The 125,727-nt window shown below is 42.2% G+C and overlaps 3 protein-coding genes and 1 long non-coding RNA gene across 6 annotated transcripts; 2 read left to right on the top strand and 2 right to left on the bottom strand.

Annotated features, from left to right (window-relative positions):
• Positions 1 to 13,160: 13,160 nt before the first annotated feature.
• EXOC8 (exocyst complex component 8) lies at positions 13,161 to 17,967 on the bottom strand. Its single transcript, XM_006937781.4, has one exon. The coding sequence runs from the start codon at positions 17,817 to 17,819 to the stop codon at positions 15,639 to 15,641; it is 2,181 nt and encodes a 726-aa protein (XP_006937843.1). The 5' UTR covers positions 17,820 to 17,967; the 3' UTR covers positions 13,161 to 15,638.
• A 125-nt stretch (positions 17,968 to 18,092) lies between these two features.
• On the top strand, positions 18,093 to 31,101 carry SPRTN (SprT-like N-terminal domain). The gene is made up of 5 exons (XM_003993924.6): positions 18,093 to 18,689; positions 20,140 to 20,239; positions 24,723 to 24,851; positions 28,168 to 28,429; positions 29,530 to 31,101. The coding sequence occupies exons 1-5, from the start codon at positions 18,469 to 18,471 to the stop codon at positions 30,273 to 30,275; spliced, it is 1,458 nt and encodes a 485-aa protein (XP_003993973.3). The 5' UTR covers positions 18,093 to 18,468; the 3' UTR covers positions 30,276 to 31,101.
• A 697-nt stretch (positions 31,102 to 31,798) lies between these two features.
• LOC123380756 lies at positions 31,799 to 41,214 on the top strand. Its single transcript, XR_006586910.1, has 3 exons — positions 31,799 to 32,263; positions 34,987 to 35,079; positions 36,003 to 41,214. It is a non-coding gene; the product is annotated as an uncharacterized LOC123380756 (long non-coding RNA).
• Positions 41,215 to 41,442: 228 nt separating this feature from the next.
• EGLN1 (egl-9 family hypoxia inducible factor 1) lies at positions 41,443 to 97,170 on the bottom strand. 3 transcript variants are annotated; one of them, XM_011287220.3, is made up of 5 exons: positions 95,747 to 97,154; positions 49,560 to 49,679; positions 46,315 to 46,451; positions 43,601 to 43,668; positions 41,443 to 42,019 (listed from the first exon to the last, which is right to left on the bottom strand). In XM_011287220.3, the coding sequence occupies exons 1-5, from the start codon at positions 96,674 to 96,676 to the stop codon at positions 41,955 to 41,957; spliced, it is 1,320 nt and encodes a 439-aa protein (XP_011285522.3). In that variant the 5' UTR covers positions 96,677 to 97,154; the 3' UTR covers positions 41,443 to 41,954. The 3 variants fall into 3 exon arrangements, with proteins under 3 accessions (XP_011285522.3, XP_023096182.2, XP_023096183.2); XM_023240414.2 differs by lacking the exon at positions 43,601 to 43,668 and having other exon boundaries at positions 95,747 to 97,170; XM_023240415.2 differs by lacking the exon at positions 49,560 to 49,679 and having other exon boundaries at positions 95,747 to 97,170.
• Positions 97,171 to 125,727: the final 28,557 nt, after the last annotated feature.

Raw genomic sequence — 125,727 nt, 5'->3', positions numbered from 1 at the left:
TCAGTAGGTTGCCTTTTCATTTTGTTGACTTGTTGTCAATGTTTTTAAATTCTTTATCCTGGTCCCTCAGTGGGCCTTTTTAATAGATGCATGTTCTTCAGTGCTAGGGAATGTCCTTGTGTTATTTCTTTTATAACTGTCTTCCTTCTGCTTCCTCTACTCTTTACAGCTAAAAGTCATATTATTTTATTTTAGGACCCCCTGGCTTCTAATTTGCTAACCCCCTGTCTTTGTTTGAGGGACACACTACCATCTTGATGAGATTTCCCCAGATGCCTAGCGACCTCTGCCTATCTATCCACATTTAGGAGTGAGACGGGACTGAGCTGATCGGCAGCCCTCCTTTCTCCAGAGAGGAATCGTTTGGTCTCCTAGCATCCGGGAGCCTGGGGGTCTCCTCCAGCGTATATACGCTTTCACAACACCCGGCCCCAGTGTGCTCGGTGAATCTAAGACTAGGGTCACGTTGGTTTAACCTCTTCAGAAAGTAAGTCTCTAACCCGGAGGATGAGGAACTGCTGCTGGGAGGGGCGAGGTGGGCGGGCTTTCTAGGACTCTAACTGCTTCTCTCATAGGTTCCCAGGCTCCTCCTCACGATCCTGCCTCTCCTGAGCCTCGCTAGGGTTCCGGGGCTGGGTTCCCTGGCGCACACTAGTTGGCTTCGTCTCCTGCAGGTTAAGGTTTGGATCTCCTAAGTCAGGTAACTTTCAGCGCACGCCTGCGACGTTTTTGCCAGATTTCTCTCAATCGCCTACTTTGAAAAAAAAGAAAAAGAAAAAAAGAAAAAAGCTTAGGGGTGCCTGGGTGGCTCAGTCAGTTAAGCCTCCGACTGCAGCTCAGGTCATGATCTCATAGCTTGTGAGTTCGAGCCCCGCATCGGGCTGTGTGCTGACAGCTCGGAGCCTGGAGTCTGTTTCGGATTCTGTGTCTTCCTCGCTCTCTGCCCCTTCCCCGTTCACACGCTGTCTCTCTCTCCTTCAAAAATAAATCAACATTTTTTTTTAAGTGTAAAAGTCGCTTATTAAAACGGAAGGTAATGTTATGCTCAAAAAACCAAAGGTGACTTTCACCCAGCACACTCCTTGTCTTGTGCAACAGCGTCTGAACTGAGGAGCTTAATTTGGGGGACGCAGGTGGGGAGCCGGGGGACCTTGGGCTCATGTCAGGCCTTGACGGGCTGGCTGTGTCCCCTGCAGAGGGAAGACTTGCGACTTGTTCTATTTGAGTAACACTTACCGGGCACTTACTGTGTGCCAGGCACTTCTAGAAGTGCCTTCCAAACATTAGCTCTTTTTTTTTTTTTTTTTTTTTTTTTTTGCGAGAGAGAGAGAGCGAGAGAGCGTGCAAGCAGGGGAAGGATCAGAAGGAGAGAGAGAGAGAGAGAGACAGAGAGAGAATCCCAAGCAGGCTCCACCCTCTCATTGCAGAGCCCCACATGGGACTTGATCCCACAACCCTGGGGAAACGACCTGAACCCAAACCAAGAGTCGGATTCTCCACCAACCGAGCCACCAGGTGCCCCAAAACATTAACTCTTTGAGTGCTCGGGACGAGTGTGCAGAGGGTCGTGTGAGGATTACCCCCTTTTCACCAAGGGAAGTGGGCCCCGTGGAAGGTCAGTGACACGAGGGAGTAAATCGTCTCCCGGTTCCATTCACATGAATTGTGTGAAAGAATCATGGACTAACAAGACTATAAAGTCCAATTCTTGTTTCCATGAAAAACAAGACAAAACAAAAATCTCGGGCCAGGGGGCTAATGGCCAGAGCAGCCGGAACCCAGGCAAAGGCCCAGAGCTGGGGCAGCGACACCGCCAGGCCATGGGGGATGGCGTGACTCCAGAAGCTCTAGGACCCTGCTGGGGACGGAACAGCCCTGGGCTGGGAGCCTCAGTTTCTCAGGTGAGGCGGCTAGGGCTTCCGGCTGCCCGTGGCTTTCCCGTCAGCACCCGACCCACCTCCCACCCTGCTAGGCCCCCTCTCTGTCCACCCCCTCCCTCCCCTCTGTCCCTCTCTTTCTCTCTGTCTCCCTCCCTCTCTCTATCCCTCTCTGTCCCCCCCACCTCCCTCTTTTTCCCTCTCTCTGTCCCTCTCTCCCCCCTCCCTCTCTATCCCTCTCTGTCCCCCCCTCTACCTCCCTCTCTTTCCCTCTCTCTGTCCCTCTCTCCCCCCCATCCCTCTCTGTCCCTTTCACCCCTCATCCATGCCCTAGATCAGCGCTGTCCAGTAGAATATTCTGTAATGATGGAGATGTTTTATAACTGCATAGTCCGATAGGGTATACACTAGCCATCTGTGACTACTTAGCTCTAGTAATGTGGTTAGTATATCCAAGGAACTGAGTTTATTGTTATTATTAATAGTATATATATATATATATATATATATATTTATATTTTTTAATGTTTATTTTTGAGAGACACACACAGTGAGAGTGGGGGAGAGGCAGAGAGAGAGGGAGACACAGAATCCGAAGGAGGCTCCAGGCTCTGAGCTGTCAGCACAGAGCCCGACAGGGGGCTCGAACTCACGAACCGTGAGATCATGACCTGAGCTGAAGTCGGAGGCTTAACTGACTGAGCCACCCAGACGCCCCTAGATAATTTGTATATATTTTTTAAGTTTATTTATTCTGAGAGACAGGGAGAGAATGAGAGGCTGAGGGGCAGAGAGAGAGAGGGAGAGAGACAGGATCCCAAGGAGGCTCCTTGTCGTCAGCGTAGAACCCAATGTGGGGCTCAAACTCACAAAACTGTGAGATCGTGACCTGAGCCGAAATCAAGAGTCGGACGCTCAACCAACAGAGCCACCCAGGCGTCCTTTGATAATTTATATTTAAACAGCCACATGTGGCTAAGTTACTACATATTGGACAGTCCAACCTTAGATGTTTCATCTCTTAGAGAAAGACTAGAATCACCCACCCCAGATTCCCCTAACATCCTCCCCAGCGTACCTGACCGAGACCTTCGAGCTCCAAGCAACGGGGTCTAAGTGTTACTACTCTCAAGTATGTTTGAAAACATGATTTTCTTTTCCAGAAAAAGAACCTGAGGTAAGGGCAAGAACAAGCACAGTGCTCCACGCAAGAAAGGTAACGCCATCGCCACGTGGGAAAACACAAACATTTTACATCTTTCCTGGGGAGTTGTTACATCCGCAGAACCATTTTTCCAAATTTTCGAGCCAAGATTTATGCATTCCAGTGCGTTCAAAGCTTATCTCCAGCAAAACTGTAAGTAATAATAATAATTAACAACAACCAGTGGAGATGGGGTGGGGTGGGGGGAGCTGTTGGGTACAGGTGAAACAACACTGGCCAAATGTTGACAATTTTTGAAGCTTGGTAATGAGGACACGGGGATTCTTTATACTGCTCTGTTACTCTCTGTGTGTTGAAAAATTCAAAATAAAAAGTCTTTAAAAATAAGTATCCTTAGCAGGGGCTCAGTCGGTTGAGCATCCGACTTCGGCTCAGGTCATGATCTCACAGTTTGTGGGTTCAAGCCCCGTGTCAGGATCTATGCTGACAGCTCGGAGCCTGGAGCCTGCTTCAGATCCCGTGTCTCCTTCTCCCTCTGCCCCTCCCCGCTTGTGCTCTGTCTCTCTCTCTCTCTCTCTAAATATAAATAAACATTAAAAAAAAATAATAAGTATCCTTAGACCTCACACATAATGTATAGAACAAAAGTGCTGGAAAGATGTAGCACAGAACAGAGAGTGGATCTAATTTTTAACATCACGTACTTAATTTTCTTTTTCTTATTTAATGGTTTGAAAAGGTGATACATTCAAGTACTAAAACAAAACGAAACAAAACCAATCTACAGTGCATCTCTATCCCTGTCTCCCAGTTCTAGCTGCCCAGACCCCTTCAGAATTTCTCTGCAAATATACACCTGTATTTTCTCTTTTTTTACTCCTAAAGCAGCACACTGTAGGATTATTCTGTATGTTGTCTTATACTTAACAACATATTTTTATTTAATTAAGTAATTAATTTATTATTATTATTTATTTTAGAGAGAGAGAGAGAGAGAGCATAAGTGGGGGAGAGGCAGAGGCAGAGAGAGAGAGAGACAGAATCCCAAGTAGGTTCCATACTCAGTGCAAAGCCTGATGCGGGCCTCGATTCCACGACCCTGCGATCATGACCTGAGCCGAAACCAAGAGTAGGACGCTCAACTGACTGAGCCACCCAGGCACCCCTGTTTTAAGAAATCTTTTTTAAGTAATCTCTATACCCAACATGGGGCTTGAACTCATGACCCCAAGATGAAGAGTCATACGCTCTGCCCACTGAGCCAGCCAGCCACCCCTCTTAACAACTTACTTAAGACATGTTTCCACCTCGGTACCTGGAGAGGGCATTCCTTTTTAAGCTGCATGGTATTACACTGTGCATGCGCACTGAAGTTTGATATGGTTCTGGGTAGTTTCCATTCCTTTGCTGATACAAACACTGCTTCAGCGAAACCCATTCAAATATTCTGTGTTTCTTCCTTCTTCTTTTCCTTCTGGTATTCTCATTATGATATGTTACACTTTGTTTTTAAATTTTTTTTTTTCAACGTTTATTTATTTTTGGGACAGGGAGAGACAGAGCATGAACAGGGGAGGGGCAGAGAGAGAGGGAGACACAGAATCGGAAACAGGCTCCAGGTTCTGAGCCATCAGCCCAGAGCCTGACGCGGGGCTCGAACTCCCGGACCACGAGATCGTGACCTGGCTGAAGTCGAACGCTTAACCGACTGCGCCACCCAGGCGCCCCTACACTTTGTTTTTAATGTTTATTTGTTTTGAGAGAGAGAGAAAGCATGAGTAGGGGAGGGGAGAGAGACAATCCCAGGAAGGCTCCATGCTGTCAGCTCGATCCCAGGACCCATGAGCCAAAATCAAGAGTCAGATGCTTAATCGACTGAGCCACCCAGGGGCCCCTGTTACACTTTTTACAGTTGTTCCTCAGTCCTTGGATATTCTGTTCTGTGTTTGTTTAGTTGGTTTTCAGCCTCTGTTTTCCTTGCTTTTCGGTTTTCAAGGATTCTGTTGATACATCCTGCAGCTTTTCCTCAACCAGGTCCAGTCTACTGAGAGGCCCATCAAAGGCGCTCTTCATTTCCACTGCGATGTGGGCTTTTGTGAGTTGCTTTTATCTCTAGCATTTTTTGGGGGGGGGGTTCTTTCTTAAGATTTCCATCTCTGCATTACTGCTGCCCATCTGTTCTTGCAGGCTGTTTTCTTTATCCGTTAGAGGCCTTAGCATTTTAATCATGGTTGTTTTCAATTCCCAGTCTGTTTTCAATTCAACGGACCCTGTCATGTCTGGTTCTGATGCTTGCTCTGTCTCTTCAAATTCTGTTTTTGCCTTTTGGGACGCCTTGTCATGTTTTTCTTGGTGGCTGGACATGGGGTTCCCGGGGAAGAAAGGAACTGCTGTAAATAGGCCTTTAGTGATATGGTGAGTGGGGGGGAGCAGGGCTGTACTATCCAATGACGAGGTCTGTCTTTAGTGAATTTCAGGAGTGTTTCTCAGCTGTTTCCGCTCCCCTCGGGTGGGACAGGCTGGCTAGAGTGGGCTGGGGTTGGGTATTCCCTTCCCCAGTCAGCTAGGCTCTGCTAATGCCCCAGTAGGTTAGGCTCTGGTTAACTAGTCTCCCCTGAGGGCGGGCCTTAAGAAAAACAGAGTGCTCAACCCTATTTCAGGAAGTACCTTGTCCCGCCCCCTGCTGGAAGCCTCTGGATATTTTCCTCTGATACTAGGAGAACCTAGAAGGAGGTATATTTCACAATATGGTGGGTGATGAAATTTGAAGTGGGGTTCGTGAGCTAAGAAAGAATTCTTGAGACTACTTTAGTGCAAAAAGGTGATTTTATTAAAGCACAGGGACAGGACCGTAGGCAGAAAGAGTTGCACTGGGGTTGTGAGGAATGACTGATTATATACTTTTAAGTTTGTGGAGGGAGGGGAGGGACGTATAGGTCTCCAAGGAGTTTTTGGATGCTGAAAGCAGGTCTCCCAGGACCCTGAAGATTTAGCTATTGTCAAGGTAAGGTTGCTTTTAGTTTTTAAGGAAGTGTCAACATTAAGCATTAAGGCAGCCATGAACGTCTTGGGGAGTATTACACTGACATCTATCAATGGGCTGCAGGCTGTAAGGGCATTTAATTTAAATGACATTTTTCTTGCCTTTGTTTCCCTCATCAGTGGGGGTCCCCCTGGAGTTAACTCTCAGAGTTTTGGGCACTGAGCCTCCAGTGAGCGTTCAGATTTCTCTGCCCCAGCACTGGTTTCTACCCTAAACTTCTTTCTGCTCTAGTAAGATAAGACATCCTATATCTGCCAACTGGTCTCTTCAGTCTGGGGGCGGGCCCCACCTGTGCCCCACCCCCACCCCCACTTGTGGATCCAAGAAGACTGGCTGCTTTTTCAGTCTCTTCAGCTTTTACTTATCAGGACAGAGGGAGACTTCTGGGCTTACATGCAAAACCGGAAACTAGAAATGTTCTTAGAAACTTATTTACAGGGGCCTGGGTGGCTCAGTCGGTTTAGCCTCTGACTCGTGCTTTTGGCTCAGGTCATGATCTCACAGTTCGTGGCATTGAGCCCTGACTTGGGCTCTGTGCCAACTGTGTGGAGCCTGCTTGAGATTCTCTCTCTCTCCCTCTCTCTCTGCCCCTCCCCTGCTGGCTCCCTCTCAAAATAAATAAACTTAAAAAAATCTGATTCGTAAATCACATACGTTTCCGGAGTAAATTTAATTTAGGAAGTATGCTAATATTTTTGTAGAATAAATCTCCAGAAATGGATCGTAGGGTCAAATGGTTTGTATAGTTCTGTATTTTTTAAAATGTTTTATTTATTTTTGAGGTGGGGGGTGGGTCAGAGAGAGGGGGACAGAGGATCTGAAGCAGGCTCTGTGCTGACAGCAGAGAGCCTGACGTGGGGCTCGAACTCATGAACCATGAGATCATGACCTGAGCTGAAGTTGGATGCTCATCTGACTGAGCCACCCAGGTGCCCCATAGCTCTGTAATTATTTCCAATCTGTAAATATCGCCAAAGTGCCAGTGACCCAGTTTACTGTAATTCCCCCTAGCAATGGCTGAGGCTACACACACAAATTTTTTTTTTTTTAACGTTTATTTATTTTTGAGACAGAGAGAGACAGAGCATGAACGGAGGAGGGGCAGAGAGAGAGGGAGACACAGAATCGGAAGCAGGCTCCAGGCTCCGGGCCATCAGCCCAGAGCCTGACGCGGGGCTCGAACTCACGGACCGTGAGATCGTGACCTGAGCTGAAGTCGGACGCTTAACCGACTGAGCCACCCAGGCGCCCCTACACACACAAATATTTTAGAGACACTTCAACATTGGCGTGGATCCTGTAACTTTGAGGGACATGTTTAGCTAGAGAGGGTAAGTCAACATATTAGGTAAAAGTAATCAAATGTGACATTTAAGACATAAGCTCTTGTTCTGCAACTTTCCTACTTAAATGACACCTACTCACCTGTTTAGAAGGTTCATCTAAACAGCTAAGTGATATGTATCTTCATGCCCAGTGAAATTTCTTCAAGTTTGAGACTGTTTAATTTTGCCAATTACAAAGATTCAGTAACGTACACGTCAGTGTTAATGGGGCGCCTGGCTGGCTCAGTTGGTGGAGCATGTGACTCGATCTTGGGGTCATGAGTTTGAGACCCACATTGGGCATAGAGATTACTTAATAAACAAAGAAATAAAATATCTTAAAAAAAACCCAAATTGGTGCTAATGCAAATAATCTGGTTTTATCTATCTCATTAACTCAAATCTGCCACTTTAAGGAATTATGATATCCTCTGTCAAAACACCATTAACAGAATACTTACAACTGTAAATGGATAAAGCTTTGAAATAAAGACTGATCTATACTAGTGAGATGTCAACCATCAAACATAATCCAATAATCTAGCCTACTGGCTCAGAAGCCAGCCCTAGAAGAAAGTCTGTCTGAGTTCAAATCCCATCTAGGCTACTTATGGGAACTCTTTACAGGCTGAATTACTTGCAAATTACTTAACTTCACAAAACCTTAATGCCTTCAGAGACTGATGTGAAGATTAGATAAAATAACCTGTTAAAGGTGCTGTAATCATCGATAAATGGTTCTCCGAAGGAAGGTTTGCATGTTGTTTATCATACTTGAATTTTTTCCATGTCAAATATTTTGATTCTCTTTTTTAAAATGTTTGTTTATTTATTTTGATATATATAGAGAGACAGAGAGAGAGCACGCGTGAGCGGGGGGAGAATCCCAGGCAGGCTCTGTGCTGTCAGTGCAGAGCCCGACGTGGGACTTGATCTTACGAACCGTGAGATCATGACTTGAGCCAAAATCAAGGATCAGACTCCTAACTACTAACTGAGCCACCCAGGTGCCCTAAATTTTCTGATTCTTATTGATGGAGCCACATGTCAAGAAAATTTCATCTTCAGAAAATGTACAAAGAAACACCAATTTGAAAGAATTCTGTGTATTAGTAGTGGTAGGGTTAAAGGTGGAGTGTAGAGAATGTTGCTTTGGCGTTGAACAGACCTGGCCTTGAGCACTGCCTCTCATGTTCAGTGGGGAGATGCTTTGGCCAAACAGCAACCTCTCTGTCTCTTTCCTTAGCTGGACAAGGACTAGAACAATTGCTATCTTCCAGAGTTACTGTGAGGGTCAAATGAGATAACGCCTGGAAAGGGCCCGGTGCAAACTAGGACCTTCGTAACTGAGAACTGTCATTAGTTATTCGAATCATCCAGTCAATAATATTCATTAATCAGCATTTATCAAGTGTCTATGTTACGCCCAACACGGCTCTAGGGAAGCCGATGAGAAAAAATGAAATGCAAATATTCTGTATGTGTGGTGTGAGATTAAAACATGCATATGTTTCTCAACATAATGGGAATATATTTAACATACATGTATCTTGCATGTCCCGTACAACTCTGTTAAAGAGTAAAATGGAATGGAGAGGAGGGTCAAGGGAACACCTCCTTATCTCTTTTTGTAAGAGCTATAACTGTCCTATAAGCTTAGAGTGGCTAATTCTGATTTGAGGGGCTACAAGCCAGCTGTGTCACACTGTCTGATTTTTCATTCTCACTGTTTGGGGACTGAAAGAAATGAGAATGTGTCTTATCATTTCATTATCATTATTATCAGGCCCCGCGCACCTCATGAATGACATAAGCATGACAAAGCACACACACACCATCATAGACCGATATTGCTAATGGATACCGATACAAAAATGTGAATGAAGTCTCCATTAGAATCAGGCAGTATATTAAAACAATTATATATTGCAACCAAACAGAATTAATTCACAGGGTGTAAGTGTGGTTCAGTGTTAGGAAATCGATTTTAAAAACTTATCCAATTAATATGACGTAGAAGAAAAATCATGATGAGCTCAGCGGACACTAAGATTCATTTGGTATTTCAGAATCCATTCCGGACCTAAAAAAAATTAAAACAACTGTTAGTTAACACGAATAGGGAATCACTTCCTTAACATAATGACCAAAAGCCAATGTCAGGCTTCAATGGACAAATAGAAAAAATGCTCCTACCAGATACACATCCAGTATAATTCCTAATTCTTAGGTAGGAATATCAAGCAAAAAGAGTGATGTAACATAGTTCTGGATGTTCAACTTAATACAGATACTAAGAAAACTACGTAAGATGTGTAAAAATTGAAACGAGGCAAAATGATCTTTATTTGCAGGTGATGTGATTATATACTTGAAAACTCCAAAGAAACAACTGGGAAACTATTAAAACTCGTAACTTAATTAAGGCACTGGTTGCAATATCTGTAATTAAAAAACAGTACATTTCCTACCTACAAACAGTCAGAAAACATAATGGAGGTAAATGTTCCGTTCCCAAAGCATTAACAGAGGAAGTACCAAGAAATAAGCTCACCAAGAAACGTGTAAGATCTACCTGAAGAGAATTTGCAAATGCTACTGAAACATGGAATAACTGCTTGTATACCTGAATAGGAATTATACAGTTCAAAATTACAAAGATATCTATTCTCCACAAATCAGCCTACAGACTCAATATGATTCCAATCAGAATGCCAACTCTTTCGGGGGGCGGTAGAGAACATCATAAAATTATTCAAAATGCAACTTGACTAGTAAGTATGTGAAACAGGGGAAGAATGAGGTCAGTGCCACGTTACTAAATTATACTACAAACCTACAGGTAAGTAAAACAGCTTGATAATGGCACAGAAATAGAAATATCAGTGAGACAGAATACAGAGCCTAAAAATGTACTCAGATACACACCTAGCACAAATGTAATATCTTTTTTTTCTTTTTAATGTTTATTTATTTTTGAGAGGGAGACAGAGCGATCAGGGGAGAACAGAGAGAGAGGAGGACAGAGGATCCAAAGCAGGCTCATGGCTGTCTGCACGGAGCCCAATGTGGGCTCGAACCCACGAGCCACAAGATCATGACCTGAGCCGAAATCAGGTGCCCAACAGACTGAGCCACCCAGGCACCCCCAAATGTAATGTATTATTAAAATGGCACTTCTAGTCAGTGAGGAAAAAGGACAATTCAAAACTGTGAAAACAACGTGCTTATTGTGGGAAAATGGGATTCTTTTTTTTTTTTTAATTTTTTTTTTCAACATTTATTTATTTTTGGGACAGAGAGAGACAGAGCTTGAACGGGGGAGGGGCAGAGAGAGAGGGAGACACAGAATCGGAAACAGGCTCCAGGCTCCGAGCCATCAGCCCAGAGCCTGATGCGGGGCTCGAACTCCCGGACCGCGAGATCGTGACCTGGCTGAAGTCGGACGCTTAACCGACTGCGCCACCCAGGCGCCCCTTAAAATGAACTGTAAGTGGGAAAAAAATCAAATATTAAAGTGAGCAAAAACATGACATTTTTAGAATCTGGGTAGGGTAAGAATCTGACTGGTAAGGCCTTTCTAAGCCTGATGGAAAACAGAGAAGAAAAAAACCCCAGGTATACCTGGGTTCAATTAAAATTTACTATACTACAAAGGTGCCTGGGCGGCTCAGTTGGTTGAGCATCTGGCTTTGGCTCGGGTCATGATCTCATGGTTGGAGGGTTCGAGCCCCACATCCGGCTTTGCACTGACAGCACAGAGCCTGCTTCAGTTTCTCTCTCTCTGCCCCTCTCCACCTGTGCTCCTTCTCAAAAATAAAAAAACATTAAAAAAATTTTCTAATTTACTATACTACATAAGTAGATAAATAAATGACAGTAGGAAAAACTGACAGCATTTTGTACTCATGAATTTCCCAAGTATTCAATAGAATCCGGCAAAATGGTAACACAAAGATAATCTAAGAATGGCAAAGAACATAAACGGGTAGCTTAAAAAAATACGAAATTGCTCACCTCACTCACAAAAATTACAAACGAAACTAGGTACTAGTTTTTCACAGATAGGATTAGTAAAAATAAATTGTATTACTAAGAATAATCTGATTATTTAAAACTGGATGAATAAATGTGGACAGGTACTGTACATAGTTGGGACGAGGTAGAATGGTTCAACTTGCCTAATGAGCAATTTGGCAACGTTTGCCTAAATTTAAGGTAGAGTTTGGTAGAGCAATTTCTAGAAATGCATCCTATAGACATATTCACACATGTAAGCAAAGATATACATACAGGGAACTTTTTTCAGGAGTTTTTGTAACATAAAAACCTGAAGCCAACAAAGTATTGTAATTGGAAAATGCAAAATCATGATAAATCCATTCAATGTGACTGAATACTGTTTAAATCACGGGGAAAAAAAACCCCAAAACCCAGTCGGTGTAGCTACAGGTATTCACGTAAGAGTCTTAAAAATACTGAATTGGTGAGTAAAAGCAAGATACGGAACAATAATGTATAGTACAATCTAATTTCTTTTTTCTTTCTTTTTTTTTTTTAGTATTTATTTCTAGGAGCCCTATGTAGGGCTCGAACTCAATGAACTGTGAGATCATGACCTGAGCCAAAGTCGGATGCCCAATGGACTGAGCCATCCAGGTGTCCCCAGTCCAATTTCTGAGGGAAAAAAATGTACGAGAAACTCTTCTGAGTGGCCACCTCTGGTGAGTGGGTCACCGGGCTTGGGTGCAATGACCCTTTTTACCTCACGCCTTTCTGCGTGGGCTCAAGCTTTCTTACTAAGCACGAATTAATGACCCCACCTTTCTTGCCTCCAATATTTGAAACATCTTCCGTGTGTCCCTGCAGCCCATCCTAGCCTGTGCCTCAGGTACTCCCGTTTCTGTGTCCCTGCTCACCTTTGCTCTTCCTTTTCCTTTGTGCATTTAAATCTTGTCCATCCTTCAAGGGCCAGCTCAAAGGCCAACAAATCCATGAGGACTCTTCAAACTTCTCAAAACAATGCTGCCCTCTTCCTTCTCAGTATTCCCACGAAATTACTGAGCACGAAAATGACAACACACAGGGCTTTGGGGTTTTTTGCAAGGCTGTCTGCACTCAATTATTTAATTGATGTAATTTGCGTCACGCTGTTGTGTATTTCATTTACTTTCCAACCTATTTTTTTCCAATTTTTTATTCTCTATTTTTTCCAAGTCTCAAGCATTTCAGAGAAAGCATGCTCAAATTTATTTTGTCCTCCCCACCCCACGTTATAGTCCATGTGAGGCACGGCATTCCACAAATACTTTTACTTTTTAAATCAATCAGATGTGAAAGCTCCCTCAGGATCTATATGTATTAAAAAAACAGACGCTTGTCATTTATGTTCCTAGGTCCTGGGTCACATGGCCGATATTACATTTCCTTCATTTAGGGATGTGCAAATGGCATCAAATCCACTTTTTAGAGCCAATTCACACTTTGTGTGTCTGAAATTTCCCATTCAAGAGAGTCCCCCAAAAACAGATCTGATTTGATCACTATTTGGATAGTAAGCAGAACACTTATTTAAATTAGCTAACAGCTTCCTACCTATCATCCCCATATACAAAAATAAACCAAAAAAAAACCCCCAAAAACCAAAAAAACAAAACCTGGGCTCATAAAACAGTATTTCAGTAACAAGGATGTAAGAATACTGAATCCTAATTAAAGAAGAGAGATATAACATTGTAATACCAATTTTATCCAGCGTAAGAAAAATTTTAAGCTTTATTTTGATAAAACATTTCAGATTCCCTCGTATCACAGCATATCAATAAGCAAGATGTACATGTACTGATTTTATCCTACATGTCAAGCCCCAAATTCCCAATCCCAGGTAAGCAAGTTGCAAAATACAAGTGCCGATAATTTAACTATAGGTAGTATTTTAAAGAAAAGTGAGTGTTCAGCACTTTAAATTAAATGAGGCTTTAATCAAAGAGAGACTTAATACCACAGGGTGTCTTTTTTGCAACAGTAATGAATTCAATCAAGTCTGTGATTCCAAGCTCGAGCGACAGTGTTCTGTTTGAGGCAAACAAGCAAAGGCAATCAACTCTTCGGTGGTATATTACAGTATGTACGATATATTTTTGGACAATTTCATTCCAATTTTAGCACTTGGGAATCTAAGGAAACAAGAATTAGAGAAGAGCTCTGATTCCACTTTGGGGAATGCAATGTAATGGCTCTGTCTTGGCACAAAGGTACACTGTAACACTGGTGGTGGTCTTTGATCAACTTCCCACGGTAATTGAATCACCAACAACTATAACTCTGATCAAGGAACACACAGATTTTACCAGAAGAAAATTCTGTACTTCCAATTTTAAAAAGCAAACGGTTCTATGAAGACGCAACCATTTGAATTATCTGAGTATATACATTTAAGTTTTTACAACTTCATGCCTTAAGTTTTGACTTCCAAAGTATCATTTCCTGGACCCAACATTAAATATTTACACGCTATGTGTTTCACACAATATAATTTTAGAAACCGTAAGTTGCACAAAGTAATCGTAAAAGTTTTTATCAAATTCATGTTTCCAGTGATCTTAAAAAAGACAATTTATAGTTGTTTTTTTGTTGTCTAGAAAATCCTAACTGTATGTGAAAAATTAATCAAAGAAAATCTGTAACTCTGATAATTTTCCACCCTTAAAAGGCATCGCTAAAAATAAATAAAAGGGCTCCTCTGCCAATGAGTAATGACGTCAAGGAGCTTCGCAACCCTAAGCCACTCTTGAAAGCAATTTTAAGTTTTACCTAATTTCCAGTCTTAATATCACTATTTTAATTCAGGAAAAAGATATGACCTTTTGAAGTCCGTGGCATCAGAAATGGGACTTTTGGACAAGAATCACAACTGAAAGCTAGTGGCAAAATGAACCTGAGCACAATTTCTCTCCACAGATGAGAGATATGCTCAAGGTACAGTAGAAACAGTAGTTCAGAAACCTTGGGAAGCTCAAATATCTTGAGCTATTTTTGTTTCACTAAACAATCTGAAGTAAGCATTATATTCACTTTTAAGAATAAAGGAAAATATAAAACATGAAACATGCAGTAGGAGTCACCAAAAGTTCGTTTCCTCCCTTTGCTTTGGGCACACTGTCTCACTTTTTTGTTCTCTACTTTGTTACAAAAAACCCAAAAGCAGATCTCTGCTCAAAGCAGTCATACTTGAGAACACTATAGGGTGTGCATATGATTTTCTCTCTTTTCCCATCCACCCAGACCTGAAATCTACATAAATATTTCCATGTATACTTTTCTCCCATCTGCATGAAGTCTGAGCCACTATATAATTTACACGGAAAAAATCGGAGGAGGCAGCTAAAAATCACTGGCGGTTGCCAGGTTCCTCAGTCTGCCCTGCTCCTTTAATCATTTTTATTTTTTTAATATGATAAAGACAAAAGCTCCAGCTGGAAATTCACACAGTTCAGGAACATGTTGAAAATGTTTTTTACCATAGTCCTTAAGATTCAAGTAAATGCTCCCAAATCAAGTATCATAAAGCTGCTAATTAGCAGCTCAAAATAATCAGCCATTCAAATGACATTGGAAATGTTTGCTGAACTGTTTTTATGAAAGCTCCCCCTCGTATTCTAGAAGGTTCCAAGTACTGGAGTCCACAACCTAGCCACTTTTAAGAAGGAATTCTTTTGACCAAAATGTACCCTAAAACCAATCTTCTCAATTCCTTTCTTTTCCCAAAGTTGTTCACTCACATTTTAAGGTGGGGAAGTATATGAACCAGGGTGTTTTGTATGGAACTGTACTCTTTAAGAAACCTAACATTTTAGTCAACGGGGAAACTTCACAACATACTTAAACCCTACGTATTTTAGATATGATTTCTCTGTGCTGCATAAAATATACTGTAAGGAAGTGTGTTTTGACTCAAAGGATACACTGAAATGCTGCAGTATGACAACATATTCTTAGCATAACTTAAAAGGAAAGCATGTATTTTAACAATTCCAATGTTTTGTCATTGGGGCTTAATTGGAACTTTCTTTTCTTTTTCCTTTTGATTCTGCATTTCTGTTTGAGAGGGCATCTTTTATTTTTAAGCTGTGTTTGAGACTATAAAGAATATGCTAATGCAACTTAATATATAAATATAAATAATATATGAGCAACATATACGTATACATATACCCACGACGCGAGCATCAGACCACTGATGTTGTACTTTCGGGGTTCACACGAATAAGTCTAGATGCGTTCCTCAGGTCCTGGAGTTGCTTGGCAGGTTTCCCCACACCTTCCTCAAACCTTTTCTCCACCACGGGGAGGACGGTCTCATATAGAAAGGATGCATTCTGTCTGATAAAGGCCTTTTTCTCTGGATCCTGCTCACACCGAAGGCTATAATCCACATGCTGCACAGCGACCAAAATGATCTCCACCAGGCTCTCCAAAAGTACCATGTGCAGCTCGGGGAAATACAGCTTCAGTGCCTCTTCCAAAAAGCCCATGGTCTGTTTGGTAAAAGCAACCACCGTGTAGCTCAGGTTCACCCAGCAGTCGTCCCCGGTGTACTGCTCAAAGTTCCTCACCCCACAACTCTTCATCTCCTCTTTGAGCTTGCCCAGGGCCTCTGGAGTCATCAAGTTCATCCTCCTCCACATCTCCTCAGAGTTGCGATGTTTAGTGGCTTCGATGATAATTTCTTTGTAACTGTGCAAGGCCCCTTGGATGTCTTTCACCAGAAGGGCATGGATGATGAAGGTGAGGTCCAGTCCGATGTCACCCAGTTGCTGACAGTGCTCCTTGGCCACTTTGACACACTCAGCCGCTGTAGAGAGGCTCTCCTTACTGTCAAACACCTGCTTGCTAAAAGCATCCACGAACATGCCCATGGCTGATCTCGCCCAGACCACAAAGGCAGAGTAGCAGCCACTGTCAGTGCCTGCAAAATCCGTCTCGAATTCCCTTGCAGTCTCAAGGAGGCTCGTAAAGAAGACGTGGCATAGCTTATGGATGTAGAGTAAAGTGGCACCCTCGATGCGAAGCTGGCGGATTGCGGTATGCACAGCTGCTGCCCTGTTTCTCAAAAACAGCTCACAAGCCTTTGTGCACTGGCCAAGCCGGATTAGTTGAGAAACTGCCCTTCGAGTAGCCTTGGGACCACCTCTCAGGGAACGATCTGGGGAGAGTTCAAAAACTAGCACTTCCGTGAGCTGTCGGACGCGCTCATCCACTTTGGCCCTTAGTTCTTTAACAGGCGGTGGGCTGGGCTTATCTTCCAGGTAATGGTTCAATTTGTCCAGCAGGTCAACGGCCCCTTCAAAGTCCCTCTGGGCGATACAGACATCCAGGTCTTCAGGCAACTCCTGGATCCACTCCATTGAGAGGTCCACCTTCTCTTCTTCTACCTCAGGAACAGTTGGTTCGTCGTCTTCTTCGTCCTCAAATGGGTTACTGGCCTTGGAAGGCACCTGCGGTGGTCCTCGTGGGGCCGCTGCCTCCTCCTGTTCCCTGCGTCTTTTTTCACTGAGGGCCCTCTTGGTTTCCTCCAGCACTTCCAGCCACTCTCGTTTGATTTTAGCATTTTCCGCCTGAAAAATACGGCTCTCGGGAAACATCAGCAGCTTGAACATGTCTTTCATGGGCGGGTTGTCCTTGACATTGACCACGGCCAAACCATCCAGGGGATAGAGGGCGTTGTAGCGATACATCCCACGCCTCTGAGGCAGCCAGGTGGCCACCAGCAAACAGTCGTTCATGAGAAAGCCGTGCACCCGCTGCAGTTGGGCCATGTGGTCCGCCTCGTATTCCACCAAATCCCCGTTGTACACCAGGTACTGCCCCGGCGTCTCCAGCAGGTGCCTGCAACCTTCCACCTTCTCAAGCAGAGTGGTAAGAGTGCGCTGCTTCCCTTCCTCGCCCGGACCCGCACCGTCGCGGGAGGCGCCCCCGGGTGTGGGAAAAAAGCCAGCCTGGCCCCGCAGGTGGTCTCGGCCCCCCGCGCCACCTCCTCCTTCCTCTCCTCCAGAGGCCGCGGCGGCCCCGGCGGCGGCGGCGGCAGCCGGGAGCAGGGTAAGCGGGATGCTCTCCAGGCTGCTCTTCTGCTCCGTCAGCAGATGGCTGAGCTGATACATCTCGCTCTCCAGGTAGGAGATCTCGCGGGCAGTCTCTATGAACTGCCGGTAGTTCTGGTAGACGTTGCGCTTCAGGTTCTGCGCCGTCTCCTCCGCCAGCGCCTGGATGCGCTGCCGGTGCTCCTGCAGGTCCCGGTCCCCGTCCGACTGCTGCGAGAGCTGCTTCACGTACAGCCGGGCCTCAAAACCCCCCGATTCCAGCTGCCGCCGCAGACGGCTCGCCCCACTGTCCGACATCGCCATCGCCATTTCCCTCCGAGTCTCACGCAGTCGCTGTCACTACCGCCTCCGCGGGTGCTGCCGCGGTCGAGACCCACCCAAGTCCCGCGGAGCTCCAGGGCTGAGGAAGCAGGACGGAAGGGAGACGAGTACGCCTGCGCCCGGGTCTGAGTTTCAGACTGCGCCTGCGCAGGGGCCGAGCGCAGACAGCGCGCCTGCGCGGGAACGCCAGCGGCTAGGGCTCATGCGCCGGAGGCTCTGTTGCGGAAGAGAGTGGAGGGCGAGGCAGGGAGACGTGGGTACTGCGCATATTCTGAGCGTGACGTTGGTATTTGAAGTTAGTGGCGAAGCGTAAAGGCGGTAACCGGTTTCTTGAAACCTTCCTCTAGACCAAGGCCTGGGAACCCACGTTTTGAGCCCACTAAGAGGTGTCATGCTGAGTTCTCTACTTTAAGCCGCAGAATCTTGGCTTTGGCGTTTGGGGCAAATTCAGTTCTCGTTCTCGAGCCGGTTATTCTTGAATTCTCGCGAGACGGCGGGCTGCCTCGAGAGTAGCCCGAGAGCCGGTATCTTCTAGGAGCCGGGTCAGGCCGCCGCCGCCGCTTCAGAGAGGGGGAGTCGCGGCCTCCCCCGGGGGCCCGCTTAACGCCGGCGAACGCCGCCTGGGATCCCGGCAGAGATGGATGAGGATCTGGTGTTGGCACTACGGCTTCAGGAGGAGTGGAACTTGCAGGCGTCGGAGCGCGACCGGGCCCAGGCGCCCCTGTCGCTGGTGGACGCGTCCTGGGAGTTGGTGGACCCAACCCCGGATTTGCAGGCCCTGTTTGTGCAGTTCAACGATCGGTTCTTTTGGGGCCAGCTGGAGGCTGTCGAGGTGAAGTGGAGCATGCGAATGACCCTGTGAGTCTCGAACCCCGCTGGGGAAAAGAGACCGGCTGGCAGCTCTTCTGCAGCCGCCGGCCGCGAACTTCTCCTCTTTCTCCGTCCCCAGTGGTCCCAGGGTCTGTGAAATGCGGGGGGGTGGAGGGGAGTGTCGGTGTCGGTCTTGTTTTGGGCCAGCATCTCCTGGTGTATCTCTCCCTTCCCTTCTCTCTCTCGTGCTCAAACAACTTGAGGAAAGCTGTGTGGGCCATCTCGCCAAGAGTTTGATTTATAAAGGACACAGTGAGGGGCGCCTGGGTGGCTGAGTCAGCTAAGTGTCTGACTCTTGGTTTTGGCTCAGGTCATGATCCCACGGTTGGTGAGTTGCATCCCCCTCCCCCATTGGGCTGACAGTGTGGAGCCTGCTTGGGATTCTCTCTCTTTCCCTCTCTCTGTTCGCTTTCTCTCCCGAAATAAACTTAAAAAGCAAATAAAGGACACAGAGAAAAGGATATTCCTTTGTTTTTTGTTGTTTTTGAGAGAGAGTGAGCACGAGTGGGGGGGGGGCAGGGGGAGGGGGAGAAAGAATCCCAAGCAGGGAATCTCCATACTGAGTGTGGAGCCCCAGGTGGGGCTCGAACTCAAGGACCTGAGATCATTACCGGAGCTGAAAGCGGGAGCCACCCAGGGGTCCCGAAAGGATATTTCTCTGAATCTCCCGTCGCTTGAAAATCAATTAACACATTCCAGATTTGTCTTATGGTAGTGCTTTGGGACCCAGGAGGGAGAAGCGAGTCTGCCCCAAAGAAAGAATGCTGAGGACACAGGGAAGCCTCCCAAGGGTGGGTGTTGTCCTTTTCCATGCTCGTTAAGATACCACCACTTAGTAGTGAGCTCAGGTGTTAGAAGGGTTGACCGTTTTCATATTGCTGGACCCAGGGGATCTTAGGGGATGCCTCTAAAAGGATCCCTTTCCCACCAAGGAGAGAAGTCCCAATTTGAAATCATCTATTCCTGCACATGAACTGAGCTAACAAGTTTAAGATGGGATTGTGTTCTATGTGCTTGTCTTTGAAGTGCTACACGACAGCCTTAAGTAAGCCAGGTTAAGATAATGATATAAAACTGTGTGAAGAACAAATCTCCTTCATAGAGGCTTCTGTTACCGCTTTGGAGACGTGCTCATGGCGACCTGGCTGTAATCACCGCAAACCGATTACAGGTTGTAGGGAGGAGACTGGGTGCTGCAGAAGAGGATGATCTTCTTTGGGCTCTTGCAGCCTGGCAAGGCCAAGGGACAGTCACTGCCTGGCTGGGGCAAGGGATGTCACTACCATTCACGCATCTTTCTCCCTAGGGTGAGATGCAAATATCTCCTGACAAAAAGGGTGTCCTGGTGGGAACTAGTGTGAAGTGATTTACTCTTTCATTTCTATTTCCCTTTTGTGTATATTTGGTAAATAATGCTTTTGTGGTGGTTGTTTTCCAGGTGTGCTGGGATATGCAGCTATGAAGGGAGGGGCGGAATGTGTTCCATCCGGCTCAGTGAACCTCTTTTAAAGTTGAGACCGAGAAAGGATCTTGTAGAGGTATCCTTTGCATAAACTTGGTTCTTACCTCAGTTATTTAAAACTGCTTATTATTGATTTAGACTGATGTGAATTCACCTATACATGTAAAAAAAAAAATTATTTCCTCACAACTTTAATTGCAGGGCCAATAATAATGATTACCTTATATTTTTATGTTTCTTCACAGAAACCAAGTTTTTCAGGTATAATACCGGATTTGAGCTTTACAACCACCTTGTTTATGTGCAGTGTGTGTTGTCCTCATTTTTATAAATGAAGAAATTTAAGGTTCAGAGAGCATAAGTAAGCTAGTTTAAGTTACATACTAAGAAGCAGAGAAGAATCAGGACTCATATCTTCCTATTGAGGCACACAAATTTTGATTGTCCTCTGTTCAGCCACAATGACGCTGTCCTCCCAGAACATCTCGCTGAGCTGGTAGAACCAGCCTGCGTGAGTGAGGGCACTTGACTAGCAAAATGGAGCCATAGGAGCTCCCGGATTATGGTTAGTTTGAGTTTAGAAGATGTCTGAAATTCCTCAAGATATACCCAGTGTGACTTGTCTTGCCCCAATTGTATAACTTGAAACGTAGGCACCAAAGAAGATAGAGTGGTAGAGGCTGGATGGGACATACATTAAAATATGCTTGGAAATACAAAAGATGCTGTTTTTAAGGATAATAAAAGGTATTGGGTTGCAGAACACTGTGAATATATTTAACACTCTTGAGCTGTACACTTAAAAATAGTTAAGATGTTAAATTTTGTGTTGTGTTTTTTTTTACAATTAAAAAAAAATAAATGGCTACTAAACGTAAAATGGTACAACAGGAATACTTGATTAATAAAAAAGAAAGGAGGAATAAAGGAACAAAGCCCTCCAAAAAGAAGGGTAGGTGTGAAGACGACATCAGTAATTATACTAAATGTAAATGGACTAAGCACTGGTTTAAGACATGGAGTGACATACTAGATTAAAAGAGGTGTGCTTAAAGTCACACACATGTTAAATGTGAAAGGTTCAGAAAAAGTATATCATCCAAAACCCTAACAGAAAGCTATTGTAGCAAACTAAAGGTCTTAAGGGAAGTTTTACTAGAAAAAAAAGTTCACGTTTTATAATGGTAAAATAATCTATTAAATAAAAACACATAATGATTCTAACAGTAATAATGTAGCTTTAAACTACATGAAGCATAAATTAGTAGAAGCAAAAAGAGAAATAATCGACCCATAATCATAGTTGCAGATGTTAAACACGACACCCTTGGTAACTCAGTGAGTAAGCGGAAAAAAAACTGTAGACATAAAACAAAAAAGTTGAACATAATTAACCAAATCAACCTTCTGAGGAGCCCTAATTAGAGTAGTAGTTGCATAATGAATATTTATTGTGTAAATGATTAAGGAAACACAGGAACAGTGTTCTTTTTAAAGGTAATGGGCGATGGGGGCGCCTGGGTGGCTCAGTCGGTTAAGCGTCTGATTGCAGCTCAGGTCATGATCTCAGTCTGTGAGTTCAAGCCCCACTTTGGGCTCTGTGCTGACAGCTCAAAGCCTAGAGCCTGCTTCGGATTCTGTGTCTCCCTCTTTCTGCCCCTCCCCCACTCACTCTTCTGTCTCTCTGTCTCTCTCTCTCTCTCTCTCTCTCTCTTTCTCTCAAAAGCAAATAAACATTACAAAAAAATTTTTTTTAAAGTAACGGGTAAGAAGAGAACGGAAAATGTGTGGTAATGCTGTCAAGTGAGCATTTGCTATTGTTAGAAAGTTACAATATCAGATCAGTGTAAGAAGGCCCACGGAGGAACAGTGTGACTCTGGCCTGTACATAAAGTAGCGACCCATATTATAATGAATAGGATTCAGGAAAGGAAAGGACTGAGTCTGGTTGAGGACAGAGAAGAAAAGCTTCATACGCGTGTATTTTATTACTACCTAACATCACCACTCCTGCCTCTCACTCTTTATTGAGCACGTATTATATGCCAGATTTTGGACTAGTGTTCATCTAGTTAATAGCTAATCCAGTGTGTGCCTTTCCCGTAGCCCCGCAAGATTAGGATATCCCCATTTTAGCGATGAGCAGCAAGTTGTAACTTGTCCAACTTGTGGTAGGCTCTAGTTTCCCTGGCCCTAAAGCTCTTGTCCTGTCCCCTCATCACTACCGCTGTGTAATTGCTACTGCTGCAAATGAAAACATGGAGCTGAACCTCACAGGACAGATCGGATTCTGACAAGTAGAGATGGTACAGGAAAACGACTCTTGGCAGAAGGAATAGGATGCTGTGAGCAAAACTGAGGCGTGAATCTCAGGGCATATGGAGGACTAGAAGTAGTTGCTTTTGGCCAGGTAGAGAACCCAGTGGTGGGAAATAGAGGTGTTTTGGGACCGTGTTGAGTAGAACCTTGAATCTAGCCTAAATGTGGAAAATAGAAAATACATAAAAATAGAAACGTTCAGTGTGGTGCCGTGTGCCGCTTTCAGGATGTTTCCGTTGAACCCCAAATTAGGGATCTAAATTTATTCCTCCTTTGTAAGAATAGTTACTGATCATGACTTTAGAATGTTGGACAAAATTGAAATGTAGAATGCCCTTTGAATTTGAGTCCTAGTAGAGTGGCATTTACTTGAAAAGATTAAGTTCATTTTCAGAGATACAGAGTCGATCGTTGTAAAAGGGGTGTTTTCACAATGACCAAGTTACAGTGCTTGACACACCTGTTTTTCTGTTCGGCATAATTTGATAAGCCTACGATTCATTAATGGCAGTCTGGTTCTTCTGGCAGGAATTCTTTTTATAAAAATTATGAACAAGGTTTGTTCTTGAAGACCTCTATGACTTTCACTTTTTAAAAAACGTCTTCCTATTTGTTAGGACCAATTATGAAACAGCAGCTATAAATACTCTTAATTCTGCACCTATACGTCTGCATTCGTGGTGTGGGAATGAGCAGGAGCGTGGTGATGGTGTTGTTTTAAGTCAGAGATTTTTGGAATTTCTCTGAGTACAAACTCAGATGAAATCTGGGCCAGTCACAGGATTTACCTTCAGATGCTATTCAACAGAGTAGTAGGTTTTAGTGTTTGTTTGTGTGTTTTAAAATTTTACATACTCAGAAATCCCCAACCTATGGAAAGCTGTATACAGAGAAATGTCCCACCCCATCCCTGTATCCAGAACTCCCCAATTACTATATGATACTCTTGCCATTAGTTTCTTTTTTCTTTTATTGTTGTTTTGCAAATATTTATGTCCGTTCTTATTCCCTCTCCTGATCACATAACATACTTCTTACACGATATATTGTGTACTGTCTTCTGCCTTTCGCCTTTTTCATTAAAACCATGTACTCTGGGGGCGCCTGGGTGGCTCAGTCGGTTAAGCGGCCAACTTCGGCTCAGGTCATGATCTCACACTCCGTGAGTTCGAGCCCCGTGTCGGGCTCTGTGCTGACAGCTCAGAGCCTGGAGCCTGTTTCAGATTCTGTGCCTCCTTCTCTCTCTGACCCTCCCCTGTTCATGCTCTGTGTCTGTCTCAAAAATAAATAAACATTAAAAAAATAAAAAAATAAATAAAACCATGTACTCTGTAGGTTCCTCCAAATGATTTCAGAGATCTTTTTCATTTTTTTTTTTAACTCTGTATAGAATTTTGTAAGGATTTTCCATAGTTCATTCAACCAGGTCTCTATAGCTAGACACTTACTTTTTGTTTTGCTACCATAAACAATGCCACAATGAAAATACCTTACACCTATGACCTTTCCTATTAGCCTAGGTATTGCTGGGTCAAGGGATAAATGCTTTTGTCATTTTGTGAGATGTTACCAAATTCTCTTCCGTGGGGGTTTATAAAACATTTTGCACCTCCTGCCAGAGACAGCTGGGAACGTTTGCTTCCCTTAGCTTTACTAATGGGGTCAAACTTGGGGAATTTACTCCTCTAGATAAGCGAGAGGTAGCATGAATTTGTAATTATTTTTATAAATGAAGTCGAACATTTCTTTTCATGTTTATGGGTCATTTACGTTTTTCTGTGAGCCATCTATAACCTTTGCCCACTTAAAAATTGGATTTTAGGTCATTTTCCTGTTGACTTCAGTCGGTCTTATGTTTGAAGAATTAGTAGCCCATGAGAGGCATTGCACGTTGTTCTGAATTTGTCTTTTCACTCAATGCCGCTTTCTCTCCTATGCGGAATTTTAAAGTTCTTATGTAGTTGAGCTCATTGATCTTTCCTTTTGGATTCTGAGTAAGAATTAAAAGGGCTTTCCTGTGACAGGAGTCCTTGACCTGGGATCTGCAGAACTTCAGCTATCATGCGCTGAGTTTTGTGAATGTATGTGTACGTAATTTTTCTAGCAAAATGGTTCATGACTTAACAGTTTCTGAAAGGAGCCTGTGATCCAAGGGAAGTTAGGTCCCCAGGTAGAGAAGGAAAATGCATTTCTCTCTTCAAAAGCGCCCTAACAAATGCATTTGTATGTTTCTGTTTCAGACCCTCTTGCATGAAATGATCCACGCCTATCTATTTGTCACTAATAACGATAAAGACCGGGAAGGGCACGGCCCAGAGTTCTGCAAACATATGCATCGCATCAATCGCCTGACCGGAGCCAACATAACGGTGTGTAAAGCCGCGCACGTTTATGATTTTTAGTCGTTAGTTACTCTGTACTTCCTGGGGCTTCACTAAAAATAGACAACAGGGTGGAAACGAATACCGACTTTGAGGATTTTCCACGGTGGGTGGTAAGACAGGCCGAGAAAAGCTGACTGGCTTGTTTGGGCCTCACAGTAGCGCCCTTGCTGTCGCCTCATGGCACATCTGGTGTGACATGTTGTGCATGGTTACCGCAGGCCCGCGGTACCTCTGGGTTATGACATTTGTCTCTTTGTTAACTTAGTTTTCCGGATTACGGCCTCCTCCTCCGATCGTTCCTGTGCTCTGTCGTTTCATGTGTTGTTACACTCACTGAAAGTCTTCCTTGATTCCTCTTTCTGCATAATATTGTAGGAAGCGGAGCCTGGGGTCAAAAAAGCGTGAGGAGTCCTGACTGCTTGGGTTGAGATGCTGGCTCTGTGGATGGTTAACTGGGGGCCCCCTCCCTAACTTCTCTGCACCCCCGTGTACTCCCGGGCAGCACGAACTCATCTGCGGGTCCTTGGGGGGGATCACAGGAGAAAATACAAAACGTCGTAGCCTGGTTTGAGCACAAGTTAAATACCAGTTGTTTTTATTACGGATGCATTTTATCAAGTGACCGTAATGTCTTTTTAGTTTTTTTTTTTTTAATTATTTTGAATGTTTATTTATTTTAGAGAGAGAGAGAGAGCACAAGCAGGGGTGGGGGAGAGAGAGAGGGAGACACAGAATTCAAAGCAGGCTCCGGGCTCTAAGCTGTCAGCACAGAGCCCGACATGGGGCTCGAACCCACGAACCGTGAGATCATGACTTGAGCCGAAGTCAGACACTTAGCCGACTGAGCCACCCAGACGCCCCTGTACTGTCTTGTTTCGAAGTGAACTTTGCACCCTCTGTGCCTCTCCTCCTACATCCTCTTCCTAAAATAGGCCATTTCCTCTGTTTTCTGTCAAATGCACTTCATCTTTGCAGTGGGCTAGACCTTCTCCCTCCTTTGAATATCCTCAGCAGCTCTTGTACCTTTTATAATATTTTATTCTGCTCTCAAACCTCTGAACACCGGGTAGCTCTTGTTTCTCCGTAGACCTCTGTATAAGGTGTGTAATGCAGTGCCCCAACGGGGCCTTAACAAATACCGAATTGGACTGAACCAAATAGAATCTTAGTTCCTACAAAGATTAAATTCTTTGGCGTGTTTGGTTATTTCCTGGCTTTAAAGGGCGGTAAAGACCGGTGTGGTGGAAAATGGAAATGTTCACCTTCTGTGTTTTTTTTTTCTAGCTATTGGTTTTCATGTTCTCCAGAGCTCTTTTCATTATCGCATAGAGTTCCTTCAACGTCAAGAAAGTAGCTTGCATTAAAAATCAGTCCCATCAAATCCAGATTAGCAGAAGAAGTATGGAGCTGCTAGTACAGTACAAAAGGCTTTTAGTTTCCTCACTGGTGTTTTCACTTTAAGCAAATTCCTGGTATACTTCCTCTTGTTCACTTGGAAAAAGAGCATCTATTCTTTTATCTCGGCCGTCTGTGTGTTTTCATTTAGGAGGTTTTATCGAGTGGACACCCCTTGCTTTTACAGGTTACATCCTGTTATAACAAACTCCACAGGGCATCTAGTTTCACAATTTTATTTTAGTGACTACGTCGTTAAAGAAGTCACATCCCCATGCTGGAGGAGGAGTTACAGGACTTGGAAGCAAAACAGATCCCACTCCCTGATCTTTTTGGCCAAGAAATGAAGCGAAGAAGCGGCCGGGCGTTCCAGATCTCTTTGCCCCTAAACCTCTGCCCTCCAGTTCCTTCTGTGCCTCATATACTGTGCGTTGCTGATATGCTTGCCAAGTGATAAGAGATTTTTGCTTAGGATGGAGACGTGCTATAAAACTAGGTGTGCGAGTTATGGAAGGCTTCACATTCCCTTAGGGGAATTTATTAGAAAATTCAGTCTCTGGTTAAGAAAAGTCTCATTGGGGCGCCTGGCTGGCTCAGTCGGTAGAGTATGCCACTCTTGATCCTGAAGTTGTGAGTTCAAGCCCCACGTTGGGTGTGGAGATTACTTAAAAATTAAAATAAAAAAGTCTCATCTACAGATGCTCCTTATCTTGTACAATAGTAACATTCCACTGAGAAGAGAGAAGAAAAAGGTACTCAGGGTTATTTAGGATTACCCGCTTTTATTTTTTACTTAATTTTTTAAAAGACACTTTCTGGGGTTTTGTTGTTGTTTTTAAAAAAATTTTTTTAATGTTTTTTATTTTTGAGAGAGACAGAGTACAAGTGGGGGAGGGCAGAGAGAGAGGGAGACACAGAATCCGAAGCAGGCTCTGGGCTCCGAGCTGTCAGCACAGAGCCCGACGCGGGGCTCGAACTCACGAACTCTGAGATCACAACCTGAGCCGAATTCAGACACTTAACTGACTGAGCCACCCAGGCGCCCCAGATTATCGGTTTTTAAATGGTGCCCTGCTATCCTCCAGGCCCCCAAGGTGGTAGGGCTAACTTTCCTTTCAGACCTCTTTGATCTGTCCTCTGCTTGGGTTCTGAGTAAGGTCCCATCTAGAAGGTGAAACAAAAGGATCCCATGTAAGGATCAAAAAGCACATTCGCAGAGAATTTTATTTGAGTCAAGGAGTGAAGCTTTCCACTCACCCAGGCAGCAAGCAGGTACTCACTGTGCCAGAGCCTAAGTTAGCCACTAGGGGAACAAAGATGAAAACGATCCTGGGGAGCCTTTGCCTTAACCAGATAAAATGCTGCCCCATGAGGCTCGTTACGGAGACCGGAGCAAAGAGCTGCAGGGCTGTGGATAGCGGGTGTGGCAGAGGCCGGGACAGTGCAGGGTGCTGGGTGGCGGGGGCCGAGAATTTGCAGCAGGTGGTCCAGGACCCTGTGGTTCTGTCACCTCTGAGGGCAAAGTTGCCACTGAGCAGTGGCAACAGTTCTTCCTTATCATGGCACTATGCACAGTTTTGTCTTTATCCAAATATTTGATCGTTTTACGATTTGGTCTCTAAAACTTATAGCATGTGATAGAGCTTTTGGCGAGTCAGAAAATATTTTCTTTTGTCTTCCGATCTCGTGGTTTTCTATCTTCACACAGTTCCTGGAGTATGAACTGCTGCCCTTCCATTAACGTGAAATTTCGAACAGAAGCTAAATCTAGTTGCCACCTTCCCCCGGGTATCCCTGCAGAGAGCTCTCGGAAGCTGCAAGGTTGAAACTGAGAAAAGGCTGCCCGTGTATTTTCTGGAAATCGTTAACCTGCCCCCCTAACGCCTACTGCGTTCTGTCCGCGCAGGTGTACCACACGTTCCACGACGAGGTGGATGAGTACCGGCGACACTGGTGGCGCTGTGACGGGCCGTGTCGGCACAGGAAGCCCTACTACGGCTACGTCAAACGCGCCACCAACAGGGCGCCGTCTGCTCACGACTACTGGTGGGCAGAGCACCAGCAGAAGTGTGGTGGCACCTACGTGAAGATCAAGGAGCCGGAGAACTACGCCCGGAAAGGCAAGGGGAAGACAAAACTAGGAAGGCAGCCGGCGGCCGAAAAGAAAGGTACTTCTGTCTGTCCTTCCGCCTCTGCCGAGACTGCGGCTGATGGCCCAAAAAGCCAGCCCCGGCCTGGGGAGGAGCGGTGTTTAGATGAGCTTAAGGATTGTTGCTGGTGTAGATGTTTGCAAGTGTGGACCTCAGAAGATCACATTTTTTTCTGAAATGGTGGTAGAAAAACGTACGCTGCTCTGTATGGAGGGGAGTTAAGGTAGAAATAGTTTGCACTGGCCATATCGGAAACTAAAAAGTCCCTTTGCCAGTGTGACTCACGCTGCTCTGTATGGAGGGGAGCTAAGGGAGAAATGGTTTGCACTGGCCATATTAGAGGCTAAAGTCCCTTTCCCGGTCTGGGCTCACTGAGTCACTGGGAAACAGAAGGCAAAAAGATTGTCAAAATAAAAACAGGGATTCAAATAACAATGCCCGGAATCAGTCCTGACTCCACCCCTTCCTATCAGTTGGATTCTGTCCGAGTGACTTCTGTGGATGGACGTGTTTTCATTGGGAGAATGGGAAAAGGATATGACATGTATGTGCTGGTCCTTCATCTGCAAGATTTATCCGTTTCCTATGAAGTTCAGAGTCACTGCCTCTTGAAGAGGGAACCAGGTCGCTGAGTTAATGCTTCTTCTCTTGGCGAGTTGCTGATTGGATGCAGGAGCGTAATAAGCTGCCCTTCCCGAATCTGAAACATTAAGTGAGCGGAGGCGCTAGAGAACGTCCGTGGGGAGATGACGCATCCTCATTTTGTGCGAGCCGGAGGAAAGCGAAGCATGTGGGAGCCGACTTTTCCCCCTGGGGCGGAACCGCAAGACCGCTATGCGATTTTCAAGGTCCAAGTGCCTTCGCTAGTGGCCCTCGGATGGTAGAACCCCTGATCTAAATAGGAGAGGATGTTGTTTTCTGGCCTTTGCCCCACCAGCGCCCCCTGACCGCTGCAGATCGTCCCCCTCCCGACGAATAGGTAGTTGGTGCGGGGACCGAAGTTACAGAATAAAACCGTATTTCTTCATTTTGAAAAAAAAAAAAAAAACCTGTCCATTAGCTCGACATTTGTTACCGTGTTGATCTCGAGTCAGGAAAACCTCTGCTTTCTTTTGCAGATCAGCCCAACAGAGGTGAGACCCAGCTGTTGATCCCTTTCAGTGGGAAAGGATACGTCCTGGGAGACGCGAGCAATTCGCCTTCATCCGGGAGATTTGTCGCTTCACACGCCGTCAATAAAACCCAAGATCTTTTAAGTCAAGACCGCTCAGCAACAGCTCTGAGACCTAATTCTAAAATGGAGGTGAACTCCGAACAGAATGGTCCAAGCAAAAAAACCTCTCTCGTCGCCCCTGTTCTTGCTGCCAGTCGCCAAAATGTCGTAAGCAACTACTTTCCTAGAGTGTCAGCTGCCAACCAGAAGGCCTGCAGAAGTGTGAGTGGATCTCCACCAAAAAGCGGGGCAGTCGGCGACCTCCCTAAAAACTCCGTCTCTTCCACGTCTCACAGAAGGGTCCCCTCCTCTAAGATAGCCCCGAGAAATTCTTTAAAAGCCCCGGAATCGACACCTGTGACCGCGGCCCTGGACGGGAGCGGGCCCGAAGAGAGATTGCCAAATAAACGAGCCAGGCTAGAAGACCAGTCTGTTTCTGACGAGCTTTTTATCAAAGAGCAAGTGCAACGTGGTGGAAGTGATTCTAAGTGGAGTTCACGTCCTCCAGCTGCGGCTCAGAGCTCCAGCCCTTCAGCCAGTCAGAGCAGAGCGGTCAGTTGTCCTGTTTGTTGGAACGAAGTCCTAGAGTCGCAAATTAACGAGCACTTGGACCGGTGCCTTGAAGGCGCTAGCGTCGATGGCAAAAGTTGAAAAGGTCTTAGGAAAACAGACGGGTGTCACACGCCACCTGTATTACCTCACTAGTCTAGTGTCAGGCCCTCAGGAAGTTCTGGTACATACTCCGATTTGTCGGTTAGAATCTAGTTCTATTTTATATATACACATGAGATTATAATGAAAAATATTTTATGTTTTAAGGCGCTACCGTTCACTCCTGCCTTGTGTATACCGTAGCCCAGAGTTTACTCTGCATGTATACACGTAGAATTTTTAGATATTCGTGTTCTTGCGGTTAATCTTTTTATTTATACACCTTCCTCAGAATACTCCGTGAGGAATCCTGTCTGGTGTTTGGTTCACTGAGCATTTCTTCAGTTACATTAAAACTCAGTCCTAGAACTGATGTTAATTTCATGATGTCAGACATACTGACCAAAAAACACAATCTGGGGTACACAGCATATTAGTTGTTTCAGGGTACTCAGAGGCTTGTTTTGTTTTTGTTTTTTTTTCAATCTTCACAGGAAGTAAATTTTCTCTGTTTTAAAGAATTTTACTTCTGTCATCACTGAAAGGTGGCAGCAGATTTTAGGTTCAAGTACATAAGGAGTACAGTAAAATAAACCTCTTTTAGAATGTTGCCAGTAACAAATAGCTACTGCAGTTTCGTAGGCCAGGGTTGAGCGGTTTTCTCAACGCGTCGCCGAGTGAGTGGATCCCGTGCTACCCACCTGGAACGTACAACGTCACAGAGCTGCCTCGGTGGTGTTCACGGTAGCGCGTTCTCTGGAAACAGTATTATGAGCCGTAAGCCAAAGTTGTAATCGTTCTAATAAAAAGGAATACCATTTGTGCATTTTGAAAAGTAGAATTCTTCTCGGAAATACTCCTTTCCACCTCTGGCAAAGAGACGAAGATACTTTCGTCTGCCGACTTTCTGTCTCTGGCGACGCCTCTAGCGTGTTGGTTGGCATATTCCCGAGAGTTTAGTTCACGGGTTCTCCCTTTACTCGACTTTGTTGCAACACGACCTGTGTGTTCCTAAGGGGCCAGATCCCCAGTGTACAGCGGGGTGAGCTTCCCCGGGGGGGCCCCTGGGCGCCTGCTGCCCAGATCAAGTTAGAGAACGCTGCGGTTCCCGCAGGAGGTGTCCTCAAGGGTGCCCACTCCTGAAGTCCGAACCCACAACCTCTAAAGGTAACACGGTTTTCATCTCCGTCACCGCAGATGGGTGGGTGAGCTTGTTTTTGAACTTCATAAAGGTACTCTCCTCGCTGCTGCTGCCGGTGTAGATGTCTAAGTTCATTGTTTCATTGCTCTGCGGCGTTTGTATGAATATGCCAGCGTTCATTCATCCATTCCGCTGCTGCTGGGCGTGGGAGTTCTTTCCGATCTGGGGCTGCCTATCAGGAATAATGCTGCTGAGAACGTGCTTCCTCGTTTCTGTTGGGTGTATACCCAGGATTGGAACTGCAGGGTAGATGTACGTCTCGCTTTACAAAATGCTGCCAGGGGACCCTCGGGCCAGCAGTATGGAAGCGTTTCAGGTATCCATCTGTCTTAACTATTATCTGTTACCATCTATTATCTATTAATAGCTAATACCTTAACTATTATCTATTATTCCTTTTCATTTTAGCTTGTCTGGTGAAGTGTTGACAAGTTTTAATATTTCTTAAGTATGAAGTTAAAAAATAGTACTTAATATTTACAGATAAAGGACTTCAAATATGTGTATTATGTTGCGTATATGCCGTTATATATATATGCTTGCGCAGAGGATCATTTTCATTTGGCAAATTATGTGCAGGTAAGCATTTTTTTGACTCAAAACTGTACAAGGTTCTGGGGCAACAAAGTAAAATGCCCCATGTCTGTAAGTTTTACAGCTTGGTTGGGGAGTGAGACAAGAGCGGATTAATTTGAACACAGAAAGTGCTCTGCTGGGTGCTGTGGGGACGTCAGGACTTCAGGGGATGTTTCCTGGATGAGACCACATCCAAGCTGGGTCTTCTAGGGTGAGTCAAGCTAGCCGGGTAAGGAAGGGTGGAAAGGGCTGAGCAGAGCGAAGGGGCACCAGAAAGGCGGTGGAGACAGACCACCACACTGTTCTGGCAGAAGTAAGCTGTTCGGAATGAACAGAGTAAGATGTGAGGGGTAAAACGGCACAAGGACGGCAGACAGACCTAGCTAAATAGAGTTTCGGGGGGGGGGGGGACCCTGTCTGTCACTTTCTCCACTTCGTGTGGCCCCTGAGAGTGCACATCTTTTGATTCAGGTGGGGGGAGGGGGTTGGAAAGATTTGTAAGCCAGAGAGTCAAGGACGTTTGAGAAGCGTTCAGGTGGATTCTCCGGGGGCGACATCAATGGGCAGAGGAAGGGCACTGGCCGGGATGAGAGAGGGATGGGCCGAGAAAGAGCCAGCTGGTAAAATCAAGAGGTGGTCAGGTTTAAGGGATGATGGAAGACTGTTGGCTGGCAAGAAAAGGGAAGTTAATTTTAAATTTGGAAATTAGCCTTCAATTCGCATTAAAACTTTTGAGAAAAAATGTTAAGAATTCTGTTACCCCCAACTCAGTCATTTATAACAATTTTCTGTTCTGTTGGTTTCCTTTTTTTATTCCTTAAAAAAAGCAAACTTCCTACCCTAATACCAGCTGGAAATTCTGGGTCCACCTTTAAATGCTATCACCCTTCACTCTGGGGACATGGGTTGCCGGGGGGGGGGGGGGGGTAGGGGAGTAGACTTTATAAAAACTCTGTGTTTTCTTAGAGCCAGGGCTATTCATTATCTAGCAAACCTGACTTCAAATCTGGAAAGTCCTGTCTTGCTTTTTAGACTATAAATGTGTATCTAAGTGGAAGACACAAGAGCGAGCGTCTCATGCTGTCCCATTGTCCTAAAGCACTGAGCTTGTATGTTTTCGGACTTCGTAGGATTTTTAAGTCAATTCCAATGTCAAAGTGGAATAGCTGCTGTATCTTCTTACAGACTTGCTACCTCCCTGGGATCCTGCACCCGGGGCACGTGCAGGACCTCCTCTCATTGGATTGTTTGGAGAAAAAAGCTGAGCTCTCTGTAGTTTAATTCCTACTGAAGAGCAAGGGTTTCCTGTTATTCTTTGTCTTGGTTTTTTAGCAATTTGTTGTAGTTGTTGTTGACTAGTGAAGTGAAACTCTAATGTGACAATTATCATTACGGGTTAAATTGCCCAGGGAGTTAAAATTAACAGAAAAGGACGTCACGTAATTAGCGCTTTTCTGACATTCCCCCAGAATGTTGTTACGTGTCATACTTCATCATCACGTGTCTTTTGAAATGAAGAGCAAAAGACTTGCTCTTCTTAAATGACTCTGGAACCACATCATCATTAAGGCTCACAGTGTTGTATACTGTAGTACAGAAACCAGCTGCCGTTGGCTTGTTTCTGTGCTGGAATTACCCTTGGCCAAATTTACCCTCTCGTTTATTGAACACCAGGGGGCGCTCCTGGGAAGCTCAGTATCTGAAAAACTGAAGGTGAAGCCAAAGGAAATGGAGGAAACTTGCCAGCAACTGGCACGATAGCTGCCAGTTCTGATTCATAGAAAGGAAAGGACAGGTTATGATCTCAAGTCCTGTGAGGAGGGAACGGCAGGCCAAGAATGTGTGCTTGTTCAAACAAACAAGGGCTGATGCACAAGGCACCCTCACCTCCCCAACCTTGTTTTCAGTTCGCCTTTCACTGGATACACTAACAGAACAGTCTTCTGCCAGAAAGACACCCGGAACCCACATATAGGGCCTAATGGTAATAATTCAGAACAGGAAGCCTTCCAGACAAGGCAAGACCTATATTTTCCTACTATTTCTGAAATTACAGTGCTGTTCCTTTGAGTCTGTCTGACATCTAGCACTTTGCTCCGTATCATAGATTAGTCTGGAAGCTTCCTGGGACACAAATAATGTCGCTTGATCCTACATCAGCGGTCCAAAAGAACAAAGAGGAGCCTCTCAGATTCTTGGTGTTAAGTGGTGTTAAGTTAGACATTTCTCAAGTTCGTTCTTCTGTGCTTTTTCAATAATCCCTTCATGAACACGGACTCTTTCCGAAGAACCAAAGTTTGTGCATTTTCAAGCTAGAATACTCTTAAGAGATGCAAATCATTGCAGGTCAGCAGCACTGTTTACAAACTATTCCTTACAAATGAAACGTATGAAAATCTGCATTTATACGAAAGAAATGGAGAGGGTATTTGTTTTATTGTTGTTCTTACAAGATTCCTCACAGGATTCTTTTTATGTATTGGTGTACATTTAAAATAATAGAGGAGCGCCTGGCTGGCTCAGTCTGTAGAGCTCTTGATCTCAGGGATGAGTCCCATGTTGGGTGGAGACATTACTTAAAATCTTCAAAAAAAAAAAAAATTCAGTATATAAGTGTGTACCTACACAGGTATAAATGGTTTCCGGGAACTCATTTATGAAGACAGACCCACCCACACTTGTTCAGTTGCATCCTAATGCCAGATGTCCAGTTACCTCCATTCGATCTACAAGGGGAGGCTGTGTATCAGTAGCCCGTCCGTTCTCGTCACTGTGTGAGCGCACCACGATGCACACACTTGTGTGCACCCGTTCTGCTTCCTCTGTGTACCCTTGCCTGCTCTCCTACTTTTCTTCACTGCCCTTCCCTGAATCTGTTCTTCCTTGTTCACCTTTTAATCATGAGATGATTTTGTCTTTTTCATTTTTTTACAGGTTGTTGAAGGTTTTCTTTTTTTGTTTCATTTCTGTGCTGACATTTTGAATGTTCAAGTTCCGGCGTGAAGTTTAATTTCTGCAAAGTCCTGGGTAAGGATATTTGACTCAGCCTGGCTCTTGTGGTTTTCTCTGCCTTCTGGTTGAGGAGAGGCTTTTCATCAGCTGGAATTGACTCTCATTTTGTCTTCTTCCTATGGCAGTGTTTATAAATGTTGTCTTCCTTTTTCTGCTCATTTTGAAAGGCATTCTTTCTCTTGACTTGCAGAAAATTGGCTCTATCTAGGCAGACATGAGGGGTTTGTGCAGCTTACTGGGTATGATTCCAGAGTGTTCTGTTGGTACCGTGACATGCAGTATTCCTCAGAGGGAACACTTTGCTATTTGAGCTGGGAGGGTGGTTCTCTTCTGATTCTGTGATTTCCCCCTGCCCATAGCCCCCCCACCCCTCCCCCCGCTTCCTTCTTGCACTTTACCATCCAGCCCCTCCTCCAACAAACAATACTTTCCCCAAACAGCCACCTGCAATCTCATGAACTTTCAAACTTCTTGATGACCCAGTGGCCAGTGCTCTGGTGAACTGGTGTCAGATTTAGCAGTACAGAGATCCTCCCCAACTTACAGTGGAACAAACCCATCATAAGCTGAAGATGCATTTAATACACCTAACCTACCCTAGAACCACATCCTAGCTCAGCCCAGCCTTCCTTAGACGGGCTCAGGACAATTATGTTAGCCTGTGGTTGGGCAGAGTCCTCTAACACACAGCCTATTTAATTTAATTTTAAAATTTATTTATTTTTGAGGCAGAGAGAGAGCAGAGAAGGGGCAGAGAGAGAGGGAGAGAGAGAATCCCAAGCAGGCTGTGTACCATCAGCGCAGAGCCCAATTTGGGGCTCGAACTCATAAACCATGAGATCACAGCCTGAGCCAAAGTCAGATGCTTAGCTGACTGAGCCTCCCAAGCACCCCATAGCCTATTTTATAATAAAGTGTTGACTGTTTCATGTAATCAGCTGAATGCTGTGCTGAACAGATGGCTGTGTGGGTGCAGAATGGTATGAAGTGTGTCGTCGACCCTTGTGATTGCATGGCTGCCCGGGAGCTGAAGCCGCTGCTGTCATCCGGCATCATGAGAATGTACCTCGTATTGCTGGCCTGGGAAAAGATCCAAATTCAAAATTCGAAGTACAGTTTCTACTGAATGTGTGTTGTTTTTGCACCCCTGTAAAGTCAAAAAATCATTTAAGTTGAACCATCATCAGCCGGGACTGTATTTCCATCACTCGTGGTGGGGTCCCTGCCTTTTCCCCCCGTGTACTGCCACCACTCGGCCCCTCTTGCCCTCGTCCCCTCATCATACAGTTTCCACCTGACTCTGCCTTCACATGGGTCCTGATGCTGGCCTCGGATGCTTATTTCTCTGCTTTCCTGAAAGCTGAACTTCTGTCTGTGTCTCCCACTTACACTGCAGGTATGCGTTATAGGGAACTTACTTGGTTCTCCTTGTCTGTATGGTCTTGGGAAGATTATGAAAGAGCTTCAGATTTAGGTAGCTGCCAATATTTCTTGGAAAACCAGAAGCCCAGCTACCTCCCCTTAAATATGAACGCACAAGAATTATGACATCTGAGCAAAACTTACAACGTGAAAGAGAAAAATTAAACACAAAGTAAGGTTAAATACTGTATCTATTAAATAGAACAGGTTATTGTATCCTACACACACACACATTAAGAGAAGAAAAGAGAGCTCTTGGAAATTAACACCAAACCCTCAGTTGGTGTAACTGGAAAAGAGATGTAAAACAAGTAAAGGACAAAGACACACGGTAACTAAGAGCAATATGCACAAACCAGTCGATGCCCTGTCTGGACAACAGAAGTTCCAGAAAGAGCAAGACAACGGAGAGGAGAAATAATCTCATAGTTTAAGAAAACATCCTCAAATGTGGGGCGTGAAGGTACAGTCTGCGTGCCTGCTACACTGGCTGAGAAAGAGGATCGTGCTAAAGCATGCTGTAACACTACAGAGACCCGGGGGCGAAGAATCATTCCAGGAGCTTCCACAGAGGACAAGCAGGCTACATATAAAGAGTGAGGAGTAGGAACGGCCTCGGATTTCTCTGCAACCACACTGGAACCTAAAACCAGTGAGGCAATGCCTTCAAAACGCTGAAGGAAAATGATTTCCCAACTTGAATGGTAAGCTCCATTCTAGTTACCAACGAAGCGTGAGGGCAAAATAAAGACACTGGTCTTGGGAAATTTACCACCCACATACTCTTTTTCCCAGGAAGACATGTGAAGGACATGCTCTACCAGACCGAGGAAATCAGCCGAGAAAGGGGAAGATAAGGGATCCAGGAAACAGGAGACCCAACAGAGAGTGGTGGAGGGGGTCTCCAGAACAATGGGCAAAGGAGACCTCAGGAAGACGGCTGTCTACCAGGCAGAGAGGACACCCGCTCTGGACTGCTGCAGGTTAGAAGCCACAGGAAAAGTATGAAAAATCAGGACATCAGGATAAAAGCAAAAACTGTGGAAGAAAAGTCGTCACAATTTCCTCCGTGTAAACCATGCTCTGAATATCACCAGTAGTCTTGACTATCAACCTGATCTAGGTTACGACAGAATTACAAAAGGAAGATGGGGGGGTATGGAGGCGTGCTGTACATGTTTGGCGGGGATGGTGAGGGAGGCCGGACAGGAACCTACATTTTTATCTTTCATGTGGGGAACCGGTCAGTACATAAGGTCTCACACTGAAGATCCAACATGGAGCAATGGGCTTATGTTACTTAGACCTCTTCTGGCCACTAATTAAACCCAAAGAGTCATGTTAAGAGTTAAATTCTCAGATGAAGAACAGGAGGGGCTGTTTTCCTTAAAAACCCTTACAGAACAAGTTGACTTGGCTACATGTACATGTATAGCTTTGACTATGAAAACAGGGGCGCCTGGACAGCTCAGTCAGTACAGCATGTCACTTTTGATCTTGGGGTTGGGAGTTTGAGCCCCACGCTGGGTGCAGAGATTACTTAAAAAATAATTTTTAAAAAGTTACACAAGGAAAGGAAAGCCGATGCTCACTACCGCTTACTAGCTCCGTGACTGTGAGCCAATCACTGCGCTATCCTGTTGCAATTCTAAACGGAGATGAGGTTTGCTTGGCCTACTCTGCTGGTTATGAGGGAAAAAAATGTAGAGGGATTTTATGGAACTCGATAATAACAGTAATTAACTTTGGCAGGACAGGTCCTAATCCCAATGAAAAGACCTGATCCAGTAACGCCCTATCTAATAAACTTTACACCTTGTTTAGAGTTAAAAGATCACCCGTTCGATAGAAGGCGCTTTGGCTGCTGGCAGCTGTTAGGGCTCCACCTGTCTTGGGAAGTGGTTTCTTCTTGTTTTCTCCTTACAAAACTTTTTCCAGCTCGTGAGGCCAGGCCCTTCACGAACATCACTGGTCCAATGGTTTATCCTTGGGCACTTGCCCTATTTCAAGTGAAATTTACTTGCTGGTGGATCAGGAAAAGAATATGCATTAAAACCAACAGCAGAATTTGGGGAACAGATTCCTGACTTCAGATGTGGTAGTGGAGACTGGGCATTTACTCCTGAGTGGTTATAAACTAACAGAGAAACTCCAGTCTACAAGTCCATTATTAAATGTACGGTACAAATACTGACCATCGGAGTCTACAGCCACAGTGGAGCGCTCCATCCTTGGGCCATGTGCACCTTGGGAAATAATCTGTACTTCATTAGGTCTCACACAGCTCTGCAGGTCCGGAGCTACTGTGTTTATTTTCAGATGAAGAAGTCCCCAGCGGTCACATAATTAAGTTCCTGGGCCAGAACTGAAGAGAGATTTGTCAGTCCTGTGCTCTTTTCACAACACTACCTAATTTAATCAGTCTTCGTCTCAGACTCATCTGCCCTCTCCTTTCATCCACCCAGCTTTATTTCAGTACAGTTATCCAAATGCCCCAAGAGAGGCTGGAAAATAATGAGAACACCACACTAAAAGTTTCTTAGATAAGAGATAATGGAACGTGTCTATTGATCTCACACGACAAGAGCTCTTATATTTTAGTCCATGACCACACAAAGTAAACTTTTGTGCACACATAGATAGGACACCTGTGACAATTATAGATCTATGCCTGATGCCCCTTCTTGTTTGTTGCAGAGTGGGTGATACAGATATACTCAGCAGCCCTGGTGTTAGGGTAGTTTTAAAAATTCTGTTGAAAGGGCAAGAATCCAATTGTTGAGAATCCAAACGGAGAGCTCATGGATCCCATGGACAGGCCAATCACCCCCAGGACGTCTCTAGGATTCTTAGACTCCTGTGTTTACTGTTGTCTCTCTTTCCCTCGTTATCATTTATAATAAAAAGTCATCCCAGACATTCTGGACTGAGCCAGAGATGTGTGATAGAAAAGCACATTATCTGATAGAAGGGCCCAATAAGACTGTCCGTGTAGGATAAAAGATTTAAAAACCGAAAGAAAAAAAAAAAAGACAGCTGGAAATAACAACCATAATTTTTCAAGAACATTTATACATCTTTTTAATTAGATTAGCTTTACAAGCAACTTGAGAGCTCTTTCGTAACGGAACACTGCTTTTCAAATTACATGACTTTCCCGTCTATCTGTATATGAATCCTGAAATTCTTTGCCTGCTGTTGATAAAGGTCTGTGTTTTACAGCCGGTTAATGTATTCAATGAAAAACAGCATTAGAAGCTTTGTCTTTAACTAGGATTAAACATATATAGGCCACAAGTAGTTTTAAATTTTGTTTTAAACAGAGTCCTGTTTGGTGACAAGTTAACGGTCCCGCTAACATGAAACGAACAGGTTTTAAATGGATATTAAAGAAATGGCTCTCCTGGATTCCTTGATCCTTTCACAATGATCTCCAAGGAATTAGATAAAATTTTCCGAAAAGTACAAATGTTAAGACCTGCCTGGAAAGCACAACCCACATAGAGTAGAATCTGACACTTTGCACAACTGCAGAGACACACATGTGAATGACACAGGGGCTCCCACCCTGACAATCACACAACCCCCCCCTCCCCCCATCAACAGAACAGTCTCCACTAGACCTAAACATGACAGTGTTTCTGAGTCAAGGCCGAGTGCAGTGTGCCGCACGCAGACCAGATGGCAAAGACAGCTTGCTCTCCCAGGTCCGGCTGGCAGAGGCACTTACTAGAGAGATGTTACATTGCATTATCTGGAACAGAGAGAGGAAGTGGAACAAAACTGAACACGGGCAAGGAAAAACAACCATAAGCTCTAATTTTCTCCAAGTTCTAAGTGAGATCACGATACTGAATATTTAACCCCACCCTAAGTCCACACTGTTGGTCTCACTAGATTTTTTTTTCATGTTTTACATGAATAGCAATCTTTTAATAAAAATTACTGAGCTTTCCATAGAAAAGGTCTCTAATTGAATACAAACTATACAGATACTAAAACCGTCATAAGTTGAAATATACAGAAATATTTCTGTACACACATTTTGGCAAAGATTAAGGACAGAGATAGAAAACTGAAGTGGGCAAGGTCTAGACCCTAATTCACGTTAAATACGGATACCACCCTCTGGGCTCTGCTAAAGACTCGCCCAGGAAAATGAAGTCTAATGTATCCATCCCAGTTCATATATCAAAAAACAGAAGTCTGGGAGGCCTTGTGTGATACTGTAATATTCCCTCTTCTTCTGAAAAGTAAAAGAAAAATCATAAAACAGAAAAAATCATCTGGTTTTCCACTTCTTTTGTTTTTTTAAGCTAAACACACACCTTCCAGTACTGACAAGGAGGCGAGTATCACGCCTAGGGAATACCTGCCTCAGCACTGGTCTGCACTACCTCGGCTCAGCCCTGGCGCTCTGTCCGCCCGCCCCCGCCCCCGCCCCGACGCCATCCAACAGAAGCAAGGTTCTGATCTGCACATCACATGGGTCGCAGGAGGAGGAAAACATAACAGCAAAATCGGAAGTACGACTGACTGGCTGGGAAGGAGAGCTCTTAGGAAGGGGACGTTACCTTCTACATCTACAGAATATACCTGAAAGCGTGAGAAAGCCCTTTATCTCGGGAACTTGATGCGGAGGGCAGATCAAGTTCATTTAGTGCCAGTCACTTAAGTCTTGTAAAAATTCTAACTTAAAAAATAAAGCCTTCTGGGTATTTTTTCTTATAAAATGTGAACTGAAAGTTATTTGTAGTAGTAAATGGTGATGGTTTGTACTGTTATGTTCCATTAACAATGTCAAAAAAACGACAGCAGCAATTTTTAAGTGTTCAAATTAGTGTACAAGACGGGACTACAAAACAATCTGATTTTTTAGTTGGTGAGTAAAGTGCTCCTTTTCTTACGTTAGGTAAAAAGAAAATGAAAGGAATCATCAGTCACTGGCAACAATCATTATGAGAGGTCTTTTAGGGCAAAATTTAATAGTACGAAGAAGTTTACAAAAATAGATCGATGCTATTTTGGGGAATAATACTGTAATTTTTTCTCAGTTCAGTTTTGATATATTGTACCTGATCATACAAAAATTACTTCAAATTCAAACTTGACTATATAAAAAAGGGAGCGATGAAATGAACTCATCTAGATGACAGATCTGGCAAAATATTAAGAATGAAAAAATTCTACCGAGGGCACTTATTTCATGTCCAGATGTCAATACCATTGTCAGCTGGTGGCTTATACTCTTCCCATTAGCAATCACAGGTTTGGAGTCGATCATGCAGTACAAAGTCACGCAGTCCAGATCTTCCTTCTGATGCAACACAAAGAAGTTGTTTCTGTTTCCTTATTAAAATGCCAACTGGTTGTCTATGTGTCTTTATCCCACTTATTTGTATTCACAAGTTAACAAATCGTGTCAACAATTACTGTAGGTGAAGGGGGGTATTGCTGGATCAAAGGCTCTATAAGACGTCTTTACTGATTGAATCAGAAGGCTTATTGAGTTCAACCCTCACACCTTTTTCGCCTGCAAGGCAAAAAAGAAAAAAACAACACAACAATTATTACTCATTCATTAAGCACCAGATAGCTTCTGTTACTGCTTCCCACTGAGCTAACAGTGTGCACCATGCCTCAGCTTTGCAAACATACATCCCCTGAAAACGATCACACTCTCACTCTTAAAATCTACCCGCAGCACTGTTGTAACTGATGCATTACTCTGAACTAGTAAACCTTCAAAAGGAAAAGCCATTCTCTACAGCGATCATGATTTTATCTCCTTTTCACTTCAAAAGCAATGTGAATTGCTACAAAATAGCAGTGTGTTGTCACTGAAAGCTCACCACTAGGGTTCTGCCACAAATAAGAACTGAAAAGCACAAACATCCAATTATAGGGTTAAAAAAAATTTTTTTTTAATGTTTTATTTACCTTTGAGAGAGAGACAGAGTGTGAGCAGGGGAGGGGCAGAGAGAGAGGAGGAGACACAGAATCCGAAGCAGATTCCCGGCTCTGAGGTGTCAGCACGGAGCCTGATACGGGGCTTGAACTCAGAAGTTATGAGATCACGAGCTGAGCCAAACTCAGACACTTAACCAACTGAGCCACCCAGGCGCCCCCAATTTTATAGTTTTATAAAAGGTTGATGTGGGATTATCGACGGCTCATGAAAATACAGCTAATCAGTAATGGGAGCACTGAGCAGCCTTTGGAGATATAGGGTAGGGTTAAAGAAGGAAGTGGTCCATCTGTTAGAAAAGTAAGACCACTTCTCCTGGGAGAGAGTCTGTGGTAGGGACAGCGGGGGAGGCCAGCACACCGAAGGATCTTCAGATCTGGTGCAAGTGTGTTTGGTCCATGGACACCACTGGCAGGTACAGACTCAGCACGCCTCACTTAATGGTTTCAGCATTTCAATTCATCTCCTTTGTATTAATGTTCTTCACAAATTCCCATTCAATGTGGAAAACCTGGATTCTTTACGTATTCATTAGAGCACGTACTTTTAAAAAGGAAAGGGTACTGGGGCGCCTGGATGGCTCAGTCGGTTAAGCATCCAGCTCTTGGTTTCAGCTCAGGTCATGATCTCATTGTGGGTTGGAGCCCCGTGTCGGGCTCTGCGCTAACAGTGCGGAGCCTACTTGGGATTCTCTCTCTCTCTCTCTCTCTCTCTCTCTCTCTCTCTCAAAATAAATAAACTTTAAAAAAAAAAAAAAGTAAAAAATAAAAAGGAAAGCATACTTATGAACTTCCTGCTAAAAGGAGCATGAGAGGAAGCCAGATGGCAGTTATCAAAAGTGTTTGGCAGCCTGCGATTGAAAGGGATATAATCACAGAAAAACTCAGCTTGTGTCTGAATAATTTTCTGAAGGTTTCTTGCCTCAAACTTTCCTAATCTTTGAATAATTTTGTTGGTTAATGATAGCAATGAAGAGAGCTTCAGAGAAGTCCTCTTTTACCTAAGGGAATTAAGGAATCTGACAGAAATAAGGAGCAAGTCTTTGTGGTATTAATAAAGGCTGTGTCTGCGCTCACACTCACGGACAGCACCGCCTGACTGCGGGCGCTTTCCCTGCGGTAGACCCTGGCCCCAAATAATGTTTACCTGTTAGATATTTTACTTTAGCTCGCGCTCTCTCATCTGCATCAAAATACCAAACAGTTATTGCGTACCTACAAGAAAATTTAGAATAGGGTTAAGAATGATCACACCGGGGGGAAGAAAAAAAGGGGTAAGCTCTTCCAACAGCCTATTAAAACGTGTAATGCCAAAGTAATGCCTAAATTGAATGATCTCAGAGGATAACAACCCACCTCTCCAGGAAGCTCAATGCTCAAGAGTATAGCAGAGGGCAAGAGCACCTAACAGTGATGTTGCCAAGTTGATGAGTTTTTATGATGTTCTTACCACCTACTTAACCTGCTTGATTATCTGTTTTGCAAGCCCACAGTAGATCGGAAACAGACAATAAGAAGGTAAAAGAACTGGCTATTACAGAAAAAGCACACTATCAATAGCATTAAGTTCCGCAGAACGGAACCCCAGGCCTGGGGTCCTGTGGAGAGGAGGAGGGCTAACAGTTTGAACCGCTTCTGAGGACGTCGCTGAATTACCGCAAAGACTGAGGGACGTTTACAAGTTTATAACCTGGAGCCATCAAGAAAGACTTCAAATTATGCTAAGAGTTCTCAGGATTTTTACCAAAACAATTACACTCTGTTTTAACATTTCAAGTTTATTTAGCTAAACTCCATTCCTCTGAAAACTTCACTTAATTGGAAGAGCTCATTCCACAAATAAAGGAAGAATCTCTGGTTTATCAAATACTACAGAGCACAGTTACAGCTTCTGGTACCAATAATGGGCAAAGTGCACACACACACACACACAGGAAGTAAAAACACCCTATAAATGGTAATTCCTTAGAACACAGCAGTGAAACCATCATGCAGATTCTGGCCAGGGCTCCCTGGTTGGGGAGCAACACGGATCGAATGAAGAGCCCGTGAATGTGAACTGAATGAGAACTGAATCGTGTAGGCGTCTCAAGGAAGGAGTCAAAGGCAGAGGAGAGTCAGAGTCTGGGAGTCTGGACAACTGGGCAAAGTGAGGTTCACAGATCACTCAGCTGCTGAGTGACAACAAGGAGGTCAAAATGAGGCCTCCTGACTTGCAGACTCTGCTCCTTCCAGAGCTCCAGCACCCTTATAACCATGTAGCCTCTTCTATTTTTCCCAGTGGCCTTGGCAATGGGAAAGGTGCACAGATATTGCCCCAAATTTTCAGTTACTTAGTAATCGGAGTCCTCCCATCTGGATCAACCCCTTCTCTAGCCAGCAGTCCTCACCAGAACACAGCTGGAAACTCACACGCCATTCTATTCTTCTGCCCTGACCTCCCATCAACCTACTCAAGAATCCTCCTCACACGAACTCTGCGCTTCTGGTCATTCTGGGCCCAGCTGAGCTCCTCTCTTCACTGTGACACCTGGCTCATCTAGTCCATCTTTTCCAATTAATGCCACTCTCTCCCTCTTCCAACGTCCTGTAGCATCTACTCTCCACAGCTGTTTGGCATTTACTACCTAAAAATGTCCACTCTTTATCTAGAAATGATACAAGCAGACCATACTCAAGATTCCATAAAAAGGAAGGTCTATGAAGCCGTTTCTAGGTCAAAGGGGTTTTAAAGAAGCAGCAGGAGCAGAGACGGGCAGCGGGTGCCAGCAAGAGAGATGGGAGAGTCAGGACGGGCACATCATCTGATGGGACAGGATCCCCCCTGGTTTCCATCTGTGGCTTCTTAGGATCTCTTACCACAAACTACAAGGCTTGCTACCAGCTGTGTGAATCAGGGTTAAAGGCAACACAGCTCAGAAGGAAGAAAAGAGGGGCACCTGGCTGGCTTAGTCGGTAGAACATGCAACTGTTGACCTCGGAGGTCGCTGGGTATAGGGATTACTTCAAACAAAAAAAATGCAAAGAAGGAAAAAGAGAGATGACAACAAAGTCTTTGGAATTGGAGCCACACTGGGGCTGGCCCACACCAGCATCACCGGGTAAAGCCCGTTCTTCTCCTGTTGTATCTGAGGCTAGGCCTCCTCTGCCCCCACCTACCCACTGAATGCCGGTAATTCACTACCATGATGCTCAAGGTCCCTTCCGTAATGAAAAGTGGGTATCTGAAAAACAGTGCTATTTTTCTATAAATATTTATAATGAGGTCCGCAACATCTTCCATTTTAATACTCTTAACATTTCAATGTAGGAAAATGGCAGAAAGAATATATAATAAGGCTCACAGATGCTTATTATTAAAGCTGAAGAGTTACTTGGCTAACGTGAACTCCCACACATGGCAACTTTTTCCTCCTCACTTCTACTCTCTGAGTGCTTCTGATTTTTCTGTTTTGTAAAATTTTTCTACATTATCCCTCTTCTTCCTCCCTCACTCTCTTTTAAAAAACTGCCCTTTTCCTTCTCTGTAGAATCCTTCTATCCCCCAAATGACTATCACAGAATTGCAGAATGGATAGTAGTTAGAGATGCATAAGACAAGGAGACAGGGCTGGAGACAGATGGCCTGTATTTCCATTTCTTAGCCTAAACATAAGTGGCTGTGCAAAGAAAGTCACAAACGCTTGGCACTGAACTGGGAATAAATCATATAAAATTATCCAAATTAAAAGTTATGACTGAAGTATTATGATAAAGATTACTCGAGAACAGGAAGATAGCAGAAAACTTTCAAGTATATCCTATCTATCCCCTCCTCTTCTACCACAGTCTTTCCCAAATTTTTCTTAAAAGGAATACTACCTTGTAGCATATGCTGGTTGTACTTCATGAGGGTTGCGACGGTCAGACCAGAAAAACAGCAGTCTATCAAATTTGGGTTCAATGTCAGCAAACTGGGCTTTGCCTTCTGGAAAAATTCGAAGTATACCTCCACTTACCTAAGGAAAAGAGCCAAATATTTGAGTATGAGAGTAAGAATACTATAAAATTAAATTGATGGGGGGCGGGGGGAGATCATTTCAGAATCAAAATTCTTAACTGGATTATTCACAAATACATTCCAATTAACAAGGTATGAAAAGGAGCGGAGATTCCAAGTACATGCAATGATATGAGGAAAAATTCATTTTTTTTAGGGATTTTTTTTGTAAATATTAGGTGAAACAGATGAATATTCTGAATTCAAAAGGCTTAAACATGACACTTGGAAGTTTTAAGAACTAGTCATTACACCTTTCTGATTTAGGTATGCTAATGATATGCTTAATTAGCCTATTCTTTAAAAATGTGTCCGTTTCAATTACTATAAATGGTTAAGTATGTCAAATAAAGGGCTTACTGTGTTTTAACGTTCAACAGTAATTAACAGGACAGTCACAAATTTAATGGCTCTTACTTAAGGAATTCAACCTATCAGTAGAAAGTGTCCTCATTTATGATCATCACTGCGGTCATTTTATTAGAAATGGGGGCTCTCCCTTGCAAGACTGGGCCTCACACATTGATGGCTAGCTGCTTACAGCACTGGATTCCATCCAGAAAGGATAATTACTATTCACCCAAATACACATCCTTCTCTATCTGGGATCAGATGGACTCACCTATTTATTCCCATACCAACCGAGTGTCTACTGTGCTGGGACCTGTGCCGGGCCTTCAGGACAGAGGAGGGAACAGTGCACACAGATGCTGTCCTTGTGGTACTTACAATCTGGGGGGAATTAAAGTGAGGCAAAACCCACCCAACTGAGTAGCTCTTTACCCTTGAAGAACTGAACTCCTAAGCAGGTAGATTCTAAAACTGAAAGGAACTCATACTTAATCAAGACATCAAGGAGGTTGAGCCTATGCCCAGAATCTGTAGACAAGCTGTTTATCAGGCTCATCCTTAAGTTAAATTTGAGCTACTGTGTACCCTGGCCTGCCTCCCTCAGGCTCTCTTCAGATGGATTCCCGTGGCACTCATGCAAACATCTAAAGAATCTCTAGACTGTGACCGAGAACATATCCTTTCTTCCCCTTGCCCTTTGACTGGAGTCACTGGGAATATCACAGGTGATCTGCTGAAAATATTTGAAAACAGGTAATTAAAGCTTCCAACCCCCTGTGGGAAACCTTCCCTGAACCCTGAATTAGGTGGCCCCCTACGTGGTCCCACAGCAATCTATCCTGCACTGGGCATAAGCAATTGTTAATGTACTCATCTGTTCCCTCCACTAGATTCCAAGCTCCATGAGGGTTATTTCTATTTCTGGTCTATCTCCAGCATCCAGAATGATGTCTGGCATGCTGTACATACTCAGTGTAATCTTGCAATGGAAGCTTTTAGATCTATATACAAAAATCCTAATGACTTTTTTCTTCTTATGTACTAATTTAGAAACTACGTATTAATGACCTTGGCTAGGTCATATCAAAATTAAAAGGAGATCAGCCTAGAAAGAACCTAACAAAATACAGAAGTTAGGAGTTGTTCAAACATATTTCTAGCTGTCAAGATATTCACAGAATTGGGGAGAAATATTTTTTAAGTTTTAACCGAAGTGACATCAATCTGTTTTGTATGTTGGGCTCAAGGTGAATGACCAAATTTCTTTCTTTTAAACTTTGAAAGCTGTAATAGAAAAACCATGCACGTTGTAATGCCTCAACATCTACTTAGTAGTAAAACTTACCTTCATTTTGAACTTGGGCAAAACCAGAGGAAAATCTTTAAATCAGTGTAACACAGATTACTAGAACAACACTGTGAGCATGCCTTAGGTTTTAGGGTATGATTTAGGATAGGACTAGGTTTTTACATAATTAAGACTTGGTGCTTTCCATTTCTGTGTATATGTTTGTTTGTGGGAGGGAAGTGTTTAAAGGTTATTTGATTTTTAAAAATTACTGGGGCACTTGGGTGGCTCAGTCAGTTAAGCATCCGACTTCAACTCAGGTCATGATCTCATGGGTCATGAGTTCGAGGCCCATGTCAGACTCAGTGCTGACAGCTCAGAGCCTGGAGCTTGCTTCAGATTCTGTCTCCCTCTCTCTCTGCCCTTCCCCCGCTCATGCACACGCGCGCGCGCGCGCGCGCGCGCGCGCACACACACACACACACACACACTCACTCACTCTCTCTCAAAAATGAAGAAACATTAAAAAAAAATTACCCTGGCTATACAGGTGTGTTCCCTCTGAAAATCCACAGGGCTATTATATACAATGTGTTCATTTTTCTATTTGAATATTTTGCTTCAATAAAAGTAAATACAGATTTAAAAAAAATCAACCCAAAATTAGTTTAAACAACCTACAAAGCAGTAACAAAGCATGACACACTTCTGAGGTTTCAATCATTTAAACTCAAGTGAAACTCAGGCTAATATAAGGAAATAAATATTTAAAACAAGAGAAAATGTACTGTAAACTCTAGTAGGTTTTACAGGATTTGTCAGCACTGATAAACTTCTAGTTTTTCCATAATCAGGAGAGAAGGAATCCTGCCTCCAATATTCAATTCAATAACCCAATGCCAGACAGTATCTCTGCAACAAGAAGTAGGAAATAACCCATAATAATTATTTATATATAATCTCCCTCAAAAGCCGTTATAAAACAAGTGTTCTCAGAAGTGTTTTTTATAAAAGCCACTAAAACGTATATATTTTAATTAAATACATTTTGGTATCGGTTAAATTTGGGGGGGCACCTGGCTGGCTCCATCAGTAGAGCATGCGACTCTTGATCCCGGGGTCGTGAGTTCGAGCCCCCCGTTGGGAGTAGAGCTTACTTAAAAGAGAAAAAACAACAACAACAACAAAATGTTACATTTGGATGAATGCTCTAATATCTGAAAACAAGGGAATCCACTTTTTGAGACATATTATTAGATTTCACTTACAAAGATCCACTCCTAATACCCAAGACTAGAACAAATCTAAGAAATTTTAAACTATTCCATGTGTGAAAGACAGTCTCACCTAAGAAGAATCTGAGTCTTAATACCTATGAGAAAAAAAAAAAAAAGAAAAAAAAAAAGAACGGTCAAGCAAGCTGCATACCTTGGCATCCCAGTCTTTATTAAGATAATATATACATGTCACACATCTTCCATCTCCATTTGGATTATCAACGTGACGTACATAACCCGTTCCGTTGCCTGGATAACAAGCAACCATAGCCTGTAATAATAACGATGATGGTTTTAAAAGTCTATACATACATGAATAAAAAGGAAAACATTTTATAAAAGAAATCTCTGATTTGGGACTACTTTTACACTTACATTCTCCTAAACAAAAACCGTATTTTGTAGGTAAGAAAAGGCGAAGATATTCTACGTTGACACAAAGACTACAAAGGTAGGTTGGTGAGTAATCCAAAGCCTGGGGAAATCTGCTTCACGGTGAAGGGAAGAACTGACATCGAAGAATCAGAGAGTATCACTTGGCTGTTACAAGCCATGTGCCCTTGCTTAAAACCCCAAAGGTCAGAAGGATTCAGGAACTACTTTCACCTTCATTCGTACTGATAATCAAGATCAAATGAGTCTTTGTTCTGCTCCAGGGGAGACTTCTATCATCCCTGAGCTCAACCAAAGAACACTTACATTATTACTGTCTGACGGCCAAACACCCAATCTGACACTGTCTCTGAATTTAGTTCAACTCCAAACATTAACTCATTTGTCAGTGACTTAAAAAAAAAAAAAAAAAAAAAAGGCTAAGTGTAAAATTAGCACGTGACTCACTCCTCCTCAAACCAGAAAGAAAGTCGTTTTTTCACTCAGATTATAACAAGATGTAGTTCAGAAGACCGCTGGGTTAATAAACACGAAGGTGAAGAGAGGTCTAAAATAGGAAGCACTAAAAGAACTCATAGGTTCTACGACCGTAGTACATAGTAACCAACTGAAATTAGAAAGAGTGATTAAAAACAAAAAACCTCAGGAATTATGCAAAAAACAAAAATAAAGATGGTCACCACTTATTCCCGAAATCTTTCACTTCTCCAATCTCTTCATGGATTGAAGTCAATAGGGTCAGTATTTTTTTTTTAATAGGGTCAGTATTAATGTCAATGAATTAGTATAAAGTTATTACACACTAATTAAGTTACATCATTATTTAAAGGATAAATGGCAAATGCTAATTTTTAAAATTCATATTCAACTGATTAGTGAATAAGTAACTCAGTGTTCCATCTCTGAGAGACTAGGAAGCATTTTAAACCTGAAGGCTTAAAAAAAAAAAAAATCACATTTTCATAAACAGCCTGGACCTACAGCTCTTTCAGAAGCAGAATTTTTGGTAAACATTCCATACGTCTCTATTTTTTCTGATTCCAGATAGACTTACATGCTTTCTCTTAGGACTTGAGGTTGGTAGTAACAGGCAGAACAGCATGAGCTCAGTGGATTGAATAAACCCAAATAATTTCCTTGTCACTAGCAGCTAGGAAAGGCATGTGTAGCAGACCTTGAACAGTAGTATAAGAAGGTACCAATTCAGGGTACCTGCGGGACTCGGTCAGTTAAGCGTCCGACTCTTGGTTTCGGTTCAGGTCACGATCTCATGGTTTGTGAGATCAAGCCCCATGTCAGGCAGGCTCCATGATGATAGCGGGAAGACTGCTTGTGATTCTCTCTCTCTGCCCCCCCTGCGAGTGCATGCACACACTCTCTCTCACAAAATAAATAAAACAAACTTAAAACAAAACCAAAACACCCAACCTGAAGCCTTCTCTAAAGTGATCTCATCTTAAAAAAAGTTCACTGAGGCCTCTCCAGCTATCTGGTAACCTGAGCATATCTTGAGCAAAGAACAAAGAGGAAAATCTTTCTTTGTTCATCCACCCACCACCCCACCCCATCCATCCCATAGCAAACACCCCCTGAGCATCAACTATGTACCTGAAAGGCCTTGGTAGGGAGGGGCTACAATGATGAACAAAACAGAGTCCCTTGTTTTCATTTATTATGGAACTTAGTGTAGTGAATAAATAACCAATAAACAAACAGATATAATGTTAGGTAGTTATCTTTTCATAAAGTTGAAGGACACAGAAAACAGGATGATTTCTAGAACAGAAATCAAGGAAGACCTCTCTGAGGAGCTCACATCTGAGCAGAGACTAAAATGAAGGGAGTGGCAGGTTGTGCAAATATCTGTGGGTGAGCACTGTGGCTGACGGAAAATGAGAGCAAAGGCCGAAATGGCTGGGCCAAGCGGAAAACCATCGCAGGCCAGCTGGATTAGAGTGAGCAAGGGAAATTAGGAAGGGTTCAGCAAGCCATGGTAAGGACTTCGGATACTGCTCTAAAAGGGACACAAAGCCAATGGAAACATCTGATCAATGTTTCAAGAAGGTCGGTTTCAGTTCGGGATGCATAAAACATGGCAACTGCAATAACCTCAGTATCACCTACTAGCTGACGTTTGCCAGATGCTGGCCATCTGCCCAAACTGTTCTAAGAGATTTGCGTGTAAGAACTCCTCTGATACAACCACACGAGGTAAAAAGTATCATTATCCTGGTCTTCATTTAACTGTGAGGGAAACGGAGTCCCAGAAAGGCTAATTAACACACTCAGGGTCATGTGACAGAAGAGCCAGGTATACTGCAGGCATACCGAACCGCTACATGAGGCTGCGGGGAAGAAAGAGTGAGAAAACAAAGGCGGCCAGCTGGCCGCTGTAGTTTCTAGCAGAGAAACAGAAAAGGAGGCTGCCCAGGCTGGCAGAGTGGGGCATACTCTGAAGGCAGAAAAGCAAGGTGATTTGCTAACAAAGCAGAAGTGGAAATCGGGAAGAGCCAAGGATGACTTCAAGGTTCTCTACCTATATCATCGGATGAATGGAGTTAAGTCTTCCCCAAAATAGAAATACTAGGTGAAAGAGCGGTTTTTATTAAAAAGGGGAAAGAAGTTTCTCAGCAATGGCCAGGATGAGCCAGACACCGCAGAGCAAAACAAAACTGCACAGTGGGATTAGGGCTCGACGTGGGATCTGTTTGTACTGGTCACTTCTAAACTGCTTTCCTTGGAATCCTGGGGTTATGTAGAGGTAAGGGAAGGGGGGGTAGAGGAGGGGAAGTGAGTGGGGGAGGATGGGGGGAGGCAGTGAAATGAGAAGAGACCTGGGCGCCTGGGTGGCTCAGTCGGTTTAAGCGTCCGACTTCGGCTCAGGTCATGATCTCACGGTCCGTGGGTTCGAGACCCGTGTCGGGCTCTGTGCCGACAGCTCAGAGCCTGGAGCCTGTTTCAGATTCTGTGTCTCCCTCTCTCTGTGACCCCCCCCCCCATTCATGCTCTGTCTCTCTCTGTCTCAAAAATAAATAAACGTTAAAAAAAAAATTAAAAAAAAAAAAGAAATGAGAAGAGACCAAAGTAGGCGGTTCTGCCCCAACCTTCAACTAGGGGCAGCATTTCCCCGCATGCTGGTTTGCAACTGAGGAAGCAAGGCCAGCAGTGAGTCCCCAGAGCACATCCCTGCAGGCAGACCTAGGAGGGCAGAGCCTAAGCATACCCAGAAAAACCAGATTGTCACAGGAAACCTGTGAGCCAGGCGGGGGGCACTCCTAGAGGTTCTGGGGAAAGAGAAATTCTGTAGGAAACCTGCAAAGGTCTGGATGAATTCATTCAAATACTGATACGGGGACAGTGCATTTAGTAACTGACGCACGTACCAAGACTCCTCTCATTTGGACTGTAGAAAACACAAAAAGGTATTTCTCTAGGGCTCGGGATTAAGAAGGGCACTTATCTTGATGAGCACCGGGAGACCTGTAGAACTGGTGAATTGCTACATTGTACACATGAAACTAACATAACCCCGTATTTTAACTGGAATCAAAATAAAAACTTAAAAACAGTAAAAAAAAGGTATTTCTCTAATCTCATGAAATCTGGCAGCTACAACTGTCTTCAGCCAGTATTCATATTTAAACACAGTTATCCTAAAAGATCTGAATTATCAAAATGTAAAGTTCCTTAAATATGGAGCACCTGGGTGGCTCGGTCAGTTGAGCGTCTGACTCTTGATTTCGGCAAAGGCATGATCCCAGGGTTGTGGCATCAAGTCCCAAAGGTGGGCTCTGCACTGGAACCTGCTTGGGATTCTCTCTCTCTTCCTCTCTCCGCCCCTTCCCTGCTCACTCTCTCTCAATAAATGAATGAATAAAGTTCCTCAAAAGTAACATAGCTTTTCCAGTTCTTCCAGTTTTGAAATAATATTCATGCTCTATTTCTTAATTGGTACTTTTGTTTTCCTAGTGCATTTTATATATATTTGTGTAAAAAAGACTCTGGTGTTGCTGTTCTTGTTTTGTTTGCTTTCAATATGCACCTAACATGCTCTTATTCATAATACTTTTAGTAAACTCACTTTTTTTTCTATGAATCAGTTGGTAAAGCAACTAATAGCCACTCATTCTAATCTACGTGTCATCAGCAGCCTTAAAAAATATTTATGGCACTGATTGGAATTTAAACAAAAACTTTAAAAAAGGAATTTAAAAAAATGTTATTTATGGCACACCTACCATATTGCAACTACAAAAAGGGCTGCTACGGTAGCTGTCTCAAAGGACTTAACTGCAAAGAAAAAAAAAAGGCACACAAAACAAATAAACTGAGTCGTATAAATACTAAACAGAAAAAGAATCCTGAAAAAAGGAAGTATTTGTGTAGGATAAAGTAAAATGAGGGGATGAGGCTTTGAGCTACACGGAAGACTGAAGCTTATCTTTGAAGGACAGATGTGATTTGAAAAGGTGACAGGAAGAAAAGCAGAGTGTAAGAGCATAACAAATACAGCAGTTAAGTGACTGTGGGATATTTTATTGATCTGCTCCACTACTTAACTACTTAAATGGTGAAGTTCATTTGGTGGAAACAGGATGAAATCTTGAAAGTCACGCAGAGGAAGCAGGACATGAAAGGGAAGCAGCGGCGGGCCACTGTGGTCCTTGGGTGGGTATGACCACTGTGAAAGCTTTTAAGAAGGCAGCTGTTTTATTCTAGGATCTATATGAAAGATTATTCTAAGATAAAGCATACTGCTTTGGTCTGAATGTCTGTGTTCACCCCAGATTCATGTTGAAATCCTCACCCCCAAAGATGATGGTAACAGGAGGGGCCTTTGGGAGGTGCTTAGAGGTTAGAGGTAATGAGGGTGGAGCCCTCAGGAATAGGATTAGTGCCTTATAACAGTGACTCTGGGGGGATCCCCGCCCCTTCTGACCAATGTGGAGACACAGTGCAAAGTAGCTGGCCATGAACCAGGAAGAAGGCCCTCCCTAGGACCTGCTGGTCACCTTGATCTGGGACTTTTCAGCCTCCAGGACTGTGAAATACATTTCTGTGGTTTAAAAACTACCCAATCTGGTTTTGCTGTTGTTGTTGCTGTTGTTATGGCAGTCTGAATGGACCAAGTCACATCTGTAAAAGATAAAACTGTTCCAACAGATTTATGTTAGATGTACTAGTTCTAAGGATAAGGAAATGCATTAAAGTCTACCAAGAAAACTCAAAATGAGGCTTATCAGGGATTGAAGTGACACTCCCTGGTTGTCCTCTGTCCTTTCCCAGGCGAAGCAGGACTAGACTTGACCCTGCGCTCCTCTAAGGTTTGGGGTTGAGGATAGCAGAAGAATCTAGGCATTTGCCCGGGGGAAAAAAACAAAAAACAATGCAAATGCTCATTTACAATTCTGAGGTATGATCCTAATCTGCCATGTCTTTGAGATGCCAGCTTTAAATATTTCAATTTCCCACTGGGAAAAGCCTATTTAAACATAAGCAAAACAATTAAATACTATTTTTTCCTTTTTGATATGAAAATATACATGATTGAGGATGTTCTTAAGATAAGAAACACCATAAATTTGTTTTTCACTCTGAGAATAAAAGGAAGGAAGAGGTTTGTGATACCTCTTTGGAATCTGAAGACATTTATTTCTGGCATTGGAAGACTTGTATTCAATATGAAGTTGAACCAGGAAACTTTAAAAAAATTTTTCCTTTTTGAACAGAATTATTTTAAAACATGGATTCAAAGCTAAGAGAACTAGGGGCGCCTAACTGGCTCAGTCGCTAGAGCACGCAACTCTTGATATCGGGGTTGTAAGTTCGAGTCCTGAGTTGGGCGTAGAGAGCACTTAAAAACAAAATCTTCAAAAAACAAAAGAAAAAAAACGAAGCTAAGAGAACTAAAATTCTACGGGCTATCAAAGTACTATTTTCCCTGGATGAAGGGAAACTGTTCATGCTCTGAAAATCTATCCTATTACAATGTACCGCCTAAGGGTACACAGCCCTCTGCCCTTTGTCCATGCTGACAGCTAACACTAGCGGTCCCTGCCTGCAAGCCAGGTGTGGACGATCTCCTTTAGAGAGCAGCAAAATTATGAGCAAATTTATGAGGAAGGTACAATTAATCTCTCCATTTTAGAGGTTAGAAAATTGAACTACAAGGAGAAAAAAAATCTTGCCAAAGGCTCTCAGCGGTGGAGGTGGGACATAAATTGAGGCAATCTGGAGGGACAAAATCACTCCGCCTATTGTGTTCTTCAATTCTTGGCCCCAGTGAGGCTTGTGTTCAGTCTGAGGGGTTCAGACGGGATCGGTAACACAGGCTCCTACATGATTCCCCGGCCTGCTATATGCCACAGACTCTCGCATAATGCTCAACTCTCAGACGTACAGATGTTTTCCAGCTCTATAGGACACCTTACCTTTTAAGTCTCTTCCCCATCCATTCTGAAAGCACACCCCTGGCCCCATCATCGCTACCTCTGCAGTTATATACATCTAATTCAAATATGGGGAAAAATAATTGGTCATCAAAAGAACTGAAGTAAGAGCACGTACTGTAAGAATAACCTAATTTTAAAACTGCAGACTTCAATTACACCGGTTTAGGTAAATCTCATTTCCAAAAAAATACCACTAAAAACTTTATAGAAAGTCATGAATTTTGTTCACTGCTTTAACTACTACGGAGGGAGGGGGTAATTAAAGAGGGCAATCTACATGCATTAACGTTTTTAATCTCTTATTTGCTAAGCTTAATGTTATAAATAAATATCTCACCATAAGTAAACCCAGACTTTACATTTTGGGAGGCAAATTTTGCAAATCCATGTCATGGCAAAAACGAAACTAGCACTGAAAAACAGGGTTGGGCAGTAAGAACAAGGCCAGTTTTTCTCTTGGTACAAAAGCCTCCAGTCCACATGGGGCAATAAAGACCTTTCAGAAGATCAACATTCGCTGAAACTCAACTAATTCTAAAGAGGAAGAGAGGAATGGAAAAGGAGGTCCTGGGAAAGTGTTATGGCAGATCATGGCAGAGTTTATGGGAGAAGTCGTATATGAACTAAGCTTAAAAAGGAAATCTGTAAGGTGGAAAGTGGGTACTTCCAACAGAATGAATTTCACAAGGGCAGTTTTAATCACGGGAAAATAACAGAACACGTTTGGTGACAGGGAACGTTCAGATTTGCTAGCGCACCGAGTTCTTGAGAAGGGGGAAGAACCCTGAAGAGGTAAGAGGGGCCAGACTGCAGACAAACTTGAGCACCTTCTTACTCCACAGGTAGAGGAGAGCCAGCATCCTGGGCAAGGGAGCAACATAATCAGAACACGGCAAGTTGAATGCAAGATGGATTCATTCAAGGGAGCAGGAATAAACAGAACACTGAGAAGACCGGTCAGAACACACTGAAACACGCAGAACTGCAACACATCAAGAAAGGAAAAACAGTGTGATGTGGAGGAGGGTCTCTGGGGAGGGTGGAAAAGAGGGAGCCAGGGCTGGGCGCAATGGGGAGGAATCCTGGCCAGGAAAAAGGGAAAGGACTTGGTAAGGTTTTCACAGACGGTGGGCGGGGGAGACACGGCTGAACCAAAGCTGGCTTACAAGGGTCTGTGTCTGGTTGAGATTAACAGACCATGAACAGAAGCAGGGAGCATGGGCTTGGGAGAGGCCGGTTCCTTTTTTGGACGTACTGAGTTTGCCATGCTGATGGGCCATCCAGGCGGAGATGTTCAAAAGGCAGTTGGAAATGCAAGTCTGGAACTCCAAAAAGAGTCAGGGCTGGAGATGCAGACTTAGGCGGCCTCTTCACAGGGGCTGAAGCCGTGTGGCTACAGACATTGCCAAGGAAGAGAGTGTAGGGAGAGAAGAAAACAAAGCACAGATTCGTATGGCATAAACTCATCTGGAATAAAAGCTCATTAAACTGCTTTCCTGATCACAGCAAAAACAGTTAAATAACCAGGCAAAGGCTGATAACTGTAAATGATTTATGACTGATTTTTTTTGACTATTCATTGACTAATTGTACATGATAAACACATACTACAAAATGGGATTAATAGGGGCATTTAGGTTGTTTCTTTAAAATGTTTTAAGAGGTTTTTACTATTATTGGGTTGCCCGGGTGGCTCAATCGGTGAAGCATCCAACTTCGGCTCGGGTCATGATCTCGTGATTCACGAGTTCAAGCCCCACATCAGACTCTGTGCTGACAGCTCAGCGCCTGGAGCCTGCTTCGAATTCTGTGTTTCCCCTCTCTCTCTGCCCCTCCTCCGCTGATGCTCCATGTCTCTCTCTCAAAAATAAACATTAAAAAAAATTTTTAAAAAGTTTCTTGCTGTTATAAACAATATTGGGATCAACAACAGTTCTCAGAGCTTGTCATTGTAAACATCCTCAATACTTTCCTAAAATTAAACTCCTAAGAGTGAAATTATAAGCCTTTAAAAATGTGTTATTGCCAGAATGTTCTCCAGGATGGTTATATTAGCTACCACCCCCACCCACTCTGCTGGGAGTATACACATCCTCCTACTCACTTGCCAATCCTGGCTATTGAATTTTATTCTTTTAAAAACTGCTCAATTTGATAGGTAAACATGTATATTAATATTTTAATTACATCTCAATTTGTGAAAGCAAACATTTTCCATATTTTTATTGGCCATTAAATTCTTCTTTTGTTCACTGCTCACTCACATCGTTTACTCGCTTTCCTACCAGGCGGTTATCCTTTCTCTACTGAACTTTAGGAGTTCATTAGCTACTACTAGCCTTCTGCCACATGACAGGACAATTTCAACATTTTTACTGTGCTCCTACAGAATATTTTAATACAAAGTAGTTATTATTTGTGCATGAAGGCAGAGTATGGCCGTATTAATTATTAACATAAACTGAAGTTTTAAAAAGTCCAAGAGACTTTCTGACTATATTCATAGGAATGTGAAAAATGCAGGGAACAAAAGCAAAGATAATAAATAGCATTGTTCCAAATTACTCCCCATGTGGCTCAGGAATGACGGACTGTTTAACACCACACACACTACTTTCCTTCCTGGGCCCTAATTCTATCCTAAGAGAAAAAAACTTCAATAACTTTTAAAAATCGGCTTGCAGAAGGGCAATGCTCCCAGTAGACAGCATTACTGGATTACTCCAGCAATCTGGAGCTGTACAATGATGCTGCCTTACTAACTCTCCATTTCCCTTTTAGGAATTGTGAAGTTATACTTTATAAATTAGGAATCTATCTGGTGAAGCAGTTTCTATTTGAGCTGCCTAACCCTGCCATCAGAACAGAGACCTATAATTTGCTAACCTTGGCTACAATCTCACCAACTCTGCACAACTCTTCCCCCAGGCTCCTAAGCAGGGTTCTGTATTTATGCCACTCAACCACAACGCCCCTGTCCCCCAACCAACCGCAAACTTGAGGAGGAGGACAGAGCAACCTCTCTCCGCAAGAAGGCTGGGGATCCCAGGCAAGCCTCAGCTTGATCCCCACCCAGGGAGGGAGTTATGTGATTTCATTCAAGCCCATGCAAGGAGGGGTCAGTGGTAACATACATACTCAGACAGCTATGGTAAACTTGTTATGTTATTAATAGAACTCCCTGGCAGAGTATGCAATTTAGCATTAAAAGAAAAATAAAAACAGAACAAAACACTCAGCTGTTTAACATTACAAACACCTGCCTCAGCACTTCCCTAGGCCTCCTGAGCAGGCACTGCAGTCCGCATGGGGACACCAATGAAAAACTTCAATTCCAGAGTCTACAAGAGAGTTGTGATTTTAAAACATTATTTAAATGATTTCAGCACAGAGTGTAATGCGTGTTTATTTTAGTGGACTGGAGGGCATGGACTGAAGGTTCCTGATATTTGTCCTGGAGCAAGGGGTTAACCACTACTGGATATACACAATCATTGGTTAATGCTGAAAGCTTCTAATAAAAAACCTCTAGGGGCGCCTGGGTTGGTTAATCATCTGACTCTTGATTTTGGCTCAGGTTGTGATCTTGCATTTCCTGAGATGGAGCCCCCTATGGGGCTCTGCACTGACTAGCTTGGAGTCTGCTTTGGATTTTTCTCTCTGTCCTTCCCCCGCTGATGCATGGGCTCCCTCTCTCTCAAAATAAATAAACTTAAAAAAAAAAAAATCTTACTCCAGTGAGATTAAGTCCAGTTTCCTCACCTCAAATCCAGAAGGTAGGCAATTATTAGCGCAGATATCAGAAATGACTACAGTACTAGAAAAGAGAGGTATAAATATACTTATATATTTATATACATTTACACTAAACAAAATTTAACAAAAAAAGAACCGAATACCCAAATAACTGAATCGATTCAAGATGAATCACAACAGGGAAACATCATGCAAAAGCATCCAGGCCAGTGTGATAAACACAACAGTCTTATACAAGGTACCCATGCAGCAAAGATCATGAATGCTCTCGTGGGAATGGGGACTCAGAAAAGACTTTGTGGAGAAAGTGACAAATGAGCAGAATTTGAAGGATAAAAGTACACGGTTTCTAGAGTCAGGGGAAATTCCCAGCAGAGGAGAGGAAACAGTATCTACAAAAAGAACTACCAGGGCATCCCAAGAGAAATGCACCTGTGTAAACACTTTGGGAGATGAACTGTGTGGTGCAGAGCAGATGATGGGGCAGAAAAGATGAGCAGGGGTCAGGAAAGTTCTTCCTGACTTGCTCAGGAGCTTTGTTTCGTAAGCCAGTGTGGCCAAATATGTTCAGTAAGAAATCACTGGATGTACTTCTTAACATACGCTGCCCAACCCTCCACTTGAAATCATGAGTTAGCAGGCACAGAATGAGACCTGGGAACCTGGAATTTTAAACACGCACTCCACAGGATTCTGATTAGCAAGTGGCCAAGTTTTGAATAACAGCAGCAGAACAACCAAATCAAGGTCTTGACCTCAGGGTTGTGAGTTCAGGCCCCGTGTTAGGCCCTGCACTAGGCGTGAAGCCTGCTTAAAAAAAAATAAAATAGAGGCGCTTAGGTGCTTCAGTCAGTTAAGCGTCTAAACTCTTGATTTTGGTTCAGGTCATGATCTTGCAGTTTGTGGGTTTGAGCCTCGTGCTGGGCTCTGTGCTGACAGCACAGAGTCTGCTTGGGATTCTCTCTCTGCTCTTCCCCCGCTCGTGTGCACTCTCTAAATAAATAAATAAACAAATAAATAATAAAACTAATGATCAAATAAAAAATGTGAAACAGGATTTGGTGGTGGTGAGAGAGAAACAAGAACTCATTAAAAAAAAACAAACAACAACCAAGGCATGTGGCTGGCTCAGTCAGAGGGGCATGTGACTCTTGATCTCAGGGTTGTATGTTTGAGCCCCATGTTGGGAGAAGAATTTACTTAAAAAAAACAAAAAACAAAACAAAAAACAAAAAACCCACAACTTAAAATATATCCACTATTTGTTCATTCAGCAAATATTTTCGAAGCACCTATTCCATGCCAGGCATTGCTCTAGATCCTGGGGATACAATAATGAACAGAACAAAGAAATGACCACCTTTGGGTAATACATGTCAGAAGATCAACACTGGGGAAGCACTGTGGGGACTGGGGAACACAATGCTGGGGTCTCATTATCAATAGGGTTGTCAGGTCAACCTCTCTGAGAAGCTGACATCTGACAAAATTTTAAGAGATGAGGAAGTGAGTGTCCCATGCACACTGTGTCCAGCATGTCTGAGGAAAAGGAGGGTCAGTGTGGCTGGAGAGGAGAACAAAGCAGGGGATATGGAAGATGACATCAGACAAACAGGGTTGGAAGCACAAATCACGTCGAGCTTTATAGAGAGCACTGTAAAGACTAAGCCACTGGAGTGTTCTGAGTAGCCTGGTCGCCATGTAGAGCAGGGACTGGCAAACTACAGCTAACTGCCTGTTTTTGTAAGTAAAGTTTTATTGGAACACTCATTCGTTTACATTTTGAATGGCCGTTTTCATGTTACAACAGCAGATCTGGGAGGCTATGCCAGAGACTGTGTGGTCCAGAAAGCCTAATATGTTCACCATCTGGCCGGCCCTTTGCAGAAAATGTTTACTGACCCCTGATGTACAGAATGGATTGAAGGCTGGCAGAGTGAAAGGCCAAAGACTGGTTAAGAAGGCCACTGAACTAAATCAGGTGAGGTATAATGACTATCTGGGCCACGGTGGTTAAGAAATGATTGGATGAGTCAAAAGGATTTCCAGAAAGACTGACATGTGGTATGAGAGGATGACTCTGGGTATGGAGGGATGTGGGAGATCAGGGGTTTCATTCCGAACATGTTCAGTTGGGGCATGCATAACGCACAGTTTTAGTAAGACAGTCCCTGGTCTTAAAGAACTTATATTCCAGTGGAACAGAAAGGAAAACTAATCATTTCAACACAACCAACGAAATGACCAGGCCAGGCACTGAGTATTAGTCCACTGAAGGGGAAGCTGGGGTCAGAGAAAGCTTCTTCAAAAATGGATCTTGGAAGAAGAATACGAATTAGCCAGGCAAAAGAGATGTATGCATATACACAAAGAAAGTTACTAAATTACTATACAGACTGGTTTTCATTCAGTACCATATGCCTTTATTTTGGGCCCATGCACAGCTTATTTTTAAGAATGTTCAAATACGGGGGATGCCTGGCTGGCTCAGTCTGAGGAGCATGCAACTCTTGATCTCAAGGTTGCAAGTTTGAGCCCTACATGATGTGTAGAGATTACTTAAATTTAAAACTATTTTAAGGAAAAAAAAAAGGTGGGGGGGACATTCAAGTAGGGGCACCGGGCTGGCTCAGTCAGTAGAGCATGCGACTCTTGATCTCAGGGTTGTGAGCTCAAGCCCCACGTTGGGCTTGGAGCCTACTTTGAAAAAAAAAAAAAAAAAAAAAAAAAGAATGTTCAAGTATACCTAGTGAATGGTTTAGAAAAAGAATCTAAATAAAACACAAGATTTCTACAACAAGTATTAAGAAGTTAAGTTCTGTAAGCCTTTATACCTAGAGACTTTCAGGCATATTGCCAGTAACTAGCAACCTCCAGGATTTCTCTCCAACCCTTGTTCCCACTGCCCACCAGACAAGCATCTATGCCACTCTGCTGCTTCTCCCCTGTTCTTCAGAGCCACCTGCTTCTCTGATCCACAGTTTTCTGCTGGCCCAGGCTGTCTTTATGTCACAATGTTTACTGAATCCTATTAATAACTGATCTACCCTGCTCACCTGATCAACATGACATGTCAATCGACTGCAGGCAAATTCTTATTCAATATTGTGTGTAAACGTGCTGTTGGTAAAAGAGGAAGTTTTATTTTGGTTCCAGATGGGGCCCAGTGGCTCTAACCAAACTGACCTATGGGCCATAAGATAAAATCTGAGGACCAGTGCTATAAGGATAGGAATTTGAAGAGGATGTTCCATGTTGCAAGAAGTCTTAGCTGAAGTATTAAAGGCTCCACTTGTGTGTGTAATCTGAGAGAATTTTCAGTAAATTAATTATGGAGAACCAACCAGATACATCTAAAAGAGTCTTGAAAAAAATCCTCACATATCTGGCTAATATGCTGTGCTGCACAAACTAATAGCTCACTTCTCTATGAATCCACATCTCAGCCTTTGTCAGCCTGGAAGGGGAGTCTGCTGCCATTAGCCTTTAACTAATCTACATTTTTATCAATGATTTTGAATCAAAGACATGTGTGATTTATCAGTGTGACTTTTGTGAACAGGAAAAGGGTAGGTAAGCACACTCGGCAGGAAAACCGCCAGCAATCACTGCGGAATTACCACGTGCCAGTCACTGCACCAGGAACTTTACACTTTTTTACTGGATCCTCAGAGTCCCTGTGAGGCAGGTATCATGCTCCTCATATGGAGCAAACTACACAATGGGGATAAGACCGGTTGGCAGAATAGACACCTTAAACAAAACAAAACAAAACAAAACAAAACAAACCTAGTAGGGCTGGTTGACCATAAATTTCAAGTGTTGCTAAAAAGCTCTGGCTACCTTATGACACATTAAATAGTTAACTAGATTCTGTATGACTCAGGCCCTACTCATTTCTGGGGATACATTACAGGAAGGATACTGATAAGTAGAGTATTTTTTTTTTTAAGTTTATTTATTTATTTTCAGATGGGGGGGGGGGCATGGGATGGACAGAGAGAGGGAGAGAGAATCCCAAGCAGGCTCCACGCTGTCAGCACAGAGCCCGATATGGGGCTCAAACATGTGAGTGACAAGTGAGATCATGACCTGAGCCGAAATGGAGAGTCAGATGCTTAACCGACTGAGCCACCCAGGTGCTCCTGGTGTAAGTATTTTTTAAAAAACAGCCAAAATGCTGAGGGCAACGTCCAGTAAGGAAAAGGGGCAGGAAGTGAAGAGTTTCAACCTAGAGAAGATGTTCCCAGTGGACTGCAATCTCCGGAATACAGGCCCCGAGTCAGATAAAAATAGCACCACATTTTACAGGGTGCTTTCCACTTTGCAAAATGTCTTTTACCTTCCCAAAAGGCCACATGAAATAAAGGAAGCACACTGAGATTAACAAGATGGGGCTATGAAGCCAGACTGCCCATTACTCACACTCCAATTTTGCCCCTTCCCAGGTAGGTCACTCTGCACAAGTTATTTAACATTTCTGGGCCTGATTTCCCTTGTCTGTAAAATGAAAATAACAGTGGCGTATCTGCATGGCTGATACATTAGTACATAGAAATTTGCTTACAAACACTGCCCAGTGTGCAAGCAGCATTAACATTAGCTACGACCATTAGCTATGGGGCACTAGAGAAGTCCCAAGCCCCCAGAGCTGTATCCTCACTTGAAAAATTAGGATTATCACTATTTACTCATAGGGCTAGGAATGAAACAAGACAAGTGTTCGGTAAATCTTAACTCCTTCCTTCTTTCATAAACACCTTTGTCATAATCTCTGAGAGAGCCTACTATGCGCCAGGCACTATGCTAAGCATAACCTTTATTATCTCATGTAATCCTTGCCACAACTTTATAAAAGGCCTGCTTCTAGTACCCTCGCTTTACAGACAAGGAAACAGGCTTGGAATGGCTAGTTTACATGAGGCCGCAGAGCTAAGTCATCACGAAGATTGGGAACCCAGGTTTGTTGTCGCCCAGTTTTGAGCCTCCATTATATATGGCTTTTCATACACGTTCCTTCATTTGTATACCTCGGCAACTAATAACATGCCTAGTAAAATGCCTTAAATGGATAAGATGTTCAGTGAGTGTTTCTTTCATCAAATAAATGAATGCTAGCTGTCTTCAACTCAGTACAGCTGTAAGGAAAGCAAAGCTGTAGAAAAGCTTCTGTCTCTGCTCCATGTGCCACTAAGCGGGGAGAGATCGTGGGTCACATAATCTGGGCCAGGTTTATTTCTAAGGTATGGAACCTGGACTGCACAATCTTCCAATCTCATCCGAAGACTATATGGTTCCATGTGGCAACACTTCTGATATAGCAGAGGTTTAAAACAAAAACTCTGGAATTTCAAAACTGGAAGAGACCATACAGGCCTGGCCCAAACTCTTTAAACATGGGAGTCCCAAAGGACAAAAATCTGGGTTTCCCAATCGATTTCCAAACCTACATTGCTTCTTTTATAATGACACAGAGCAGACATTTCAAACAGGATTAAAAGAAATATTACTGGGATCACAAAGTCCAAAAAACATGGGTGCCAAAAGTAAACAGTACTTAATAACTTCTATTTTCTAAAAACTCACTTTATTAGTCACTACAGAACACCAGGTTTTACTGCTTAAAATAAGCGTTTCAAATAAGATAATATTATCTTTTAATTTTGTGAATACCCAATTCTAATAAATGAACAAGGTAACCTCAGAATAAATTTTTTATAATAACAGCCTTGCAGTAGCACTAGCTTTTTTATTTTTTAAAGCATTTGTAGAAATCCTGGATAAGATTCTGAAACTATTGTTATAAAGGCTAAACACAACAACAAAAAGTTGTCACAGTCTCTGGAGACATGTTAAATGCAAAACTTCAACTTGAATTTTATATATTCAAGGATGGTATACAGTCTTTAAAAAAAGAGTACTGGGGCTAAATATATAAAAAAAAACCTTTGAGATGAAACTATAAAATATCACAAAATATCTCAAAGAGAAATAAATAAGATTCTTTAAAAAAAAGCAATTTCTACTCTAACACTTAAGGTAAATGTTATTTAAGTCACACTATAAGTTATTTCTTAAGCCTATTATATAGAACAAATGTCCTAGACCCATCTCATTCAGCATGCTTTCACCCACCATAAATCCTTAACTGTAATACACAAAAAGTGGACAATGGGAAACCTATAAAAAAATGTTAGGGTGGCAGACAGAGGGTAAAGCAACATGCAGTAAAATGGTCTAGTAAGGTTCGGAGCTAGCAGCCTGGATTCAAATCTCAGCTCCACAACTACTACCTCCATGGGGGGATTAACAACCACATACACCCCAAACTGAAAACAGAATGCACATAAAGGACTGGCACTGCACCTGGTACTCAGTAAACATCTGATAAATGTGAGCTATTAGCAGCACTGCCGATATGCTCCTCAAACACTGACACAGGAGGATTTCATCCCTGCCCATGTGCTGACACCTGCTTTTGTTTTCCCAGTTCCCATTCCCCACCCCCACCCCCGGCTTCCGTGGGCAACCTGATCTGCTGTCCCCAATCCTATGTTTGGGTGAGGTTCACTCTCTACCCACCAGGGTGAGTACGAGGCTTAAGCCTGGTCAGAGATTGGTTCAGAAATGGGCACATGGCCCAAGCCATTTGGAGCCAGTGGGACTAAACCCCAGCATTTTATTTGGAAACTTCTGGTAAAGAGAAGCTCTCTTCCTATGTATATCTCTAGGTTGTAAAGCTAAAACTTTTGGGGCCAACTTGATGTCACGTGAAGAAAGCTTACAGGAGAATAACAGAAGAGCTGAGAGAGCAAGTTTTGATGTGTATAATTTGCGCCCTTGGTTCCAACTATGCCAGAATGTTGATCACTGGATCTATAGTTATGGGGACCAATAAATTTCTTTTTTGGTTTGCTCAAGCCCATTTAAGGGATATTTCATTTTGTTTTTTGATATCTGCATCTGAGATCTGACACATATGGTCCCAATCACTTTCCAGAAGCTGGTGACCCAGGGTGTAGTCGAGCTTTCCAGCGAAGGGCACAGATTTGAAATCAGCGACATCTGGTTTCGAATCCTGGTTGTAGCACTCAAGAGCCGCGTGAACCATGGGTAATTTGTTTAAGCCTACGTCTTCATCTATGAAGCAGTTTGATACCTGCCTCAAAGGGCTGATAAGAAGGGCGCCTGGCTGGCTCAGTCAGAAGAGCATGCGACTCCTGATCTCAAGATCGTACATTGGAGCTACACGTTGGGTGCAGGGATTACTTAAAAATAAGTAAATAAAGTGGCAAAAGAAAAAAAGGGCTGATGAGGGGACAAATATGACAATGCCTATAAACTGCTCAGCCTTCCACCTACAGGCAGTAAATACTCAATTAGTAGAAGCTATTATTATATCATTGATCCTCAAATCCATCTTCATATCTGACCTGAGTCCCATGTCTTTATTTCTAATGGGTTAGCCCTCTGGCCTCAAATTCAACATTGTCAAATCTCATCTTATCCTATCTCCACACTGCCCATCACTCCCTCTGCCCCTCCCAAACAACCCTCACTGGGGATCAATGCTTCACCGATTAATGTGTTCTAAGTGGTCTCTGATTCCAGAATCCTAGGAGTTATTCCAGACTCATCCTTCTCCTCGGTTACCCAATCAATCACGGAGTCCCGCCAAGTCTCTGTAGCCCTGACAGGAAAGAATGCTCTTCTTCCCGGTGGATGAGGACAGGGCAGGACCCCTCTGACTCCAGGAGGTGCAACCTTCTCATTGACTTTTCAAGGAAGCCTCTAATCCTCTTACCCCTCCTGTTCCTCATCTTTTCCTTGTGGCCTCATGCCTTTCCATATCCAGGATAGATTTCTTGCTATCCCTCTTTATTTTTTCCTTAACCTCACCTTGCAAATGGGAAAATTTAAATGACTCCAATCTTTGCAGCTCTTACGCCCACCGCAGGCTGTCTCTGCCATTATTTCAGCCCCAACTTTTTAATTCACTAAATGGAGATGTTTCCTCTTTACCTGAGGTAATTAAGGCAACCAGGTAGAAACTTCCTCAGCTTCTTACTTCCACATTTCTTAAGGCATCTGAATCGAAATCTAAAAGCCCACCACCTCATTTGCCTTAATCAGAATGGCTGGCATGTACAAGATACATGTATGGTGATGGGATAAGTAAAAGAGGTGTTCTTTCTAATAGGGCTCATGCTGCCTCCCAAGCTGCTTCTGAAATTTTCACATGCATACACATCACCTGGGGATCTTATTAAAATCCATATTCTGATCCAAGAGGTCTGAAGCTGGGGCCTGAGATTCTGCATTTCTCCCAACAAAACAGTGCTGCTGGTTTGGAGCAACATTTAGAAAAGCACGGTGGGGTGCCTGGGTGGCTCAGTCAGCATCGGTTAGTTAAGCATCTGACTTCAGCTCAGGACATGATCTCAGGGCTCATGAATTCGAGCCCTGCATTGGGCTCTATGCTGACAGCTCAGAGCCTGGAGCCTGCTTCGGATTCTGGGTCTCCCTCTCTCTCTACCCCTCCCCCACTCACGGTCTGTCTGTCTCTCTCAAAAAATAAACGTTAAAAAGCAAGGTCTAGGGGTGCCTGGGTGGCTCAGTCAGTTAAGCGTCTAACATTGGTTCAGGTCATGATCTTGCAGTCTGTGAGTTCGAGCCTTGCATCGGGCTCTGTGCTGACAGCTCAGAGCCTGGAGCCTGCTTCTGATGATTCTGTGTCTCCCTCTCTCCCTGCCCCTCCCCCCAACCCCTCTCTACAATCTCTCTCTCAAAAACAACATTAAAAAAATTTAAAAAAAAGAAAGAAAGAAAGAAAAAGCAATGTCTAGATCCATCGTATTTCATCTCCTCAGAGACCTTTTACTCCAAGTACTTGTTTACTCCCTGTATCTTCACATCGGCTTCTCTATCAACTACTCCTTTCCCCAGCATTTAACATATCTGTCTCCTCGACTTTAAAACAAACCTTCCTTTGCTCTTCCATTAGCTACCATCCAATGTTTTTAACTGCTTGGCTCCACAGCTAAGTTTCTGTGAAGAACATAGAAACATTCAATGGTTCTCAAACTATTTTGGTTCACAGAGTAATTAATGTCTCAGTAATTTTTTCACGGCACGTCTAAGCCAAAAGAAATATCTATTCTCTTCGTTAAGTAGTATGGGCCAAACCACCTGGCAAGCATTTAAGTCCTAACAATTTTGCACCTTTGGGGCACTGCACAGCTTTCCCAACCCTGGAATCAGATTGGACAGACAGCTTCATTTCCTGTTTCACATTTATTTTTAGGTGGGACTTACTTTTTTATCAGAGCAAGCACCGAACATCCACCTTCCAAAGGTATGACATCAACAAAAGGAATATAGTGATTTCACACTGTAGCATCTAAGAGACATTGCTGTATTTCTCTTGAGACTTAAAAACATTCCATGGCACCCCGCAGTCTGCCCTGGGGTGCCTTGGTGTGCAATTAGTGGTCCCTGGGATAGCAGCATTCTCCTTGCTTGGGAGGGAACCTGGAGATTTACCCCAGGCTCACTGATTCAGACTACTTTAACAAGATCTCCAAGTGACTGAGACACCACTAAAGTGTGAGAAGGCTGATCTAGAGTGCTTGGCTACATCTTCCTTTTTTGTTTTTTGGGGGGTTTTTTGTTTGTTTTTTAAGAGAGAGAGAGAATGCCTATGGGGGGGCAGGAAGGGAATCTGAGCAGGGGTGCAAGCAGGGGAGGGGGAGAGGGAGAGAGAAAATCTTAAGGAGGCTCCATACTCAGTGGGGAAGCAGAAATGCAACTTGATTTCACCACCCTGGGGATCACGACCTGAGCCCAATTGAGCCAGTGTCAAGAGTTAGAAGCCCAACCGAGTCACCCAGGTGCCCCTTGCCTCATCTCCTCTGATCACTCCTGCTCAGCTCATCGCTTTCTGACTTGTCTCAACTCCAGTGAAAGTGCCATGGGCAAAGTCCCAGATTACACCCACCCCCTTTTTAATTTATTTATTTTCAGAGAGACACAGAGAGAACGTGAGCAGGGGAGGTGCTGAGAGCGAGGGAGAATCCCAAGCAGGCTCCGTGTGGTTAGTGCACAGAACCTGAGGGGGAGCTCAAACCCACAAAACTGCGAGATCATGACCTGAGCCTTGTAAGTCAGATGCTTAACCGAGCTACCCAGGCGCCCCGGCCCTCCTCCTTTTTTAATAAAAGCAATACACATCTTTCAGTTCCAATCCTAATGAAGCTTCTCTGCTGTGTTTGATACTACTGAACGTCTTGCACCTCTATTCTTTGTTTCTAAAACAGTCTTCTGGTTTTCTTTTTCTTCCAACAGTACCCCCCCCCCCACCCCAAAGGAGAGTTTTGTTTTCCCTACGGCTTCTGTAATTAGCATTACTCTTGCTATGTAAAACTCTTCCCTCAGGGGACTGCACTCAATTTTGTGGTTTTAGCTACTGTCTATATGCCAACCACCACAGTCCAGAAGGCTCTCTGGAGTCTTAGGCCTCTAAAACCAATTTCTCCGAGCATAGGAGCATTTCCACAGGCACGGGAGGCTCCACAATGCCTAAACACTTCACTTGCCTATCTTCCCTGGCCTTCAAGTGGCTCTTCTTCAATACCCTTTCCTTTACCAAATGGCACCCTTGTTCAGCCAATTTCCCTAGAAAATCTGAGAAATCATCCTTGACTCATCCTTCTCCCTGTTCCTTCTCCTACACAATCAATCCAACCAAACATCCTTGCTTTGTCTCCAATCTGTCTGAATCTCTCCATCTTCATTAGCTCTATCTTAAAAGGGGTCCTTGTCTTTTGCTCGGATTCCTAGAACATCCCCCTAAACTCGTCTCCCTGCCTCCAGGATGGCCACATCCTGCTCCAAACCCTTCTCCATGCCCCCCCCAAGTTAGCTTTCCAAAATTAAAATCTGGGTGTCACTGCTTTCCTCTAAATCCTTCGATGGCTCCAATGCTCAGCAGCACTTTTCAAACTTTTCCAACAAATTGCAGAAAAGTTTGAGATCCAGATCTAAGAAGCGCATTATAAACAAGACACTCCTTGCAAGACTCAGTTTCACCTTAAACAATCATTTCAATTTTACATTCTAGTCCATGAATAGCGACTTGTCATTAAAAGAATCTTTTAGGGGTGCCTGGTTGGCTCAGTCGATTTACTGTCTGAGTCTTGATCTCAGCTCAGGTCTTGATCTCAGGGTCATGATTAAAGCCCCACGCTAGGCTCTGTGATGGGTGGGAGGCCTACTTAAAAAAAAAGAATCTATTAAATTACTTACCAATTAAACTACTTAAATTTTTCCACGTGATAACTAAGTAAAAGTGACACTCAAGGAAGATACACTGGTTACCTGTAGTTTCAAATATCCTTTGGCACAACGCCACTATGCCTGACAGGCTGGCAAACTACAGTCTACAAGCCAAATCTGGCCCATCGCATGTTTTGCAAGTAAAATTCTACTGGAACACAGCCAAGTTCTATCATTTATGTATCGCTTATAGCTCTTTTCAAATTACAACAGCAGAGTTGAGGGGTGCAAAAGAGATCATGTAGCCCACAAAGCCTAAAACATTTACCATCTGGCCCTTTGGGAAAACCTACTGACCCCTGCATTCGACCACGAGGACTGTTAAGGCTAGGCCCATTTTACATGTCTTTGTGTCCCACACTTAACTTAAGAAATTAGAATACTGCCAGGAAGATTTCCAAGGGCTCATAAGGGATGTGCCCACAAAGTTGACACAGAATGCCTCCAAGCCCTAAAGAAGAGATGTTCCTTCATCATCCAGTGTAATCTGAAAGGATGAGATGAGGTAGGGAAAATAGAAGACTACTACACAGGTTGAAACAGGTTCTGAAGAAACAGGCCCATCAAACCTAAAGCTGCCTTCCGAAAGAACCTCCATCCATACAGCGCTGTATCACTAACCTGTGTCTGGTAGCATCTAAGAAAGAGTTAGAAACTATCATTCAGGGCAAATGCTGTAAGAGCCAGTGTTTCTGGAACTTTGGCAACCGCATCGTATTTTTCTTCTCCAAATGATGAGCAGCAAAACTATACTTAAAGCCAAAATATTTTAGTTAAGAGTAAGAAAGCAGGGCACCAGGAAGACTGTCCTACATTGCAATCAGTATTAAAAAAGAGAATCATTTGAAGAAATACTGTATAGAGTGGTAATTAGGGAGGCAGGGAAGAAAAGTAGAGTGCTTACTCTAGGACCTTAACCAACAAAAGAGCCATGAGATACCGGACTGAAGCACGGCACATCCTAGGAACAGGAGGTAGTTCCAGCGGATGAGGAATGCGTGATGCGGAGAAGAGGAAAATTAAGTGAAACGGAGGCCCCATAATAGCAGATCTTACATACTGTGCTGAGGAATTCAGACACCATTTTTCAAGCTACTGAATGCCTGAAGTCATGTAAACAAGCACAGATAACAATCTGAGCTATACTCTGGCCTGTGGGTCAACTCTAGCCCACCACCTGTTTTCTAAAATAAAGTTTTACTGGAATATAGCCACATTCATTCATTTACATATTGTCTAAGGCTGCTTTCCCAACACGACAGCAGAGCGGAGTAGTTGCAACAAAGACTGTATGGACCACAAAGCCTAAAATATCTGCTATTTATTTAACCTTTTGGGGAAAATCTGCTGATTTCCCACTTTGAGACGATGACTCTGATAAAGGAAAATGAATGTAAAAAACAGATTAGGAAGGACAAGGAATAATGGAGGTGGGATGATGACATTCATGGCTACTGAGAAAAAACTCACAAACAAGGTAACGAGTGTCTAAACTATAGTAGTGAGAACTACAAGCCAAATATGGGTTGAGTCTCAGTGTGGGTAAGAATGGAGCCTGCACAGCGAGGAGCCAGAGACAGACTGAACAGGAGCACAAATCAATTCAAGGCTAAGTAGTACCGTGACTAGGAGGACGTCAAGAACATGAATTTTATTTTATTTTTTTTAATGGGGTTTTATCTAAAAAAAATTTTTTTTAAGTTTATTTATTTTGAGAGAGACAGCACAAGAGGGAGAAGGGCAGAGAGAAAAGGAGGGAGAGAGAATCCCAAGCAGGCTCCATGCTGTCAGTGCAGAGCCCGATGTGGGGCTCGAACCCATGAAGCCACAAGATCATGACCTAAGCCGAAACCAAGAATCAGACGCTTAACTAACTGAGCCAGCCAGACGCCCCAGAACGTGAATTTTAAAATAGAACACAGGGGCGCCTGGGTGGCTCAGTCGGTTGGGCGTCCGACTTCAGCTCAGGTCATGATCTCGCGATCTCGCGGTCCATGAGTTCGAGCCCTGCGTCAGGCTCTGGGCTGATGGCTCAGAGCCTGGAGCCTGCTTCCGATTCTGTGTCTCCCTCTCTCTCTGCTCCTCCCCCGTTCATGCTCTGTCTCTCTCTCTGTCTCAAAAATAAATAAACGTTAAAAAAATTTAAAAAAATAAAATAAAATAAAACAGAACACAGGACAACGTTTCAGAGGGAAGATGAAAGTTTCTAAGAGATTAGTTGATCTCAGATTTGAAAACTGCAGGATATCAAAAGACATACAGAAAGCACACCTTTGCAGTGTATAAAGGAAATCCAACTACAGAAACAGCATTAAGGAGCCTCAGTTCAGCGATGATACCTGAAGATACAAAACGGAGGGAGACTGAGTGGATGAGACATGCTAGAAATGACAGCAGGAGGAGCAGAGCCTATGGACTCAGCAGCTGCATGTGTCAGACCCTATACTGGGCACTGGGTTCTCTCATCCTCTCAACCGTCTTGCAATACAGAGATCACCCCAGTTTTACAGATCAGAAACCTGAGCTTGGAAAGGATTCAGGTTAAATTCTGAGGTCACACAGCTAGTATGTGACAGGGGAAGGATTGAAACCCAGGTCTACTTGATACCAAAGCCAGTGGCCAATCTCCCTATTACAGGTGAAGAGAAAAATGTTGACACCAAATCAGAGGGAAATACCCACATTTAGTGAGAAGAAAGGAAGCCAGCAGAAGACTGCTTCAAGAGATTACAGAAAGCCAGGGCAGTGCAGCATGTCAGCCAAAGGGGGAGAAAAGGAAAAGGAAGAGGGTGCCTAACAGTCGGGAATTCTGATAGCTTATGACGTGTCAGGTACAATGCGCTACATACATCAGCTCATTTAATGCTCTCCACGATCATGGCATAAGTACTATTGTTTCCCATAAACAAATGTGAAAAATAGGCAGATAACTTGCTAGCATCACACAACTAGCCAATGGTAGAGCGAGGTTGTGAATCCAGCCATTCTGATTCTGAATCCTACACTCCCCAACCAATACACCACACGAATACTGGGGTCAAGTGCTACAGGGTAGCTAAGGAGAGAAAAGGTGGGAAAGAGAAAAGGTGGGAGACAGAAAAGGACAGGTCCTCTTGTAAGAGGGGAATAACAACTTTCAAAAGATGAATTTCAGAACAGTGCCTGAAGGCACATGTCACGTTATGAGAGAGGTTAAGAATAAGTAAGTGATGAACAAGTAAAGGCAGATAGTATCATCTACTTGTAGAAGACATGGGGGGGGGGGGCAGGGGGAGGTGAGAAAATAGCAATTTATGGGATTAATGCAATCAAGAATATGTAAACCCATTATTTTAGTTAATGAAAAGATCTTTTTTCTTTGCAAATCATTGGGTTAAGAAGTGTTCAGAATAGTTAATAAACATCCTTTGGGTATCTGATATATTGGACATTACATTTTTAAGATCCCTTACTGATTAACAGTATGTCCTATACTATTTTCTTCAGACCCAAATGTGAATCAATTTCTGTGAAGTTCTACAAAGTTGTCTGGCCTTCACTCTGGATTCAAAATCTCTGATTCTGGAGATGTACAGCAGGCCCGACATTAACGTGATTCTGGTGCAAAACTTACACGCCAAAAGGACTACAACACCCTCTGCACACACTGCCTATTTGAAAACCTTATCTTGGGGCGCCTGGGTGGCTCAGTGGGTTGAGTGTCCCACTCTTGATTTTGGCTCAGGTCATTATCCCTGGGTCTTGGGATCGAGCCCCACATCAGGCTCCGTACTGAGTGTGGAGCCTGCTTGGCATTCTCTCTCTTTCTCTCCCTCTGTCCCTCTCCCCTGCTCATGTGCGTGCACGCTCTCTCAAATAAAACAAACAAAAAAAAAACAACCAAAACAACAGTATCTTGATAAGTGTTTGAGGTTAACATGGATTTACTATCTGATACCTTTATACAATTTGCATGAAAAAACCAGCTCAAAGAATTGCATAGTATATTTGTATACTCTCAAAAGAATGTTCCTTTAAGTGAATAGTTGGTGTTTTCATTGAGTATGAGCTTGTCTTTGTTGAAATTAAACAACATTCCAATGGTACATTTCTGAAATTACTTCAGTAAGGAAAGAGAAAGACTCATTTGATAAACACTTGGCTTATCCTCAACTTCCTAAAATTAAGAAATTTCTGTAATGCACAGAGCAAGATCAAGCAGGGGACCTGAAAACAAATACAACACCCTCAAAACATGCATAAATAGCTCTGTAAGCACACTATCCTGATTTGTGCCCCGGCTCTCTAACTTCCTAGTTGTGTGATTTGAAACAAGTTTTTAAAAAAAAAATCTTTCTGTGCCTTAGTTTCCTCTAGTGAGAAATGAGGGAAATAATAGTGCCTCTACTTTCTATGGTTGTTAGAGAACTGAACAAGATAATCTGGGTGGAAAGAGTACTTACAAACATGCTTGGTACATAAGCATTCAGTAATGCTGGCCATATAAACATATAAAAACCTTCTCTAACCCAGCAATTCTACTTCTGGAAATTTTTCTTACAAAAACTGTGGGTATCTTCAAGGGTATCTAAGGCCATAGCAAAAAATCAGAACACAAACTTCCATTACAAGGAGCGAAATAGCTGATAGTACAATCTCTCCCTTGGCACAGCGTTTCTGAGATTTATCCAAGTTGTTGCCCAAGAGTACAGTTCATTTCATTCTATGGCTGAACAGGATCCCACTGCATCACGCACTACATCTTATTTATCCAGTCACCAGATGATGGCCCCTCGGGTTGCTTCCTGTTTTTGACTATGATGAATAATAATACTCAAGTCTTTGTGTGGACGTGTTTTTATTTCTCTAGGTGGGTACTTAGCAAATACTTAGATACGTGGGGCCATAAGAAGAGTCTATATTTAGACTCTTTAGAAAAATGGCCGACCTGTTTTCCAAAGTGGCATTCCCTTTTGCATTCTCGCAAGTAATGAATCTATCAGTGTAGAAGGATTCCAGTTGTATTTGCTACATCCTTACCAAAATTTGGTACTCTCAGGATTTTAAGTTCTAGCCATTTTAGTGTATGTACAATGGTATCTCATTGCACTTTTAATTTTCATATCCCTAACAACCAATGATATACTGAGAATCTTTTCACATATTTGGTCATTTATATATCTTCTCTTGTGAAATACCTGCTCAAATATTTTGCCTATTTTCTCCTAAGTTGTTTCACTTATTACTGAGTTATAAGAAATATTTAAACCTCTCACCCTCTCTCACTTGCCCACTCTGAGGGAAGCAGCTGCCACACTGTGAAACTGTCCATATTTCCTACTCTATAAAAGATCAAGGGAAGGAGAAAGTCCTCCAGCCAACAGCCAGTGAGAAACTAAGGCTTTCAGTCGAACAGTCTGCAATGAACTGGATCCTACCTACAACCAAGGAGAAAAAACAGAGAGACATTTACGGGAGAATGGAAAACATGACAGGATTTTTCTCTACCAGCTCTCTGTTGTTACCTAAGTGAGCAGACTCATCTATCTCCATGACTCCAATATCTAATGAATCACCTTGACTGCTGTTTGCCTTAAAAAAAATTTTTTTAATGTTTACTCATTTTTTGAGAGAGCGAGTGAGCATGAGTGGGGGAGGGGCAGAGAGAGAGGGAGACACAGAATCCAAAGCAGGCTCCAGGTTCTGAGCTGTCAGCAAAGCCCGACACAGGGCTTGAACCCATGAACCATGAGATCATAACCTGAGCCAAAGTCAGAGGCTCAACTGACTGAGCCAACCAGGCAACCCCTATTTAAAGAAATTTTTCATAAAAGAACACAAAAACTAAGTAACAAAAACTTAAGAGCAAATTATGAAGAACAGGTTAGCCATAATAGCAAAACCCAGAGAGAGAAAAAAGTAAATATTAAGACATTAACAGTGGTTATTTCTTTCCTGTTTTATGTCTGTATATGTAGATTACAATATATGCTTATATTTTTTAAAAAGCATATATTCCAGATTTATTAGATATTATGTTTTATAAACATTTTCTCTCAAAAGAGAGAAAATATCATCTTTTTTTTTTAAGCGGTATTTTTCTATAAGCAAAAGGCTTTCATGTTTAGAGTCCAATTTGTCAGTTTTTTCTTTTATGGTTCATCTTTTTGTTTTGTCCTGAAAAATCTCTGCCTATCTCAAGATCACAAAGATTTTCTGTTTTCTTTGTTTTTTTTTAATTTTTTTTTTCAACGTTTATTTATTTTTGGGACAGAGAGAGACAGAGCATGAACGGGGGAGGGGCAGAGAGAGAGGGAGACACAGAATCGGAAACAGGCTCCAGGCTCTGAGCCATCAGCCCAGAGCCCGACGCGGGGCTCGAACTCCCGGACCGCGAGATCGTGACCTGGCTGAAGTCGGACGCTTAACCGACTGCGCCACCCAGGCGCCCCAGATTTTCTGTTTTCAACAGATGTCAATTAGGTCAAGTTGGTTGACAGTGATGAAGTCTTCTCACCCTTATTGACTTTCCTCTATTTTATACATAACTGTTATAGCTATAACAATGACTAGAACTAACCACTGAAATCTTCACCTTTAATTTTTAATTTGTCTATTGCTTTTTTCTATTCCATCAGTTTCTGCTTCATGTATTTTGAAGCACTGTATTATTTTTCATCAGAAACACATAAAGCTGGGGCGCTTGGGTGGCTCAGTCATTTAAGCGTCCAACTTCGGCTCAGGTCCTGATCTCACGGTTCCTGAATTTGAACCCCATGTTAGGCTCTGCCATGACAGCACAGAGCCTGCTTCAGATCCTGTCTCCCCCTCTCTCTGCTCCTCCCCCGCTTGCACACTCTCTCTCAAAAAAATAAATGAACATTAAAAAAGTCTTAAAATTACCACATATTTAAGCTATATTAAATTACTAAATTATCCAAAGTATTTGTAAAATTCAAAGCAATTACTCTTCTATAATATATATCTGGATAGATATATTTCTATAAGAAAAATTCAGTTATGGACACATGCCGTTTAACTTCACTTGCCCTTCCATTCTTTATTTTCAAATAAGTTTTATTTCCTTTGTAAACAACTAAAATAATCTTAACCAGAGTCAAAACATAGTAAAGCTGCTTCCTATAACATGCAAAGTTTCAATGGTTTCAATGGTTTCATGTTTCAACTGTCAAGAACGATCAATTTTAGAAAAAAAAAAAGTGGAATCTACAAGCAATTTCTTAATGTTTATTTATTTGTTTATTCAGAGAGAGGGAGATTGAGAGAGAGAGAATCCCAAACAGGCTCCACGCTCGGTGCACAGCCCAACAAGGGGCTCCAATCTCACGATGGTGGATCACAACCTGAGCTGCTGATCAAGAGTCAACTGCCTGAGCCACCCAGGCATCCCCAAGCAATTTCTTAAATCAAGGGAAACACAGGATTCTTAAAATGCATCTTTCACTATAAGCACAAATATCATGAGTCAAATTCAACAGAGCAGACACCAAAGTAACTCTAGGAATTGATGACAGCCACAAGATGATATGATACATTAAGGGTAAAAAGAAGCTATAAAGCATGGCTGAAAAATAACCAGTTAACGCCAAACACTTTCCATCATTTTAGGGAATTAAGAATTAACTTTTAGGATTTTGTTTTAAAAGCTTTTTGTTGGGGTGCCTAGGTGGCTCAGTTGGTTGAGCGGCAGACTTCCGCTCAGGTCATGATCTCTCATCCTGCATGAGTTTGAGCCCCACGTCAGGTTCTGTGCTGACAGCTGATAACCTGGAGCCTGCTTCGGATTCTGTGTCCCGGTCTCTCTGCCCCTCCCCTGCTCATGTGCGGGCACTCTCTCCCTCTCTCAAGAGTAAATGAACATAAAAAAATAATGAAATAAAAGCTTATTAAGCCATAGACACTACGGTAAATAAAAGAAATACTAATACCAACAAATTACAAAACAACCGGATCTATGTGTACATCACCAATAAAAACTATAAAATAAGTATAAACTCACTTGTGTGAGATCTGATCCAATCATTTTATAGGCACTAGCTAATTTGTATGCATGACTAGCTTCTAAAATTAACACCTAAAAGATTCAATTTTTTTAGATGCACCTTAAGTAATTAATAATAAATAAAATATTCACTACCATCTGACTTCATTCTGCTAAGAGGACATAGAGTGGCAGAGTGAAGAGAGTGGGGGGGGAAAGAGGGCCGAGAGAGAGAGAAGTGCTTTGATCAAAGTGTCCCTGTCTGTTATTTCATTATCCATGATGTAACACAACTACCTGAAATTCAGTGCAAGATGCCCTTATCAACGGACCATTTCTTTTTTTAGTGTCAAGGCTATGTGCCAACTGCCTAATCAACATTAAATACATTTTAATTAAAAATAAGATTCTGCAAATGGTGTTGGGAAAACTGGTCAGCTACATGCAGAAGAATGAAACTGGACCACTTTCTCAAACCATGTATAAAAATAAATTCAAAATGGATTAAGAACCAAAATGGATTAAATGTGAGACCTGAAACCATAAAAATCCTAGAAGAGAACACAGGCAGTAATTTCTCTGATATTGGCCGTAGCAACATTTTCTTACATAAGTCTCCGGAGGCGAGGGAAAAAAAAAAACAACAAAATCAACTCTTGGCACTACATCAAAATAAAAAGGTTCTGCACAGCAAAGGAAACAATCAACAAAACTAAAAGACAACCTACTGAAGAGGAGAAGGTATCTGCAAATGACGTATGTGATACAGGGTTAGTATCCCCAAAATATAATCCAACACCAAAAAACCCAAATAATCCAATTAAAAACTTGGCCAAAGATATTAACGGACATTTCTCCAAAGAAGACATACAGATGCATGAAAAGATGTTCAACATCACTAATTATCAGGGAATTAGAAATCAAAACTACAATGGCGCATCACTTCATATCTGTCAGAATGGCTAAAATCAAAAACACGAGAAACAAGTGTTGGTGAGAATGTAGAGAAAATGGAATCCTTGTGCACTGCTGCAAGGAATGCAAACTGGTGCAGCCACTTGTGGAAAACAGTATGGAGGTTCCTCAAAAAATTAAAAATAGAATTACACTAAGATCCTGTAATTCCACTACTGGGTATTTTCCCAAAGAATACAACAATACTAATTCGGAAAGATATATGCGCCCCTATGTTTATTGCAGCATTATTTACAATAGCCAAAATATGGAAGCAGCCCAAGTATCCATTCAGCTGATACATGAATGGACAAAGATGTGGTGTGTGTGTGTGTGTGTGTGTGTGTATACGTATATATATATAATGGAATATTACTCAGCCATAAAAAGAATGAAATCTTGGGGCACCTGGGTGGCGCAGTCGGTTAAGCGTCCGACTTCAGCCAGGTCACGATCTCGCGGTCCGTGGGTTCGAGCCCCGCGTCAGGCTCTGGGCTGATGGCTCAGAGCCTGGAGCCTGCTTCCGATTCTGTGTCTCCCCCTCTCTCTGCCCCTCCCCCGTTCATGCTCTGTCTCTCTCTGTCCCAAAAATAAATAAACGTTAAAAAAAAAAATTTTTTAAAAAGAATGAAATCTTGCCATTTGCAACGACATGGATGGAGCTAGAGAGTATAATATAATACTAAGCAATGTAAGTCAGTCAGAGAAAGACAAATACCATATGATTTCACTCCTATTTGGAATTGAAGAAACACAACAAATGAACAAAGAAAAACAGAGACAAACCAAAAAACTGTAACTATAGAAAACAAGCTCATGGCCACCAGAGGGGAGGTGGGTGGCGGGGACTGATGAACTAGGTGAAGGGGTTAAGAATATACTTACCATGATGAGCTCTGAATAATGTATACGATTGTTGAATCACTATATCATACACCTTAAGCTGATGTAACAATGTATGTTAACTAACTGGGAATAAAATAAAACAAACAAAAAAGAACCCCAAAATAAAAATACGGTTCTGGTATCCCATTAAAGACAAGTCAAGAATTCAGAATCTACAACTGAACTTTAACTTGTGATGCTAATGTTAATCAACATGAGGCAGGAGAACAAAGGTCTAGAGTCAAGGCCAAGTCCTAACAATTTGAAAAGGTGCTGCAGAAAGCTAAAAATATAATCACTTTTTTAAGAGTTTCTTACGGTGGTTCCTGGCTGGCTCAGTTGGTGAGAGCGTGCGACTCTTGATCTCGGTCTTGTGGGTTCAAGCCCCTACACTGGGTGTGGAGATTACTTAATAAAATCTTAAAAAAATAATAATAATTAAAAAATATTAAAAAAACTTCTTACAATAATCAATTATTCAACATATCTCCTTTAACTAGGTCAATATGATTCCCACTGCATCAATAAAGTAACTGGGAGAGGTGCTGAGTGATTTGCTCAGCACTGAGAGACAGAGGACAAGAACCCAGAGCAGGGTGGCCAGTCTATTCCCATTCCTGGCTCCTGTCAACAATCACCTCTTTTCCCTACTGTCCTCCCTTTCTCGAGACAATTCTAAGACAAAGAAACACCTGCAGGAACCTTTACAGTAAGTATACATTAGAGAAATACCTCACTGTTGTCATGCAACATCAAAACACAGTTCCTGGAAACCAGCAATATGAACAAATTGTTCTTACATATTTTAAAGATACTTTCTACCAAAACTATCAAGAGATGCTTTAGATCTTAACAATTCTAGGAACTATTTTTAATATAAATAAAACCAACCAATAAATTCTAGTTTCATTTTTGTTAGTAAGAGAGTACCCCTATTCCTGGGCCCCTGGTACACTGTTACTGAGGTTTTTATTTTTTAAAAATTCAAATTAATCTTACTGAAATGCTAGTTACAAGTAAGAAACCAAAATAAAAGCAAAAGACACATGAACACACGCAATGGGAGCAGGGAATAAGACAGTATAAAGGGAAGAGAAAAGAGAGAAACAATGCAGTGTTAATCATTTCTGGTAAAGGTTCTCAGTCTTAAGAAACTGTACATCTAGAATACTAAAGCAAGGCTTAACCCAGCACCTGCTTAGAGAAGTACTAAGGTTATGGTTTCCACCTTGGTACATGACAGTTGACTTTGTTTTATTATATTCAGATTGTATGAGGCAAACATCTTTCAGAAGTCCGTACATATACACCACTAGTTTTAAATTATAATGTATATCCCATTATCTGGGTCTCTACAACTTGAGTACTACCATGGGGGGAAAATCCAAGGCACAGTTCTACAGACACAGGGGAGGAACAGCAACTGAATAAATAAAGAAACCTGGGGGCGCCTGAGTGGCTCAGCTGGTTAAGCGTCTGACTTCAGCTCAGGTCATGACCTCATGGTTCCTGAGTTCAAGCCCCATGTCGGACTCTGTGCTGACAGCTGGGAGCCTGAAGCCTGCTTTGGATTCTGTGTCTCCCTCTCTCTCTGCCTCTCCCCTGCTTGCACTGTCTCTCTTTCTCTCTCAAAAATAAACATTAAAACAAATTTTAAATAAAAAAGAAATTCACTCTACCATAAACATTTAATTTTTAAATGCTTAAAAATGTTTGTTTTACTCTTTTAGAACCCTTCTTGTAACAAATGTTCTTAATGTTGGGTCTATGATGCGTGTTATAATAAGCAAAACTTTACATGCATGTTCTTCATTAGGGTAAAAAACTGCACAGCTTCCATTAGATTCCCAAAGGGGTCCAGAATCAATACAAAGTTATAAACCACTAACATGCATAATTACTTTGAAAAAAAAAAAAAACTCCTAAGCTATTGGGGAAGGATACTATTTTATTATTATACATGATTTTTAGTCTAAGTTTTCTTTATTCAAAAAATACACAATACTCCAGGCTGTATGCACCAAAACTACAACCATTCTTTCACACATGAATTATCTGCAGTAAATATGAAATCTCAGGTTCCCTTCCTTACCAACCCCAAGACTGTACTCAGAGAAGGAAAACACATTTTAAGTACCAAAATTCAGCAAAATTAGGAAATGCAACTCTTTTTAAGCATACGAATGTCCGAATACGTTTCAAGGCCAAATTCAAATGACCATGACACTGACAGGTTTCCATCATCAGCACTACTGGTGCCCTCTTGGAACCGTTAAGTCGACGATTTCCCCCAAACTGATCGAATGCTTGAATGTGGCTAAAGTCACAGGTTTTCTGATCATAAAGAAGTATATCTCACCTTGTTTAACCCATGTCCTCTGGTGTTAAATATCACTCTTAAACCATCTTTAATGTTATCTGAAATTCTGAATATAGTTCTAAAACCAAATCAAAAGTAGGATAATTTTAGAAGTTTCAAAGTTCGCTCTTGAAAATTTTTACTTTGTATATTAATCACGTGGTATCAATGTCAACTTGAACTTCGTGTCAGCTTGTTAGCCATAAGCTTCTCTCTTCCAGGTCATGCAGAAGAATACACAAGGGGTCACTTTCAACATCATGTTTATTATGTTGCTTTGTTTTGAAGTGACGCATGTTCCCTGGGGATTCTCATGCCACTGGTGGGGGAGAGGGAGGGAAGATACGCACGCAGGCCCGTCCCCCTTGAGATTCACGGATGGGCAGGATTCTACAGCCATCTGTAACCCGATCAACTGACTTTGGGCCTAGGCAATGGCATGAAACTTCATTTTATCTTCACAGCACCCAGACTTAGGAGTTAAAAATAGTTTAGGCCATATTGGCCTGGGTTATTTTTATCTGGAAAAATAGGGACTAGAAGCAGCACAGTAAGCACAGAAAGGAAAGCTGACCACGATAGGACAGAAACCCTCACGGACTTTCTAAACCCCTTACTGTAGATTTAGAAATGAGACGGAAATAAGGGGGAGCAGGGTGAGGTGTGCTGTGGTGCAGGGCAGTCGGGTACGACTAAGTGTTCATATGTGAATAATAAAAACCATGAACAACAACAAAAGGTGCTTTGCATAAGTCAGAACGCTATATAAACAGCCCCTCTGCCCTTCTTTCTGGAGAAGATACGTCAGGAATAAATGGTGTACAAAGTGTTTGAGAAGAGAGATCGGTGGAGGCACAGTGTTCAAGGAGATATTTGGGAATGGGATTTAAGCCAGGTCTTAAAGAACGCAAAAGATTTAAATTGCTGGAGCAGGGTGTGCGAGTCATAAACCAGTGAAAGAATTCACAGATGTGCTGGGCGGAGTGACAAGGGCAACAGGAAGAAAACAGGCTGGCAGAAGTAGCGCATTTGTCAAAGAGGAGAAGCGAAGACCAACGGACAGATGGTGTGGTTGTAGGCCATCGGTGAGCATTATGTGCATAAGAATCAAACTGTCTCCTTTAAGTAAAACTCAGGAGATGGGGCGCCTGGGTGGCTCAGTCGAAGCGTCCAACTTCAGCTCGGGTCATGATCTCACAGTTCGTGAGTTCAAGCCCCGCGTCGGGCTCTGTGCTGACAGCTCGGAGCCTGGAGTCTGCTTCGGATTCTGTGTCTCCCTCTCTCTCTGCCCCGCCCTCGCTTGTACTCTGTCTCTCTCTCTCTCAAAAATAAATAAAAATATTTAAAAAAAGTTTTTTTTAAATGAAACTCAGATTTCTGAGTAAGCTTTTGACAAATGTTGAATTTATAAAAGATGGATACAAGTAGTACGTGGAAAAGAGTGAATTGAGAAACAATAATACTGTGTAACAATCCAGGTGCAAAGTAATCAAAACCTCAATCAAAATAGGGCAGTGGAAATTTAAATATGATACTTACTGGATGCCTCACCTGATGAGCATTGTGCAGCACGGATAAGACAGGGGTCCCATCCTCAAGTGGCTCACGTTTAGGACAGGAGTCCCACCACTGTAGAAAGCACGCTACCATTGATAAGAAGTGTCACAGCAACAGCAACACATAGGATAGAACTGTAACTCTGCTTAGCGACTGGGGCAAAACTCCACTCACAGAAACCCCCCTACCACCTTTCCACATAGAAAGAGCCAGGGAAATGGACAGAGGCAGAAAGCAAATGCAGGTTCAAGGAACCTGCCAGAAGCCTCCGGTGGCAGGAGTAGAAAATATATGATGAGAAATGATGTTTTTTTAAAAAAAAATTTGTATGGCATATCAAGACTCTGGAGGAAACAAATATTTTCAAGCAGGACAACAACATGATCTGTGTTTTCGGAACGTAACACCAAGAGAGAATGGACGGGAAAGGAAACACACGAAAAGAGAAAAAAAAAAAATAGACTTTTGTAATAATCTAGACAGAAAAGAAGATGGGTCTCAGCAGGGCAGTGTAAATGGAAACAGGGACAAGACACAGGTAGGAAATAATTTTTAAACAGGTAAAATTCCCATAGTCATAAAAAAAGGTATGTTCTTCTGAAACATCATGCTCTTTTCAGACCTGGAGACTTTCAATGGACTTCCTCCACTGAAATTGACTGAACTGCTGGAAGCATCAGTCTAAAGAACTGCTTCTTCCAGGAGACCTTCTCTGGCATGCAGGCTATTAGGGCCCCTCGAACAAGCTCCCACAGGATCTTGTACATCTGATCAACATCCACCACACATGGTATTGCTGGCTCAAGGTTGTCTCCCCTCGGACAATAAAACTCCAGAATGGCAGAGAGAATGACCTTGACTTGCCTAGCACTGACCCTGGCATATACTGGGCACTCTGTAAATAGTTGTTGAAAACATAAATGCAGTTCAAAGACAGGACCAGTTTTAAACCTGCTCCCCCACTCTCCCCACCACATAGCCCCACCAACCCTCATCCCTTCCAAGAGGAAACTTGGGAGGGCACTTCAGTCTTAACCATGCTGAGTTTGCAGTACTTCCAGAACATTCAGGTGAAGGTTTCCATTAGTCCTCTGCAGATGCCAGGGTAAGGCCAGATCAAGGACTCTGACAAATCCTACTAGCTGAAGTCATGGTTGTTCCTCTCCTCGTCCTCCTCCTTCCATTATTATTACAGTTACAACTAATATTAAATGAGCACTGACTGATCACCTGCTGAGCATTTCTCATGCATCATCTCATCTATCTTCAAACAAACATTATTGAATTAGGCGCTATTAACTCCTATTATACCAATGAGGAAGCTGATGCTTTAATTGTTAGAAAATGTGCCTAAAATCAGAGCACAATTAAGTAGCTAAACCAGGCTTTGAACACAGGCAAACTACCCTAAGAACCTGTGAGCTTCCCAAGCGCAAAGTGATAATCAGCCAGGGAGAAAAATGTGTTGACTAGAGCAAAGAGAGAAGACAAACCACAGACCATGAAGAACAGTAACATTTAAGGGGCACACGTGGCAAAGGAAGAGACAACTTAAGAAATGGCATTCACACCCTGTGTAATTCCTTCCCCTTGAGTGTGGAATCAATCTTGTGACTTGCTGCTAACAAAAGAATCCTGTACAGGTGATGGATGTCTCCGTGGTTAGGCTGCAAAAGCCTGCGACTTCAGTCTTGCTGGGGCATTCTGGGCTTGCACACTTTGATGAAGCGAGTTCCTGTGTTGGAGAGACCCACGTGGCAAGGAACTGAGGCCCTCAGTCCAAAAACCCATGAGAAAATGAATGCCCCCAACATCCAGAGAGCGAGCTTGAAAGCAGACACACCCCATTCAAGCCTTGGTAGGAGAGTGCAGACCCTTGCCGACATCTTGAGGAACAGTGAAGGCAAGGATGAAGCTAGGCTGTGCCCAGATTCCTAATTTACAGGAATTGTGAGATAATAAATCCGTACTGTTTTAAGTCACTACGTTTTGGCGTAGTTTGTTATGTAGCAATAGGCAAAAGAAAAGTATAGAAACAGAGATGTTTCAAGTTCTTCCTACCTGTGTCTTCTGACAGCGATGAGGAGAAAATTAAGAACTGAACTTCAAGAAAAAACTATAGTCAGCGCTTGCCTGGGTGGCTCAGTCGGTTAAGTGTCTGACTTCGGCTCAGGTCATGATCTCACGGTTCCTGCGAGCCCTGCGTCAGGTTCTGTGCTGACAGCTGGGAGCCTAGAGCCTGCTTCAGATTCTGTGTCTCCCTCTCTCTCTGCTCCTTCACTCGCACTCTCTCTCTCTCTCTCTTTCTCAAAAATAAATAAACATTTAAAAAAAGTAACTTTTAAGACACCTATTTCAGAGGAATAGTGCGAAGAAGTCAGAGGAAGGCACAACAGAAGGTAAAAACTTTCTACAGCTAGAATGAAGGATAATTATAAGACAAAACTATAGACTCTGAACTTCTAGTTACCATTTATAGATGAGAACTGAGTACCTATGCTGAGAAAAAATTCAGATGCATGGTCAATCTCTGATTACTCCAAAATCCTCATTAGACCTTTCCAATTAATTGGCTAGATCTATTTCCCACCTAGGTTTTATTATTTAGTCCTAAACTGAAGTTGTTTGAATTAAATTGAGAGTACAGATTCCTGGATTCTATAAGCTCATGTTCGACTCTTCAGGTTTAAAAATTTTAAAACCATTTCATACACAATAACCTAATGTTCAACCATACTTCTGGGCCCTCCCCTCACCCTGGAGTCAAAACCAAGGCTTCTTATCCTTCAAAGTCCTGGATACAATATTCTAATGGGAACTTATCAATAAGGCTATGAGAACTATTTCTCTGGCCTCTTTTGAGACCACTGAATATGGTCCCCAAGCAATCATAAATTTATCCCCTCCTTCCTTACTACAGGAAGCTATCACATCATCCTGTGTTATCTCTATATGTCAATGGGATTACTTTTGATATTTTATATTCCTTCTAGCTCTTCTCAATTTTCTATTGTCGTTTGAGTTTCCACAGCATATTTACATGAAGGTGTTTTATTTCTGACTTTATCTGGACATTTAATCTACATCTTTGCTTGTCTCTCACATTGAACCACTCAATTTTCCCCAGTGTTTCCCTAGACTTTCCCAATCCGTGCAATTCTTTTTACATGATTTGTATCTGTAAGCCATCTTAAGTGAGCAGTTCATGCGAAAAGGCACAGCCAGGCTTGCGGACAGCACCAGAAATGCGGCAAGGTTTCCCGCAGCAATCCCTGCAGGCAGCCCCCACGGTAGGGCTGACGGGAGCGCACACTGTGCAAGGAAGCCATAAAGCCTCTGGAGAAGAAAAGATGGGCTGTAAGGTCAACAACGGTAGCACCAAGCACAGCCAACTTGAAGGAATGTGCAAAAGAAGAGCGCAGAACTTTTTTCTGCAGCTCTGGCTGCAAAATAAGTGTCAACAAGCTGCTATAAATAGAAACTGAAAAAGTGGGGCAAGAGAAGAAAGGCAGAGAGTTAGGGCAAAACAAAATAATAATTATTTCCTCCCAATGCTCAAGCCAAAACCCTTGGAGTCACTCTGACGCCTTCCTTTCTTTCACACCTCACGTCAAATCCATCAGCGAATCTCACTGACTCTACTTTGAAAATATACCCAGAACCCAACCCGTTTTCACCATGTCTGCAGTTGCTACTCTGATTCAAGCCACCGTCTTCTAGAGCCTAGACGACTACAAGGATTTCCTCACTGGTGTTCTTGCTCCCCTCAGTCTACTCCAACCCGGCAGCCACAGAGAGCTTTTAAAACAAACTCCCCAATGGCCTCCCCATCACCTAGGATAAAACCCACCGTTCCTGCCTACGAGGCAAAATCCTACATGAACTGCTCTTCCTTCTTCTCCCACTGCTTCACTGATTGCATCCTTACCACACCCCCTCCCTCGCTCTGCTTTAGCCACAGTATTCCCAACACACCGAGCACTGTTGTATCTGCTCTGTAGTATCTTTACTTGCAATGTTCTTCTTGCATGTATCCACATAAGCCAGGTCCTCGTTTTGTTCAAGCGTCTCCTTAAATATCATCTTACTACTTTATGGATCCTAAGAGAGTACCCCCTGTTTACTTTTTGCCTTAATGTTGGCCTTGTTTACCCTCTGCCTTAATATTTGCCACCTAACATGTTGTATATTTACTTACACACTTGTTTATTGATAGTCTCTCCCCACCTTTCACCCACCTCAAGTAGAATGTAAGCCCCGTGAGAACGAGAGCTTTTTTGTTGTTGTTAAGGTAATCCTAACTCCTAGAACCGCAAAGTACTCACTTCATATTTGGTGAATGAACGAAGGACGGAAGAGATTATCAAAACAGGACTCAGAGGACAGGAATAAGGGGGAACCAAGAATACATACATTTCACTTTTGTAAAGAAATGGGATTTGGGACACTAAGGAAAATGAGGACTCCAAACACATGAAAAGGTTCTAGCGGTGTTAATGAGCATATAGAGAGAGACTACAGATACTATTTAAGCTCTCTGGAAACAGAAATGTGAGTTGGTTCTGGGAAAATGTGATAACAAAGTAGAAGACATTCCCATAAAGGTGGCAGAACAGTTCAGAGTTTGGACCAGGAAATACAAGTGCAAAAAAAAAAAAAATAGTTTAAGGGAAGACTCTTTTGTTTGTTTTTGTTTTGTTTTGTTTTTCAGAACGGAAGGCTTTCAGCTGGAATAAGAGTCCAAGAAAAGCTAGGAATATGGTTCAATAAATGACAGGAATGCCATCCCATAGTTACAGGGTTTCAAGTACAGAAACAAGGGCACAGTGGAAAAGGAGATAGCACACAAGCATGGTAGCAAAGTGCAAGCACAGTAGTAAACTGCATCTATGAAAACCCTCCAAGCATGGATTCAAATGAAAGGGACTGAAACATTTGGTTTCACTTTAAAGTCTAAAGCAAAAAAAATGAAACAGGAGAAAAGCAAAACATTAAATAGGAGCACCCGGGTGGCTCAGTCAGTTGCGCATCCAACTCTTGATTTCCGCTAAGGTCATGATCCCAGGGTTGTGGGATCAAGCCTACGTCAGGCTCTGTGCTGAAAACAAGGAGCCTGCTTGGGATTCTCTCTCCCTCCCTCCCTCTCTGCCCTTCACCTGCTCACATGCTCTCTCTCTCTCACACACACACAAAATAATAAACATTAAAAAAAAAAAAAAGATTCTCTCTCTGCCCCTCTCCCTTATGTTTTCTCTCAAAAAAAAAAAAAAAAAAAAAAAAAGACTAAGCTGATGACACTATCCAAAGGCATACCAGCAAGGCACAGGCTTCAGAAAACATTGGAGAAGATGAACAAACACAGATTTGCAGTCTGATAGTGAAAAAAGGAAGGGGGAAGAAAACAGAGAATGAAAGTGTAAATCAGAAATGCAGAGTATGGAAAGACAGTTCCTACTAAGGAAACATGAGAGGGGAGGCCTCCTTCAGGAAAATGGCTTGAATGTTGGAGGAGAGAAAAGAAGGTGAATAAAGAACATCTGGGGAAATCAGGGAGGAATTAACCAAAGGAGGAAAATTTTAAATAGGTCAGATAAGCCAAAGTGTACAATGAGAGGAATAAGAGGGAGAAGAAAAGGGAAGTTATAAATGTTCAAGCAATTCTCAAAAATGGTATAAAATACACCAAAATTAGTTAAGTAGGAATATGTCCATTTTTCCAAGAGATGCAGCAAAAAGTTGCAGGTGTAAGAAAGAAGTGAATCAAACGTCAGTCTGATTTGTCAGTAAGGAGCTCTATGACCTTGAACAAGTCACTTAACCTCTCTGGGACTTATTTCCTCTGTTTAAAAAAGAAACGAATGTGTTGGTGGGGGGTAGTGGTAGTGGTCATGTCAAACATGGGTGATCATTCTCGGTCTCTTCCCCTCTGGGTTCTAAGTGGGGAAAACACAGGAAAAGCATAGAACTCTTCCAGAAAGAATCAGAAAAACTGAAAACTTTTATGATGAGAAGAGTAATAGTTAACAAAGGTTTCACAACCTTGCTTTAAATTTTAAAAAGTGCCTTTATATGTATAATTATGTGTACTCCTCACAGCAAGCCCGCAAGGCAGAAAAGGCAGGTATGGATTTAACGCCACTGTGCAAATGGAGTCATTCACCGAAGCTCAGAAATATTAAGCAAGTGGCTCAAGGACACAGAAACAGTGGCTGATCCAGGAGCCCAGCCAGACTGAACAGCAGCACAAAGTCCAGCCTCCTTCCACGTTCAGATGCTGTCCTCTTGTGTGACTAAGGTCTCATGGGATATTTTTGCAGCTTACTAGGTAATAGATGAGTGAAGAATTATCAACGTGCAAACAAAAAGCCCCTTTTGATTTAAAGTTGTTTTTTTGTTCAATTTCTAATTTTGAGAGAGAGAGAGAGCGCATGTGCGAGTGGGGAGAGAGGGAGAGGGAGAGAGAGAGACAGAGGGAGGGAGGGAGGGAAAGAGAGACAGAGACAGAGAATCCTAAGCAGGCTCCAGGCTGTCAGTGCAGAGCCCAACACGGGGCCCGATCCCATGAACCATGAGATCACGACCTGAGCCGAAATCAAGAGTCAGACGCTAGACTGATTGAGCCATCCAGGTGCCCCCAAACTCCTTTTGATTTAAAATAAAATTCCTTAGGGCGCAGGGGTGGCTTAGTTGGTTAAGCGTCCAACTTCGGCTCAGGTCATGATCTCACAGTTCCTGAGTTCAAGCCCCACATTGGGCTCTGTGCTGATGGCTTAGAACCTGGAGCCTGCTTTGGTTTCTGTGTCTCCCTTTCTCTCTGCCTCTCTCTTCTCTCTCTCTCTCTCTCTCTCTCTCTCTCTCAAATGAATAAACATTAAAAAAGATTTTTAATGAAATTCCTTTACAGTTAAAGGAGTTACGTTATATGTGAACTACATGCAAACTAACTCATTATACATTTTCCTAGAAAGTTGACCTTGATTCTGTAACAACCTATGAAGACCACTCTTTCAGTCCAAACGAATCTCTTTTAACTGTAAAGCACTACAGTGAAACCGTTATTACTGCAGCTGCCATATTTTCAAGCTTTTTGCATACAGAATAATGGACTTTGATCTTTAAGACTGATTTAGCTATTAAGACATTGAACAGGCTGCTCCCCTTTATACCTGGTGGATGTCAAGAGTACAGAGGAAAGTGGCAGAAGTGGATTGAGAAGTTTGGTTTGGTTTGTAACATCTAGGACTGTCACATGTCTACAGCAGTGATGATAATCCTCATCCTATTCTTTGCTCTAAAAGCCATAATCAGCCACAGCAGACCAACTACGACACTAACAAAAAATCTTCGATATATATGGCCTTGTTCGTAGCCTCAACCTATCTTATCACTCCCTTAAGGTTCGGCATTTCCCCGTGATCCCCGCAATCCCCGCTGGTCTGCGCTTCTTGTCTATCTCCACCCAAGTCAAGGCCCTTATGATTTCTTAAGTCCACAAATCAGCAGACCATGATTTCTCCCGCCTGAACACCACTGCCAGCTAAAGAAAGGGTATGAGAAAGGAAAAAGGATCAAAGGTCAGTCTAAGGGCAAAAGAGGGGAAAATCCCAATAAAAGGACCAGAGAAAGTGGAAACTTGACGCGGGTTACATCAGTGTCCTTGTGTATTACTTCATCCTTCCCTTGCAATTCCTCTTTTAAAGCAGTTGGACAAACAGTGAGCCAGATAAGCATGCCTGAAGTAGAAACTTGGGGGAAATCAGAGTCTAACGCTCAGTGAGCCACAACCAATTATACCTCATCTGATTATCAGGCCCTCAGACACACAAAGACCACACAGTAGATAATAAAAATAAAAAAGGACATCAGAATCTTGGTCAGAAAACTTCAGTTTAAGTCCTGGTATGCTGTATGATTTCCAACAAGTGCACAATTCCCTGAGACTCACTTTTCTAACCTACACACAGGAATAACACATCAACAATCTATTTTACAGAGTTGCTGTGAAGAGCTAAGTGAGAAAAACACTACACGTTTGACGCAAGTAACTTTTTAAATCACTCTAGTGTTGTAAAGGACAACAGAATTCTTCATTGAAGACCCTCTCTCTAATCCCATTGTGTACCCATATTCTGCCCCTCTTACAAGTTATCCCGAAATGACCAACACTGAAATAGCTAGTTTTAAAATGGCTTTGCAGACACTGAAATAAACATTTGAAATAAGCATTGTGTAGTCACCTAATAAAAAGTTTATAGAGCCTAACCATAAAGTACAGTTATTCACATACAAGACTACCACTGTCAATAAAATCTACCAAATTTTAGTTCCAGTATGCTAGGTAATCTACATCTTATCTATATCCTACCTACATGCACAGTAGTAGAAAAGCCTGGGGCTTGATATCTGAAGGACCTAAATTTGAATCCCAGTGAGGTTATCATTAAGTGGTAGGCCTTAAGCGAGTCAGACCTGAAACCTTCTCAAATGGAAATTAGGAATACTACTACCTACTTCATAGGATGAAGATTATTGTGATCATGTCTCTCCTGGGCTTAATCTGGTGCCTAGTCCACTGTGCTAGCTCAATGCACGGTGGCTAATAATCTGATTGCCTTCCCATTCCCTCACAGCAAGATATTTGTTTTTGGTGTTTTTTTAAGCAATACTAAAATTACATGATTAAACACGCTTAACAAAAACTCTCTCAACCAAATACAATGAAGGGGATTCCCAACAATAACTCACAGATTTTCAAACTGTGCCCTGAAAATTAATGTAAGGAAAGATCAATCCAAAGAGTTTAACAGTCTGACCGTCCTTCAGCAAGTCCTTTATCATATGACAGTATGTGCAGTCCAGTGATTTAAAATCTCAACTACTGCTCCCGTCAGCCACTGGGACACCTGAGGAAGGAGCTCCCCATGACAAGCAACTTCTCTAACAGCTGGGCTGACTAACAGCTCTAACACCTGTCCCTTCCCTGAGGACAGGTGAAAACAGGGAGAATAGGAGAGGCTTAGGTTAACGTGGAAAGCTAAATTAACTAAGAAAAGCAGATCAAGGAAGATTTAGGACATTAACTTCTTCAGGACTTCACCTTAAGCTTATGCCTCGACTAACTACTCGGGTCAGTCTGCACAGAGCTATATTAATAGCCCTTCAAGCTAGTTCCTGTCCTGCTCTAGAGTCCGTGACTATATTCAGATCTGATCTATGACAAAGTTTTTTGTTTTTTTTAAATATAAATGAAATTCTCATTGAAGACCAAGACTGAGGTCTAATCAGACCCCTTTTTCTCTTCCAGCTTAACATTAAGAAACTGCTTAGTTTTTTTTCAAACTACATGACCTTCAGACATGTGCCTTCACTAATAAAGCGGCAATATATAAATCAGACTTGGCGTTGTATTTTCCCCCACAAGATTTTCATGTTTAGAACTTTCCTCATTGCCTTATGCTCAGCCTTTCAGGCAGCCTAAGAGTCACCCACAACGACAGCTAAAAAAGACACCCTGACAACACACAAAAGAACCAGAGGCAAGAGTCAGCATGCGTGCACAAACACACACATGTGACGATCTCCTAAGACAAGCTCTCAAAACTCAAAAAATCAGACAGAGATTGATGGTGGAGGAGGGTGGAGCAGGGTGGCCTGGGGAGGAGCCGGATACAAAGAAAAGATTAAGACCTGGGAAGTAAAATGAAAAAGAACTGGGAGAGAGTATTAAGGAGGGAAGAGTCTCCCATTTACCATCTAGAGGAGAGAAGAAGGATTAGAGTAGGTACGAACTAAAGAATCTGTTGGGGAAAAACAAGAGAAAACAAAGAGATTCCACCAAATTGAGACTTCAGAACCAGCCCTCCCTCCTGCTCCAATTCCGTGTTGTTGTTGTTGTTTTCTTCCAGGAAGCTACAACACAGCTTTTTCAACAGGAGGATTACACTAACAAAGCAAATAAAGGAAACCTCTGCTAAAAATGTAACCTACCTACACTGAAAGGTCTAAAGACGGAAATACTTCTTTCCCCGTTTTTTGTGGTGGGTTTCAAAACAGAAGGGACAGGAAGGGGGGAAAGAGCAATAGAGAGAGGGGAGCTGCCAAGCTCCCGAATATGAGGAGTCTTTGGACTACATGCCTATTTTAAGTTTATCTTTTCGTGGGCAAGTTGGCAGATTCTTAAACTAAACACAGCATTCCACTCTGTAAACCACAATCTGACCCCTGGCTCCAACACCACAGAGAATTGAGGGGCATATGCAGACACAAGGCATATCCAGAACCAGCTCTTACTTTGGGTCCTACCCTAATATCCCCAAACCGGGAGGCTAAAACTCCAGTCAGGTTTGAATGGACTAACAGTGTAAGGGAAAAGGAGGGGGAAGAAAAAAAGCTAAGTGAAAGGGAGGGCCTAAGTTTAGCCACAAAACCATGCACTTAGGCTTGTCAACGGGCAGTTAAGTGGAAAATAGTGGACACAGAGAAAGCAGCTACCTAGATAAGCACCTACTGCACGGATTAAATCCCTTTTTCTTATGGGGGTGCTACACAAGAAGGAAATTACTTTTATACAGAGAAGCCATGCTCCTCTGCCCTGAGAGGCTCCCGTCGCCGGGCAGGTTGCCCGCCCAGTAAGAGATGTCCAGCGCCACCCTCTAGCACTCACTTACTTTCGTCCGGCCATTGATTTTGTAGTTGCCCAGCTTCCCATTACAGTGGCGGATCAGGTCGTCCATGCTGCTCATGAGCCGCCCGATGGTTTCGCAGCCGGGCTCCTTGCCCTCGATCCAGGTGATCTTATCGCCTCGGATGTCCTTGGACGAGTCACTCTTCTGGCTGACCAGCTGCCCGTCCGTGAACTTGCCGGTGTCGTGCAGGGCGCGCACCTCGTCGCCGATCTGCTGCCCGGTCTCCTTGCCCAGGAAGTCGTCCACCACACAGATGCCGTGCTTGTTCATGCACGGCACGATGTACTCCAGCGCCAGCTTCAGCGCCGGCAGGGGCTTCGTCTGCCCGTTGGGCCGCAGGCCGCCGCCGTGGCTCAGCCCCTCGCCCGGCGTGTTGCTCGGCGGGTACAGGTTCGCCTTCTCCTGGTACTGCGACGCGCGGGCCAGCGCCTCCTCCTTCGCGGGCTCCACCTCGGCCGCCGCCGCCGCCGCCTGGCCCTGGCCGCCTGCAGCCGCGCGAAGCGGGGGAGCGGCCGCCGCGGGGTCTGCCGCGGGCTTGGCCTTTGCCTTGGCCGCGTCCCCGGCGGCCCGCGCGCCCGCATTCTCGACGGCGGCGGCGCTGTCCCGGCGCTGCACTGCCTTCCTGGCCTCCCTGGCCCCGGCCCCGCCGGCCCTGGGCGGCGGCGCGGAGGCGGGCGGCGCGGAGCCGGGGTGCCGGTGCTGGCCCGCTCCGGGGCCCGGGGCGCCCTCGCCGCCCTGGCACACTAGCTTGTGCTTCTTCCAGTCCTGGCGCTGGTGCTCCTTGCTGCAGTAGAAGGAGCTGCGGCAGCGGCTGCAGCGCAGCAGGTTCTCCATCTTCCCGCACAGCTCGCAGTACTGCCGGTCTCGCTCGCTCGGGCTCGGCCCGCCGGGCCCGCCGCTGTCATTAGCCATGGCGGCGGCGTTGGCGACGGCGGCCGAGCAGGACGGGTGGCGGCCGGAGGGCCTCGCCCGGGGCCGGGGAACGGGCGGAGCGGCAGAGGCCGTCACTGCGCCACGCACCCGCCACTCCTCGCCTGAGGGAGGCCGGCGCCCCGCGCTCTCGGCCCGGCCGCTGCCTCGTCCTCGGGTCCTGCCGCGCAGCGCCGGCGGCCGCCTCAGCGCCTCATCGCTGCCGCGAGCTGAGGGACCGCGGCCTGCGCGGCGGACGGCGACCTCCGCTCGGGCACGCGGGCCCGGACGCGCGAGATCGGCCGCCCCGGCCGCCGCCGCCGCCTCACCGTCCGGGGCTGCCCGGCCCGGCCTGTGGAAGAGCGCAGGGCGTGCGGGCGCCACTCGCTCTGCGCGCTCTGCACGTACACCACGGCCCCGCCGCGACCCGGGCGGGCGGCGCGCGAGGGCGGAGGGGGCCGAGGGGAGGGCCGAGGGGAGGGCCGAGGGGGCGGCGGCCGAGCACACACGCTCCGGCGCGGGCGGCGCCGGGGCCGCCTCCGCTCCCCCGCACGCGGCTCGGCGGGGCTGGGCCTCGGAGTCGGTCCCGGCGCCCTGCCCCCGCCCCTCTGCGGGCTCCGCCCGGGGCGGGCTCGGGACGCGGAGGCCGGCGCGGGGACGCCGAGGGGCAGGCCCGGGAGGGCGGAAGGGCGGGGCCGCTCGGCCGCCGCCGGGCCCTACGCCGCGGACGGTGCCTACACCTGCTGGGGGTTGCGGCGCCGAGCGGGGGACCAGAAGATGGCTGCTATTTGTTTAGGGCCCACCCGGTGTGCGCTAGGCGCGCTCCAGCCTACGCTGCAAGGTGGCTCTCGCCTGGTTTTTTGCCTAGGAGGAAACGGAAATTCAGAGAAGTAAAGTAACTCGCCCAAGGTCACGCAGGACTGGACGGAATCCAGGAATTAGACTCTGTCAGATTCCAAGGCTGCTTTTTCCCATCACACCAACACAGCCCCCATTTCGAGGCCTGAAATGGTTAAAAGTACTAATTATTGCTGCGGTGTTCATCCAAGCCCCTATGCCCCGTTCGAGCTACATTTAAAGGTGCTGAAGTTTTGTTCAAATTTTTTAAAAACCATTTCTAAGCCCTGTGAAATCTTGGCGAGTGTCAAACCTTGTGAAGAAATTTTTGGCTACCAAGTTCGATGAGTTAATGCGCATTCCGGTATCCACATTCAGGCACTTAAATTCAAACGGATGAAACTACTGAGAATTGGACTTTGGTGGTCAATGAACACTGCTACGTTAACGTCTTAAAAGAAAAAAAAATCTCGTATTGACAGTCGCTGGTACGCAGATGAATACAGTTCTTTGTTTTATATAACGTGAAAACCTTATCAGAAATAAGCCAAAGATTTCTTTCCCCACGCCATTTAAGAATAAAAAGAGCTGCGATTTTGATTGTCACAATTTTTATTGAACACCTGCTAATGTGGAAATTCTGTGCTAGGCTTTCATATCGTCTGAATAGATTGCAAGTAACGTCGTCAGTCCTTGAGGTGATGGTCTTTCAGACAACATAAAAGTTGAAAGGTGCAGGTCAAAGGCAGAAGAATATAAGGAATAATTATAAACCACTCTGTAGAATATTTTTTAAGAAATTAGCCTGAATCCAAAACATCAAAGCTCTTCACCAGCTATACAGAACTTAAAAGTGTAATTAAATTCCTGTATATAAATGAACAGTTTCCTGGGAATCCAGCCTGGTGAAAGAGGACAGTAATTCCAATTAGTTTGGACTTTGGGAGACCGAGGTAAATGTTACACTCACAGCTTCAAATTCTAAACCAAACTAAAAATCCAAGTTTCTGTAAAGAATCAAGATCTGAATCAATCTCACTTGTGTATCCCAGAGCTTTATTAAATAGAGTAAAATATTGTTTCAGATACTACTAATTAGGCTTTTCAACAAATGTATTAGGAGCGAGCGTGCTACATGCCACAAGTCCTTGGCATACAAATGAACTACTTACACTAGTTATCCTCGGGAGGTATATATGTAGTCCAGTGCAGGGAGTAGACTTGTAAACGAAAAAGGACAACCTAGAATTTGGACCAAGTGTCCACAAAGAGTGGGATGGATAGGATGGAAAGGGAACAAAGAAAAAGGAATTGCTGGGTCTGCCCTTTGCACTAATCCAGATTCCAAGCAAATTAGTTTAGAAATTCTTTAAAATGTAAAGAAACTATTTAATGCCTTAAGAAAGCAAACTTTTCAAACATTTTTGATATACATAAATTATATAAAGTATAATTTCAATACAAGTAAAACCAAATACTTCTTAGGCCTCCTTTTGCTATGGTAATTATAAATGATTCTTTTTTTCTTGCAATTTTTTTAATGCTTATTATTTATTTTTGAGAGAGACAGTGTGAGCAGGGGAGGGGCAGAGAGAGAGGGAGACACAGAATCTGAAGTGTGCTCCAGGCTCTGAGCTGTCAGCACAGAGCCTGACGTGGGGCTTGAACCCACGAACCATGAGATCATGGCCTGAGCCGAGGTCAGACGCTCAACCGACTGAGCCACCCAGGTACCCTAATTATAAATGATTCTTAACAATTCTCAAGGGCAGGAACTTTACTGGAGAACACTCATTCCACAAACACTTGATTCTTCTAAACTTAGTTATTTGTAGGTACTAAAAGTAGTCCAACAATTTTGTTAAGAATTACTATTTGTAATTTGTTAGAATTACTATTTGTTAAGAATTGCTATTTGCTCTTCTGGCAATGTTTACATAAGAATTACCTACATAGTGCAAACAAGTGTATTTACATCTCCATATGCTCTTTTCATTATATTTTCGTTGATATCTAGTTAAAAGAATAGACGTCCATGTCAAAACCTTCATTAGCTTTCATTTTCCAATTAAGTGTACTAAATCACAAATTGAACATGTACACCTTGAAAATACCTAATCAGTCAAATATGACACTTCCAAAATCTTCATAGGCAGAAGTCAAATATGAAGTATTGTTTCAAGTATTTCCAAAGATCCACAAGTTCTGAATTTTCATTCATTCAGGCTCAATAGTCTGTGAACTAATTCCAAGTTAGGGAGGGTTTCACCAAACCGTCTGCTGGCAACGCAACAGCCAATGACAAATTCACCGACAAGATTCTGGAACTCTACCAGCATTGTAGCAGTCGCCGCGTATTCAGATGTTATACAGAAGAATTACATTGTCATGTGGGAATTTATCTTATAAACACGTACGGTGCTTAATACTATGTCAGTCTCTGTTCTAATCATTTTGCAAATATTCATTTAATCCTCATAAAAACACTGTCGGGTGGGTACTATTGTTATGCCCATTTACAGAGGGTGAAACAAGAGTAAGGCAATGAGTGTCCCTCCCAATTCTCAGGATTATATGATTAGTAGCATTAGGTGTGTTACCAAATACTCTGGGGAGAACAAAGGCTTGTGCCTTCCAAAGCCAGGAATTATTACAAGTTGTTTCCTGCCCCGAACCTAATCAAGATCTCGAAACCAGAGGATGAATTAAGTAAAAGTTCTGTCATCTCCATATCACACTGGATTGGGTCAAAGGTAACTGACCACCTATCTGGCTTCCCTTTGCTCTTCTGGCAATGTTTACATAAACTGTAAAGCAGTATCCACTACAAGCTGACAAGAGACTTACTGAAAGATCAAGGTGAAGCTGAGAGTAAATACACAGGACAGAGCTAAGTGAGGAAATGAATTTAGAAATGGCTGTGTTGACTCGAGGCAAGCCCAAGGAACAACTTAACCTTCAAGGGACTACCCCCATTTCTCCTTTAAAAACATGTTTAAAATTCACAAGAGAGTATCTTCGCTGCTCAGGAAATAAAAATCAAATATCGGATTGTTAACTAACGACCTCTTGTCATTAGTTACATCGGTGACAATCTTGTTTTAAAATGTTACAGAGAACAGAAAAATCACAAGTTATCACATAGGCATCCCACCAAGATAAACAGGAAGACGATCTTTGAGTTCTGGGAAAGCAACTAAAAATCTGAGCTGTTTTCTAACTATAGTTTTGGGATGTGCACAAGTAGGTGTCGTTGGGAAATAGCACCTGCTCTTCTCTGTACTGGGGGTTCTGCCAGATGCACACATAAGCTGTGTGCTTCCCCACGTACGTGGGGCCAGCTTTACCGTCTACTAAGGTTTCCTCCGAAAATAAGATATTTAAAAAGGTTTTTTTATATACTCAGGAAAATTTATCTATCACCTGACTTTATCAGTTTATGACTGTAAACTTATTCACCAATCCAGTTAAAAATTGATCATCTCATCTCAAGAAACATAAAACTTTAAACCATTTCTCACTATAGTGAATTTTTGTGTTACTAACAAACGTGGGATACTGTGTTGTGTGTTAATATCATTACACAATGAGGGCTTTTGTTCCCCCCCAACAAACATTACTTAATGTTGAACTGACTTTGAGTGTATTCCCAATAAGTAGCTTATACCAAGCTAGGCAGGAGACAGCTAAATATTTTTTTCTGTAGAATTTTTTTGTGTGCAGAAAATGTAAACCTACACAAAAATATTGGTCATCGTATAATCAACCTCGACCCTGATTAGCTCAACAATTATCCACATTTTTACAACCTAGTTCCACCCCCATTTTGCCTTTTTAAAAATTTGTTTTTATTGCGATATAATTGATGTAGAATATTGTATTAGTTTTAGGTATACCACATAATAATTTAACACATGTACATATTGTGAAATGATTACCACAATGTGTTGGGTTAACATCAATCACCTCACATAGTTAATTTTTTTTCTTGTGATGGGAACATTTAAGCTCTACTCTCTTAGTAACTTTCACATATACAGCACAGTATTGTTAACTATAATCACCACATGGTCCATTAGATCCCCAAGACTTATTTATCTTTTAACTGGAAGTTTGTACCTTCTGACCACCTTCACCCATTTTGCCCACCCCACCAACCCCCACCTCTGGAAACCACCAATCTGTTCTCTGTGTCTATGAGCTTAGTGTTGTTGTTGTTGTTGTTGTTTTCATTTAGATCCCATATATAAGTGATATAATACAGTATTTATCTTTCTGTCTGACTTATTTCACTTAGCATAATACCCTCAAGGTCCATCCATGTTGTCACAAATGGCAGGGTTTCCTTCTTTTTTGTGACTGAATAATATTCATATATATGAATATTATATACCTTCTCACAACTTCTCTATCCATTCATCCAGCGACAGACACTTATGCTTCCATATCATGGCCTTTGTAAATAATGCTGCAGCGAACATGGAATGAATGTATCTTTTTGAGTCAGTGTTTTTATTTTCTTTGGATAAATATCGGGGAGTCAAATTGCTGGATCATACGGTAATTCTGTTTTTAATTATTTGAGGACACTCCATACTGTTTTCTATAGTGGTTATACCAATTGACATTTCTACCAACAGTGTATGAGGATTCCCTTTTCTCCACATCCCTGCCAACACCTGTTACTTCTTATCTTTTCTAAATTAGCCATTCTAACAAGAGTGAGGTGGTATCTCATTGTGGTTTTGATTTGCATTTCCCTGAATTAGTGACGTTGAACACCTTTGGATGTACCTGTTGGCCATCTGTATGCCGCCTTTGGGGCAATGCCTATTCAGATCTTCTGCCAATTTTTAAATCAGATTCTTTTTTGCTCTTATGTTGTATAAGTTCTTTATAATTTTGGATATTAATCCCTCATCAGATATGCGATTTTAAAATATTTTCTGCCATCCAGTAGGTTGCCTTTTCATTTTGTTGATGATTTCCTTTGCCCTGCAGAAGATTTTTATTTTGACATAGTTCCACTTAGTTTTGTTTTTGTCACCTTTGCTTCTTGTGTCAAATATAAAGTCATCCATGAAGACCAATGTCAAGTTGCTGACTGCCTATGTTTTCTTCTAAGTATTTTATGGGGCGCCTGGGTGGCACAGTCGGTTAAGTGTCCGACTTCAGCCAGGTCACGATCTCGCGGTCTGGGAGTTCGAGCCCTGCGTCAGGCTCTGGGCTGATGGCTCAGAGCCTGGAGCCTGTTTCCGATTCTGTGTCTCCCTCTCTCTCTGCCCCTCCCCCGTTCATGCTCTGTCTCTCTCTGTTCCAAAAATAAATAAACGTTGAAAAAAAAAATTAAGTATTTTATGGTTTCAGGTCTTATATTTAAATCTTTAATCCATTTTAAGTTAATTTTTGTGTGTAATGTAACAGTTTTTTTCTTTTGCATGTGGCTGTCCAATTTTCCCAACATCATTTATTGAAGAGGCTGTCCTTTACCCACTGGATATTCTTGGCTTCTTTATTGTAAATTAATTGGCTCTGTATGTGCCGGTTTATTTCTGTGCTCTTGATTCTGTTCTATTGATTTTCTGTTCTATTGATTTCTTTTGATTATTTATCTTTGAGAGAGAGGGAGAGACAGAGTGCAAGCGGGGGAGGAGCAGAGAGAGAAGGAGACACAGAATCTGAAGCAGGCTCCAGGCTCTGAGCTGTCAGCACAGAACCCAACGTGGGGCTCCATCTCATGAACTATGAGATCATGATCTGAGCCAAAATCGGATGCTTTAACCGACAGAGCCACCTAGTCACCCCTATTGATCCTTTTTTTTTTTAAGGCTAATACCATACTATTTTGATTACTATAGCTTTGTGATATACTACTTTGAAATCAGGGAGCAGAAATTTCTACTTCATGATTCAGTCTTGGTAAGTGGAATGTTGCTAGAAATTTATTCATTTCTTCTAGATTATCCAATTTGTTGGCATATAACTCATAGTAGTCTCTAAATTTGTCCTTTTTTTTCTTTTGGCTGAAGTATCATAAAGCGAATCCCAACTTCAATATGCAGGTCTAATAAGGAGGGTTTTTTTTTCTTTATTTAAATTCTAGTTAGTTAACAGTGTGATTTTGGTTTCAGGAGTAGGATTCAGTGATTCGTCACTTATATACAACACTCAGTGCTCATCACAAGTGCCCTCCTTAATACCCGTCACCCATCTAGCCCATGTCTGATAAGGACTTTAAATAAGACCATTTTCGCAATGCCATTATCACACTTACAAAATTAAGAAAAACTCGATACTATCCGTCACCCAGCAAGTATTTAAATTTTTCTGATTGTCTCAAAGATTCTCTTTACAGTTGCTTTATTCTATTCAAGATCTTGGGGCGCCTGGGTGGTGCAGTCGGTTAAGCGTCCGACTTCAGCCAGGTCACGATCTCGCGGTCCGTGAGTTCGAGCCCCGCGTCGGGCTCTGGGCTGATGGTTCAGAGCCTGGAGCCTGTTTCTGATTCTGTGTCTCCCTCTCTCTCTGCCCCTCCCCCGTTCATGCTCTGTCTCTCTCTGTCCCCAAAATAAATAAACGTTGAAAAAAAATTAAAAAAAAAAAGATCTAAACAAGGTTAATGGATTGCACTTGGTTAAGTCCCTTTTACTCAGTTTTACTAGCACCTTACCCTTTTGTTCATACCATTGATTTACTGGAGAAGTGATATATTCCATATTCTGGATTTAGCCGATTCTTTCCTTATTATATTCCTTCCTTAAGATAGTCCTCTTATTTTTGTAGATAGGTAGTTAGAGCGAAAATTTTTGTTAAATTCCGTTCCATATTTTAGATGAGAATATTCCATAGTTCTTGCTATATGCTTCCTAACGCATCACATCTTGAGGCATATAATGTCATAGTATCGTTTTTTTATGGTGAAATATTGATCGTAGGTTCAAGTGGTATCAGCTTGATTCCTGTATTCAAAAGTTTTTCATCAACCCTTCACTTAATTGTTTTTGCATCAATTGATGATTGTGATTCAATATTTTATTAGAGGTTATACAATAATGAGTTTGTTATTCTGTCATTCCTTGTGAATTTACCAGGTACCCTAGAGAACTTTGTATCATCAGCTGTTGTTATCTTGAAATACAATTTGTAGATGAGGGATAGGATCAATGCTTGGTTCTTTTTATTTATCTATTTTTAAAATAATGGATTGGTGCCCTTGCATCTTCGGTTGTGACAATAAGGCCTTTTAAAAAATTGTGATGAATGGATTTTCATATATTTGAATTATTTTACTCTTTTTCATGCTTAAATATTTTGGCCAATAGAAATTATTCAAGTTGGTTCCTGTGTATTTTAGATGTGATCACATTAATCCTTGAACATTTTCTTGCCTTCTGGCATAAGATGGCCAGACTCATCCTGTACATTTCCTGCTCCTGACCTTGAATCAGTCATTTCTCCAAAAAGCACTGGTTCCTTCTGGTAGGAAATGGTAGTTAGAAACCACCAGCAGTAGTACTCATTGCCACTGAGTTATTATTGTTCTAGATCTTTCCAATGAATAGAGCTAAGAATTATCTAATTATTTCAAGAGAAAAAAATGTTCAATTCATACCAATATTCCAGTTCAAATGTAACATAGGGTTTTATCTTAATGTATTTGATTTTATATTTGTGTTTCATTTTCTCATATGAAACCTTTTTTCCTAATGACATTTATGAAACCACTTATCTATTTTATACTACTTAACAGTTTATTGCATTCCTTTTGTCTGTTGTAATAAGTGTGTTTTAAAGTCATCTGATCTGGGGTGCCTGAGTGGCTCAGTTGGTTGGATGTCCAACTCTTGGTTTCAGCTCAGGTCATGACCTCATGGTTCCTGAGTTCCAGCCCCACATCGGGCTCTGCACAGACAGTTCGAAGCCTGCTTGGGATTCTCTGTCTTCCCCTACCCCGTGCTCGCTCACTCTCTCTCTCTCTCTCTCTCTCTCTCTCAAAATATATAAATAAACTTAAAAAATGTTTTTAAGCCACCTGGTCTAATTGTTTTCTCTATATGGCTGTGCCATCAACTTGAGATGTAGTTAGTTTAGTTTCAATTCTGTTTTCAATTTTTAGGGGCTTGATTTGTTTCCTTTTTAGAAGAATTGCCTTTTAATTATATAGTGTATGGCATATAGCTAGACATTGTTCTAAATTCTTTTCCTGCATCATCTAATTTATCCCTCAGGGTAAACCTGTGCTGTGGGTATTACCAACTCTGCTTTACATTTAGGGAGAGTGAGGTACTAAAAAGTTCCGTAGTTCCCAAGATCACAAGGGGCAAGATAAGGATTTCAACTGAAGGATCTGGGGTGCTTGGGTGGTTGAGTGGGTTAAGCAACCAAGTCTTGATTTTGGCTCAGGCCATGATCTCACCGTTCTTGTGTTCGAGCCCCACGTCCAGTACTGCACTAACAACGGAGAGCCTGCCTAGGATTCTCTCTCTCCCGCTGTCTCTGCCCCTCCTTCTTTCTCTCTTTCAAAATAAATAAATAAACTTGAAAAAAAAAATTAAAGGATCTGATTTATAATCCCCTGGCAAAATATAAGTTCCATGAGAGAGAAAATGCAAATCAATATGGGGAAATCAGAGAAGAGAAAATTGCATTTTTTAAAAAAGTTTACTTATTTATTTTGAGAGAAAGAAAGTACAAGTGGAGGAGATGCAGAAAGAGGGGGATAGAGCGAGAATCCCAAGCAAGCTCAGCGCTACCAGCATGGAGCCCGATAAGGGACTGGAACAGTAAACCGTACATGACCTGAGCCAAAGTCAGACACTTAACCCACTGAGCCACCCATTGTTTTAATTACAGCCATCCTAACAGGTGTGAAGTGACATCTCATTGTGGTTTTGGTTTGCAGTTCCCTGATGTTTAAGGATGTTGAGCATCTTTTCACATACCTGTTGGTCATTTATATATCCTCTTTGGAGACATTTTTATTCAAGCCCTTTGTCCATTTTTAAATTGGATTATTTGGGTTTTTTTGCTATTGAGTTGTAGGAGTTCTTTGTATATTATGGATGGGTATTAACACCTTATCAGATACCTAGTTTGCAAATATTTTCTTCCACCCATAGGTTGCCTTTTCACTCTGTTGATTGTTTCTTTTGCTCTGCAGGAGCTTTTCAGTTTAATGCAGTCCCCCCTACTCCTGTCTATTTTTGCATTTGATGCCTGTGCTTAACATGTGATATCCAGGAAATCACTACCTAGATCAATGCCAAGGATCTTTTTCCTTACTTTTTTTCTAGGAATTTTTTTAAAAAAAATTTTTAATGTTTATTCATTTTTGAGAGAGACAGAGATAGAATGTGAGTGGGTTAGGGGCAGAGAGAGAGGGAGACACAGAATCCAAAGCAGGCTCCAGGCTCTGAGCTGTCAGCACAGAGCCCAACACGGGACTTGAACTCACTAGCTGTGAGATCATGACCTGAGCCGAAGTCGGATGCTCAACTGACTGAGCCACCCAGGCACCCCATCTAGGAGCTTTATGATTTCAGGTCTTACATTGATCCATTTGTGTTAATTTTTGTGAGTGGTATTAAGATAGGGGTCCAGTTTCATTCTTTAGCATTTGGCTGTCTAGTTTTCCCAAAATCATTTATTGAAGAGACTGTCCTTTCTCCATTGTGTGTTGTTGGCCCCCTGTCAAAAATCAATTGGCCATATATGTAAGGATTTATTTCTGGATTCTCTATTCTGTTCCACTGATCAGTGTGTCTTATGTTATGCCAGTAGCATGCTGTTTTGATTGCTATAGCTCTGTAATATAGTTTGAAATCAGGTATTGTGCTGCCCCCAGTTTTATTTTTCTTTCTTAGGATTGCTTCGGCTATTTGGAGTCTTTTGTGGTTACACACACATTTTAGGGTTGTTTGTTCTATTTCTATGAAAAAAAAATGCCACTGGAATTTTGATTGAATCTGTAGATTGCTTCGGGTAGTGTGGACATTTTCACCATATGAATTCTTCCAATTCAAGAACATGGGACACCTTTCCATTTATTTGTGTTTTCTTCAATATCTCTCATCAAGGTGTTACAATTTTCAGTGTACAGGTCTTTCACTTCTTTGGTTAAATGTATTCCCAAGTATTGTTTCTCATGCTATTTTAAATGGAATTGTTTTCTTAGTTTTTTACTTCATATAGTTTTGTTATTACTGTACAGAAATGCAGCTGAGGGGTGCCTGGGTGGCTCAGTCGGTAAAGCGTCCAACTTCAGCTCAGGTCATAATCTCATTGTCTGTGGGTTTGAGCCCCACATCGGGCTCTGTGCTGACAGCTCAGAGCCTAGAGCCTGCTTCCAATTCTGTGTATCCCTCTCTCTCTCTCTCTCTCTCTCTGCCCCTCTCCCACTGGTACTCTGTCTGTCCGTCTGTCTGTCTGTCTCTCTCTCTCTAAAATAAATAAACATTAAAAAAAATTTTTAATAAAAAATAATTTAAAAAAAGAAATGCAGCTGATTTCTGTATGTTGGTTTTGTATTCGGCAACTTTACTGAATTCATGTGTTAGTTCTAACAGTTTTTTTGTATTTCTTTTTTTTTTTTTTAAGTAAACTCTAAGCCCAACATCAGGCTCAAACTCATGACATAGAGATCAAGAGTCTCATGCTCCACTGACTGAGCCAGCCAGAAGCCCCAGTTCTAACAGTTTATAGTGAGGTATTTAGGGTTTCTATATATAAGAGCACATCAGCTGTGAACAGAGATAACTAATTCTTCCCTGCTGATATGGATGGCTTTTATTTCTTTTTCTTGCCTAATTGCTCTGGCTTGGACTTCCAATACAATGTTGAGTAAAAGTGTCAAAAGTGGGCATCCCTGTCTTGTTCTTCATCTTAGAGAAAGATTTTAACTTTCACCATTGAGTATGATGTTAGCTGTGGGCCTGTTATATATGGCCTTTATTATGCCGAGGGACATTTCTTCTATACCCAATATGTTGAGTGTTTTTATCATGAAGAAATGTTGTACTTTGTCAAACGCTTTTTCCGCGTTTGTTGACAGGATCATGTGATTTTTGTCATTTGTTTTGTTAATGGTGTCTCAATCACACTGATTGATTTGCAGATGTGGAAACATGCTTGCATCCCAGGAATAAATACTACATTCTCATGGTGAATGATCCTTTCAATGTGCTGTTGAATTTGGTTTGCTAATATTTGGTTGAGAATTTTCACGTTTACATTTGTCAGGTCTGTAATTTTCTTTTCTTGCAGGGTCTTTATTTGGCTTTGGTATCAGGGTGATGCTATCCTCAGAAAATGAGTTTGGGAGTGTTCCTCTTCAGGTTTTTTGGATGAGTTTGGTAGAGTTTGCCAGGAAAACTATCTGGTCCTAGGCTTTTTTGTGTTGGGAGGTGTTTTGATCGCAGATTCAATCCTGTCCCCTGTTTGTCTGTTTAGATTTTCTATTTCTTATGATTCATCCTTGGTAGACTGTGTGTTTCTAGGAATTTATCCATTTTTGTTCTCATTTACCCAGTTTGTTGGCATATAATTGTTTGTTGTAGTCTCTCATAATCCTTTGTATTTTTGTGGTATCAGTTGTAATTTCTCCTGTATTTCTTTTTATTAAAAAATCTATAATAATAATAATAATAATAATAAATTTATAAATTTCTTTGTAAGCAGATTTACATATGTTTTTTAAATTTTGTCTTATAAAAGGTAGCATACTTTATGTACTGATTTGCATTTTACTTATTGTACTTAACATATTCTGGAAACCACTACACATTTCTTCCCCAGGAATCTTCCTTAATTTTTACTATAACTGTATGGGTTTCCAACATGTGAATATACTGTAGTGTATTCAACCACCCTCCTGTGTTCAAATCTTTAGGTAGTCCCCTTATATTGGTATTTTATTTTCTCTCTTTTTTTCCTGATTGATCTAGCTGATGTTTTTAAGCATTTGTTGATCTTACAAAAACAATTTTGGTTTCATTGATTTTTAAATTAAGTTAAATTTATTTTTATTTTTTGAGAAAGAGAGAGCATGCACAAGTGGGGGAGGGCCATAGAGAGAGGAAGGAAGAGAATCTCAAGCAGGCTCCAAAGCCAGCATGGAGCCTGTCACGGGGGTGGATCTCATGACTGTGAGATCATGACCTGAGCTGAAATCAAGAGTCGGATGCTTAACGAACATACTGAGCCACTCAGGAACCTCTCATTGATTTTCTTTACTGTTTATTTTCTATTCACTGATTTTTGCTGTTCTCTGAATAATTTCCTTTTACAATTCACTCTAGATTTAACTGTCCTTTTCTGGTTTTGTTAAGGTGGAAACTTGGGAACGTGTTTAAAGTTTCTTCTTTTCCAACATGAACACTTAAAGGTATAATAAATTCCTCAGGGTGCCTGAGTAGTTTAGTCGGTTAAGTATCAACTTCGGCTCAGGTCATGATCTCATGGTCTGTGAGTTTGAGCCCCACATCGGGCTTTCAGCTGTCAGTGCGGAGCCTGCTTGGGATTCTTTCTCCCCTTCTTTCTCTGGTGAATGGTCCCTGTGTGCTTGAAAAGAAAGTATCTTCTACTGTTGCTGAGTGTTCTGTAGAAGTCAGTTGGGTCAGTTGGTTAATAGGGTTCAAGTTTTCTCTATTCTTACTTATTTTCTGTATGTTATCAGTTGGTGAGAAAGGAGTGTTGAAATCTCCAGCTATACTTATGGGTTTTTCTTGTTCTGTCTGTTCTGAGAGTTTTTGCTTTTGTATTTCGATGCTCTGTTATTAGATACACAATTGAAATTGTTATTTCTTAGTGCATTGATCCTTTTTTCTTTAGGAAATACCTCTCTTTATTCATGTTAATTTTACCTATCCCAATGTTTACTTTGATATTAATATAGTCACTTTAACCAACTTATTGATGTTTGCCTAAAACAAACAAAATTGATGTTTGCCTAAAATTGATATCATTTTCATCCTTTTACTTATGTCCCTGTGTTTTAAGTGTGTCTCTTGGGGATAATATATAGTTGGATTTTGCTTTTATATCCAGTCTGATAATCTCTATCCTTTAATTGAGATATATAATCTAGGGTTTAGCAAACATTTTCTGGAGAGCCAGATAGTAAAGTGGTCTCTGCTCTGCTGTTGTGGTGTCAAACCGTCTATAGGAAATATGTAAAAATATTCACATGTTCCATTTATTTACAAAAACAGGAGGCTCTCTCTGCTTACGAAGCTCATTCTGCTTCTCTTCCTCATCCTTCTCTTTCTCCTCTACCTCCTCTTTTCTTCTATTCCTCTCCCTTTTCCTTTGCCGCCTCACTTCCTCTTTGTTCTTCTTCTTTGATAGAGTGATGTTTTCTTGGTGTAATTTTCCTTAAGCCCGATAAACTTCCATAAATATTTCCTTAGTACAATCTGGCTGGCAAAAAAAAATGTGTGTGAGAGAGAAATTCTCTCAGTGTTTGTCTGAGAAGTCTTTATTTTGAAAAATATATTTTAATGTTTATTTTATTGGATTTTGGGGGGGAAGGGGCAGAGGGAGGGGGAGAGAGAATCACAAGCAGGCTCCATGCTCAACACAGAGCCCTATGTGGGTTTCTGTCTTACAACTGTGAGATCATGACCTGAGTTGAAATCCATATTTGGACACTTAATCGGCTGAGCCACCCAGGCTCCCCTTGAAAACTATTTTTGCTGGATATAGAATTGTAGGTTGAGAGTTTTTCTTCTGGCAAAATAACGGTGTCATTTCACTGTGTTCTGACTTCACTGTCTCTGAAAATAGTCTTTGATGTTTCTTGCCTTTGGTCTACTACAAATGTGTTTTGTTTTAAATGTTTTTTTAAGTTTCTCTTTTTCCACTAGTTTTTGGCAATTTGATGAAAACATGATGGTGTTGTTTTATTTTAAGCCTGATTAAGTCTCATTGAGCTTCTTGAATATATTGGTTTATAGTTATCATCAAATTAGAGAATATTTGGCTATTCTTTAAATATTTTTCTGCCCCCATTGTTTGGAGATTCAAAATATACATATATTAGATAACTTAATATTGTCCCACAGATCCCTGAAGTGAAGTTCTTTTCTCCCCCTAGCCTTTTTCCCCCTCTCTGCTTCCATTTGAAAACATTTCTATTGCTATATCTTTAGTAGATGATCTTTTTTTTTTAACGTTTTATTTATTTTTGAGACAGGGAGAGACAGAGCATGAACAGGGAAGGGTCAGAGAGAGGGAGACACAGAATCTGAAACAGGCTCCAGGCTCTGAGCTGTCAGCACAGAGCCCAACGCAGGGCTCGAACTCACGGACCGAGAGATCATTACCTGAGCCGAAGTCGGCCGCTTAACCGACTGAGCCACCCAGGGGCTCCAGTAGATGATCTTTTCTATGCAGTGTCTAATCTTCTGATAATCCTATCCAGTGAATTTATTCATTTCAGATATGTCATCTTTTTCAGCTCTGGAATTTCCATTTGGCTTTTTCTTCCAGTATCTTCCATTTCTCACTTCATTATGGCATTTTCCTTTATGTCCTTGAGCATGCCTATACAGATTTTTTTTTTAACGTTTATTTATTTTTGAGACAGAGAGAGACAGAGCATGAACGGGGGAGGGGCAGAGAGAGAGGGAGACACAGAATCGGAAGCAGGCTCCACGCTGTCAGCACAGAGCCCGAAGTGGGGCTCAAACTCATGAACAGTGAGATAATGACCTGAGTGGGAGTCAGATGCTTAACTGACTGAGTCACCCAGGTGCCCCGACTTTGCATACATTTTTGAAGCTTTTAAAGTTCTGTATGTTGCTCTTGAGAAGTCTGGTGCCAGCCTAATTTTCTTACCTTTATAAGTAATTTTTGTGCCTGGAGGCTCTGCGGTGTTACCTTTGTCTTTAAAATGTAGTGATTTTTCTAAGATATGTCTCAGAGTTCATTATAACAGGTCATTTTCCCCACGCATGTGGTGAGCCCTATCAGTATTTATATTTAAATACTGGAATATATTTAGGGGCACCTGGGTGGCTCAGTTGGTTGAACATCTGACTCTTAATCTTAGCTCAGGTCTTGATCTCAGCGTTGTGAGTTCAAGCCCTGTGTGGGGCTCTAAGCTGGGCATGGAGCCTTCTTAAAAACAAACAAACAAACAAACAAACAAACAAACAAACATTAGAATATATTTAAATTCACTTCTGGACACTTTAAAAAATTTTTGAACACTAGTTTTATTCTATTATTTCATTTTGCTTCTTCAGAAATTCCAATTATGTGTATTTTGATTTGTGTGTGTGTCTTTTCCATCCCCACAACATGCTCTTGATCACTTTTTAAATATCTTTACCTCAGTTTCATTCTCTTGTTATTTTAGTCACTTTCTTCAATGTTTCTGTTTTTGTCTTTGTGATGAGAACCCTTAGGTTTACTCTTAACAAATTTCCTTTATACCATACAAGCAGAGTTAGCTATAGTCATCCTGCTGTACATCAGCCCCAGGACTGATTTGTTTTATAACTGGAAGTTTGTACCTTTTGACCACCTTCCTAGTTCCCCTTCCTCTGCCCTCCACCTCTGGCAGCCACAAGTTTGATCTCTTTTTTATGAGTTTGGTTGTTGTGTGTGTGTGTGTGTGTTTTAGATTGCACATGTAAGTAAGATTATACAGTATTTGTCTTTCTCTATCTGACTTATTTCATTTAGCGTAATGCCTTCAAGGTCCATCCATGGTATTGCAAATGGTAGAATTTTCTCGATTTTTTTATGGTGGATAATCCATTCTTCCATCAATGGATTCTTTTAAATTTTTATTTGAATTCCTTCTTTTTTGGGCATGTTGTAGTTTATCCTTCATTTTTTAGACATGTATGCCTTTTTTTCCCATTACTTTCCTGAGTTTAATCAATTCTTGTTGCCTTTCATTCTGGGTTCATTTGTTTGTTTATACCTCTTCTTAGTGTTGGAATTTATGATTCTAAGTGCTTTTAAAAAAATTGTCTTTACATGCTTGTTTGAGACTATATAATTCAGTGTAGAGTTTTGTGTTACAGTATACTACTTTGTGGTTGGTTTTTGGGGGGAGGGGAGACTTTTCATCGGCTAAAAGTATTTTTTTGTTTGTATTTGTGTTTTTATAGTTGCTTTGTATAGAGTTCATTTAATATTTTGTGATTCCTAGAAGATGGAGTTCAGCCAAGATGGAAGTACAGGTTTTTGGGGTCTTGGGTTTTTTTTTTCATGAATTTGTGGTAGTGTGGAGGGTGGAAGTGTTTGTACAACCTATTTTTCAAGATCCTTAATTTAACTTTCTCTCTTCCTTTCATTGTGGTATCTCCAAGGCTTTTGTAGTCATCCAGACAAGAGATTGTGGTGGCCTGGACAATGGTGGCAACAGTAGGATTGGTGAGAAGTGGTCTCATTATTTTGAAGGTAGGACTGACAGGATTTGCTAACAGATCAGCTGCAGAGTAGGAGAGAGAGGGAGATGAGTCCAAGTCAAATGACATCAACATTTTTATTTTTTATTTTTTATTTTTTACCAAGCAACAGTAGAATAGAGTAGCCATTCACTGAGATGGAGAGAACTGATGGAGATGCTGTTGGAAAGGGAAGCTATCAAGAAATGAGTTTTAGGGGTGCCTGGCTGACTCAGTCGAGCATGTGACTCTTGATCTCAGGGTCATGAGTTTGAGCCCCTCATGGGGAGAAGAGATTACTTTAAGAAAAAAGGAAAGAAAGAACTCAGTTTTGGACTTGTAAAATTTGAAATGGATGTTACTGATCTAAATGGAGATTCAACCAGACAGTTGCATAGACAGGTATAGAATTTGAGGGAGAGGCCCAGGCTGGAGATATAAAGTTGGGAGTCACCTGCATATAGATGATATATAAAATCATGAGACTCAACAAAGGTCACCAAGTGAATGGGTATAGATAGGAAAGAGAAGAGGACCAAGGGCTGTGGTAGAGGAACTAACATTTATAGATTACAGAGAAATTAGGAGGAATATGAGAAAAGAAAAAAAAAAAGACTGAGGAAGAGCAGGCAGAAAAATGAAAAGAGGACCAGGAGAGAGCAGTGTCCTGAAAGCTAAGAAATGTAAGTGATTCAAAGAGGAGAAAGTAACTGACTATGACAAATGCTGCTAATAGGGTGAGTAAGATGAGCCCTGGAAAGTGACCAGTGGCTCTGAAAAAGTGGAGACTATGGGTGACTTGAGATGAGCAGTTTAAGAGTGGATTGGGTGCACACTTGATTGTAGTAGGTTTGGGAGAGAACAGAAGGAGAGAATTGCTGATAATGAGGATAGGACCTTTATTCTAGAAAGGACAAATAGGACCGTAATTGAAAGGGGTAGTGGAATGGAGCAAGGGATTTTTTTTTTTTGAAAGATGGGGGGGGGGGAAGTATTTTCTGGTAGGAATAGTCTAAGGAATCCTTATAAAAAGAATGTCTAACAGTGACCTTTGAATTTCCTTGAAATTGTAGGATGACAGTAGAGGCAGGGGAGAGCATTTAAGTGCAAGTCAGCTCCTGAGGGTAGCTGCACGTGTACTGCAAAGAAGCTGGGGTTGTGGTTGTGGCTGGTGATTAAGATTTCCCTCACAATTAATCATGGCCGCTTTGCTACAGAGCCTTACACACTGTGTAACGCTTAATCTTTTGTTATTGCCTTATTGCGGTTTATAAGACGAAGTGAGGACGTTTGCGTTTCATCTACATTGGAGGTCATTATGCATTGCTATACTGCATGCCTGTGCATGTATATATCCTATATATATTGTGCATATGGCAGTGTACAAAGCAGACCGCTATCTGTACACATACATCTCTGTGTGTCTATATATACATAGACACACATTATGTATATGTATATATATAGACGTGCGTGTGTGTGTGTGTGTGTGTGTATATATATATATATATATATATGTATGTATCTCCCAGTATCGCAATGTATAATAATCTTTAATTATAATGTGTGTATGCATATGTATGAAATATATAAAAATGGGATTCCCATAACCAGACATACACACACACACACACACACACACACACACACACACACACAATGGATCCTATATTGCTGTGGTGAGCGCTAAATAATATACATTGCTGTATGTCTGATACAAATAGTTGAGAATTCAAAATTTCTTTCCAGTTCTTTTTTTTTTCCTTTCCAGTTCTAGTAGTTTTTGAGCTTATCACACCACATAAAGCATATAGGTTACTTATTTAATAGCCTGTATTAAAGTGATAAATGGGGGCACCTGAGTGGCTCAGTCAGTTGAATGTCTGACTCTTGATTTTGGCTCAGATCATGATTCCGGGGTCATGGGATCAAGCCCCATGTCGGGCTCCGAGCTGAGTGTGGAGCCTGCTTAAGATTCTCTTTCTCTCAACTGAGAACAAACTGAGGGTTGATGGGGGGTGGGAGGGAGGAGAGGGTGGGTGATGGGTATTGAGGAGGGCACCTTTTGGGATGAGCACTGGGTGTTGTATGGAAACCAATTTGACAATAAATTTCATATATAAAATAAAAAAAATTTAAAAAAATTAAAAAAAAAATAAATAAATACTATTCCGTTCAGGAAAAAAAAAAGATTCTCTTTCTCTCAAGAGGGACCCTTTTGCACTGCTGGTAGGAATGCAAACTGGTGCAATCACTCTGGAAAACAGTATGGAGGTTCCTTCAAAAATCAAAAATAGAACTACCCTATGACCCAGCAATTGCACTACTAGGTATTTATCCAAAAGATACAGGAATACTGATTCAAAGGGACACATGCACCCCAATGTTTATGGCAGCACTATTGACAATAGCCAAAGTATGGAAAGAGCCCAAATGTCCATCGACTGATGAATGGATAAAGAAGATGTGGTGTGTATATATATACAATGGAGTATTACTCAGTGATCAAAAAGAATGAAATCTTGCCATTTGCAACAAAGTGGATGGAACTAGAAATAAGTCAGTCAGAGGAAGACATATATCATATGATTTCACCCATATGTGGAATTTAAGATACAAAACAGATGAACATAAGGGAAGGGAAGCAAAAATAACAAAAACAGAGAGGGAGACAAACCATAAGAGTCTCTTAAATACAGAGAAAAACTAAGGGTTACTGGTGGGATGTTGGGTAGAGGGATGGGCTAAAGGGGTGAGGGGCATTAAGGAGGACTCTTCCTGGGATGAGCACTGGGTGTTATATGTAAGTGATGAATCACTAAATGCTATTCCTGAAAAAATAAAAATAAAAAATTTCATTTATCCTATAAAAAATAAATATCAAGAGTTGAAATTTAAAATGTAAAGGACGTGGCTTTATTTAAAAACCAATATTGCATGCACACACGTGTGCACACGCACACACACACACACACACACACACACACACACACACATAGGAGCTGAATGTTCATAGCCTAGAAGTCCTCTTATTTAAATACTGGTACAGAAAATCAAACATTGTTTCAATGAACAGTGAGTCAGTAGATTCATAGAAGTGTCAAACCAAGATTATGTACTCCAAATGTATATTTTTGTTACAACTGAATGACTCTAAAAAACTTCCAGTGAAGCTTATCACATCAACAATGACATTTTGAAACATCAGAGTCTTCCAGATTGTCAGTGGAAATAATTGATAAACAGTTACATTAAGTAGCAAAATATCAATCAATATAATATTTTTCAAAAAAAGTATTGTTTTATGTTATTTCATTATTAACCCAATCTGTTTTTGAAATTGCAATAATGTCAGACTTCTATTTTTTTATTACTAGAATAATGGAGCTGCATTATATCCACAGAGGTTGGAGAGAAATTATTCCCTTAGTTTGTAACTTGACTGAACAGTTACAGATTTTTTCTAAAATAAATAAGGACATTTCTAAAACAGCAAAAACCTATTTACACTCCAACTATCATTTATTCTTTTCTCTATTTATTCTTAGTATTGCTCAGAAACACTATAATGAAAATAATGATACATATAGTCTGCTATAGTTTTTTTTTTCTGCTATACATTTAACATGGCTTTACATATGTGAAAAAAAGGATAATAAAATCATAAAGTCATCTAGGGGCACCTGGGTAGTTTAGTCGGTTCAGCATCGGACTTCAATGCCAGGTCATGATCTGGCAGTTTGTGGGTTCAAGCCCTGCATCAGGTTCTGTGCTGACAGCTCAGAGCCTGCTTCTGATTCTGTGTCTCCTTCTCTCTCTGCCCCTCCCCGACTCATGCTCTCTCTCTCAAAAATAAATAAACATTTACAAAATAATAAATAAAATCATAAAGTCATCTTAAAAAAAGGATTCTCTGTCTCCCTCTGCCCCTTTCACCCACCCACCCTAAAATAAAATAAAATAAAATAAAATAAAATAAAATAAAATAAAATAAAAAAGTTATTTGTGATGCAAAGCATACAATTAAAGCAATCTTCAACTACTCAGGTCTACTTACAACTCCTTTGAAGCAAGCAGGGCAGGCATTATTTATCAGCATTTTTAGGGACAGATGATGATAAGGCAGTCTGTAACTTAGGGGTGGGGGTACAAACTGGTTGGCCAAAGAAGGCCAAAGGAGATACCAACAGCTAGAGTATGAAGCTAAAAGGTTGAAATGCTGAAGAACCCATAACAGAAAAACAGAGGGCACAGCACCTTCTGTCTGTGTTTTAGACAGGAAGCTTCTGGCTAGGTTTTTACATACTGTCTGACATGACATTTGGGTATTTGGCTCCACAAGTGGAGAAGACAATATCAGTACTTCCAGCAGGCATGTCAAACTCCAAAAGGTTAAGAAGGCTCATTTTTGGAGTGCCTGGCTAGCTCAGTCACAGAATGTAACAGCTCTTAATCTCAGGGTTGTGGGTTCAAGCCCTGTGCTGGGTATAGAGATTACTTAAAATCTTGAGGTGCCTGGCTGGCTCAGTTGGTAGAACATGCCATTCTTGATCTTGGGGTTGTGAGTTTGAGCCCCACATTGGGTATAGAGATTACTTTAAAAAAATCTTTAAAAAATAAAATCTTTTTTTAAAAGGCTCTTTTCTCCCCCCCCCCCCCCCAACAGTCTCCTCTTTCAAGTCTTTGCTAATCATGTAGTTGTCTGAGAAGGACATGTTAGAGCCACCATTGGCTTCTTCTGGTTTATCTCTACATCTGTTTCAGTGTCAAGTAAGCCCTACCAATCATATTAATGAAAGGGCTCTCAAGTCAGTCTTCCTGTGTCTCCATCACCACTTCTTTACCTAGTACAGTATAGAAGCTGCACAGACAGGAATTGGGAAGACATTTGTAGTCAGCTCTGGTTAATCCACAAGGGGAGCATGCATGTAACCATGGCTCATGAACCAGAATGTACGAGAGTAGCAACAGCTGGTAACAGGGGTCAGGACAGTCAGAAAGATCTAATTCTGTCAGGAGAGTGTCTTGAAGAAGAGTCAGGCCCTAGTCAGACTACCAAGAATTGGGTCTACATCCAGTTCTTTCCAGGGACTTTTTCCACCCACTTATTGCCACTCTAGGTTGGGCCTCTCACATGTGGATCACTGGAGCATTCCCCTTCAGTGTTTCAAAGATGCTGCTTGGGCTGGAACACAACTGACCTTCCCCAGTTCTCCCTAAATTATTGTCACCATCTCCTGACTGTCTCTCTCCTTCCAATACCTATCTCCCACACCATCAATCCACCTTCTGAAACAACTGGTTCAGAATTCTCTTTCTCAACATGGAAATTACATAATGCTCCTGTGTAAAAACAAGGAAACAAACTTAGATGCTGTCCATTCAGCAACATAAGTCAGACTCCTTAAAGTTGGACCATATTGGACACTCCCCACATTTGCTGCACGCTGATTCTCCAACCTCAGCTCCTGTCACCCATTATCCTCATGGGAGTTCTTCTACAAATAAGTGCAGTTTCTTCATGCCTGTGTCTGGTTACATGCTTTCTTCTGCCTGGGATTCCCTTCACTTTTTTCCCTGCCTGGAAGAGAAGGAGAAGGAGACAGAGAGGGAGAGGGAATAAGGGAGAGAGACAGAGAGAAAGAGCGAGCGAGCGAGCGAGAGAGAGAGAGAGAGAAAATAGATTTATTAAGTATATAGGAATTTTGCTAGAGTAAAAAATAACTCCATGGAAATAAAAATTTTCAGCCTTACTAAGAAGCCTAACATAGAATTCTGCTAAGTATGTCATGAGGACTTGGAGAAATTCATAGAGAGAGAAAATCAATCAACTCAAAGGAACTTAAATATAACCTGATTATCTGCCTCTATAGCATAAAGAAAAAGTAATCCCATGAAATCATTGCTTATAATAAAGACATCCTAAGTTGAAAAATGGACTATATGATAATTCAAGAAGTATATTTTCTCAACATTTCTCCTAATTAAAGTCATGTACATACCATTAAGCCAAAGTTAACTTTGGTCTAGGAGGAATGTCTACCCAATAATGTGGGAAATAACTTGGACAAGAACTTCAGTTCTTTAAAGAAATTCATACTGTATGTGGTGAAGAAAATTTGAAACTTCAGAATATTGAAAAGTCAAGATCTGGGGTTTGATTAAAATTCTGGAGGGCAAACAAATTTTTTTAAAAAGATGGAATATTATGAGTAAATATTTAAAGAAACCAATAAACAAAAATACAGATATCTATGATGGAGGGGCTGGGATTAAAGATATAATCCATGAGCTTGAAGAAGATGACCAAAACATGTTGAAATATATGCTTGTCATCTTGAAACCAAGAAAGAATATTGTGTAAAGAAATGGGATAAAATGGGGCGCCTGGGTGGCGCAGTCGGTTAAGCGTCCGACTTCAGCCAGGTCACGATCTCGCGGTCCGTGAGTTCGAGCCCCGCGTCAGGCTCTGGGCTGATGGCTCAGAGCCTGGAGCCTGTTTCCGATTCTGTGTCTCCCTCTCTCTCTGCCCCTCCCCCGTTCATGCTCTGTCTCTCTCTGTCCCAAAAATAAATAAAAACGTTGAAAAAAAAATTAAAAAAAAAAAAGAAATGGGATAAAATATTGAAAAGACAGAAATCCATATAGATGTTACAAGGAATTACACAAACTTTTCAAAAATATAAAAATATCCCTAATGAAGACATTAAAGGGAATGTGAAGTTTAAAGTCCTCTTTCCTATGGAAGAAGAAAATGCAAGATTGAAAAGGAGCATATAGGAGGAAGTAGCAGCCTGAAATGCAGAACTTACTGAGAGGACAAACTTAATGAATTCAGAAGTCTCAGACACAGAAGAACTCTTGTTCACAAGCAAAATGAAACCGAACATTTTAATCATTGCATTGTGCACTTGAAACAGCCAGGTCTTCATCCTGAATGAGGCAGCAAACACGATATAATGAAAGAGAAAATGAAAGATGGAAATTCATTGACAACTGGTAAATCATTGGAATGCGGTGGTAAAAGATCAGAAAAAAAAAAGATGATGTATGTCCTGCGTGCAGAAACTATACGAATATTAGTTGAAAATGATAGATTCAAATCACAATTGAAATCATAACCCAAAAGGAGTAATAGGAAAAAAAAAAAAAAGGAGTAATAGGGTGTGAACAGGGAGAACAACAACAAAGAGTCATGACTTGACTTTTGATCTCTGCAGTTAACCAAAGCACAACTGGAAAATAAGTACAAAGCCCTCTAGCTGAAAATAGAATCTCTTAAGGAACTCCCTGAGCAGATATGCATTCTTTAAAAGAAATTGACTCAGGAAGACTATAAGGACTAAATAGAAACGGCCAATGTAGAGGAGACAAAAATTTACAGGCAGAAGAATTCAAGACATGGAGGGTGATTTCAGAAAACAAAGAGTCCATGAGTAGCAATTTGCTATCATTAAGAGAGAGCCCATGACAGCTGACTCCCTGTTGATGCTATGGAAGGAGCCCTTTCTGGAGAGAAGAAAAAAGTAATTGGCCTAAGATAGGAAGAAAACCAAAAAAATCACTGAGCTTCTAACAGCAATGATCAGGAAGACCTGATCCTCTAATCCCTTCATAGAGAAGTCTTCTGAGTCGATTCTTTTGACTCATTCCTGTGTCAGCCTACACCATCCTCATCAAAGCCTGTTTCACGGACTCTCATCCACTCTTAGTTAAACAGAGTATAAGAAGTGATTTGGAGACTGTGAATGGGACTCCACCTACTCTGAGATCTTCTTAAGAAAGATCTATATAAACATCTACCCTCTGATTCATGGTCTGTTTAGCTTCATCAATGAAGTTGGTGACCAAGATGTCCACTGTCCTCCTACCTCTTAGTGGTAGGGAATCCCATCTGCCCCTCCCCACCTGCACTTTAATCAAAGGGATGAGACTGAAAGAGACTGGGAAAATCTTTGTGATCCTGGGATCCTGAGACAGGGAAAGGACATCCACCACCTGCTCCTATGATGACAAATGAGTAATCTGCCTCAGAGGTCAGCAAACTTTTTCTGTAAAGATCCATAGAGAATATACTATAGGCTCCGAGGGCCCTGTGGTCTCTATTGCAACTACTCAACCCTACTATTGTAGGCAACAATGTGAGTGGGTGTGACTGTGTTCCAATGAAACTTTATTTACAAAAACATATGGTGGTCTGGATTTGGCCCTCAAGTAATAGTTTGCCAAGCTCTGATCTTTCTGACAAAAACTTTGCCTCATAAACTTCATTTAGGAAGACTGATCACGATATCCCCTTTAGCCCACCCTCCAGGAATGTTAGAGAATCCTATCCTCTACTGATCCTGGAGATAACTGTGACCATATGGCCTACTTGTAATTGAAGAGAGGTGGCTAGTAATGGCTTAGAACTTGAGAACTAAGTCACCATCTCATAAAATGGGGCCTAAGGAAGATTTATGTCTTTTCCAACAACAACAACAACAACAACAACAACAACAAAAGACTTACATGCTCTTCCAGATACTTCATCTCACCCAATTAATTGGTGGAAAGTCTTTTATCCTTGAATGTGGTGATTCTTTGTGATGACCTCAGAAATAAGCCTCCAAAGTTAAGTCATAAAAGACCAACAACTCCAATCTGGCTCTTTCTGTTTAGGAAGTGTACCCTTAAATTTCAGTGCCACAAGTAAGGAACCCCAAGCCACACAAAGAGGCCACATGTAAGTGTTCCAACTAATAGCCCAGGTGCTGGCCAGATGACAGCCAACATCAACCACCAGAAATGTGAATGAGGAAGTCTTTGAGATGCTATCAGCCCCTGTCTGATTATACGAGAGATCTTAAGCAAGAACCCCTGAGGTCACTCAACATGTCCCCAACCATTAGAAATGATAATACAATAATTGTTTTTTTAGGCCACTAAGAATATATGTTAACTAACTTGGATTTAAATTAAAAAATAAAATATTAATAGATTAAAAAAAAGAATGGGGTGTTCATTACGCAGGATATGTAACTGGGGTAGATTTTGCTAACTGAAAATGGGGTGCTGCTATAACAAAACACGTAGTGGCTTTGGGAGCAGGCAGTGGGATGAAGATAGTAGGGCCTTGAAGATACCAGTCGCTGAATCCTGATGGCCCTCCAGGTGAAGGATTAAAGGAAAGTGAAGAAAATATTGTTGGAAGCTGGATGAAAAGAGACTTTTGTTATGTAGTGGTGGAAAGTTTAGCAGTGTTGCTACCTGTAGTAACGTGAAAACTACCTAATGAACTGATAGATCCAGCTAAGCAGATTTCTGGTCAGATGTCAAAAGCGTTACCTAGTTTCTTTAAGCTGCTTATCACAAGGTATGGACAGAGTTAAGCAAAAGAAGGAATTGTGAGGGGTGCCTGGATGCCTCAGCTGGTTGAGTGTCTGACTCTTGATTTTGGCTCAGGTTATGATCCCAGGGTTGTGGGATCGGGCTCTGTGCGTGGAGTCTGCTTAAGATTCTCTCTCTCTCTCTCTCTCTCTCTCTCTCTCTCTCTCTCTCTCCCTCTGCCCCTCTCCCCAACTTGTGCTCTCTCTCTCTCTCTCTAAAAAAAAAAGTCTATTAAAAAAAAAGTATTGTGAAATATTAAGGATTGAGCAAAATTAAAAATAAAACTACCATATGATTTAGCAACCCCACTTCTGGGTATATATCCTAAAGAACTGAAAATAGGATCTTGAAGAGATATTTGTACCCCCCATGTCCACTGTAGCATGATTCACGGTAGCCAAAAGGTGGAAGCAATCTAAATGCCCATTGATGAATGAATGGATATAGAAAATACGGTATTTATACACAACGGAAAATTATTGCCTTAAAAAGAAAGGAAATTTTGTCATGTGCTACAAAATGGAGGAACTTTGAGAACATTACACTAAGTGAAAAAGGACAGTCATGAAAGGACAGATACTGCATGATTCCATTTATATGAGCTAAAGTAGTCAAACTCATTGGAACAGAAAATAGGATGGTCGTTGCCAGGAGCCGGGCGGAGAGGGAAGTAGGGAGTCGCTCTTTAATGAGTGTACAGAGGTTTAGTCACGCAGCATGAGCTGGGGGTTCTTGGGATGTGTTGCACAACTACGTGCATGGGGTTCACAGTATTGTACTGTATACTCTGAAATTTGGGGGAGAGTGAATTTTATGATGCTTTACCACAGTAAGAAAATATTAAGGATCCAGGACTTTATGGGTTAAAACATTACAACGTTTCTTATTTTCAGACTCTCCAAGTGAAAAACATGTTGAAGAAATGAGATTCAAGGCAGAGATCAAGTCAAGTGCACTGTCATGTTTTCATGGTGTAGACATGAAACCAAGAGTGTGACTGTAAAACTTTTTGTAAAGGTCTCAGAAAGATTTGGGGTGCTGGTTGCAGAGCATGTGACTCTTGGTCTCTGGGTCATGAGTTGGAACCCCACATTGGGTGTGGCACCTACTTTTTTTTTAACCATTTCTTCCTTTTATTCAATAACATCTATAGCTGCTAATAGCTGCTGACAGAATAGTTAGCCCTTTTCTCTTTCTGTAACATATTATTACCTTAAATAATTACTACTTATTATAAACAAAAATTAAGACAAAAAATAGACAAATTAAATGTAAATGTAATAACCACCCTAATATCTCAGGTTAGAGCCTTCCAGAAATTTCCTATGTAAATATATTCATATTGTTATATTTTCAAATAGGAAACATTCTTTACATGTTGTTTTTCAAATTACTTTGATAGTTAAAAACTTAAAACAAACTTTTTATCTCAATAATTGTAAATTTGCATCAACATTTAGGTACTATGTAATATTTCTTTTCGGGAGCATTCCATTATAATTTGAAATCAATCCTAACAGTTGAAACTTTGTGATTTCTTTTTTTTTTTTCATTTAAATTGAAGTTAGTTAACGTATAGTGTAGTGTTGGTTTCAGGAGTAGATTTCAGTGATTCATCACTTCCATATAACACCCAGTGCTCATCCCAACAAGTGCCCTCCTTAATGCCCATCACCCATTTAGCCCATCTCCCCACTCACCTCCCCTCCAGCAATGCCCCCATTCTCTGTATTTAAGAGTCTCTTACAGTTCTCCTCCCTCTCTGTTTTTATCTTGTTTTATTTTCCCTCCCTTCCCCTATGTTCATTTGTTTTGTTTCTTAAATTCAACATATGAGTGAAATCATGATATTTGTCTTTCTCTGACTGACTTACTTTGCTTAGCATTATACACTCTGGTTCCATCCACATTGCTGCAAATGGCAAAATTTCATTCTTTTTGATCGCCAAGTAACATTCCATTGTATATATACCACATCTTCATCTGTTGATGGACATTTAGGCTCTTTCCATAATTTGGCTGTTGTTGATAGTGCTGTTATAAACATTGGGGTGAGTGCAAGTGCCCTTTGAATCAGCATATTTGTCCTTTGGATAAATACCTAGTAGTGTAATTGCTGGGTCATAGGGTAGTTCTATTTTTAATTTTTGAGGAACCTCCATACTGTTTTCCAGAGTGGCTGCACCAGTTTGCATTCCCATTAGCAGTGCAAAAGGGCTCCTCTTTCTCTGCATCCTCGCCAACATCTGTTGTTGCCTGAGTTGATAATTTTACCTATTCTGACAGGCGTGAAGTGGTATCTCATTGTGGTTTTGATTTGCATTTTCCTAATGATGAGTGATGTTGAGCTTCTTTTCATGTGTCTACTGGCCATCTGTATGTCTTCTTTGGAAAAATGTCTATTCATGTGTTCTGCCCATTTCTTCACAGGATTATTTATTTTTTGGG

Source organism: Felis catus, chromosome D2 (genome assembly GCF_018350175.1).
Source record: "Felis catus isolate Fca126 chromosome D2, F.catus_Fca126_mat1.0, whole genome shotgun sequence".
NCBI classification, from domain to species: Eukaryota; Metazoa; Chordata; class Mammalia; order Carnivora; family Felidae; genus Felis; species Felis catus.
Note: the sequence above shows the minus strand (reverse complement) of the source record. Positions and strands in the feature narration are given on the sequence as shown.

Bases quoted from the DNA above. Each gene is read 5' to 3' on its own strand.
- EXOC8 (XM_006937781.4), bottom strand. From the start codon at position 17,819: ATGGCGATGGCGATGTCGGACAGTGGGGCGAGCCGTCTGCGGCGGCAG.
- EGLN1 (XM_011287220.3), bottom strand. From the start codon at position 96,676: ATGGCTAATGACAGCGGCGGGCCCGGCGGGCCGAGCCCGAGCGAGCGA. The intron at 46,452-49,559 runs GTATGCAGCTTG...TCTTTTCCTTAG, and splicing joins ATAAAGACTGGGATGCCAAG to GTAAGTGGAGGTATACTTCG. The intron at 43,669-46,314 runs GTAGTATTCCTT...ATTTTCTTGTAG, and splicing joins CAACCAGCATATGCTACAAG to GTACGCAATAACTGTTTGGT.
- SPRTN (XM_003993924.6), top strand. From the start codon at position 18,469: ATGGATGAGGATCTGGTGTTGGCACTACGGCTTCAGGAGGAGTGGAAC. The intron at 20,240-24,722 runs GTATCCTTTGCA...TTTCTGTTTCAG, and splicing joins CGAGAAAGGATCTTGTAGAG to ACCCTCTTGCATGAAATGAT. The intron at 28,430-29,529 runs GTACTTCTGTCT...TTTCTTTTGCAG, and splicing joins GCCGGCGGCCGAAAAGAAAG to ATCAGCCCAACAGAGGTGAG.